This window comes from Saccostrea cucullata, unplaced genomic scaffold (assembly GCF_032062105.1).
Source record: "Saccostrea cucullata isolate Sc308-1 unplaced genomic scaffold, CSIRO_AGI_Scuc_v1 ctg1124, whole genome shotgun sequence".
NCBI classification, from domain to species: domain Eukaryota; kingdom Metazoa; phylum Mollusca; class Bivalvia; order Ostreida; family Ostreidae; genus Saccostrea; species Saccostrea cuccullata.
Genome location: NW_026929674.1, coordinates 42,501 through 185,000, shown reverse-complemented (window position 1 = coordinate 185,000; position 142,500 = coordinate 42,501). Strand labels below are relative to the sequence as shown.

Here is a 142,500-nt window from a genome sequence, read left to right as displayed (position 1 = left end):
ACTAAAAATAGAAATTTCTGTACATATTTCTTTAAAAACACTAATCATCCTACAGTTTGATCCAATTTCAAAGTAGTCTACACTTAGTCTTACAAGTAGTCTACACTTAAACACATAATTTTTTTTATTTTGATAAACAGTGTTGACATGGTTACTAAAAAAATGTTTCAAAAAAATACTTCTCCAAAAGTTTTAATCTGATTGCAATTCTTGTGACAAAGCAATTATATCAAGGACCATTATTCTTTTTATTGCTGTTGCATAGTTTTATGTTCAAATGGTACTTTTCTCTTTTTTGTTTAAACAAGCCAGTAGAGCTACAGTCTCATTAGAAACTGCTGTTTTTTAATAATAAGTTTGTACATGTATATCTCGCAATAAAGATTAATTGTTTTAGTATTAACAAGTCTTAACTAGATCTTTTGCTATTTTGCAGCTTATTCTAGACAGCAGTCCATATATCCTAGGGATTCGTGACACAGAAAGTGTACAGGTATGTAATTAACAGATGGACAGAACTGGATTGTATGCATGGAATGGTGAACTATCTTGTGTTGTATTAGCACCTTAAAATGTCCTCCAATACCTAACAATGTCTAAAGGTGACAAACTAGAAAGTATTGTTCTAGATCATCAATATAAATGTCAGGTTATTGGGTTGTTTTTATTATTATTACTTTGAAAGCTGTAATTTTTATATTTTTATACATGTATTAATTGTAAAAGATTTAAGAAAGTAGGCAACATTTTGTGCTAAAAAGAAAATTCAACTTTAGCTGCAGATCTGTAGCTTTCTAGTCCCAAAAATTAAGATGGGTGACTGGTTGAGAGCTACATGTAGCCTGCTACAGTGAAAAAGTCTTTATTTATTGTCCAAAAAAAGTGCACCTTTTTTCAAATTTTATCACCATATATTTTTGTTGACTCATAATTTTACATGTACTAATGGTGCATTCCTAGAATATTCTTTTTCTATATCAACAACTAAACTTTCCCAGTAATCATTTTTAATAACCTTCGTGGACTAGAGTTGATAATGAAGATGATTGAATCAGTTGAAAGTTTTAGAACATTTCCAAGAAATAATGAAGACTTGCACAGATCAAACTTGTAGGTTGTTGCATCTAGTTCATAGTACAAACTACAAGGATATACAATTGTTAATCAGAATTGCTTTCACATACAGCTTGCATATTTATCAAGATGAGCATTGCAGCCTTTGATTACCTATGTTTTAGTTTCATAGTGATTATAAAACATAGTGATCTGAAGCAATGTGAAAGTGTTTCTGTGTATGTGTAAGGGGGGGGGGGGTAAACCTCAGTTTTCAATGCCTATATTAGGTTGATCTTTGCATAAACTGAGGGGCTTAGCCTCCCACCCCAGCTGTAAGGAATGCCAGTGAAATAGTTGGTTTATTTGCTAATCACATGAGCAAACTGCTTGATCACATCATATAACAAATGAACTATGCTTATTTCTTTATTATATAAATGCTTTTGCATGTTCTTCCTCCTACAGGATTGATTTTCTCTATGTTATGTACATTAAAGATGCTGATTATTGATATTGACAGAAGAGCTGACTATTTATAATTTTCAATGAATAAATCCTGAATATTAATTTCACAAGAAGTATGATATTGTCAAAAGTATCAATTACACTATGTGTAATGTGTTATCATTGAAATGAAAATAATAAGGCTGTGATTAAGGTAGGTCGCGGGTTTGCTTTTGTCATCAATTTTGGTACACAATTTTGACGATTCGAGCGGTTGTTTTGTGTACATTTGATTATGACGTAAGTTACCCCACAAAGGCAATGTTGCATTGTTTCCCATTTAAATTCTCTGCAGATAACTTCAAGTCTGTACGAATCAAGTAGATTAATAATACAAAGTGCATGCTATTGTATGTAAACCCCATACATATGTTTTATAATTAAATTTCAGTCTGATTTCTGATGTTGTAATATGTAATGTCTGAGGACAAATTAAATACAGTACCAAATGATAGGAGTAATTTACTGAGTATATTGTAAGTGATACTAAACTGCTAAAAGATGATCAGAATAAGTCAGCGTAAAAGTTATGCTATGCAAAAATATAGTTATCATAAATAAAAATGCTTAGCGGAAAACTTGAGGGGTTATATGTGTGTACGTTATTTGCAACTCATAGGGAACATGTGTATTGCATCATGACTGCCAATCAAAGCCGGGGCGAAAATATGCATATAATTTTCAGGATGGAATCAATCCTTAACACTAAAAACGAGCAATTTTAATTACATGTACATGCATTTTTCTGTTTTTATTTTAATATTATCATCATCATCATTATTATTATTTGGTTATTGTGTATTTAAATCTCGTGTACTTGCCTTCTTTTGCTCACCTAACAAATTGTGAAGTGCATTTTGAAAACCCAATTTATACAAAAACCTGGACTGTAAGACCTAATGAACAAAAATGATATAATGGGCATCAAAAATGGTTGCCATCCTTGGCGACCAACAACAACCAATGTACTGTTTGCCAAAATTCAACAAATTATCTTTGATGATGTTTGATTGACTTTAAGACACATAGCAAAATTTATAAGCATCATTTTGGGGATATTTTATACTGTTTTAAAAAACCATCTTACAGTAAAAAAAAAAAAGCTTAGTACTCAATGGTCAATCTGTGTTTTGAAAAATTTGTGAAAACGACAGCATGTAAGAACATCTAAACAATTATTTTAAAAATCAAAAATTTAAGTTATCCACGTTTGTCTGAAATTCAAACAGATAGTAAAACTTGAATCCATTGCTTTAAACCCTCAAAACAAATTTACAATAAAATGCATTTGACAAAAACATCCATTCCAAGGTCTGAGAAGAGCAAAGAATTTGCAAAAGCACAATAACAGTTTTATTTACTATTGTCTTAAATATAAGTAGGCTTGTTGCTCAAATTGTTATTTGGGGAGACAGTTCAATTTTTGTAGAAGTCTAGAAAGCAAATTTTTGCAAAAAAAAAAGGTTTATGAGAGCTAGGATGGTACCAGAATCAGGAATCCACTACTAACAATAAATTTCTTCATGACAGCATCCAAACCCACACACCATGAAGAGTAAAGTAGTTTTGGGGATCAACAGGAAGTTAATGTTTTGTCACACCAATAACATTCGGTAGATCTTTCAACCTTTGACTTGCTTCATTTCCAAACTTGAAAACACACCTTTCAGAAAGAAGAAACAAGTCAAGGAAATCATAGGATCTGCCATATTCCAGTATACGAAGGGCCATAATCAAAAATGTATTCTAAAAACAATAAGAAATTGGATAAAAATGTTACGGACATGTGTTTTATTTTATGTTTCTTTCCGAGCACCCAGGATATTATTTATTGAACAGCCCTCGTACAGCAGCTAAACTATAATTTTCTGAATCAAACGTAGCTTTTCTTTCAGTAGCTAAACTATGATTTCTTGAATCAAACATATAGCTTTTCTTTCAGAAGCTAAACTTTAATTTTCTGAATCAAACATGTACCTTTTCTTTCAATAACTAAACTATGATTTCTTGAATCAAACATATAGCTTTTCTTTCAGAAGCTAAACTTTAATTTTCTGAATCAAACATGTAGCTTTTCTTTCAGTAGCTTAACTATGATTTTCTGAATAAAACATGTAGCTTTTCTTTCAGAAGCTAAACTATAATTTCCTGAAGAGATGAACTCCATGAAATTATAAATTGATTTTTTTCTCTGTTGACAGGAATTTCAGAAGAGACTATCTACAGCTAGAAGAGTAATGGTGCTGGGTAATGGAGGTATAGCTACAGAACTTGTGTAAGTTAATATCAAAAATCATTAAAAGAAAACATATATATTTGAAGCAAGTTCATGTTCATTGTAAACTGCTTGGAGCTGTAAAGAATTCCACTCATCTCCCTTCCCTGTTTTCACCAAAATGATGTAAGCACCCTTACTGCAAATTGAGAGAGGTCTCTGCACCAGATTTCGAGTGGAAAAATTGATCTTCAATTATTGATATTTAAAAGCTAGCTATAACAAAACCATCTCAATAAGTATCAAAGCTTGAAGCCTCCAGTGTTTTCAATATACATGTACTGTACTTTTAAGTTAGAGAAATGAAACTTAAAGAAGGAGACATATAATAGTCTTCAAATACAGTAGTACACACTCTGATGATCTAATTATGAATGAATTGGTATTTTGGGCAGTTACGAGATAGAGGGCTGTGAAGTAGTTTGGGCTATCAAGGACAAGTCCATCAGCAATACATTTGTAGACCCTGGGGCAGGGGAGTTCTTCATGGCAGAGATTAACAAAAAGAAAGAGGCCAGAGAAGAAAAACCATCCAAAAGACTCAAGTACACTGTTCAAGGCAAGTTATTTATTGGTATAAACACTGCTGGGATTTGGTGAAAAATGATTCCAGTAAGATATATCCATCGTTGGAAACTCCCGGTTAGTGGGTTATCTAAGAGATGCGAGATGGATATATCTTGCTAATGAGTCAAGTTCTATAAAACAAAATATTTGAAATTTGATAGTTAGATAACAAGAAGAAAGGAAATGAGATGCATGAAGTTAGCATTACTTCATGAGTGTTCTGTATTTAAGATTTCCGGTTAGAAGGTACAGGTTATGGCATCTTATACAATCAAGAGAACTCTCTGTTGTATAATATATCAGTTATTGACCTTTCTATCTTAAAGTGTAATTTTTTTGTAATTTTCATACAAAGTGAGACAATTTCTTGACTAATTGATGATATAGATGTAAGTGATATGCTTATTTCAGATGTCAGGAGTCTGAGCACAAAGGACACGCCCCTGGGCGGAGCTCTTGGTCCTGATTGGTCAGCAGATCTATCCATGACTGGCACACAGGAAGTAGGTGGACAGTGTTTAATTTAGATTGGAGTGAATTTCTCAATGGAGAAGACTTAAATCAAGCAGGAGCTGTGGCAGAATAGCAGGGGGGAAACAAAAGAGAGACAAAACAAACAAAAGCAAACATAAAACAACAAAAAATAAAAAAAGAAACATACACTTTCAACTGATGGTACAAAGTTCATGAACAGCAAAATTTATATCAACATTTCATTTACCGGTGAACATGATCTATGATGAATAACTTGATCTATGCTGAGTGACTAATATTAATCTAGACAAGATAGAAATCAAAAATGTCTCACTATACCATAATAATTTTAATGCCTCCCCTTTCTTCCCAAATTCCCTTGAAATAAAAGAACATAATATTGCAAACCAATTTCTCTTCTTGATTTTACATAAAAGTTTGACACAATTTGCTCTATTGCTTTTGGACAGATTTCCCATTGTGTGACTGTAGAGAAGTGTGTAGAAGTCAGGAGGGTGTATACGAGGGAGGAATTCCAGGAATCGGGCAAACGGTCCACAGACCTCTCTGGAAATGTAGATCAGGGTGGGTACCTGTTACTAAGTAGACTTATCCTCTGTTTCCAGTCATTGACGTTTGATAGCTATATTGTTTAATTACATTTTTAGATGCCTTGCCTATCTAAATAGATTTTACTATTGATAAAATGTATGGCTGTGATATTTTAGTGTTTCTGGTCATTGATATGTGATTAATATTGTTGATTATGTTTTTTAGATTCCTGGCCTATTTACATAGAGCTGACTAATGACAAAGTATATGGCTGTGATTTTTTGGTCAGTGCCACGGGAGTTATCCCTAATACCTCCCAATTCTTAGCTGGAAATCAGGTAAGACATCAGAAAAAAGAAATTAATGAAATATTAACCATGAGGTGAGATTTGATTATTACAGTTGAAGCTTAATTGTGATATGTTTACATCCACTGAATATTTTCTCCTTTATTTCTTAAGAAAACCCATTGCATTAATCACTGCATGAACTACATTAGGCATGTCGCCTGTACAGATTTCTTGATCAGTGGCTGTTCCATCAATGAAACATATAAAGACGTTCGCATCATTAATACAATAATTAATCTTTTTAATCCTACTTTAAATGATTATTTAAACAGATATAAATATAAACAATAAAATGCTTTCTTTGTTTGTTATTACTGGAATTAACGGTTGCAGTTATTGCAGAAAAAATTTACATAACCCGCTTACGCGGGTTATGTATTTTTTCTGCAACAGCTGCTTCCGTTAATTCCAGTAATAACAAACAAAGAAAGCATTTTATTGTTTAAAACAACAAAATAGTGAGCTTTCATTAATAAGATTGAAGCTATAATTGTGATACATGTAAAACTATGTAGTGAGCTTACATTAACAAGAGAGAAGCTTTATTAGTGATAACATCCATGAAGTGAGCTTACATTAATAAGATTGAAGTTTTAACCTTAGCCATCTTAGTCATGTTAATGATGTTAATATGTTCCTATTTGTTTCTACTCAAACATTCATAAATAATTTATAAAACTAGAGGTACTGTGAGCAATGAGCTCACTAATTGATACCCCCGTCTCCCATGCGATTGTAATGTGATTGTCAAAGTCTATGTTTTACCCTGGGAGACAGAATATAAGTGTCAGATCAAAACGTATTATAGGAGGGGCACAATGGCAATATATAACATAAAGTCTGTGAAAGTATCATTAAATTTTATTTATATAGGAGATGAATATCCTTCAATATTAAAGAGTCGCCCATGTAGCGCAGTGGTTAGAGTCTCTGCTCTAAAGTCACAAAGTAAGGAGTTGATCCTTACGTCACGGGTTCAAATCCCTCTGTGGGACACGGAGACCAGTCCTTCGGATGAGACCGTATAAACCGAGGTGCCAAGTCGCAGTAGGTGTTGGCATGAAAAAGATCCCTCCCTGCCCAATGGCCCTGAGTATAGAACAAAATTTGCAGCTCTCCACCGACAAGTGGTGGCGTCTCCGTATGCGTGAAAAAATTCTCAATAGGGACATTAAACAACATACAATCAATCAATCAAAATTATAGAAAGAATGACAGTGTCCATGTTTTGCTATGGGAAACCCAAAATATGTGTCTGATCAAAAAGTAAAATAGATGGTGCATAACAGCACTTTGAAACAGAGATTCTGTGAAAGTTTCATTAAAGTTTATTCATTGGTAAAAGAGGAGTTGCAGATAAGAGATGAGTACCCCAAAGTGTAACAGATGTACAGACAGACAGATGGATGCATAGATAGATGGACATCCCAATCACTATATACCCTGTGCTTTCAAAGCAGGGGATATAATTAATAACAACACATATATAGGTATAGAAGCACCAGTTTAATATTACAAGCCATACAAAGACAACTTTCCTTATTGGCAACTCTTATGTCTACAAAAACAAAAACATATTAATTTATTAACAAAAACAGTGATGATATTTGTGAGACCTAGTGGGCAGTATCTATGCATAGTCATGTTTAGATGTTAGTCTTGTCAGACTCTTGCTTTGCTGTTGTTGTTTTTACTTTACTTTGAGTTCAGTAGGATGTAAGGAGTCAATGTACGATATCAAAATGAATATTGTTAATTGATAAAATACAAATGATACACATGGCAAACATCAGGCACGTTTCCTCTCTGGATGTATATCTAATTCTTCCATATCTGAATGATAATATTAACTGAAGTTTCTGTGACATCTATTGAATTGTTAGAACAGTTTTCCCTGGCAGAGGACGGTGGTATTTGTGTGGATGATAAAATGAGGACCTCGGAGGTAGATGTGTACGCTGCTGGTGATGTGTGTACAGCGTGCTGGGAACCAGCACAGCACTGGTTACAGGTATTGCAAATTTAATTTGAAATTATATGAAAAGTTATCCTGATACCTATATTAAATTTGATCTCATTTTAAAGAAGAAGTCAAAAACATACAAAAGTATCAGTAGGCAATCTGGATACATTTCCTTTGTCTCATCATGAAAAAAAGTCTTATATTCATTTGTAGTTTTCTTAATTTTTCATTGAAAATGACTGTTTAAAAAATATGATTTTTCATCTTGCTTATCTACAAATTATGCCCCGAAACTCCTGATTTGACCAAGCTAAACCTATAAAACAACATTAAAGGAATTTATTCCTCAAATTTGATAAATCTATAATCACCTTTAATTTACTAGATCTTGACCATAAGATGTGAACCATGCTTCAGTAAATAATTCTCCCACATGGTATGAATCTTAGTTTTAATACAGATGCTGAAAAAAATATGTAAATGTCACCTATAAGTACAACAAACAATTGAAAAAAAAACAAGTACTGAGACCTAATTTCACAAAATAAACTCCAGTCTCCTCTTCTACTTGAGTATAACCTTAAGATGCATGTCTTAGCAGTACATAAATGAGATACTGTGAAATGCCATGAAGGGGTTTAGGAGAAATTTCATTTACTATTTGATACCCCCTTCTGATGCAATTTATTACAGAGTCTATATTTTGCTATGGGAAACCCCAAATATCTGTTTGTTCAAAATGTAAACTGGGAGTACTTATGTAATAAAGATTTTGTGGAAAATGAGATGGATACTGCCAGTATTGAATAAAAAATGGCAACGTCCATGCTATGGGAAACCAATGAAATGTGGATATATCAAACAGTATTTAAGATCAAAGTCCATTTAAAAAGTACAGATCGGGAGCAGAGCAAGCAGAGACCTACAAAAACATCACAATTAGGATCAGGTGCCACAAAGGAGCAAATATCTTTCCTATGAAAATAAGACAGTAGTTGTTAAAGGCACTTTGTAATAAAGATTTAAAATTCATTCATTCAGTGTTGTAAAAGGAGTTGCGGATACAAATTGTTTTCCGTCAATTGTACAATCTATATTTCTTATGGTAAACTCCAAATATATGTCACGTGACATGCCGCGTGCCATTCTGTTCACAAAAGCTACAAGAATTTTTTATTCATTATTATTACCATGCAGAAAGGGCCATTTGTGAAATGGCCAAATCTTGGTAATCAGATGGGTGGATCAGGGTATCTTTTATCAGTATGAGAATGGTGACTTGGTCTCTCTGACCTGATGAATCTGTCTGGGATAATTGCTAACATATTCAAAAAGTTTTCTAACAATAACCTGGCAATCTTTCATAGCAATTTGCTAAACTTATACGACACATCCTTGAAATGGGCACCAGAACGAATGATTTTAACCATCTCCCTTCCTTCACTAAAACAGTTGGTCCAATGAATTATTGAACTTTTGCAACTCTTTGCGTTCATAAACCCTGTACTTTAAGAAATGTTTGACGATCTTATGCTATACACAATTTGTATATATATTTTGTACTATAAAAGTGTGTTGTATTTCTCTGTAAAATGGATGGTTGGAATTTAATCGCTTCTGCATATAGCTCTTGAATGAAACAATCCAGCTAATGAAGTCCAGATTATATCTAGTTAGATTTTCAACAGTTCCAGATCTATTTTCATGTTTACTTCTAAGTATTGTGATACAAAATGAATATTTGTTATTGTAAGCCAGTGGGCCATAATGGGTCATACGTATCGTGTTTTTCTCTTGATACTCCAACATAAGTTGATAGTCTATATATACCAGTATTGCCAGTATTGCTTGCTTTCTTGTCAGAATAAATTTACAGCGGATTATAATTTTGTTCAAATAAGTCGGTCACTGAAAGATTGTACAGTAATTGTTTTAGATGATGAAATGCATTGGAAATGACTAACAAATTCTCACATCTCTGTTAAATTATTTTGTTACTCAAAAAATGATGTTTATCCTCGATCTTTAAACATAGTTTATATAAAGTTCAATCCTTGTTAATTACTGTCGATCACCATGAAAGAAAAATAATATATCCGAGTGTTATAGAATTTTTTTGGTGAATTACAGATATATACAAAACAAGAAGATATTTTAAATAACCCGTTACGTGAGCAGTGTGACGAGAAATAGTTTTGAAACTAACACATAATTATCTCACCGGCAAAACATTTTAGAACGGGTGAAACGTTTTGAATGGCACTGGAATCGAAGAAGCAATATACTTCCCCGTCAACAAAATGCCATTCAGCCTAAAAATTATTATTTTTAAATTGTTTTATAAGTTATTAGCTCTGGGGAGGTATTAATTTAATGAAGGATATTTAGATATATTATTTAGAATACTTCCGTCTTGTGTGGGAAGAATCTAGATTTTTTTTCTCCCAGGGCATGAATTTCCGTTTGTTTACGTTTGATGAGATAAAGAAGAAGATTTTTAAAGATTGCTTATATTTATCTCAGCTTTGTGCCAAATATGGTTAAAATTGGTTCAGTTTTGTAACACACGATTTTTTTACAGATGTTTATATAAAGTTCAATATTTATCTGAGTAGAATTTTTTTGGTGAATTACTGGATATTTTAAATAACCCGTTACGTAGCAGTATGATGCAAAACGACTAATTTACTTTCAGCCTAAAAATTATTATTTTTAAAATGTTTTATAAGTTATTAGCTTTGGGGAGGTATCAATTTAATGAAGGACATTTAGATATATTATTTAGAATACTTCCGTCTTGTGTGGGAAGAATTTAGATTTTTTTTCTCCGGCACCGTTTGTTTACGTTGCTGAAGATAACCTTATATTTATCTCAGTATCTGGTTCCAGTTTTGTAATTTTTTACAGATGTATATTTATCTCAGTATCTGGTACTGTACCAGTATGTAATTTTTTTCTACAGATATGTATTTATCTTCCTATCCGGCACTGGTTGATATTTTACAGATGCGTCTTTGGTCCCAGGCCAGGCAGATGGGTGCCTACTCAGCTCAGTGTATGGTGGCAGATATAAAGGGCCAACCAATATCTCTGGATTTCTGTTTCGAAGTTTTTGCACACGTAACGAAATTCTTTGGTTATAAAGTGAGTCTTCTTGGAAAACTTCGACAATTTTAATGTTTCTAAAAATAATGCAGTTTTTATTTTGACATATTAATAAAACTTCTTTTCCCCACCCTTCCACACAGATACGGAATTACATAAAATCCACGAACTAAAGAAGGTCTTTACATGTTCTCTGTAGAGGTTTAAGACAAGAGTACAGTGTTTTTTCTTTCATAATTTTATATCTTGATTTTAAATATATATAACAATGCATCATTTTAATTGTAATTTGAAATATTTTTTAAAAAAAATCGTCTGTTTGTATATTATTCTTTTTCTTCAAAGAAAACCAGATTGTACATGTTAAATTTAAAAAAAAAAAGACAGAAAAAGTACTGCTCATATAGCTTACTATCAGTTAAAAAATTATGGTTGCTTGTACTTAGATTCATGATAAGGACATACATTTTGATAAATAATCAAGTTGTTTACAAAAATAATTATTTTAAACTTATGTTGTGGTAAAGTCAATATAAAAATTGCTAAAATATTAACCATAATTATATTGATATTTTAAAATAAAATACACATGTAGTATATATTTAGCAAAAATAAATATATACAGACTTGTATTACAAAAAGTTGCATGTATAAAGAATTCCAGGTTTTTACCGTTAGTTAATCTTAACCATGCTGGTAGAGATATTGTTTTTGTTATCTGAATGCTATCATCCAATGTTTCAGGTTATCCTCTTAGGTAAATTCAATGCCCAAGGACTTGGGAGAGACTATGAAATTTTACTTAGGGTCACAAAAGGTATAGTTGTTTACGTAATTTCTTATTGCACAAAACATCGAGGAAAAAAATAAATAAAAAGAATTGTGGACATATCATTATGAAGCAGAAACATGTGATAAAACTGCTAAGTGATAGACAGACCAGTGAGGCCACTTGTTGTGATATTAAACTGAAAATAACTTTCAGTCAAACAAAACAATATTATGCAACAGTATTTTTGTAATAATGTTATCAATAATATTGTTTTTCATTAGGTTTGGAATATGTGAAAGTTGTATTAAGAAATGGACGAATGGAGGGGGCGATTCTTATTGGTGAGACCGATCTAGAAGAAACTTTTGAAAATCTGATTCTGAATAAGACTGACTTAACTCCCTTTAAGGATCACTTATTAGATCCTGATATAGATATAGAGGACTTTTTTGATTGAAAACATTTTTGTAAAGACAAAAAAATTTACATTTTCTCTAATAAAGATCATGCTAAAAAGTACTTTGCTTATGTTTTTAAAGTGAAATTTTATTTTACACAGGTTGATATTTGTTTCTTATGTGCTTGTGCTTTTGATTGTTTTAAGGATTTAATGTCATTTGGATATTGGCAAAATTGTTTGTATAAACATGTTATGATTGTACATGTACTGTGCAAAAAGTACATATTCGAAATTGAAGATAAGAATGCCCGAGAGTCTGATTTTAAAATACCAATAATTTATTTTCCTTTCTACGTTGTTTCAATATAAATTATATAAGTCTGACACATCTGTTTGATATCAGAATAATTTACTTGAAAAAAAAAAGATGTGTTTGTGAAACAATGATGCCCCCGTATGGCAACGTAGCAAAGATTTTCTTAAATGCAAACTCACTGGAAATACAATTCTGAAATATGAAAGTAGACTAAAGATTTTTTTATAGTATGGAAAGCTCCAAGGTCAAGGTCAAAAGATCAAGGTAATTGGTATCCAATGAAAGGTCTTGCCACTAAAAATACGTATGTGAAGTATGGAAGCCCTAGCCTAAATCTTCAAAAGTTATGGCCAAAGTTAAAAGTTTTAAAAGTAGGTCAAACTCCAAGTTTAAAGTCAAAGGGTCAAAGGTCTTGCTATCAAATGAAAGTCTTGTCACAAAGACATGTGAAATATGAAAGTCATAGCTCCACTAAATCAAAAGTAATGGACAGGGTTAAAGTTTTTGCGGACAAACAGCTAGACAGACGGACGAACACGACAAAAACTAAATGAGGCCCCGTATCACGGTAGGGGTTGTCACGATTAAGAACACTCTTTGCTCAATGGTCTGAGTGCAGGTTTAAATTTGAAGCCTTTAACCGTAAATGGTAAAGTTTGTATGAGTGAAAATTCTCGAACGGAACGTGAAACAACATTCAATCAATCAATCAATCATATTTACAAAACTTTATGCTAAACTTGTTCCGAATGGCGACTAAATTTCTTTAAAAAAAACATTAGATCATGAAGTCTTGTTAGTATCCTTTGACAATTCATGAATATTTTGATTTTACTTGTATAAATCTGTCCGAAGTCCGGAAAAAAGTCTTTGATGAAAAGTTAGAGATAAGTAGCTTCTTTTCAAAGGGTAGTATGAAATGATATATGTACTTAAAATATTAATAAAACACTAAGCCATTAATTATAACATAAAACCTTATCAGATAAACTTCATATACAATGTATCAATATATTATTCTTTTCCTAAATATCTAATTAGAAATACGTAAACAAGACGCAAAATAGCAAAGGAAATTCCTAGAAAATCCAAATATTTTCTCATAACTGAAATTTGATAATATGACATTTACAGCATTTAATTGTGCGTCTTAATTTTTGTCAAAAAATGATTTTTTTTTTCTTGTGTACTTTGATGAAAAACGTGTATTAAGCATTAACAAAGTCTATCATGAATTTTCCCTGATAAATTTGTGTTTCATAAGATATAATATAGAAAGAGAAGGGGAGCGCGTACACCCAATCATTGCTCCGTGTACATGTATAACTTAAGTTTGGAAATCAAATGTAACTTGTGCAAACCTCTTTGCAAAGCAACGAGTAGTAAGTGTGAGATTTTGGTAATGTAAAAATACTCAAGCAAATTTATAAAAATTAGACAAAGAGTTCTGGTGGTTTATCTTATTGTTTATTTATTGAGTATCTGAATTCTAGTCCTTTGCGTTTTATTCAAAACCATTCATTTTTTATTCAAAAATTCTTAAATTTGAAATTCTTTGTTCGACCAAAAGGCACAAAAGTCATTGCCAAGTCAGACGTTCTATTCTTCTTGATTCTCTCTGTCTTTTATTTTAAAAGAAGTCTACAAGAAATTATAAGACAAAAAATAAGTAAGAATCTGTGATCCTTCTTTAAGGTTCATGTTTACAAATTATAAGCAGAGCCAACCCAGAGCTATTAAAGAAACAGAGGTGGAATCAGGTGCCATGGAGGAGTAAGCATTCCCTTCTTACCAGTAACACTCACTATACGCTTATCGCCATTATCGAATACTCAGTAATAAGTTTTATCTTATAACAACAGTTTCTTAAAGTAAACCATAGTAAATCAAAGTAAATATCCAAACTTCATTAATATTTGCAGAAAACAGTTGACCAGAGTATCAGTTTTACTGTTGTGAATTATAGACAGGAAAGCAAAATATTAACTGAAATAATCTGTTTTATCATGGCTCCATAAACGAAGTTTCGGGGATAGATAGTTTTTGTCATGTCCGTCCGTCTGTCTGTCTAGCTGTCTGTTTGTCCGCAAAAACTTTAACCCTGCCCATAACTTTTGAATAAGTGAATTTTTGACTTTCATATTTTACATGTGTATTTCTTTTGATAAGACCTATTTTTGGGTACAACCAAATTTGTCCTTTGGACCTTGACCTTGGAGTTTGACCCACTTTTACACAAAATTTCCCACTTTTAATTTGGCCATATCTTTTGAGCAATAGATACCAGGACTTTTATACTGCATATATGTATTCTTTGTGGAAAGACCTTTCATAGGATACCAACAACTTTGACCTTTTGTCCTTGGAGATTTCCGTACTTATGAAAAACCTTTAACCTTGGCCATAACTTTTGAACGGTAAGGACTAGTGCTTTCATATGTTACATACGAGGGGCGTTCAATAAATAATGACATTGGGGTTAGGAAAGAAACAAAATACGCTTTTCTATGATTTAATCTTAATGATTTAAATAAAATATTCTCTTTTAATTAAAACACATGTCCGTAACATTTTCATTCAATTTCTGATTGTTTTTAGAACACATTTTTGAGTATGACCCTTCGTATACTGGAATATGGCAGATCCTTTGATTTGCTGTACTTGTTTTTTTTTTCTTTCTGATAGATGTTTTTCTAAGTTTGGGAAAGGAAACAAGTCAAAGGTTGAAAGATCTGGCAAATTTTGTTGGTGTGACAAAACATTAACTTTCTGTTTATCCCCAAAACTCCTTTACTCTTCATGGGCGGTGGGTTAGGACGCTGTCATGATGAAATTTAATGTAGTGAATTCCTCATTCTCTTTCCTTCCTCTCATAAACCTTTCATTTTTTTTTGGCAAAAAAAGTTTTCTAGACTAATCCAGAAATTGAACTTCCTCCCCGAATATGAATTTGAACAACAAGACCGCTAATATTTAAGAACATAGCATATAAAACTGTTTTTGTGCTCTTGCAATTCTCTGCTCTTCTTAGGCCTTTGCACTTTCGTCAAGTGCATCTTATTGTAAATTTGTTTTGAGGGTGTAAAGCAAAATGGATTCAAGTTTCATTATCTGTTTGAATTTCAAATAAACATGGATAAGTACAATTTTTGAGTTTTTAAAAAAATAATTGTTTAGATATTCATATACGCTGTCGTTTTCACTCATTTTTCAGAATATAGGTTGACCTTTGAGTATTAAACTTTTTTACTATCAAATGTTTCTTTGAGACAGTGTGAACTACCCCAAAATGATTTTTATCAATTTTGCTATGTGTAATAAGTCAATAAAACATAATCAGTGATAATTTTTTGAATTTTCGCAAATTTACATCGGTTGTGGTAAGTTATTGTTGCCAAGAACAGTACCCATTTTTGATGCTCATTATTTAATTTTTGTTTATTGAAATCCACCTGTTCACGTGTCTATAAAGCAGACATTGATTGCTGTAAATTTTACATATTTCAGTTAACATATTTTTGGAATATTAACAAGTTTTACAGCTGCTTTAATGAAGCGTTTAATTTTACTCTAGTTTACTGATTCTTGACCATTCTTTTTTAATGCAGTGCCTCGAATGGCCCTTGTTTTCCAGCTTCCCACAATGAAATAATGCGATGAAAAGTGGACACATAATCTGTTATCAATTCATTAAAGATTCAATAATGAGAGAAAGTCAAGCTTGATGTCATATGACTTCTATGTTGTATGTCATCGAGCTAATGACATTATTTATTGAACGTATGTAATCCTTGTGAGAAGACCCTTCATTGGATACCAAGAACTTTGACCCTTTGACCTTGGAGTTTGACCTACTTTTAAAAAGCAAACCTTGACCATAACCTTTGAAGGATTAGGGCTACTGCTTTTCATATTTAATCCTTGCGACAAGACCTTTCATTTGATATGAAGAATTTTAACATTGATCTTGGAGTTTGACCTACTTATTAAAATGTTTTACCTTGGCCATTACTTTTGAAGGGTAAATACTAGGTCTTCTTTACTTCACATACATGTATGTATTCTTTGGAGCAAGACATTTCAGTGGATACCAATTATTTTGACCTTTTCACTTTGTCCTTGGAGATTTCCGTACTTATGAAAAAATTTAGCTTTGGCCTATTTTCAAATTTCACATTTGTATTTTCAGTGAGAATACCCTGCTTTAGGTACCAATATATTAGATTTGCATTTAAGAAAAGTTTAATCTTCACTTTGTTGCCATACGGGGGCATCATTGTTTAACAAACACATCTTGTTTTGCTCTCTTTTACTTGTATAAAATCAATAGCATTTGGGTTGTCTTAATTTCAGATAACAATTAGTAATCGCCTGTTTAAGCAGTTTTGAGCAGATTCCTAAGTGAAAAATATATGTAAAAGACGCTTTTTTTCAAAAAGTTAAACCCTCATATTTAAAAATCATATTTAAAAGAGAATAGATTATTAGAGGCTTTTTTATTGAAAATTTAGTGTTAACTAATCATTATATTTATACCTTACAAATTAATGAAATTATCTCATCTTCACAATGGTCACCGCTTTTTTAAAGCGATTAATGTCACATTTTGATGTTCAAAGGTAGAAATTAAACCCACTCTTTATCAGATAGCGTACAAGCAAACGTGCAGGAGTTTGTCTTTCCTATTAACAGTAATATACAAGACATATTGTATTGGCATTACTGATTTGCCTGTACATTTGACTTTCTTTGTAGCCTAGTTGCTTAAGATGAAATAGTTGTTAAAAACTATTTTTATGCCCCCTTTATCGTATATTCAGGGGTATATAGTTTTTGTCCTGTCCGTCTTTCTGTCTGTCTAGCTGTTTAACTGTCCGCAAAAACTTTAACCTTGTCCAAAACTTTTGAGCTATGGCTCTTGTTAGATATTAGTACCTGGTTCCACCTCTAGTATATTTTGGGGTCATCGTTTATGTCCTGATTTGTGTAGTTTGTGGAATTCTTATAAATCGATCACACTTTGTTATTTTTACTTTTCGCCGCTTCATGTTGTTGTAACTAAAATGTATTCTTCTTGTTCATTTTATTCCATTGTTATAAACTATTTACGTATATTGTTTTCTTTTTACTACTAAAAGACCGTGAATGCTTTTTACGTACTTTTCATGACAAAGTATTCTTTATGACTAGTATTACGCAGCTGCCTTTGAAAATAATGCGGTGATATTTGGGGTGTATGATTGAGGAATATTTTTATGAAAGATTTCAACACGGTATTTCTTCACAAATGTATTATATATAACTGAGTGTATACAAATCGATTGCAACATCTACAATTAGTGAGAATTTCGTTGTATATATACATGTATGAATTATCTCTCTTTATACATAACTCAAAGATTTCTATTAATCCAGCAAATTCACTTTAAAGGATTTGAAGTTATTTTTTTTTTATTTTCTGTATAATATCACGACTTATGTTAAAAATCTTATTTCATCTAAAGGTTTTTGAAACTTCTAATTTTTGGACGGGTTTGATTTACACATAAAACTATAATCCAGAAAATTCAGAGTAGAAATGTTCGAAAGCAAAACATACACACAGTATATTGTCATTTGTGGTGAGCGGACTTTAACAATTGAACACATCCGGTGAATCGTAAACCTTAACAATAACAGAGCTCGTGCCCTGTTTACAAAAACTTTGTACGTTTCACGGGTATGTTCAATTTTCTAAACTCAGCTGTACACAACACTAAGCGCGAATGACGATACTTGTGAAGGGGTTTGCTTTGGAATATTTCTACTCTGAATATAATTATTTTTCTGGATTAAAGTTTTATTATTTTTTATTACAATTTGCGAAAGTGTAAGGATGTTTCAATCAAACCCATCCAAAACTTTAAATTTTCAATAACTTTTAGATGAAATAAGATTTTTAATGTATTTTTGCGTGAAATGCTATAACAATATACGCTATATAAAATCGTGATATCATACAGAAAATAATAACTTCAAATATGTGTCTATGCACCTTTTAAAAACAATGGAATTTTGAAGCCATGTACGAAAATAGATAATGTCAGAACGATTTAAATTCTTTTGTTAGAGATTAACAGTTCTAGTGAATCATATTCCATGCACAGTATGGTAGGCAAGCTACATGTGTTATTGTTGAAATATCAAAATCTTTACATGATCAACTTTTTTTATTCAAACAAACTAAAATACTTTATCCCTGTTGCAAAATTTCCCATTTCTTCTCAGTTAAAAACCATAGGATTTTGCAACAAACAAAACAATTTAAAAGATGCCGACAGTTTACATATAAAAAAGTTTGATAATTATTCATTATTCAAAAAGGTAAAAGAACTGAGCCCATTTTGCAAATTTAACTCTGGTTAGAAGAGAACAATTAAGAGACATTCTCAAACATTTTTCTTCACATTTACCTGCCAAAGACTTCTCAAATGCATAAATTCTTAGCTTTAGTCTTAGTTCAATTTTTCTTCACTTTCGTATACTAGCTCAAAATGAAGGAAACTTATAATATCCTCAGTCAATTCCGATACAGCAAAAGGTATGATCTTCATATGATTGTATCTGTTTTCTTAAAAGTCAAAGGTTCTTTAAGCTGTCTCTATCACAAATCTTTATTCTGATATAGAATAACGAATTGTCTGCAACTTAAAGTAAATACGTCAAAAAAGATCATAATCATAGAGTGATATATCTATTGGATATTAAGTTTAAAATTTTGACTATACTTGTCCTCTTTTAGCCTAATTAGCAAATTAAAACTCATTAAAACCTTTTTCAAATGAATAATAAAATATTGAGAAACATAAATGTTAAACGAAAATAAATTAACTTTCAACCTTATCGAGATACATAAGATCTACAGTCAGTCTAATTGTGTAACATCAGTCCGACCTTTACTTCTACAAACTAGAATCACGGTATTGTACGGGTGGACATTAACGGAAGCTTTATGGGCGGTGAGAGACCTTGCTTTTTTGTCTGATATGTAAACAATATCTAGTTATTATCCACTTTTTACTAAATTTTTGAATTCCTTTAAGACAGAGATTGTAATTAAGATATCCATTTTCAGGGCGACCATTTCAGTCCAGGCCCTGATTTGTGTAGACTTCAGAAATATTACTTCACTCTCTCAATACAGAGCTTTACAAAGAAAAAAGGATATCAAATGATATCACCTGTTGACTTCTGATATTCTTCGACATTTTAAAGTAAGGAAGATTGATGATTTAAGGTTCTTTAATCGGTATGCACCGATATTGACGAAGAAAATGAAAGCAAGGTGCTCGTAAAAATGTGCAAATCGATTGCAATATTGGTGCAAAGTTGAAATATTTGAGAAGTCAGCTTCATAAATCCTTAGGCAATTTATTTGAAAGTAAATCTGCAAGCAAACATCCAAAAGCCATAACATTTTTGTCTATTTGATTTTTTTCTATATATAAATAAAAAAATCATTAAGCATGTTTTAACTTTTGCTTACGAAATAACACTACACTCAAGACATAATTCAGTTGTTATGGCACATAAATGACTTAAAAGTTCATCCGATTTGAAAAGACCTCAGAGAGTTTCAGCAATCACTTGCCTTAATAACATTGTGAAAGGCATAGGAATTCTGTTTACATGTTTGCCTTTGTTTCTAAGTATCATCCCTTTCATCTTTCATCAAACAGAAACCTAAAACCAACCTACTCTCTGAAGTCTGTTAAAGAGATGGCAATCTTTATAAATTTAGATTCAAAGAGAATATTAAATGTAACAATTAGCAAACTGCTTTTTTATCCGTCATTGTTGAAGGCTACAATTAAAATGTACTTCTTTTGTCCCGTAAATGATAACCTTAAGTTTACAGAATCGTAAATATATAATGTCCATATAGAATTTCATTTTTCGTATGGTCCTTTCTTGTCTTTAAATATATTAAGAAGTTAAGAAGTATTCGTATTACGTAGTCCCCCTAGTTTTCAAAGTTAAAATTAAAATTCTTTATACACTGTTATATAAATAATTAATCAATATTCATATATATAATGTATACTCTATTGCTTTATTTTTATAATGCTCTATACTCAACAGTTAAACTCTGTAAAATATTTTTTTCTGTTATAAACATTAAAGTTAATTTATTTAAAGCTTGTTTTATAAAATTTAATGTAAGGAACGAAATGAGGTGATTTTTATATGTTTAGTCATCTAAAATACTAGTATTGATCGAATAAACATTAAACAATTTTAATATTATTTTTAATTATAATATGAATGTTGTTGTCTTCTCTTTCATATTATTCTCAAAAATAATAAAATAATGTTTAAATCATAAAAGAAAAATGATGTTAGAAATCTTTTCAGTTTGAAGAATAAATTCGAATCATCTGCATTATTTTCTTTAATTATATCTTCTATATTTTGATTTAAGAAAAAAGCAGCATAATTCAAGCAGAGTCAGACCAAATTTGTAAGCATTTACTCAACTTTTTGTAACCTGGTGTATTACTAAAGCTTTTTCCTTCTGGGGCATGATATCAAGATAGAAATCAAGGACAGCAATTCATTGTTGCGTAATTGAGATTTCAAAAGTCTCATGTAGAGCCACTCTCTTAAGTATTCTCCATTTCAGGAATCAATCAGAGTTTTTCGTTGACTGAACGTAATTGGCGGAGAATCTCTGAAGATTTTTACAGAAATAAAGATGTTTACTTAGCATTTTGAAATAAAGCCACAATGACTGCAGTATCATATCAATTCCAGAATATACAGAAAAGGAAGCTTCAAAATACAGAAGACTCTGTGTTGCAAATTCGAACATGGTCCAGTTGATTACTAGATACAATTTTGACTGGGGCCACCCGTAAAATAATTGTTGCAGTGTTTCTAACGTAAGAAAGCAAAGCTCATTTATGTATAGTTTTTAAAAGCAGACTTTGGGTACATATTTTTGATTTGCTGGAAAATGAGATTTCAGGTAAAACTGAAGAATGATTGAGGACACATGATATGATTTATCTCATAAAAAAGTAATGACTAGTAGTAAAAGTAGTACAAAAGTAAGGACGTTATTTTATTTTAAATTAAAGAAAGAAATTAAAGCTTTGTTGTTTCGACATTGACAGCTGAAAACTTTTGACCATGGCATAACATGTTTGCATGCTAACAACCCAAATAAGGTGTTGTTTTTTTGCAAAGAAATTAACAATTTTAGAGCAAAGACTTTTGCACTCAAAATGATTTTCATTTTAAAATCTACTCTGTGGGCAGGTATTATTTTGAAGATGTGGTCCATGATTCAAAGGCAGGCCGTGCCTCTGTCCTTCAAGGATGCAGACAGGTATATCCCTCCTCAAGTATTTCCATAAAGAGATAAAAAAAAGTTTATTTACAAAGATTAAGAAATCAAAACATCCATTCTTTTCTTCTAATTTTATTTGATTCCACTTATCTGAGTCGTGCAAACTCTTATCCAGCAGAAAACCCGTACAAATCCTCAAAATATCAGTTTATACAACAATCCTCATTGATGTCGCGCATATTGCATAACCCCTGTCTAGTCGGAGGCCACTTATGACACGAGGGAAATATTCACGTCTGATCAATAAAGTCAAAATCAGGAAGATACGGATATTTCAATCCCGTGTACAGCTTATTTACTCTTTAGCAGTAATCACGCTAATTATTCACTTTGTCATGTGCAGTGGTACCAGAAGCTGGGGGTATCGTTATGTTGACATAGAAAGGCGATATGGAAAGTTCTGTCAACGACCAACCAATGCCAACTGTAATAAATTAAGATAATATTTGTTTTCTACTTTCATTTCAAGAACGATTTAAGTGTTTTATTCTCTTTGGTTTGGATAAATGTTATCCCCTCCTTTCGTTTAATGGAAGATACAGCACGATTCCGCTCTTAGAAAGGAATATTGTTACCAGGCCATGTTATGGGGAATTTCAACAGGTTCAAGAGATTTGGTAAATCGTAAATGTCTTTAGAACTTTAAAAGCTTGATAATATTTCTAATTTCAAAAATATTTTCTAAGGTACACTTATTTCTACCATTAAAATTATTTCACAATAATTTCTTATATGGACCTCAATTGTTAAAAATACAGCGTCTTTTTGTACCAGTGCAACAAATCTCTTCTCGTGTTTTCTGAATCCGTATAATTGAAACAAGGTTCTGTGAGCAATGAGCTCACTTAAATGATACCCCCGCCTCCCATATGAATATAATGGCAGTGTCCATGTTTTGCCATGGGAAACCCAAAACATGTGTCAGATCAAAAAGTAAAATAGGAGGTGCACAATGGCAATATGTAATAAAGATTCTGTGAAAGTCTCATAAAATTTCATTCAGTGTTATGAGAGGAGTTGCGGATAAGAGATGGGTACCCTAAAGCGTAACAGACGGACAGACGGACGGTCATCCCGATAACTACATTGTATATACCCTCCCGCTTTTCAATCGGTGGGTATAAAAAGGAAATACCCGGTATGTAGTTTTAATGCAAACTTGAAAATAGTTTTGGCTTTTCGGTCCACCGTCAACTCTCCTTATTTATTAGGAAATCCAATTTTTTCTCTGGCGTAATAAAATCATTAAATGTTATGAGTTCTGTGAAAGATTTCGCCAGGCGATGAGCCAGATATAAAAAGAGGACCTTGACACTTTGTCAAAATCGATTGTTTGTATCAGACGTATGTTAAACTCTCACATTAAATGAATGAGGGACAATATGAAAACCCTCTTTTCTTCTGTGTTCAAATATTCATAAGTGAAAGAAGAACCAGAAATCTTACACGATCAGTATGTACTAATTTCAGATGATAAAGCAAGTAATAACAATACCTTTTTGATAAGAATCAACATTTGTAATTGTATTATATATGATCGAACTGTACTTTTCTTCTACAAGTGGTGATATCTCCAACTTATACCCCAAATCAGATGTCAGTGTTAAATATTTTTGATATTACTAACAGCAAAAATGAGTCTGCCATATATCTATATTCTGGATTCCAAACTTAAAAAAAAAATACAAAGATACATAGCGAGTTTCAGTAAATGTTCTACCAAGCCTCTTTCTTTATATCACTAAGGTATTAACAGCAGTGAAAAAGAACCTTTAGGAGTATTGTGTAACAAATATTCGAGAAATGGTGTAAAACAGTCGTAAAAATTACAAACAACTTTTGGAAAACTTGAATCCACAACCATTCCCCAAGATATATAAAGTATAGCCTATTTGACGTTATTAAGAGCTGCATTACTAAATTCTCTTGGGTACCAATTACACCCCGTTATTAGCAGACCTTTTTTATTTTCCTTTGAAGCATTTTTTTTTTCAAACTCATACATGAGAAGAAAGAAAAACTTGTTGTCACCTTCCACAAGACCTTCAGATATATTCTCATTCGTATGTCGACCTGATACAACCTAGTGAGTTAAAAATTAAAGATACAGAATCCGTCACATCTGTTTCATATTTAGACATTTTACTAGAAAGATGTTAATGGTAACCTCACAACATACTAAGCCTTATAAATAAACATAACTTCAGCTTTTCAACCGTCAACTTCCATTAAATATATAGCAATATACCTTATCACCTGCACTTATACACAAAGGTATGCTCTACATACATTTTCAAAAACGACGTACGTTACTGACAAACAATTTGATGAAAATAGAACATCAACAGTCTCGTTTAAAGTCATCATTTCACATGTTCTGTGGCTGATACAAAGACCGTCAGGAAATACAACCCATTATGAAGTTAAATGCTAACTGATGTTTTTCATTTAAATTGTTATAACATTATTTGCTCACGAACAATTTTTGATTTTCCGTTATTTTCCGATCGTGACAGGGAGCTCACGACGGGTGTGGCAGGTCGGTAGGGGATGCTCACTCCTCCATGGCACATTATCCCGCCTCTTATGTTTAAAAGGTCTATTTTTTCTATGCTCCTGAATTTTATGGCGTGAATGGACTTTTAAGCTTAAACACTGTTCGTTATCTCCATATATTTCATGTAGCAATATCCAGCAATTGCATACGTAGGGTGTTTATATGTAAAATTATTCCCTAATCAAGAGTTTTCCCTGAGAAGAATCAATTCATGCTACTCACCGATGTGGAGATGTTACAAGGATGTCACAAATTTCTTTGAAGTAGGTATTTTGTAAAACCTTTGGTCGTCATACTGATTTTGTAAGCAGATATAGCAATAGGGGTTGCTTTCTTCCCCCCTATAGACCTGATCCTACCTCTGGATTCTGAGGGCTCCGTGTTTTACGCATTTTGAAATATTTGTATTGGTTTTAGATTTTTTTATAGATCGGTCACTGTCATGGTTCTCAAGAAAAATAGTTTTTTTATATACTTATTTCATAAGTTTATTTTCTATAATTATTGAGGTTTTTAGACTAAATAAAAATAGCTAAGATCACAAGATCAATTGGTTTTCCTTAGGCGTCAGACAGGAACTATAATTGAGTCATCAAACTGTGTGTATATATTTTATGATCATTCACTGCATCTATAATTTTATTTCTTCAATAAATTTATAATTTCTATCTTTTAAACTGGATGTCCAAAATGTATTTTTATTAATAAACTTTATTGTGTAACAGAAAGAGTTCTCTGAAGAATGATATTTAGAAGTAGTTATTTAGAAGTAGTTATTTTGATGAATGGCACAAAAAATTGAACATATCGCTCTTAACATTGTACATGTATAAATGAATGGTAGCGTTTTACATTATCTATAATTAATGGCTTGGGCATTGAGGATTCGTCTATGACGTCATTTCTTTTATCAGATTTTCCATAGTCATTTCAGGACACGGACATGCTGCAAGATCAAAAATCAACTCTGGCACTACAACATGCATCATTGATTAAACTGAACACGGTTAGGGCATATTTATCCTTGATTAATCTTAATTGCATGTTTTCTACTCCTTCTCCTGACTGACAATTATAATTTTTGTTACATTTCAAATTTCAATTGTGTATTTGATAAATTCATAATATTCAGCAGCTAAAACCCAAAAGCTCTTTTTATCAAAGTTTCATATGAGTTGGCATTCTTTTTGTTTTACTTCTGCATGAATAAATTTGTCTTCCCTGTCCTCTTCTTCAATCCACCCAAAGAAAATCTAATATCGTATAATTATACGTTTGGAGATGTAGAAATTCGATTGTATCCGAAACGTTTGGATATATTTCTTTTATTGTTTTATGAGATTGAATGACTTAAGCGTCTTTTCAATGCGAATATTTTCTAAAGTGTCATCAGAATATGACTAAATATATGAAAAGTGTGTGATTGGAATTAACCCTCAGAGACCCTTCTGAGTAACGCCTCATACTCAAGACTACATTAATTCTGTATCATATGTCATGTTCCACAAAGCCGCTTAAGCCCCGAAACAAGAGAAATACGTCTTTCTGTTGTCTGAAATATCATACTCTTTTAATTGTACAGGATTTATGATCGAAATCTTTGAATATACCTCTCTGATTTTATGTATTGGAATCAAACACCAGCAGTTTATATTTCTGGTATTCAAATCTTCATTTTATGTCTTAAGTGTAGTAAAATAACTATTTGATTTCAGGGTCAGGGTAATATATAATAGTATAAGGTCTTTTTGTCATCTGTCAAGACAAAGATAATTGTAATATTTATGACAAGCCCGGGTGGCATTTATTGCAGTTTGTATTTCTGTAGTTTTTGTATCAACCAAATATCACCTTAGAAGACAACTTTATGAGCATTTCTGTATTCCAATCTGTATTCTTGCATTCAGTTTAAAACATAATTATTCCAATTGAACAGAAGGTCGGTGATGGTATTTGGTTGACAACGTACACTGTAAATTCTATACATGTAAAAACAACAGTTCCTTGGGCTTAAACGTCAAAAAAGGCGAATTTTCATACTGAACAACTCTATTCTACAATTTGACTTTGCTTCACTTTATTTATTTTTGTCTTGATATCTAATAGATACCTGTGCAATTTCTATGCATCTGAATTTACAGATGACTAAAAATGAAACACTTGGTCGAAAACGAGCACTTTAGCATTGAATATTTTCCTCTTTTGGTATTTACATGGGAGAAGGTAATTTTTGAAAAATATGACATTTACAATATATCAGCAAAATATGAAATAAGAAGAGTTATAGGTAGTGATTCTGCAAATGTAAATGACTATAACCGTGACAGAAATCATTTTAAGCCGACAAAGAACCTGAGGTAACTTTATTTACCGCAATCTTAGACACCCATTCTCAATATAAGGGCACAAATGCCTCTCTGATTTTTTACAAAATGAAGTTCAAGTTAACAATTTTTCTATCAAATACCTTTGAAAGAAAGTATCTGAAGATTTTGTTTCCAGATTTTTTTTCATCAAATTATAATACAAGGAATAATGACAAGACGATAAAGTAGAGGGTGATTTTATTCAGAAATGTAGCTTGAAATGTACGTTACTCTTTCTTCAATGTCCAAAAAGATATGTCAAAAAAGATGTAGTCATTAAAATCACAATTGGAATATCTCATCTTAACACCAGCACATCCTACCAACTCTGTCAGCAACATATTTTCTCGGCATACGAACGTGCGTTTGATTTTTCCTTTCAAAAAACAGAGGTTACTTTTTGATCCAGATGTATAAAAACATTTTTTAAATATATGCTTTAAATTCTTCTCTCTGTTTTGTTTAGAGCGATCAGTTTGGAATCTTGTCATTTTCCATAGATACTGGAACCTAACATGTACATGTAGTAAAATTCTATTTTGTAGTTACTGTCTTTTTAACACATATCCATGCCGATTTAGAAAACTACGTAAATGTAACGTACATTTCAAGATATATTTCTGTTTAATAAAAAGCTTAATATTCATCTAAAAATTCATCGTTTTGTTTCAGTTTATTCCAAAAAAGATTCTCTATGTAATCACATTGTGTTATATGTCACAATCACCACTATAAAGACACGATTGCCTCAGAATATGAGTAGGTAACGTACATTTCAAGCTTGTAATAATATGTAAATTAGTAATAAGAAAATATTGAAAAAAAGCAATTATTGACATAAAAATCATTTCAATGAAGCGTTTTAAGGCAGTAATATAAGAAATCATAATGTAACAAACGAGGTTATTTGTCATCAACTACATGAATGTCACGTCACTTCGGTAACGTTCATTTCACATATTATTGGGGAGTCCCCTCTACCTCAGTTCATTACCATTCTTTTGTGCTGTTTCGGTGAAATTGACACCGGTCGTAGCCTAGTTACTTCTACCTGTGTGCAAGGGTACAGACAAAAAAAATATAAGAGTCAGACGTTTTTTGCTATGATCTAACAAATGCTCGTGTTTGGCCATTGAAACTTAACATAAATCTATTCCGAATATATCCATCGACAGTTTGTTAACAATTTCATTTAGTATGTTGCAACATCGTTTTTCAAAACACAAACATACGTGCTTTTCAGCAGATCTGGAAAAATATAACCCAAAATGCAATGATTCAAACAAAACTGAGTATCGTGTGCCTTTCAGTACATTTCGACGTGACCGTCTTGTGTTCTGGGTTTATTTGTTTTGCTTCTATTTTTTTTTTTTTTTTTTTTTTTTTTTTACCAATTATAAGCCTATGCATACCTTGTTTTCAATTATCAACAACAATTAAATTAATATTGACGAAAAGTCGCATATTAAAAGTAAACAAACTGCAAAAAGGTTGCCAAAGATGAATTTAAGGTATCCGATCCATAATAGCCTCAGATTCAATGAAATTGAATGCATAACAAATATATATTGGCTGTATACTTAGTATATGTAGACTTAATTTTTATATCTTGGACTCAATATGTAAGAGCAGAATGTGTCCTAATTTTTGACCTTGGTCCGTCCTTGAAGAGTTATTCCCCTTTGCTTTTGATCAATAAAATTTATTTCTAAAAAATCGATCTAGTGAAAAATTATTTTTCAATTGTTTTTCTATTCTTAATAATAATATGCATCTATTCACCAAAGCATTTTTTTTTTATATTCATAGCATTTAATTTTTTATTTCAAAGAATATGCTTTTTCCCATAGACTTCAATGCATTCTTATTTAACTAATTACTGCTTGGGTAATTATATTTTTGACAATTTCTCATGGTAAATCCTTTTCTACTCTAAACTGCTTTGAATTACTCATAGAATATTTCATATAGGATGGATATTCAAGGTTAGAAAATTTTGTCCTTTTATGGATCGGATACCTTAAGACACTTAGAAATAAATTTTCTAGCATGTGGTAACAGTCTGAAACATTTACGAGGATTGGGGGTGCATTTAGATGGATTTATGTGCATGGCCAGTTGTCAAATGGATTGTAACGATAATTTTGTTTCGCTCGTGTAAACGCAATTCATTGACTAAAGAAAAAAAAATGTCAGTTAGAAATACGTAAAATGTACGTTACCATACGTAACGTACATTTCAAATATAAAAATCAATTCTCTTCCACAAGCGTACGTTAGACACGCAATATATTGATACTATTTGAACTTGCATGTCATAAGAAATGCATCATACAGGTTTCGTATTCAGAAATATATACCAGGTATCAAAATTATATTACATATAATTGACCTTAATATATTTTTTTTCATCAGCAGAAACGTTTCTTTTCAATAGTTTTGGGATTTAGCCGACCTCCAACCTTTGAAACTTTCCTTTGTGTACACATTCGAGTGTGTGAAAGTATGAGAATACATGAAAATTCATGCGAGATTCACTTAATTTGAATTTCATGGTAACGTACATTTCAGTCACGTACATTTCAAATGATCACTTTTCATGTAAAAAATAATTTTTAATTGTGTTAAGCAAAACGTCTTTGTCAGTTTACAGGATACAAGGGGTTGCTTATTCAGAGTCGTCTCATATTTTCTACTTAATATATATTCTTAAAGAAAGAATATAGGTAACGTACATTTCTTTCTTATCTCTACGATTGAAAATGTCTTTCATTCCGTAAACATATTTATAAAAGTTGCTCAAATTGTTCAATTTCATGTTACATGTTACAAGTAGGAGTAATTAATCCTTTGAAATTTCAAATTTAGCCCAGCAATAAATAAAGGAGAACAAAACTATCAGGTGCATAATCTTTGTGTTTGCTTGTAATGTGGTTGAAATAGAATTAAGCGACAGGGACATTGCACAATAAAAATTATTTATTATCACAAAGAAAATGTGTTTATTGTTATGAAAAGAAATATATATGATACAAGGTTTAACTTATCAGAAAATTTTTACTTGAGAATCAAAACTATATATTACACAGAGGGGATTCAGAATAATATTTGCCTCGGCGACAGTAACGTACATTTCAAATAGGCTACTATATTTGAATTTGGAACTCCTTAAACACCCTTTCAGATCGATAACTATATGAATTCTTATTCATTGTTATATGACTATTTATAATGTTGATTTAAAAATTACATCAGTGATATTTCTTTTAAATGAAAATGAGGCGACATTATTTGAGCCCTTATATTGAGAATGGGTGAGAGTCTGATGGCGTGATAAGTGATTCTTTATTATCACAGTTCTGTAATAGACGAGCACTTTTACCCGCCTTGACAATTTTAATTACGGCGGATTAGCAAATCTTTCACTATTACTGTACCTTAGTTCTTTTCACATTCAATACTAATATGCACCATTAGTAGACACAGAATATCTTTTCTTTGTGACTCTGTATAAGTGGCATACAATAGATGGCTTAGGGAGAAGTCTCTAATGAGTTTTCTGGGTTATGCAGACCTAGACACATTTACTAAGGTTAACTGTTTTGTAATCGATCAATTTCATCTCTAAAAATTGAACTGCAACTGCCAGTGAGGTATGTTGAAGTCGGGTCTCTCAACCCTGGCAGCAGACCGTGGAGTCTACACTCTTTCATCTCTTTGTTTTCCTTACACTAAAGACCACTTTAACATTCTTCTTTTAAAAGTCAGAAACAATTAAAGTATCATTTTTGAACAATTTTTACACGTGTCATTTGAAAACGAAGAAAGGTGAGTTTAGGTGAACACTAAGTCTAGAAACTCTGCCCGATAACATTGTATTGAGTATGTACCCAGGGATGTTCCATAAAGACTTATTATTGTACCTATTGAGAAAATGAAATCCTTAACGTTTCAGGGGGTATAGGGAGATTTGTAGAACTAACAGAAAATAAATTTATTGATTTTCACACAGTTCCTTCGCATGGAAGCTCAGAAAGATTTTGTTATTTAAGAAAAGTAACAAAAAAAGTGTTAGCCTTACCATAATGCAGAAAAAAATCGAAGATGCGCAGAAAGACAGAGGCTGGAATAATTACAATGCAAGTTCACGAAGAAAAATAGGTTTCCCTACTCATGCATTAATTGATGTTATGAAAAGAAGGATTCGTATTACTTTGATTTGTTGTTACAGGTATATCCAGTTTCTGCTTGTTTGATGTTGTTCTACAACCAGCATGTTAATCTCAGTCCAGAAATCTTCCCAAAATAGAACAAAAGGTATAATCAAGTATCCAATGCCGCAATTACTTATCACAATCCAATTATTTCTCGTCATATTTACCAGTGAATAAAAATTTGCGTGATAGAGTCCAAAAGATAATTTTTTTTTACATGAATATTTTCCTCTTATAATGTTTATTAAGGCTTAATGTGATTGTGATGTATTGATGTTTGGTAGAAATCTTCTATTGTAGAAGGATGGTTTCCCTATCAAATCAGGAAACACGCTAAATTTGATATGATCACGGAAACAAGTATACTTCATCACATAACAACTTACTAGTATTATGATATAATGTTTTTTCATATATGTGTACCTCTCCCTTACAAGTGCCAATTGTATTACTAAGAAACACGAATTATTGTTTAAATTCTAATAAATTCTGAAATATTGAAATTATAGCTAACTGTTGAATTAAAGGCCTTAGAAGTGTGTACCTTAAGCCTTGGAAAGTGGGTTCGATATTTTACTTGAAAAAAGACGTTAATGGTAAACTAACAAACAAGTTCTATGCTAAACATTATGACTTTTACTTTTCTATCGTCAGCTTCCCTTAATTATGCAGCAATATACCTTCATCACCTGCATACGGAGTTTATATAAATCTGGAAATTTTTGCTGTAGAAATATTTTAGCAAATTTGCGAGTTTATTGCATTCGCAAATATATTTTTCTTAAAAATAAATCAACAATAACTAAATGTAAACAAGGCAGTGGTCATTCACAAAATTTTGAAACGTAAAAATTAATCAACAGCTTTTTAACCAAGATTCGCAAAATGAAATCGACGTTAAAATTTCCAGATTTACGGCATATCTCAGTTGATTCGATATGCTCTACGTATGAACAATTTCTAAAACGAGGTAAATCACTGACAAACAAGTTGATGAATCAAGAAGTCATAATTTCGTAAGTTCTTTGCTCGATACAATAACCTTGTCAGCAAATACAACTTATCATTGAGTCAAATGCTGATTGACGTTTTTCATACTAATTGTTAGTCCATTATTTATAAACCGAATAGAAGACGGATTTTCCCGTTATTTTCCGATCATGACAAGGGGCATATCGTGGGTGTGGCGGTCAACAGGGGAAGCTCACTCCTCCGTGGCACCTGATCCCACCTCTGATGTTTTAGAGGTCCGTGTTTGCTCTATTTTGTATTGTTTTATGGACTTTGATATTGAATACTGTTCGTTATCTCCATATCTTTCATTCGAATACTTTGAAATGCACTTGTTCAAAAAAACTTTTACAATAGTTTTAAATGTAAATTTAAAGTAAAAAAAATACATTGTTTTTTTTCAAATGTAATTGATTGAATATGATAAAAAAAATTGCAAATAGAATCATAAAAATACTTTTGATTTCAAATACTTTTAACATGAGATTATAACTCTTCCTAGGCACCAGGTTCCACCTCTGAAATTAACAGGAGTTCTTATTTTATGCCTTTATGACAGATGAAGTTTTACTTTAGAAGTTTTTTTGCCGTTTAAATGAGCATTTATCAACGCGTTTATTTTCAATAAACAATATCATTTTTAGTTTTTAAGATTATTTTACAAAGGCCTAAACCTCTGCACTCGAAATAAAAGACTTTACAGAGACTGACACATCTCTTTCAAATTTGGGTATTTTAATCAAAAAGACTTTTTAAATGGTATAAAAACAAATATGATCGGCATGATTTCTTTTTCAGTTCTCAACTTCCCTTATTGGAATGTAGCAATATACCTTAAAGTTTATCATCTGCATGTAAAATTTCCCTTATTGGAATGTAGCAATATACCTTTATCATCTACATGTGAAATTTATGCCTCCCAGTTCACTCAATATACAAAAGCACTTTCCTCCTACAAATAATTTACCAACAGTCTCCTTCAAGGTATATTCAATATATATCGACCATATTTTTTAAGTAATATATGAATAGTCCGATATTTCTAATCACGGTAGCAATTTGAAGGTGTTACCAAATTAAAATACCCCACCAAAGACATTTACAAAATTTTGATTATTGTCCAGTTAATTGCACTTTGAATGTTACATTGAAGTCTATGGGCAGCGCATGATTTTTTGAAAACATATATTGTAAAAAGTCATTTGAAATTCAAACAAACCTCTTGGTAAAAATGTGCATAAAGTCTCTCTTTATTAAAATATGAAATAAAATGAATCTTTTACCACAAAAAATTTGAGAAATCAAAATTTTTTTTATCAAAAACTTTTCAGGAGCAAAATGACCGGCGTCTTACATGTAATATTATACTAATGCATTTTTAACTTATTTAAATTTAATATTCAAAATTGATCAATCCCTTCATATATATAGAATATCTTAAAGTCAATATTTTGAATTGTTTGTTTTTTGATGACGGCGGGTTTGACAGGGTTGATTTTCCTCCATGGCACCTGATCACCCCCTAATGTTTAAAGAGGTTGTTATTTGTACTGCTAGACCGATATGCATTGTTCTCATAAGTACACAGGATACCGATTTTTATATTGAACATACTAATATTTGATTTTAAAATTATGAATATGTAAAGTCTATGTGAGAAATTCTTATTAAACATGCTTTACTTCATTTGCAATTCAGATTTGATTAATTATGCTATTTATCAAAAGCTGGAAAACAAACATTTTGGTATATTTGCTGCACCTAGAAAAAATGCTTAATTACATTTGTGAAAACGGAATAAGCAATAAGTTTGTACTGGATTTATATTCGGATATCTCCAGGCTAAATCATCCATAAAACAGTCTCAAACAAAAAATTCACCCATTGAAGAAGAAGAAATGATGTGGAAGTAATGTTCATTTTCTTTGTCTTTAAAATTCTGTTCATCAAAATGTTGTAAAGAGAAAAAATGTTGACACGTTAATTAATCTTTTCACTATGACACGGTGACTTTTTATTTTTTATAATGCATTTAACAGTTTGTGGTCCACATGTGATAAAATCTCCTTCTCCCGTAGAATAATCATGTGTACACAGTTTTTTTTTCTCCATTTTAAGGAAAAAAAAATGATAATATGAAGAACACTTCGTTCACCAAGTTATTCTGTGTATGAGTAACATGTACATGTTTTATTTCGACAAATGACATTTGTTAATAAAGAAGTTAGTATATATGACAAGTGTACAAAGTATGAATGACCAAAATATGCGTTAGTTAAATCCTCAGAATCTTTTTTGTTGAAAAAAAATCTCATGTATACTTAATGCAGTTGATTGTTCCTTGAATTTTTTTGTACAATTAATCACAAACATAATTTTGCTAAATTTTAATATCATTTCATTTGTATTTAGCAAAAAAAAAAAATCTGCGTTTTCAGAAAATATCATCTTACATATCGTATTAATATCGCATTATGTTGTGATAAGAAAGGCGCGATCAACAAGTTAATTCTGATTATTTACTTTTCTATGAGGAAGTTTTTAAAACAAAATATATGGAGAAAGGGAACAGTATTCAAACTCATTAGTCCATAAAAAACTGCAAAATAGGAGCAGAGCAAGCACAAACCTGAAAAACATTAGAGGTGGGATCAGGTGCCATGGAGGAGTGAGCATCCCCTGCCGACTGGTCACACCTGCCGTGTCTCACAACTAATTTCCATTTGCTCCTCTTAAACAATTACCCGTTCGGTAACTTTTATTTTGTACTCTATAGCCTATATTTGTCTTATTCTTTATTTATAATGACCTATATTCATGATCCTGAATTGGCTGACTCATTTTAGTACTGTGAAATCACAAGTTAAATTTTAGGGTATGGTTTCCACCGTTTTGATATTAATAGACAACGAATACATGTCCGTTATTAATGTTATAATTTTAGATATTAAAAAAAAAACCCCTAAAACTCTCTCAACCAGGTACATGTATTACCCCCCCCCCCCCCCATTTAAAGATATTATAATAATCCATTTCATTTTGGCATGCAATCTATAGTTTTGAGCAAAATAAAACGTTGTCTGAAATGCATTTTTTTAAATTTCTTATTTTACTTAGAAAGAGATGTCTTATCCAAAATTTTATCGTAAGTAACCAAGCAAAATTTATTGATAATATAATAACCTGTTTCATTTTGTCAATCTATAGTTTTAGGCAAATTTAATCGTTGTCTTAATTGCATAAATTCCTGATTTTACATTTGAAGAGATTTCTTATCCAAAATTTTATTGTAATTGAACAAGCATGAACATTATTTTAAGAAATGTAGAATTAACGAAAAGCATGTGATGTGAATATTTTGTAAAACTTTCATTAAATGTAACCTTGTCCCAAATATATTTGCCGTCCTGGTCTTTATTCTTTCAAGCAAAAGATATTAGTTGTATTTTAAAATCAATTCCATTTTCAAGGATTTTTACGCTCTTTTATAATTTAAAGAAATATGCAAGTATACCTGTTGCCAATGATAACTTACTACGTGTCAATAGCTGTTGCTAAACAAAAGGCAGAGATAATTTCTCTTGTGATAAGGCAAAGTTGTTAAATATGAACCCAGAGACCATGTCAGTCTCAGCATACTCTTCTTTACAGATGCAACAAAGGCACTGATGTAACTATATTATTCCCCTGACATAGCTATTGTTGTACAATCTTCCTTTGATTTTTTGATGCGTTTTATGAGTAAAATTAAAATATCTAACAATTGGTGATCAATGTAGGAATGGAAAATCTCTATAAACTTCTTTTCCTTTTTTCAAAATTTCATTTTTTTTTTTTTGATGTTTATTTGCATATTACTCTGGGGACAGGTATTTGGACCTCATTTGCAGGAAATCTGTTTAACTTTCCTGAGAGCAATTTGAACATAAAGATTACTATTGATAGTCCTTCATTGGGATTATTCACATATCTTGAAAATTTAAAAAAAAATAAAAATTTGAAAAATAAGTTTGAAGCCCTTGTTTTTTTTTATAATAATAAGAAGACGGCTGTTCTTTGATTCCACATTTTTTTTTAATTTATCTTCCTGTTCGGCTATAAAATACACCCATGCTTCGTCATTGATCGGGCAAGTTTAACAAAGCTTTTCTTTTAAAACATTGGTTTTTAAATATATCTTTGCCACATTTAACTCGTGTTTTCTCCTAGGCCTTTGTAAGAAATTAAGGCAACTACCTAAAAGAAATATTATGATATTCATTTCCTTTTTCCGAATTTTGTGAAATGTTGTGACGATGAAGTGTTTAGTTTCTTAACAATGCCTTTGAGGGTGTAAATTGTATTTTCAGATGTTATGTTGCAAACAGCATAGATATTTTGGTGTACAACTATATTCTTTCATATTGAATTTCTGAATTCATATGAAAATTATACAGCGTTAAAAGCTATTCTTTCAACATATAGAGAAATATAACCTTTAATATAAGTTCTTCAGCGACTTAAGAAGATTTTTTTTCAAAAAAGCACAGATTCCATTTTCATCATCTTGTCAGAGATCATATTTAAACAGTTGTCAGCGCCACATTAAAGTAACCATGCTTTCTAAGGTAAAAGTGAATGTCTTTGCAAAGACATTAGGAAAAATCAAGGGGTGTTCTGTCATAAGAGGCTTTTTATAAAACTTTTTAACTGAGTTTGAATAAATACATTTAATAATACTTTTATCATATGCCGTATATTACATTAAATATTGAACGTCCCTTGTATTCATCCCGAAATAAATTTACCGATTATAGCATATACTATTATATCACATTCTGTAAAAAAAAAAAATTACCATCAAATAAACATCAATTTATTTGGTTGAACATATAATTTTGTTTATTTTGCAAATTTCTCTGTAAGAATTTACTTACTTTAGTATTGTGTTTTTTAGTAAATTAACACATATATAGACATATTAATTGTGCATTGACATATTTTTTTCAATAAATTTTGTTTAAAAAGAAAACACAAAAATAAAGTTATAACTTTTTTAATTTATTTTTTTGAAAATTCAATAAAAGAAAAAAAGAAAACAAGAACTGACCATTTTATACATGTACAAATATTTACAATTAAATATAAAAAACATTGATTCAATATTCTTACGATTCCACTTACATTTGTGGGGTGATTCCCACAGTAATTTTTCACATGTATAAAACTTTTATGGATACACATGGAGTGCTAAAGAAGAAATGGCTGTAGATTTACCTGTGTTTATATTTCAGAAGCATTTTCTCAAAGTTTTCAGAACTGAATGAATCGCCCAGTCATGTCTTGATTTTTTTTTCTCAGTTTGCATGTAGTTTTCCGGGTTTTTTTTCCTCAGTTATTTCATATTAAAATATTCCAATCTACTGCTCCTTTTATAGACATGTATATTTGAACAATGTTCTTATAAATACATTATTAATTTCTGTAATTTATTTTTCATTCTTTGTGTACAGGATGTATAGGCAAACTGGGATTCATGATCCTTAGCAGTAAATAAATTAAATGAGTGTTCATAATTGCATGATTTTTTTGTAAACTGATTGGAAAAAACGGCTAAAAGATGTTCAGTAAAGATATAAACAGTATATTTTACATGTATTATCAAATATCAAATTATAACACACTGTTGAAACTTAATTCTAACAACAATTCTAAATAACAGATTAAATATTTTTTAAGGTAAAAAGATATTAACCAGTGTTATTTTTAACAAAATTGTCTTCCCTAAATCAATTCCAGTAAGGAGAGATGATACAAACAAACTTTTGTCAAAAAATTTGAAAATAACAACTTGGGTCATGTTTAAATGAATAAAATAAATAAATTTCACCGCGTAGTTTTTAATTTCTTATTCAAATTTGCACAAAAATGGAATTTAAAGTGAAAAATATTTGTATAGATTAATAAGGATTGTTTCAGAAGGGCAGACTTTTTAACATCACAGAAGGTTTACAATTTCTTTATATTCTTCAAATTTATTATTTGCATCATTTGCAATGAATTTAAGCCAAAATATATATATCAATCCAAGCATCCATTTTTTGTTTGTATCATCTGTCCTTAATTAAATAAATACCCGTCCTTTAAGAAATTTATTTATAAAATATAGTTATGTACATGTATGGCAGATCAAATCTAATTTAAAAGTTAATTCACACTGAACTTTAACCGAACGCGTATGGTTCAATCATTAAGTTTTATGTTTATAGTTCACAATCTCTATAAAAAATTATATACATGAAATATGAAAATAACATATTGTAAACATGCTCAAAAGTTCATTGAAAAAATACAGATTGGGAGCTAGGCAAATACATATTCGAACTCCTTAAAACATATAGGTGGGATCAAGTGCCATAAGAGAGTGAGATACCCCAGTCGAAAAAATATGCACATGAATACTGTTTATTTATACATTAATACTGAAAAAAATGTCAGAAAACGCTGATTTTCACCTTTTCCTTGATTACAAGTTGAATATTTTGAATACTTTTTTGGGGGTCATTTGCGTTTCTGTGAAAAATATTTCACTGAAGAAACCATACTATTCAATTTAATTAGTATCTAGTGTTACAAAAATCATTGAAAAGTGACATTTTAATACCGGTAATTCAAGCACTTCTGGGCGTCTTTTAAAGATCATTCCTACATTGATTTTATTTTCTAAAAAGCATATAAGATAAACCATTTTTCTTTTTTTTTTTGTAGGAGAACTTGATGACGTCAGTTTTTCATCGTCAACTTACCTTACGTATGTAGTAATACTAGCATTTCTTTATCACCTGCATACGATATTTTTGTCTCCCGATTTATTTAGGGCATGCTCTAAGAACAATGAATTATTAAATCGAGACAAGCTATACTCAAGACATATGTTGATGTTACAGGTATTTCAACAACTTTGTTTTAAGTCAGCATTTTGTGAAGAATGACATCGTTAACAAATACAACTTATTATTGGGTCGTATTTTGTATAGTACCGATTATCAAGCCTTTGATTTATACTTCATTTGAGTACAGATTGCACTGACGACTTCGTCAGTATATACTGCACACGGCAGATGTGATCAGCCAACAAGGGATTCTCACTCCGTATAGGCACCTGATCCCATTCTGGGGTCCACCTAGCGCATCATGAAATATGCTTACGTGACAAGTCTGTGTGATTAACACACAAATAACTCACACAAAACTGAAAAACATTCCTTAAATATATTGATTTTGTATTGTTTGTTATATTACAATCACTTCGTTCATCCTAACCAATGCAACAAAAAAAGCAAAGATAAGCAAATGCAAATATATAATGTGTCAAAAACTTGTGGTACCGTATGGTAGCTCATGGCGCAGGCTAATGTTTCTCAAATACAAATCAAATTCAAAGGTTAAGGTCAAGAAATTAAAAAAAAATGGTACCCAAAGTAAATTCTTGTCCAGGGAATGCACTTGTGTAATATGAAAGTCCCAACACCAACCCTTCTAAAATTAGGACCAAGGTTAAAGTTTTCAAAAGTTTTTCAACCTAAAAGTTCAAAGAATGAAAATAGTTGGTATCCAAGGAAACTTAATGAAAGTCCCAGCACTAACTGTTCAAAAATTACTGCAAAGGTTAGTTTTTTTTTCAAACGTGGGTCAGGTTCCAAGTTCAAGGTTAAAGTGTCAAATATGATAAGAATCAAGTGATGGTTTTGTCACGGAAAATACATACATTTGTGAAATGAAAGCTCTGCTTTCAACCATTCAAAGCGTATGAACAAGGTTTATTCTAAAAGTAGGTCAAATTCCAAGATCAAGGTCAAAAAGTCAAATCGTAACTGTGAATACCTTAGAACCAAACGTTCAATAGTTGGTAATTTTTTGTAAAAGTGTGTTTCTAACTCTTACATCTAGAGAACAAATACCTTGGTACCCAATGGAAAGCCTTGTCACCAAAGAATATGTCTGAAATATGAAAGTCAAAGCTTCAACCAAGCAAACGGTATGGGAAAGGTTCAAGTTTTTTTTTCTTCTGATAAACAGACAGGCAGGAGGACGGAAAGAGGAAAAACTATGTACCCCGGAATCTTAGATTATGCTTTCGTAAAGATTGTCACATCAACCAGTTACTGTTAGAGAAACTTTCATTGCGTACAAAACAGAACCATGAATGACTATCAGAGGATTTCATTAATGAAAATTCCAGACGTTTTATGCATTTAATCGGATATTCGGGGTACACAGTTTTTGCCATATCTGTCGGTCTGACTAGCTGTTTGTCTATTGGTTAAAAACCTTAACATTGTCATTAACTTTTGATTTGGTACAGTTGTGGCTTTCATTTTTCACATGTGCATTACATTTGACAAGACCATTCTTTGAGTACCAACATATTTGACCTCTTGATCTTGAAATGGAAGTTTGTCCCACTTATGCAAAAAATTATTGAACTTTAACCTTGGTCATAACTTTTGAACAGTTGGTGCTAGGGCTTAAATATTTCACAAGTATGTTTCGAATGACAGGCCTATCTGGGTACCACTAATTCCGTCCCTAGATTTTGAACCATATTTGAACATCTTTAATTTTTGCCATAACTTTTGAATGGTTGATGCTTCGGTCTTCATAATTCACAGGTATATTCATTGAGGCAAGCCCTTTCTTTCGGTGACATTTGGCCTTTACTTTTGAGTTTGACTTGCATTTGAGAAACTTTAACTTTCGCCATCAGCTGCCATACGGGGGCATCAAATGCATGTACATCTTAACATTTTATTATAGTTGCACTTTACTCAAAAAAAGAATAAATAAATGCTTTTAAATCATGTACATCTTTAAGTTTCATAATTTAACAGTACTTACAAAAATTCATCCATAAAATATATAAATATTCATACATGTATAAATAAATAGATAGATAAATAGAAAAAAAAATTAATAAATAAATCAATAATTAAATAACAAAAAATCCAAATTATATGTGAAAGTATTTTTTAAACCATGCATTATTTTTCAAATTATTTATATCAAACATTGTAAGATTCAGGGAAAATATCTGCTTTTGCTTATTATGTTCACATTAAAGTGATAAAAGTTTTAACATATATCCATCTAACCTGCAACATTTCGTTTGATCTATTCTAGATGCCTGTATTGTATGCATGTAATTTTCAAATAAAATATTGTCTAAGGAAAGATGATAAAAAAAACTTTGGAATGAAATGAATAACTTCGACCGCTTGTATTTTCATATATTTTATTCAAAATTTCACAGCAATATAATTTTACGTAACTATAGAAGTTGTATAGATAAACAGGTATAGCTGCAGAAAGATTTTGGACATCATAATTATGAATTTTAATTTCTTAACATTTTGAAAATTTATTAATTGCGTCATTTTGAAGAAACGTAGGTCTAAAAATATAAACCAATCCAATCATCATTTTCTTCTTTAATTCTTTTGTTTATATCATCTGTCAGGGCATTGGATTCATAATTCTGCATTAGTAGCCAAATTTAAGACGAAAAGGAATACAAAAAGAGTTGAGGAAACTATCACTTTAAAATTATTAAAATCATTGAATTATTTCTCTAAAGATCAAATCGTTAGTTAAGAACTTGTAAACACTTTGTAGAAATAGCTCACTAATAAAGTAAAGAGTAAATAAATAGTTTTGTATAATGTTTCATAGGGGCTCGTCTTCTACTATCTTTCCTGTCGTTGTACCAAGAAGTGCAAGGCACGTATGGTGCATTAGTTGTATTTCCTAATTACCAATTATTAGTGTGCTTCATTAATTATGGTGTGTACGTGGAATATAGAAAGGAGACAGATTTTTATCTCTCGAGATTTAGCGGACACTGTCGAATTTCTGAGGATTTGACAATCCTCCATTGTTTGGCGAGTCAGTCTGGTTAGTTTGGGACTCTGGTTTTTTTTTTTCATTCCTTGTGGCATAAACAAAATTACAGTCGTAAATGCATAACCACATCTCGAGTCGGAGATATAATCTAAACGAAATATCATGAAGAAAGGAAATTTAAATATTAGAATTTATGAAGATATAAACATGTAGGTTTAAAAAAAAATAATTAAAATGAAAATAAACTATACATGTATTATAAACAAACTGGTCATTATATAGGAATTACAAAAAAGAGCATAATAACAAATAAATAAATAAATAAAATGAAAATAAATAAAGAAATAACAAACAAACAAACAAAAATAACCGTATTCAAAGTCCAAAAATTAAATGAATAAATTTAAAATGAATAAAAAAAAGATAGAAAATAGGAGGAGAAAGACTTCAGAGATTTTAAACTGATAAAAAATACTTTGATTAAGAGGAAATAAAAATGATAATTTATTTTCTAAGTTTTGCACATGTTTCCTATAAATCCTCTGGTATATTATAAAGAATCAGTGAAATTTGCAATATATGATAACTTTATTACTTATTATACCCCATCAGCATACTGTGAGAACGATAAACAAACCAGTTGCTGTCTTCCAAATAAAATGACTTATCAATTTGAAAAAAAAATAAATTCCATTCCAAGTGAGGATTCTTTTAACATTTAATCCACGTGTACATCTCCAAATAATCAATGAATGGGATATCATTCTGAAGTTGTTTGACAACTTTTAAATCCCTCCCCTCCAACTTTTTTTTTTTAATCGACACACTAGAGCATGCGCGGACGGGTTAAACTTACACTACCGGCTCGGCAACTTCAATCAGTCAGTGAAAGCGATGGAAAGGTGTAAACATGGACCTGGCGGTTCTAATTTCCAGTGCAGTGTCCTTCGTCCTCTACCTGAATTCCTTGGATGCTGATTTTGCTTATGACGACAGGTATGATCTATTGCTTTGCAGGTGCGCGTTTTTGCGCGAAATTCAGTAGTTGCAGTGTTTATTTACAATCTCGTGCACATGTGTATTTGAGTCTATAAATAGATTTCGTACTTGCAAATAGAACTTTTGAGCCATTTCTTTTTGTTTGTAAGGAGAAAAGAATTTTTTAAGTGTCATCTTTCATTTTATGTGAATTGTGTATTCCTTGTTCTTTGTGAAGCGAGTGACAATAAATTGACAGTGGCGATATTTACACCTTCTGACTATCGGCCGATTTCGTCTTTGATAAGGGTGAAAATTTAGAGATAAAATGATGACAAGCTATCATAGTTTAAATGAAAAATAAATAACAATAGAACTCTTATCATGCAAACTTAGCATATACCTATATTCGCTTAATTTTAGCCTACCCGAACAATTGAATAATAAAAAAGTGTCCACTTTTTAAATCACTCGCCGTCATAACTAAAATCGGCACATTGAGTAAATACTAGCTTGTCTATTGAAATACTAAAGAATGTTTAAAGTGTCGTAAAGTACTTGTGAAAATAAGAGCATTGTAACTGAAAAATACCAACAGGGGGAACTTGTGTTATTGCTGACATAATGTTACCACAGAGAGAGGATTCTCCATTGATAATCAGGAGTTGTGTCAAAATTTAAGGTTGAAGTTCATTAGAGGAAAAAGTAGGAATTATAATTATTTATATAAAAAAAGGTCAATCTGAAAGTTCTGAAAAATATAACTTTTTATTATAAATTTAATTTTTGAGTAGATTCAAAGTGATGTCAAAAAAAAAATGTTAAAATTGCATCTTATTAAGAGGGGTGCATAAAGTTTAAAGTATGTGGTAGGTAGTTAAGAAATATCTTCAGGTTTAAACTTTGGAAAAGACCACACAAATGTCTCACAGAATTGATTCTCAATTTTTTTTTCTATGTCTAACACTCATGAAAATCCGAACCTCAAACATACAGGATGAATTTAATTGGTGCAGAGCTGGTCCGAGAGGTTCGCGTGGTATCAGGTTTTCAGGAATATTTAAACAAGAGGCTTCAAGATTTACAGTTTTGGGCCCATATTTACTCTCTCAATGATGGACGAAGTCTGATGTTTAATAAGTAAATATTCCTCTTAGGGGAGTAAACCCTGCCTGAATTCTGATCAATGCAAAACAGAAAAAAAGGTAAACATGAGTCCCATCACGGAGTTCAGGTCACATAAAGGCCAGATCAAGATTCATTGTCCGAACATTTACTCAGTCTCAGAAGACCCTTTAAGGATACGGGAGTTTTATTTTCGAAGTTCCTGAGTGTTTTATTCTATTTGCGATAGTGTATGATTTTATGAATGTTTTGAATTGAAAAAGATGCACCAGGCAATCTTTTTTATCAAAGAAATATTTACACAAGTTATATTTAACCAAGAAATTTATTTAATTAAACATAAATGATAGCAAATAATTAGGCTTCATAATAATAGTAAAAATATTTGAAGAAGTATATTAATTGTATAATTGTTGAAACTAGTTTATGAAAAGTCAATATTTGAATTCTGTAAATCCTCAAAATCCCACCCATAGTGTGTGGTCAAAATAAGCTTTGAAAAAATATAAAATATTCGTGAAAAAAATTTCTCATCAGTAATTGAAAACAAAACTCTTCTATAAATTTGTTTTTTTTAAGTTGATCTGAAATCATTGCAGAAACAACGTAAGATATTAAAATATTTATTATAATGCAACGTATTTATTTGGTTCAATAGGATCTAGGGTACCTGTCAATTAAAATCTTAAGAATTTAAATTTCAAAAAAATGACCTAGCAGTGATTTATCTGTAAAGTTTGCCCTTGCATGTATTTCATTTATTGTGTGGAACTCTTTTTCACTCGACAAATTATGGTGCACTGTAATCATAAAGACCCGAGCACTAATGATTACAAATATAATGTTAGGTTAAACTTCTTTTGAATTCGAGTCCAAGGCTTTCTAATATTACACAAATTTTGTTAAAATTTTCAAAATGGCTGCAGTATAATTAAGGCCTGGTTAATGGTAAAATCAAAAAAAATATTTAGACTTTCTACCGGTACTTTAGTTAACTGTACGCTTAAAACAACTTTATTAATAGAAAAAAAATCCTCTGTAATGGCTGATATTTATGTTCTGTGAGGACTAGTATTAATTAAGCCAGGTAGTTAAGGAAATGCTTTTTTTCGGCTGTGCAGATTTAAGGTGGTGTCTGGTACCACTTGTAGACCACCACCAATTAAACCCTGATAGCTATGGATTCAGAGATTCAGACCGTAACTTGTCTCCTGTGATAAATGTTGGATATTCGCGTTCATGCATCACAATATGACAGGGTTTCCCAATAGTAAACGGCTTCATATGATGGTGACAGTCATGGCTTTAAGCTCTCAACAAACTGTGATAAATGTGTGGCAAAATTCTGCATAAATGGAAATTTGACCATGTTTGGCAAATTATTGTAATTAAAATTTAATTAACTCGAAACACTCTTAACCTTCCATTTTGAGTATACCTGCTTTTCATGGTGGTTTTATTCAGCGCATTGCTCATTGTTATTCACAACTTTACGATTTTTACTGTCTTAAAAGCGTTTGTGACAAGGATGAGTTATTTTTTCCAGTTTATGAAAATACACGACTTGAACTTCAACTTTACATAATGAAGACAGAATCGCATTATTAAATATACTGAATATTCGCTGCTCGGGGACCCATGGTTTTTTTTCTAAATGAACATTATTACTTTAAAAGCACTTAAAAATATTATAGACAAGTGTGATAACATCAGTTATTTTCAAGCGAAAATGTTTGTTATTGAATTATATATGGAGATATACTCCCAGGACTGCTATATTCACTAAAGTTAAAATCAGTTTTATGGACAAAAAAAAAAAAAAAAAAAAAATACTGATAACTGCAGTGCAGGTTAAAAAATGACTGGAGGCTTGTTTTATTCAAATAAATTTTATTTTACAAGTAAAAAATAATGTCCATTATGGGGAAGTTTTGTTTGCTGAATTTAAAGTAGTGAATAGGTTTTATAGAATAATATTTTACTTCTTTTATTGATGGCAATTTTTAATAGTTTTAAAAATATTTGAAAGATAATTTAAACATGCAATAACAATAAAATGATGCATTTTAGTTTTTGCAGAAAGGATGTTTTAGTTCATAAGTAATTACACTGAAGTGAAAGGGTCACTTAATTTTTAGTGATTTAGAAGTCTACTAATACACTGTATACCTCACTCATCTTTATAGTAGAGTTAAGAGTTTAGACACCCCTCCCCTCCGCCACCCCTCCCTTATCCCTCCCATCTCTCCAATGTTGTAAGCAGGAGGGGAACAGATTATAAACCCTTTGCTGTTGTAAAGATATTTAACCTCAACTGAATTTTGCACCCTTGAAAAATATATTTTAAAAAAAAATGCATAATCCCTAAAAATTTTGATGATTATAACACTAGTTTCAACAATATAACAGATAGAAGAAAACTTAACCTTCATTCTAGCCGGAACTCAATAATTACCAATGGAATTTGAATTTTTTTTTTTTTTTTTTTTTTTAAGGTGATCAAGCTTTGATCTCAATCTTTAGATTTTTAATGGACAATATTTTTGGAATCGCTATAGACCATTCTGCCTCCAAATCTGGGAAATTTACTATGATTTAGAACATTTTTGGAATTTAATATACTAAGTATTTACTCAAATTACTGTTGGAGGAGAGTTGTTTCCCTAGACCTATTTCAGGTACATGGCCGTTATTCCAGAAATCAGGTCATTCTGCAGAAGTGCAACATGAGGCAAGATTATATGTCTTATTGAGATTTGCACAACAGGCCCTTATTGTGGAAACACCAGCAAATCAGGGATTTACTGAAAATCTCCCAGAATTAGATCTGGTAGCAAGTACCGTAATTTCTTGAGTATGGTTATATGGAGACTCAAATGTAATCTGACTTCTCCCTGATAAAGCATGTGCTGTTTCAAAGTTTAAAAAAAAAATTAAAGAAAGGAAAGTGCTTGTACTTCTTTGTCTTTCTTTCTTCTTTTTTTTAAAACAAAGCTCATTTTATTTCCATGCTTCACTGGCAAATTTTTAAAAAATATACATAAGATTTTATAAATCAATTTCTATTGGTGTGGCTATCAGCTCCTACCCTAACTCCAAACTACGCGCCGGGATTCCTGGATCCGCCACTGTGCTTGTTTATAGTAAGTACCTGGTAATGTAGGAAAATCACATAAAGAGTATTGCTTCTAACTATAATTTGACATTAGAATCTCTCTTCATTTTAGGGATGCTCTATTAACTCCTCAATGTTTTACCCATTTATCCCAAACTGCCACCAAGAAATAGATAAATATTTATGAAGTCTGATACAAAAAATAAGAAACAGTGGCTATAGGCTGTATGAAAGGTATGTCCTGTTACATAAAGAGGGAATCAGATAATGTACACAGAAACTGCAATCATCAATGCTAGAAATATCTCATTTCAAAGACCTGTATGCATATATAAAGAAGTGATCCATGTTATTAGGGGAGAAACTTAAGAGATTGGTAATTATTAAATGTTTACTTTGAAGTTTTCCTGCTGTGATGAGCTGAAGATTGAGCAGATTGGATCTTATCTGTTAGGGTACTTTTACCATTGTTAAAGTCTGATTGCTTTTCGAAAACAAATTTGTTGAAATTCAAGCAAGGTTATCCCATTATTGTTGTCTTAAGAAAATCATTGTCAATGGAGTAAGATCTGATTGTCCAATAGTAAACAAACTTTTAGAAGACTGAGATTGCAAGTGTCGGAGAATTGATTGCTAGACTCAGACACCTGAAAGCATAAGACCCCTCGTAATCACCTTGTCGTGAAATACCTCCGGTAATTATTTTTTGAGTAAAGATATACAATTTCTTCTCTGAAAGACAATTTTGGTAACCCTATGCAAGGAAAATTGTGGCGTTATTTTAAGAGAGACTCTTAACAGGATAAGGAGACAGTTATAGAACTTTTGATGAACTATAAAAATTTCATATGACCCCATTTACATTCCTGTAGGGTTTATTTTTTGTCCCCCTTGTGTCTGGTTCTGTACTGGTTGACACAATCAATTAGTAACGTAGGTCGTATAGTTTTTTCCCCGTGTCCAATGTCACATGGTCTCTCTTTGTTGCCAAGATGTGAGAACAAGCAGAAGACATGTAGATTTTCTTATTACCGGAAACATTTTAATATGTGATGCATAATTCTTACTGTTATTAAAACATGACAGATTTTTATCTGAGGATGTTTTCTTTTGAAATCAAAGCAGACTGCACTGCATGCTTACATATGATTTATTCAAAGGTTTCAAGCCATATTCATGAGAAATTTTTGCAAATACAAATGTTAGACAACACTGATGTTTTAATAATATTACATGTATTTCTATAAAATGCTTGAAAGCAGATTTTTAAATGTATAAACTGCTTTGAAGTGGATCATTTGCAGCTTTCCATACCTTCTCCTCAGAACCCATAAGTTCTCTCAGTTACACTTCATAAATCTTTTGGAAAGAAAACCTGTGGGTTCCAGCATTTCCCATGTCTTAAAAATACATGAACCTTAATCCATTACATGCAAATTCTGTGAATATGAAAATTTACAAAAAACATCACAAAATTAACATATCATTTTCCATAATGACAGACTAGAAAGATCAATATAGATGATGGAAGGCTTTTTTGTCTTGGACCAAATGTTCATTCATCATGTTTGACTTTGTGGGTCAGGTTTCAGCTAATCAATCACAGACTCGAGTAAACCCTTGTCTGGTCCCCGGCCCTTTAATCCCTTGACAAACTCGCTGTCTGCCCTTGAGTGGTTTTACAGGAAACCCGAGTGGTACTATGTATTAGGGAGAGTCAGTGCCAATACGCCCTGGTACAACATAACGCTGCCCATTCTTGTTCTTTAAGGTCTGGGATAATTCCACTAGCTTTGACTTCTACTTGTCATTAAAGTCTGTTATAAACCAGATTTCTTGTTTACATATGATATTATCAATGCTCAGCATGAATTTATTTAAAATCAAGTTTATTTTTTCCTCCTATTTATCATTGCCATATTTTTTTGGAGGTGGGCATTAATTTATTTTTTACTGGCTTCATAAGTTGTCATATTATTTATATTCTAGTAGATAAAAACAGAGACAGTTAATTGTGATCATTAAATTTTTTCAGGTGTGAAGTATTAGATTGCGAGACTGGACTGGTGGTCCACTTAAATATTCCGCACCTGGTCATAAACTTATATAGTTTTGAGACATTATCCTGTAAAACAGTTCACAATATGACCCGCGGAGGGGGATTATGAACCCCTACATGATCAGGTGCCTGTCCAAAACGACAGCCTAAGATGTTTCATAAACAAATAATTTTAAATGCTAAAGATAGGCGATAAAGGTAATATGTGGCCAAAGGTGCAGTCGGGGGCTTTAATATGTCAGAAAAACAGTGATTTAAAGAATGGACTTTAAAATAAAAGGGCAGTCGCATATAGAGATTGAACTAATTTGAATAAAAGTGTTCTATAAAATTGCAATAATTTAAGGAGAAAAATAAGCAAAATAAGTTATTCTAAAACTTTTTTTTGAAAAAATACAAAGCTACAATAATTGTGGGAAAAATAATGAATTTAAGGGTAAAGCGCAAATTGGGAAACACATGTGTAACAATTTTGATATCAATTATTTACATATCTATACATTTAAAAGTCAAACAAGGCTCTTACTTCAAAAGGTGTGTTGCCTGTAGACACATCATAATGATTATTTAAATAAAATCAATCATACACTAGAGAGGGAGTCAAGCATCAAAGAATATAGTTATATACACTCCTAATGCATTTCTTGACACTGGTAAAAACAATGTGAAAAACAGAGTTGTTATAGAAACAACATTGGACGGTCAAAAAGTCTAGAAGATAATTAGTGCATGTTTGACAACAGAGTAGAAATATTTGATTTCTTTTTAAATTATGGTTTTTGATCAGGACACAATTCTGATAAAACATCAGAAAAGCTTGATTGGTAGAGCTGGCTCATTCAGATCAGAAGGTAGTGGGTTTGAACCTCATCTGCAACTGACCTAAGTTGATAAAAAATAGATAGCAACCATTCCTTGATCAGCGCTTTGATTTGAAAGTTTCAGGTCATTTGGATATATCTTGGTAGCAAATCATGATAGGTGTTGGCACGATAAAGAACGCTCACTGCTTAATGGCCCTGAGTGTTGAGTAAAGGTCTAAATTAGAAGCCAGCTTTTACTGGCATTTGATGACGTCCCTATGTGAGTGAACAATTTTCAAATGGGATGTAAAACAATCTATTAATTCTCTTCATACAGGTACCTACGTCCTCCCAGCTTTATTCATTAATACAGTGGCATGCTGCAAGGTGCACACCTTTGATTAACAGTTCATTGGAGCCAGACCTCCATCAGATTCAGATTTACCCCTAATTTCTGTCTGATTGATGCAGATTAAAAATATGTTTTTTTCTTTTGAAAGAATTTCTTTTAAATATTTACTAAAATAATGGATTGAAAAGTTCAGTGTAAGATCACAAAATCACCCATTTTTTTCATCAATTAAGTCTTTAAAATAATTTTTTTGGTGCAATTGTTACATTTAAAGAAAATGAATCCAAAGCTAAGGTGAACTTGCAATATTGTTTTGCAATTGGCATTGACATTGACTTGGGTATGCAGTTATTTGAATATTTTTCATTGACATGCCTTGCGTTATAGACAAATCATGCAATCTGTCTTTTCTAATTCTTGACCTACAACCTGTACAAAGTCCCGGGGTAGAGTGACAGTGCAATTCTGTTATCTATCGCCTTTAATCCTGTTCGCTGCATGTGCATTAGAAAATCCGCAGACATTACAGTTTACCATAATTGATTTAATTTGACTTATATATTTCTTTAAAAAGAAATTGATTCACCCTTTGAACATATTTTTTTTTTAAGACATGACTTTACAAATTTCATTGATATATTTGTAGTAAAAACTGATTATTGATCATGACAGTGAATTTTTTGCGACCTTGAAGAAGGGACCTATAAGGATGAAGTATATAGTATTTTTTTCCAGCAGAAATTGAAAATTTAAAAAAAAAAAAAAAGAAAAGAAAAAGAGTTTGAATGAATAATTTTAATAATACATTAGGACAAATCATTTCTAGATGTCTGAATATTTACAAAGAAGGAATAGTCGTTTGTATCATTAATTAGCATACGTATTACCAGTTGATTACATATTGTCAAAACGGTCACTTGTAGGTGAGTGCACACTGTGAGAAAATCCATGTCAGGAAATTCAAAGCAGGTATCCATGTGGCCATTATTGGGGCACTAATTTGGAGGAATTTTCCCCTTTCTGAGTGACAAGTTAATAGTGAGCTTGTAAGGATTAGGAGTAAATTTTATGCCTTCTTTAGTAGCCCAATGTCACGGTTAACTGATTCCAAGCTTAAATGGACTAGAATATCAGCTATTCCACACGTTTGAAATATGATATTGAATTAAAAAACCTTGTCATTTTTTGAAAAGGTCTCAAGTAAACAGAGGAAAATTTAAAATCCATGACTTGTGAATATTAATTGACTTGACAGTTGAATTAAATAGAATAAATTTATAAAGCTAAATATGTGACAGAAAAACAATCTCTTTCAGCATGTTCAGATTATAAGAGAAATGAAAACGGTAGTTGTGATATTCCAACAGAAGGGGTTTCATTGGTGTAAAATTTTAATGTATTTGATGTATAGGTCTGTTTTATGTGTTTTGCAGTGGGTATCATAATTGAATTCTCTGAACACATTTTATCATTTTAAGATTATTTGATGAGGTGGGTATCAAAAGTTTTAAGTAAATAATTCTGTTAGATATATTCCAAAGTTATGACCATTCTCTTTTAATGTAGTCTTAATGTGTCAGGCCGTTGTAAATTTATTTGATAAGACTATTTGTCCTAAGAGCTGATTACAATCACCAATGCATATGAAATTGTTTAGTAGATGCATAAATTCTCAAAATTTGACGTTCCCACAGAAGGGAGTGCCACTAGGAACACGTCTTTCCTTGTTTTTGGCGACAAAAATATCAGCCTTCACAGAAAAGGGTAAATATCGAACATCTTAATCAGTCAGAGGTGGCAATTTCACCTAAAAAAACATATCCTTACACCTCTTTAGACGGATAAAAAGTGCATTTGAGATTATTTACAATAGTCATAAATTTACTCGAGCAAATACAGCTTAAAGTACCTGTAAACAGTCCTTCTTCAAATATGCACGAGAACTTTTACAGTTGAGCAAATATTAGCAGTGTTATTGAGGGGTCATCTGTTACCATGGATTAAGGACCTCTCGGACATGATTCAGGTGCACCATGTGGTCAGATCGCTTCAGGACAGTTTGATTCGGACACAGATAACACACCGTTAAATCCATTGTTAAATTTCCCCTACACCGATCTTATGGATTTTCTCATCATTGGCGACTATGAATTTTAACTTAGGAAACAAGATATAGAGGAACATAAATGTTACTGATGATAAACCCTGAAGATTTTCTCATCATTCAGGCGACAATAGACATCAAATTTAGCTTCAGGATAAGAGATACCTATAACCAAAGAGAAAGTGGGTTCTCAAATTTGCTGTCTCCTTTTTGATCCTATTTTATAGATTTTCTCATAATTTTTCTCAAAACAATATTAAAACATACACTTTTGTGCACATAATATGAATATATCATGAAGGTTCTCCAAGTGTTGCAGTAGTTTATTGTTATACAAATGAAATATATGTCAATGCATTGGAAGTTGGCCATTTTCTCTCTTACCAGCTATGTGCTGGTAACATTTTAATGGAGCCTGGTGGATGGGTCAATCTTGTCTGACTAGACATTTCTCAGACAGATTCAATATCTGAATTGATTATCATTCCTTTTCATGCATTTGATATGAATCTTTTATCATCGGGAATCTGAGGATGCCTTTACATTACTTTATTTGTTACAACTACAAAGCTTTGTGTCTCCTTCTTATTGAATTCCTATAGAAACCTACAGGATTTATTTACTCCAAAAAAAAAGAATAAAATTTTTGCCAGTATAAAATTCAGAAAAAGAGAAAAGAACAGTCATTTTCTGGAACCCAGACAGGAAGTGCCTTTTATGTGTTTTGTTGTCTTTAACTTTCTCTTTCTGTAAAGTAAACATTTTGTGTACTTTAAAGTGTGACAATTCGTGTTTTCTGATTCCGAATTTGCCACCTTCTTAGAATTCTTTGTTGTTTCCCTGTTAAGTCTCTACACAGCTTTCACACTTTTGGACTCCAGAAATTGGCCGGTCACTTATGTTGACACAAACATACATTAGCAATTTCAACATTGCTGGGAGTAGGGTCTTTCTAAATGCAGGTTTGATTGTCTAATCCTGAGTTTGACTTTGTTTGCACTCTTGTTAAAGGTGTTTTCCATGGTCTGGTCTCAAGTTCTACCTTTTATCTCTTATTTCCATAAGATCAGGATATTCTTCATCTAATGGGTTAACTTTGTGTTTAGGTTTTCAAAAAAAGAAATTCCTTGTGTACTAAAAACACAGTTTTCTAATCTTGTACACAAAATATTTTTAATATTGTTTGAATTAAAGCTTGCAAACATCTTGTCAAGGTACTTGAGGAATTGAATTGCAAACAGTTTTTGACCAAACTTTTTTCTGGAAGCGCAGAAGAGATAAACTCCAGACAAACATGTTAAGCCGCTGGGTCATATCAGGTGTTTGGGCAGGATAAAGCGAGCTGTGGCCAAACCGCAGTCTGCCTTAAACAAACACAGCACAATACAAATATTGAATTTATGTATACTGACATTAAAAATTTTAAAAAAAATTCAGTAACAAAATATAAGTTCTAATATTTGCAGAGTTCTGGTTCATTTAAAAATTACTTTTTCTAGATAAAATGCACCAAAATGTGCATGTTCAGAATTTGTGTGCACTACATTATGATGGACAACAAATTAATATTTCAGGGTATATATACATAATCCCAATATAAACTTAAGAATTATGAAGTATTATTCATCACTTTGATACTTTATTCATTATAACAATTTGCCATTAACTTTTAAGGATGTTGAAATTTTAAAAAATTGTATAAGTTAATTTTGTCACACTTTCAATGGCTAATTTATGAAATTTTGGGACTTAATGAATTTAAGTATCGATTGTATTTTATTTTTTTTCAGTCGTGCCATAAAAAAGAACCAGGACCTGCTGCCAGAGACTCCACTTATTAACTTGTTCTACGACGATTTCTGGGGAACGCCTCTCACCCACAGTGGATCTCACAAGTCGTACAGACCGCTATGTGTTCTTTCCTTCAGACTCAATTATTACCTCGGGGAATTCAGTCCCTGGGGTTACCACCTCGGAAACATTCTTCTCCATGTCATAGTAACAGCAGTTTTTACAAAATTAGCGAGAATTTTTCTGCGAGACGATTTTTCCACATTCACTGCAGGACTGCTATTTGCGGCCCATCCTGTCCACACTGAAGCTGTAGCGGGAATTGTGGGACGGGCCGATGTCGGGGCCTGTTTGTTTTTCCTCCTTTCCTTGTTATGTTATATACAGTATGTGAAATATAGAGAACATGTGACAGAGAGTGGTCCCCCCTTTTGGGGGCTGATGTGCATTATGGGTACAGCCCTATTTACGACGGCGAGCATGCTCACAAAGGAACAGGGGGTCACTGTCATTGCTGTGTGTGCTACATATGATCTGTTTGTTCACAACAAAGTTCAAATTGCAGACATTATTTCATTTAGATGGGTAAGTGGATATTCAGTCAACTCTATCATTTGTCTGAATCATTATTTACAATTTATTAAATTGCATCTTCATTTTGCCCATAGGGAAGGGATATAACTTGATATATTGTGATGCAGTGCTTAATCGACAGTGGTAAGAAAATGGAATGGAATTAAAGTTTCATGCTGCAGGGCATTTCAAAATTGCATTTGTCTAACCATTTATGTCATTTGTCACTTGAAAACAAGCATGATGGATGAAGAAATTAAAATGTAAACGAAAAAAAAAAAATCAAAATCCTGCATTGAAGAATTGCAATTCTTAAACTGCTCACATTAAATAAGAAATTTCTTTGTTGATTGAAGAGAACTCTGAAACACAACCTTTTACCGCATTATTTCTGTTGTTCAAAAACTGCACTTTTGCATGTTCCTCCTTGATATTAAAACTTCCCGAATGCAAGCCAAAGTTTTTTTTAACTTCATTCTTCTATCAAGAAATGAGAACACACTTATTGATCAAATGTCAGAAAAACCCTGATCCGTTGGATTAAGGAAGCTCTAAGCTGGGAATAAGTTGTCTAGAGCTATTGGGCAGAAAAGCCTGAAAAATTACATTTTAAGAATTTATCCAACTTGTTTTTTGTCAAAATATTTCTATTGCCTCCATGTGCTGTGGAAGAGTAATTCTTCCTAAATCCTTAGCTGCTAACCCCTTTGATGGGTATTTCCTATATATGTGGTCTTAACGAAAACCCGCATTGGCAACCTTTGTACATTTTGGACAAGATTAACTGTATGTATTACCCCCAACAAACAATATATCTATATCAACTCGGCACCTAATTGACATCTGTAACTTTTAATACAGGTGAGAGAAATCAGTGAAAATCCTTGATAAATTTGTTTAAGGTGTAAAATTAACATTCACTTTATAAGATAGTGATATCATAAAATGAGTTTAATCTCTTAGAGGCTAGAACCGTTTGACTGATCACCTGAAATTAATGTCAGGTTTCCCGCCTGCCTTTATTTTGTAATAGAAAATTCCCTCCATGATAGGATTATACAAGATACTGAAAAAGTCATGCTGACTTACAAAAGTGATTGATAAGTATAGAATTTCTGTAATATAATAAAATCTTTGGATTAAGAATGACCCAATATAAAAAAAAAATCAAGAGTTATGGCCCTTGAAATCTGTTAAGCTTTTACATATTGAGATCTAGGGGACAGAATCTACCACTTTATAAATAAAAAGCATAGTACATCTATCCCTTTTAAATTGCAGCATACTTTTATATTAATTTTGATTTTTAAACATGTTAAAAAAAAATTAACATAGTTGTTTGTTTCAATACATGTAAAATTTATTAGTTATATGCATATCTCATAATAATGTGTTGAAAATTAATTTTTTTCTTGTCATAATTTCTTTAAAAAGATGTAATTCATTTTTGAAAGAAGATTAATAAATTATAGTCTAAGGGAGTATGTTATTATCATGTAGGTATGTTGTTAGCTACTGAGGCATGGATTTGTAAGATGTTATTGTATATTACTCTGGCCAGATATTGCTTAATGAAACATCAGATTAATAAGTGGGGAGGGGTGCATTAAAATCAACAAAATGTCTCCTAGAAAACAAATATATCCTGATATATACCTTTTGATGTAGTCTGGAAATAATGTTGTTTTATAGATAATGATGAATTAAGCTTCAGAAATGAATATACTCTAAACATCTAGTTAATAAAATATTTTAATAGAGTTTTTAAAATCTCTTTGGACTATCAAAGCCTCGGAACCTAGCTATGTTGGGTCTTAAAGATTTTGTGTGTTCTAGTCGTAACCCACTGAATAATAACACTGCTTTGTTAATTGATTTCTCTAGAATTTAAGATAAGGGCGTCCATGTCAATATTTCGTGGACACGTTATGGGAAACTGTTACATGAAATTACTCTTCTCAAAATAAAAAGCGCAATCTCTTTAGATCATTATGTTTGAAACTTTTGAAATGATTTAAGGAATAATTTTATTATATTCAGCAGCCAGTCATTTCTAAAGAGTTTCAGACTTATTACAAAATTCATTGTTCCGATGGCTGCCTCACTTTTATTACAGTGCTTTTTTTTCACTAGCAACTGTTTCATTTTCTTCTCACTAAACCTATTTTGAACAATAAATATTTACTTAGATCTGCAAATGAGATGAGATCATACAGTATAAATGAAGTAACTATTACAAAGATATGAAATTGTGCCATTTGAAGTTTTACTTGGCCAAGTTATTGGAAATTAATATGTAATGTTAATTTTGCTGCTCTTTTGTGCATTTTTCGTGATGCGTAAATTTATTTGATCTTCTGAACAAAGGTGACGACGATGTTCGAGTTTATTTAACGACCACGAATTTGTGATATATGTTACCACTTAGCAATTTTGTCACAGCTGTGTATAATTATTTCGTACTTTACTTCTGTAAATTATAAAAATAGATCATCATTATAAAGCACTGTCATTTGTAAAAGTTTCTACTCAAAAAACCTGTTCTAAGTGCTTCAAACTTCAGGGGTAGTAAAATGTTAACAGCTAGTTTATAAAGGATTAAGTTGTTTATATGGCTGAGCAAACCAATAAACCTGTGTCCATTACTTGTTATTTATACTCCATTCACCCAGCTTTATTATGATAAAATGAATATTTATCTCAGAAAAATAGTGATGATTAGTTACATACACATACTACAAGTTTGCAGCTCTGTTTGGTGTATATAGTTATGTTAACCAGAGATAAAAAATATAAACTTCAGTTCACACAGATAAGTTTGAAAGATAATCACATGATAATAATATTCCAAGAAATGCAATAAATGTTCAAGTATTGAGCAATAAAAAGATTAAAGTAAAAGTTATGTCCCCTGAAGTCGATACCTCACATGTAATTACTACATGTATTTTATGGGGTAACCCCCCCTCCCTTCTTCCCCTTCCCATTCTTATGAAATTAAAATCTAAAATTCTGGATATTACAATATTGTTTATGATGATTTTGAATGTGTATTACAAAACCTTGTTCATATATAAGGAATAAGATTTAAATATTTTTCTGTTTTACAGCTGGGAAACAGAAAGATTCGGGAGGGGATTCTGTACCTAGCTGTGATAGGAATTCTCCTGGTGGCATTCCGAATCATGTTCATGGGAAATAAACCCCCGGAGTTCGCTCCCTCTGATAATCCAGCGGCAGATTCCGACTCCGTGGTGACACGATTTCTTACGTACATTTTACTTCCGGTGTACAACATGTGGATCTTGTTGTGTCCAAGAGTGCTCAGTTTTGATTGGTCCATGGATGCAATTCCATTGGTCGAGTCCATAGGAGATATACGAAATGTATTTTCCATTGTATTTTACGCAATTTTATTTTATGCTTCATCCAATTTATTGACCTATTTACATAAAAGCAGTCATTATAATAGTCAAACATCTCCACTGGTGAAGCCGCACCTAAACGGTAATGGTGTGTCACATCACGGGAACCATAGTAGTCCAAAAAATAGTCATAATGGCAAACGTCATAAACATTCCCGGCGAGGATCCAACAGTTCAACAGGCAGTGAGGAGGACCCAATGGAGCGGGGATCCCTGATCTACAAGTCTCAAGACATCTTAATTATCTCAATATCTCTGATGGTATTTCCGTTCATTCCAGCAACAAATTTATTCTTTTATGTAGGATTTGTGATTGCGGAGCGAGTGCTTTATATTCCTAGTATGGGATTTTGTCTTCTAGTGGCGCATGGTGCTAATAGTTTATATAAAAAATACAAAAGTGACGAAGTGAAGAAGAAGTGCATTCTGGGAAGTGTAGGACTTCTGTTGTTAATGCTTTCTGGCAGGACGTTTCTCCGTAACAGAGTCTGGCAATCTGAGGAGAATTTGTACAGCTCTGGACTGTCCACCAACCCAGCTAAAGGTGAACTCTTAAACTGTTGTTTATACCCTGGTAGTTATTATTGATGATATTTATTGGTGAAAGAAAATTCAAAAAGAATTTAAGCTAAAAATATGCCAAAATAGATAAAATGAATTACATGCTAAAGGATATTGTAAATTGTAAGGTCTTTTATGACTCTGCCTTATTTTAAAAGCTGACACTTTAATACACAGCATCTAATTTGTGGTGGAAAAGGTTCTGTAGGATGTTCTTTTTTATCCAAAAGGTACATATACCATATGATATTCCATCTGTCCATGGAAACCCAATTTTCAGAGCATACTTAATCTGCAAATTAAAAGGTTCTGTCTATTTATTTAACTTGTATTTAGCATTGCTAATGTTTTAGCTACTGGAATATGAACCTATAGCTAAGGATACATTTAAAGGGGAAAAAAAGTTTTCTGACAGGAAACAAAAAAAAATAAAAGCATAAGTCCTTCCTAATTGTAAGTAAGCATTCAGGCCCTAAAAGCTCTCCTGAAGCCTGATCTGTAGTTGACCATCTTAAAATGGAAGGATTCCCTGATGGAACACATGATGATTGACTGTTGATATCGAGGCTTACAGCTTCTGAAATGCTGAACACAAGTTTGTAGTTGTTGATAAAGATCAGAAAACATTTTATTGTACACATGTAGTACCTTTCTATGGCTGTGGGGTAGAATTCTTCCATTAGCTGATGATGCAGGGGAAACATGCAAGTTGATTGACATTAGTTGTGGTAGAACATGACACATCAGCTGGTCTGTGTTATAACAATCTGATTGGTTGATTATAGGCACTGACACAGGGTGACATCTGGTGGTCTGTGGTGTAACACTTGGATTGTTCAGGTAGACAAGATGAATTAATCTTACTGGTTAAATATTTAAAATCCATCAGCCATCTGGGTGTCAGACTGTCAGTTCCATTAGTCCTTTAATATTTTATATATAATCCATTAAAAAAAATTAAGAATTATTAGGCTTGTTGAAATAAAGTCAAACCTTAATTGTTATGTAGCACTATATGGGACCAAGAAAAAAGAAAGAGAAATCTGTTCTTAGGGTTCAAGATATTAGTTTTGAGATAAATATATAGAAAACAAAGTAGAGGTGGAACTTCCACCTTAATATTTCAATATATCCAGGGTTCTCAAGATATAGATGTTCAAGATAATCATGTTGCTCTGTAGTTACATATTGACCTATCTGTTTGATTTGATCTTGTTTGAGAGAGAACTTAAATGAGTTTATACACTAGTGTAATTGCTGGTCTAAATCTTTATTGTTCCTTTTTTTTTCTTTTATGGCTTTACCTGTGGACTGAAGTTTCAGGTAAAGGGTGTGTCAGTGTGGTTCTGACTTCTTTTTGTGCTGGGTAGGGGCCCGGCATTTAAAGAGAAAACATTCTGGTAATATGATGATTGACTAGATAGTTGTTCGTTATTTGGAGGATTGGCATTCTGAAGTTTGAATATTGGTCTACTAATCCATCAATATTTCCTTCCTTTTCAGTTATACATGATGTGGTCATAACTTCATATATTTTATATTTTTTGTTTTTCTAGCTTGGGGTAACCTGGCCAATGTCTGGAACCAACAGGGAAAGAAGATGGAGGCAGAACAGGCCTATAGAAATGCCCTCAAACACCGGGGCAATATGGCTGATACTCACTATAACCTGTAAGGCCCTCAGTTTTTGTAATGTATTATACCTATAGAAACGTCCTCAAGCACCGGGGCAATATGGCTAATACTCATTATAACCTGTAAGGCCCTCAGATTTTGTAATGTATTATACCTATAGAAAGGCCCTCAAGCGCTGGGGCAATATGGCTGATACTCACTATAACCTGTAAGGCCTTCAGCTTTTGTAGTGTACTGTACATATAGAAATGCCCTCAAACACCGGGGCGATATGGCTGATACACCGTATAACCTGTAAGGCACTCAACTATTGTAGTGTATTATATATACATATAGAAATGCCCTCAAGCATTGGGGCAATATGGCTGATATTCACTATACAACCTATAAGGACCTCAGCTTTTGTAGTGTATTATACATATAGAAAGCCCTCAAACAACAGGGCAATATGGCTGATACTCACTATAATCTGTAAGGCCCTCAGCTTTTGAAGTGTTTTATACAATGATATAGAAATGCTCTCAAACACAGGGGCAATATGGCTGATACAATGTACTTTTTTTTTTTCACTAGATATATTAAATAAGAATTGATACCACATAAATATTGAGATTATCTGTGTTGTGTCAAGCTAGATAGGGTCGAATGATTTCTCATCACAAAATCTACAGAGAATAATTGATTTTCTGTTAGAGAGAATATAGGTTATAACAAATATAGGTTCAGGAGAACCACACTACAGAAAAACAGAGATGTCTGCTCAGTAAAACTGTGTTTAATTTAAGCATCAAAAATGTCTAATAAATTAGTAATTTTGGGGAAAAAATTAACCTAAGCTAGACTTTCTTTAGTTGGTTTGATTTCAGAATATTTTTATTCATTTGTACAGAAGTACAGGGCACCAGGGTCTATCTACTCTGTAATATTGTAATTCATTTGTACAGAACAAAGGGTCTATAAACTTATTATGCCCTTGTGCACCTTTGTAACATTTCACATAAGGTGATAATGATTTAACTGGGAATAATTTTTGGGGTGGTTGCTCAGCTAGGGACATGAGAGGACAGGGCTGACAGGATTTTTCACGGAGAGCCAGTTAATCCTGACCCCCTGGGGGTACCTCTCAATTGATTTGATCATCCTTTTGTCAGGCATAAGTCAGAGTCCCCAGCCATCATACTGTACTTATGATGAAAGCTTGATTGGATGTACCGAGGAGTGAAATGAGGGTAGATTCTTTAACTGAGGGAGGCACGCTTCAGTAAACCTCAATGACTGTTCAGCAATACCTGCTGGAAAATTTACTTAAGGAAAAAATAAATAGCAACCTATAATTAACAAGGAAAAGATCTTTGAATTTATGTAATGGTAGTTGACTAAAAGAAAATTCAGCAGTTGGATTTAGTGGTCTTAACCAAGATTTCCCTTTCTTTAGGTAGCGTAAATTTCTGTAGTTTTTGATGTATTACTGACTCGATAACGTCATTATCAAATGTTAACCCTCTGGGAGTTTAAGTTTCGTTTGTTATGCTATAACATAGTTCACAGACATCCGAGACCAATTGATATGAAGGTGTAACAAGTATAGTTTGTAGATTTTATTACAGAGTTCCATTGTCATGTTATATGGTATTATCTTCAGGCCCCACAATCTGCTTCTTTATGCAGTTTTACAATTTAACACTGGCTCAGATATTTAGATATTATGGTGCATCATGCATAACTTTATGATTTTGTAATGACATATCATTGAAGATACAACAGACTTAAAAAATAAAATCTGCATACAATGTTGTATAAATCAATACATGTAAGAAAAATGTCTATGTTGCACAAACATAATATTTTTATCTCTGCATAAAGTTCAAATCATTTTCCTAATGGAATGAGCAAACATTTGCAATTCATATGAAGTTATGACCATATCTCCATAAAATAACACTATATCATTAGGGATCCATAAACACGCTGATGCTTTGGGTGAGAAGTTGAATGGTTTGCTTTGTTGGAGTTAATCCCCTTGACGAAAGGTGTCTTTCTTCCCTGAAAAAAGGGGGGTTTAACATTTGTATAGGAAGAAGATAGGAACCCTGCATATTCAAGTCAATCAAATAATCCACAGGAAAAATTTATACTCTATGATTGAAGCATTCAACAAGCTTTCTGAAAAAGAAATTCAAATAACCCTTCATGTCTTAGGATATATAATTATATAGTTAACGCTTTTAATACTTATATTATTTTTGATTTTAACTTTCTAAGAGAAAACAAAAAAGACAGATGCATGTTGATAATTATAACCAAAAAAATGAAGGAAATTCTTAGCAGCTGCTCTTTCCAATGTAGCATCAAAAAGATCTTGGATGTTGGAATCAACTGCCAACTTGAGATATATTTACACACATGTCTGTCTTTTGAATTTTGCTCAGATTGTGAAATTTATTTACATTACAGAGGCATCCTGCTTCAGGATCAGAAACGGATGGAAGCCGCTGTAGAAAGCTACAAGAGAGCGATTCAGTACAGACCTAAACTGTCAAGTAAGGTTTTATACACAAAAAACAGATTGAAATATGCCATCAGGCTTCTTCTGACAAAAATCAGAATTCCTAAGACTTTTCCCATGAATTTCAAAACTTTATGCTTTTCTTCTTGTATTCAATGATATTTCAAACACAATTGTAAATTCAATTTTACTTATAGTATTAAGACTCGAATATGATTTTGTCCATTCAGATATATATATATTAAATAGTGACATAAATATTAACAGATTAATCTACAGGAATGTGTGTATTTTTTTATTTTATATGTGTCATAAAAATGAAATGGGTAAAAAATATTTGTGTAGAAATATGTTAAAATTGATGTGCACTTTATGTGAATGAGAAGCAATTAGAGAACACACAGCACAGAGAAATAATCTTAAGACAGTTATATATTTTAATCAGTGATGACAGGTTATGATAAGAATTTCCTGGCTGAGGATTCTTGTAACAGTTAAAAATAAATTGAGGGTAAAGAAATTAAGACAAATGGCATCAGCTGCTGAGTGATGTGTAAGGGGAGGTAACTTTATCTCAGCTATCTCATGATTGAAGAGTGTTTTTTAAGGGGAGCTAACTTATGTTGGCCATCTCATATGATTGAACAGTTTAATAAAGCAGTATCTTTTGCAGAAAAAAATGTTCCTAAAAAATAAGGTTAGATGCTGATCAGTTTATGTTCAAGAAAAAAAAAATCTTAACTTCAAAATAATGTAGACAATAATTCATTCAATTATCAGAAACCTGAGTTAACAATTAGCTAGTGGCATTTCTGCAAATATTTTCTCTCTGCAATGTCTGCATCCAGAATATGTTAAAACTGAAATAAAGTAAAGCAGAAAACAAAAAATCCTAACACGTTTATCAATCTGAAGAAAAAAATTAGTAACAATATTCCACGGCTTTAGAGGTTACTCAATCATTTCCAAATTGAAAACCCACTATTGATAATGAGGCCCCAGTCAGAAAAGCTGTGGGGAGTCCACCATATATTTTCTTGCCAGCGTCAGTCATTCCATGCAACAGTTATCAAAGCTATTGAGCAAAGGGCAGTGAATTGTGAAAAAGCAATTCTATAAATCCATACAGTGCAGTTCTTAATTACAGAGAATTCAGAGTTTCCGATTTGTCAGTTCAAAAGGAGTCCTTGTCCTGCTGTTATGAAGATGAAAAGCCAAGCTAGCAGGCTTTTTCTTGGGGCCTTTGATTGACTAAATGTAATTAATTGACATGGAGGGAGATTTTCAAATTTTTAATTTTGTGGCCTGCTAGTTCATTGTACAGAATTGTGGTCCTTTTATATTTTTTCTTTCAAGGAAAATTTTTAATGTTTACAGTCTAGTGAATTTGCATAAAAGTATGCATTTATCAAGATAATTACATTAGAATTACATACTTGTAAGATTTCATATCTGAGATGAGAAGATATCTCAAGTCAAGGGCAATAAACATTCTATAAAAGTGAAATATTATTGTTGATGAAATTTCATTCACATACAATTCTTGATACATTTGTATGATGGTGCTTTTCTAGGGAATTTTTCAATTTGATTTCAAAATAATAAAATCTTATGATAAACAGAAGGATTTAGAAACAGAAGATTTGTGCTTTGCTTAAAAAAGTTAACCATTTATGTTTTTTTCCGTCTCTTTCAGTGGCCCATCTAAATCTGGCCATCATCTATGCTGGTCAGGGGAAATATGCGGAGGCAGAAAAGGTCAGCAGTACACTCTTACAATCTCAATTTTATAGATTAAAAAACGAGTGAAAGGAAATCATTCCAAACAATTCAAAAATTATATTTGAAAGAAAGGAGAAGTACCCATAATCAGTCTGTAAAATGTAGCCCAATTTACCAGTTTTGTAGAAATTAAAGTAATAATTAGCAGATTTCAGGGTCTCATGACAAAATAAATCTACGAAAATGACAGCTTTAAAAGAAAAAGATTTTAAGTATAAGACTAAAATAATAATAGTTTTTAAAAAAGGTAATGCAGAAAATAAAAGAAGCAGACATTTGATGCATTAATTCATTGTATTGATGAATTAGATTTGTAATTGTTGATATCTATTATTAGATTTACCGTCACTGCGCTGACCTTGACACCTCCGGCCTTAAGGACCCTCGTCTCCATGAGAACACTAAGATCTCGGCCCTGTATAACCTGGGCAGGATGTTAGCTGAACAGGAGAGGAACAAGGAAGCCATAGAAATCTACAGAGAGGCTCTCAAAAGGAGACCCAGCTACTATGCTCCTCAGTCTATTTATAACATGCTAGGTAATCATTCTCTATCTATTTATAACATATGGGAAACCCCCAGTGGTTGTGCCCCCTTAATATCTGTTTATAACACACCCTTGGTATAATAGGGTAAATGCAGGGAAAAGCAGTGGTCTTAGGAGACCCAACTACAATGCTCCTCATTCTATTTATAACATTAGGTAATGCTCCTCAATCTTTTTATAACATAAAGAAAATCCCCGTAGCTATGTCTTGATTTTTTTTTCACTTTTTTCCTCCTTAATAATGTTCTAGATGATCTAATTACATTAATTACCTGTATATAATATTTTCTGATTTTATTGGTCCTGACTGGGTGTAGACTTGTTTGAGTGGTTCAAGTGAAAGTTATTTCTCAGCTACACATTTTTCTGTTAATGGAGTATAGAGAGTGATCAATGTTTTATTGGTAGTGTGTCTGTAGCCTTGATCATTTATATTTCAGTTTGATATTAAGTTGTCAAAACATTCGATCCTTAAAAAAAGGACATTTTAATATCAAATCAAGTTCAAATTCACCCCATACAAAGAGCAGGTGTGGAAATAATGATATCTGTTTTATACACATCTCACTTCATCCTATTCTTGCTATTTCTAGAGTTACATATAATTGTGTAATTTAACACAAAAAACTGCTGGGACTTTATTTACCTTAAGCCATAAATATATCACTCCCCTCCCCGGACCAGACGTGGGTATGTAGGGTGTCGAGGGGTGCGAAGATTAGCTGCAGAACTCTGTTTGGTTTCTGTATAATTCTCCATGTGATGTGAACAGGGTCAGTGATTTATGGGGGAGCGGACCCCAATCAAATTCTTTAGGATTCTGCAAGTGAATAAAAATTGTGCATTAATTTCTCGTTACTTTGTCATTTTAAATTCAAGTGTTCAGCTGAGTTTAAAACCCCATTGCGTAAGAACAGCATTGATATGTACAGCGCTATAAAACTCTCAGGTATTGCTTGAACATGCTGCATAAAAGGGCACAGAAATTATTTGCAGTCTTTGTTAGTATGTAAAATGAAGTGTTTTTGCCTGGAGTAATTCAATTGATGCCTATTAATAAATGCATCCACGTGTAGAAATTTGTATTCCAGTGATGTAATGCATAAGTTCAATTAAAACGAGACTGAATTGCTGTTTGAAATATGCATTTGATTTTAATTTTACACACTCGAATGATTGACTTCAAGTGCCTACGATGTGCATGGAATCTTTTATTGCACATCGTTTGTAAGCAATTAGTAAACACTCCCCTTTTGATGAAATTTATATTACCCATAAATAACCTGCAATTACAATGTGTTATTGAGCAGGGCATTCCTTTTTGCTAGACAAATTACTGCCTATTTTCACCTGCAAGAAATTGCTTTTTAGAAAGTACATCATGATTTATATTTGTTATACATGAGCATAATAAACTTATCCAAATTATAAATGGTTCATAGAAACTCTTCAAAAAAAAAAAGGTGAATTGTACACATAAAAAATAAAGCAACCTTAAATGAAAATCTTTTTTAAAAATGTTTTGATATCTAATCCTTGAACCGGTATACTGTTTACGTCAATATTAATTTCTTGCAGTTGGTCTATAAGGGAGGCAAAAATATTTTAATTTGACTTTTAATTGAATAATAAATATCAGTGTAGTTTGAATGTTTTTATCTCTTTCCAGATTTATTATTACATTAACACTTTTAATATATTTAATATGACTTTTAGTTAGATAATAAGAAAAATATGGATATTTTTATTTTGCATCCAAGTTATTTTTACATTAACACTTTTATATGACAAATAATCTGCCATTTGATTGATATTTAGGTGATTGGTTACTTTTAGGTACAATCTAAGATTTGATTGGTTACTTTTAGAGATAATCTAAGATTTAATTGGTTACTTTTCAGGTGAGGTATACATGAAGATAGGTCAGATAGAAGAAGCTGAGAAGTGGTACAAAGAGGCCCTGAAAGCCAAGCCTGACCACGTGCCAGCTCACCTGACCATGGCTAAGCTCCTCCATAAAAAGGTGACCACGGGAAACTCAGCATTCTCTATATTCCACACTTCCCTAAATGTTGTTCTGTTTAAAATCAAAATTTCATTGTAATGCTTCAGCTTTCCTCGATATAGAACAAACTTTGGTAACAAAATTAAACCTATAAATTTGGTAAATAATTGAGTAAAAAAGGAAAAAGATGAAACATGAATTTGCAAATTCTTTTACTTACATGTATTCATTCAGAAGTCTATATATTAAGCCATTTTCCTCATACTAGTATTCATTGTATTAAGACTCAGCAAATTTTGTAGAAAAAGTTTTCCAACTTGATTACGCAGAAATTATTTAGAATTTCTATACGGTAATAAATTTAATTGACAGAACCAGATAAAAGAGGCAGAGGAGTGGTTTAAGAAAGCCAAACAACTGGACCCCGAGGACACGATGGTGGACCATCACTATGGTATCTAATTATCATCATGTTGTTATGAAATTCCTTGCTTGTTAATTTTTTGTTCAGAATTGCACAATGCTAATATGATTTTCATGGAATTCCATGATATATGTATATAACAGATAAGTAACCATGTTACTTTTTACAAACTTTTTATTCAAATACATGTATTAAACATGTATTGTTATGAAGGCATGATACATGTTTAACAATTTATAGGTGAAAGTTGAAATAGCCATATTTTTTCTATGTGTAAAAAACCTGTTGTTGCTATGAGGGGAAGTAACCCTCTGTCATGATGAGAATTCTGTTTGACTCTGTTACAGCCCAGTTTCTTGGTGAGACCGGCAGACTTAAGGAATCCTCCACCATGTACAGAAAAGCCATCCAGAAATCTCCAAATGACTTTGAACTCATCTTTAATGCAGCAAATATTCTCAGGTTAGAGAAATAAACTAGTAATGTCAACTCAGGTTATGTCGGTCAAAAGCTCTACAGAGCTTATCTTACTTGTTTTAAAAATCCGACTCTAAATAAAACTTTCTGATTCTGATTCTGACACCTGTAGAGATACTTTAGCCATATAAACTAAAATGTGAATTTTTCTGTTGAGAACAGTTTTAATTGTTACAAAAAGTTTTCTTAAAAAGGCTTTGACAAGGAAGTTTAGAAATCTGCTTCATGGCCTTTTCAATGAGGTCATCAAATGAAATCATGGAATAAATGCAGTATAATGGTTATAATATTGAGCAATTATCACTTTATTAAGTTTACAATATTATGTAATAAATCTCTAAGTAGATAAATAATCTCTATGACCGGTGCTTCACCCATGATATAAATAGTCATTAGCAGTTTGAGGACGCATTTTATTTTGATTATTTCCTTTTGTTCAGACAAGATGGTGATAATGAGGCATCAGAGAAGCTCTATGAAAAGGCTGTACTTCTCAAACCAAATGTAAGTCATCACATTAAAGCTGATACATCATGTACTAAGAGAGATAACTCCTATTCAGAATTTTTTTTAATTATGAGTTATTTTTCCTTTCTTAGGTGGCTACAGCTCACATGAATTTAGGAGCCATGTATCATCTAAATGGAAAGCTTGAGAAGGCAGAGCAGAGTTATCTGGAAGCTCTAAAACTCAAACCTACAGACACAACAACGCAACAGAATCTCCAAAAACTACGCAACCTAATGCAGAGTAATGGCCGACAGCGACAGACTGGCAAACGATAAGGGCCGGGGGATATGTAATATGAGGGCCAGGATTTGTCTTAATTACAAAAAATTAAGTTGTCAATTTTTTTTTGGAAATTAACTCAAATGAAATGAAAATGATGTGCATATGAAAAATCAGGCTAACAAATATATTGCACGCTTAATTATTATTTTTTTCAATGATAATGAGTTAAAACTAATGGTGATTGACATTTGCCATAAAGGTGTATTTATACATCTAAGATTTAGAGAAGTATTGTTAAAAATGCCAGGGTGGCCAATAATTCGTTTACAATAACCAAAATAAAATTACATCATAGCTTTACATTTATGAGATTTGTTGATATATCCAGCAGTTTTTCATTTGCTGTTTATACATTCTGAATAAATTTTCTTTGCAATAGTGCCTTTAAAAGCACAAATCAATTCTCTACAAACTTATTATCTACTTTCTACTTTTAATGTTTATATACATACACAAACAAAATGAGAAGTATGTAAAAGATCACATATTTATTGATGACTATTTTTCATTTACATGTAAGAATTGTTTTCATTAAAAATGTATGTACAATTTATTAGCTTGTAAATTGACACACACAGTAAGAATCCCTGAGATTTACTGATTTTACAAAGAGACAGTAAATCATTCTACTGAAAATCACTTTTTATTCACTTAATTGCCTGTACAAAACTTTATATTGTTAAGGATTCTATACAACATGAATCACAGCTTGTGAAAATTGTTCCCAAAAATATAGTGATCTACTTTTACAGTTTTACAGTTAAAAAAAAAACATTTGATACTCAAATTCTCTTTTAATGCTTTAATTTTTTATGTCTTATAATTTGTCATATATATTTATTCCTTTGCGCAAATATTAACATCAGCCAATGAATACAGTGCACATTTTCTGATATATATTTGCTTCCTTTTTCTTTCTGTTGTAATATATTTTTCTGAGCAAATACCAAGGGAGACAATGTAGATTTACAAGGGAGATGACTTGTATCATGGTGTTCTAGTCCTTTAGGAGGTCTCAGGTGAACCAATGACAGAGCTTGACCAGTTCTCATTCATTGTTCATTGACCAGTGGGAAACCTGAAATAGTTCTCATTCATTGTTCATTGTCCATTGCTTCAAAAGCATCTGTTATTGAATGTATTTAAGTTGAATGTACTTCATTGTAAAACTTTAATGAATAATCGTGATTTTTTTCCAGTGTGGAATTTTTAAGGTGATTTCACTGTCAAGACAGTGTGTTTATGTGTGTAAATGTGAGCTTTAATATTACATGTATTCCAAATTGCTACATGTATTTAGTGTGCAATGATATCAGAATCCTTATTCTACAAGTTCAAACTCCTTTCAAGATCTCTAGATTAGCGGGGGGATTTACAAGTTATCTCAGTTTTTTCTACCATGTCCAGCAATATTTTATATCACAATGCTTGAATTAGATGATGTTATGTTTGTGTTATACAGTATATTTGAGATGTTTTAAAAATCTAAGACACAAATTAAGGTGCTTTAACTGAGAATATATGTGCTGAAATCGTGTTGTTTGAATGTTCTCAACATAATGTACTGATTTTGAACAATCATACTGACGGAGTACAAAATCTGCAGATCTCTTAGTCTGGGTGAGAATGTAATGTGATATATGACATTCCTTCGTTACATGGTGAATTTATATCATATTTTGTCAGGCAATTGTAAACAATTTAATGTAGGGTTATAACTCTGTTACTTTTTCTTTTAGAGAACTACTCATATTTTTTCTGTTAGTATATTTTTTAATTTGTTGATGCTCTGTAATATAATGTTATTAAAGATGCAATAAAAATGCTAAAATCATTTTCTAATTATTGCATTATTTTATGTCATAGTTGTACTTTACTTTGGTCAAAGAAGTATAACTTAAGAATGAGTAAAATTGATCTCTGAAAAAAAAAGTTAACTCACCGCATAAATTTTCGACATTCTAAATTATATATAAAGTGTGATTTGTGTTATATTTACAGCAGTGATGCACAAACTAGTCCAAGAACCCATCCTCACCTACTTGTGTTGTTTACAAACTTATTCAATGCCCAAGAGCATACCCCGAGTACCATCACTTTTTAAACATAGACAACCTACTGTCAGATAAGTTGGTGTTACAGGGATTTCAATAACCTTAAAGTCAACATTTAAATTCAAAAATTGGTCATTATTTTCACCTTGATATATGCAAATAAACCGCACTATTGACTCATATTTTGTATAGTTCCATACAGCTTTTTATACTGAATTTGATTATGGAATGTTCCGTCGGCCCGATGAAAACATAGAGCTCAGGGCGGGTGTAATCAGTTAACAGGAGATGCTAACTCATCCAAAGCACCTGATCCCGGCCATTTCAGAAATACCCAGGGGTCCGTATATTATGTCCACAGAATTGTTTTGTTTATAGAATTTTTAGATCGATTATTGTTCGTTACTTTCACCTTTTTTTCATTTTAACATTTTGCTAGGATGATAGATGCAGTACAGGTTGTCTAAAACAAAACTACCTCAAAACATGAAGCAATATAGAAAAGAAACTTTAACATTACAGAAGTGAAGACATGAGAAATAGATCTGTAATAGGATTCATAATAAAAGAAAACTGCCGAGGACTGCAGTACTATGCTGCTTTCAAATGTTACTCTACACAGCCAAGTTCTTTACATTATATTTATAGTCACAGAAAGTTCTCTCCTTCAAGCATATCATTGCATTGTATTCATCGAAAATATTATTTTCAGAAAAATCTCGTTCATATTTTAAAAAAAATGTTATTCATGTTGATGTCAGTTCTTCGAAGTATTTCTGTAAAACCGTCATATTCGAGGTAAGAAAACAAAATGTCACATAATAATTCATTTTGAATAGGTTTCTCAAAGGTCATGATTGTTTTCTATTTAATATAAAGACAGAAAATTGAATAAATTGAATAAATTTTATGTGAAAATATCACTGCAGATGATTTTATTATTTTTCTATGTAAAATTTTATAAATAATTAAATGCGTATTTTCTTTGGGGAATATGAAAATGTGAATTATGTTTATAAAGTTTATCTACTAATATACAGTATCCAAAAAATATAAGTTTTAAAAAATATATATCACAAATCCATTTGACTGAAACACAGAGTTTTTAACATATTTTTATTTTGTCTTTTTGTACAAAATTATTGAAAATGAGAGGGTTTTGATCATGAACAGCAAAAGGAAAGAAATTCAAAATGTCACATAATTATTAATCTTGAATAGGTTTCTCAAAGGTCATGAATATTTCCTATTTATATATAAAGACAGAAAATTAAATAAATTTAATGTGAAAATATAATTGCAGATGATTTTATTTCTTCAAATTGTTTTTTTGCCTCGTTTTAAAAATTGTAAAATTTTATAAATCAAATACATATATTTTTTAATGGTATTTTATAGTTTTCGTAACATTTTTTTTCTAATGAATATCTAAATACCCATTGTGGCTCAAATGTGTCAGATTCAGTGAATCTTTTATTTCGAGGTCAACGGGATATATCGAATCAACATAAAAAAATAATATTTTTTAAATATATATATTCACGGCAAGAGATATTAAAAGTTTTTGACTTTCATTGTTTGTTCAAAGATACATTGTATTGCCTCCCTTTTTATAAAAAAATTAAAAAGTAGTGTATTCAATTTTATATGGAACAAACGAGATACTGTTATAGGCAAACAAGAAGAAGGGGGAATAGGATTAGTTGATATTGAACTGAAATTAAAGGCCTTAAAGGCATCTTGGGTAACAAGACTAGTATTCAAAATGCATTTGAATTAATCATTGTCTGGAAAACTCGAAAACTTTTCACTTATTTCTCACCTGTCTACTTTTTATAAAGAACATTTAAAAATGTAAAAAGGAAATAGAAATATCAAATTTATCCATTTGACAACAACCACTTTGGAAACACAGTAAAACAATATGTTTTAAAAATTGGATAATAATATTTTGTCTCTCTTTGTGAAAATGGTAATTAAAACATTACAAGAAAATGATAGTAAATTTTTGTGTGAACAGCAAAAAAAGGAAGAAATGCATGTTTGATATGAAGTGTTGTATTTTTAATTGAATACAGTGGTTTGAATTGTAAAATGACATTTTTCAGATTATATGTTGCTATTTAAATACAATATGCTTTTGTGTGAGAGAAAACGTAATATTTATAGAAATAAAATCAAACTCAATGATAAACGTCCTATAAATTGTTGATACAATTCCTTTTTACAAAAATGTAGGAAAATGCAAAATGTGAATTTTGCAAAAAATGAAAATATAAAACATCTAATTTTTAATTGTGATAATGTAAAAGGTGTATGGCTAAAGTTGAATTTTGTTATGAACTATGATGTGCAATGGAAACATATTGTTGTAGGATTCTACTTGGATTCTACTTGGAAACAAATTCAAGAATTCGTTTTTATAATACTATAATATCATATCTGGCATATAAAATATATAAATTTAAAATGAAAAACAGAATAGAAAATATTGTACAAGAGAAGTTCATGTTACATCCACATGTTAAATTTGTCGAAAACGTGTGACCTAGTTAAACTTTTAACAAATTGGTTATAATGACTTATTTTGAATTTTCTTTTTCTTTGTTGTTTTTATGTTGGTTATCCTAAATACCCGGGTTAACTGGCAATTGTAGTGTGTTATATAAAAAAAAACTTGAAAAAAAAAGTTTTAAAGATATTGCAAATGATAACGGAAAATTATTTGTAACCAAAATAAAAATCGTTTTTGATTTTCCTTAATTTTGTGATTTCAAATTTTCGATCTTTTTTTTTTCTTTTTTACATTCTTGATACACTTGTATTGCCGACAAGGTCATTGTATAGTAGGGCAATATTTTGAATATAAAAAACTACATGCGAAATGTTTTCCTTAGAAAACGAATGACTTTAAAAAAGACAGTTGATTTCCTTATTTCTTCAAATTGTTTGTCAGTAGCTTGCCTCGTTTTAAAAATTGTTTGTTCCTGTGTATCTATTCAATTGGGAGCCATAGGCTCAATATGCAGGTGGTAATCAAATGAGGGACGTTGAGTCATCATTTTTTAATTGTATTTTATAGTTTTCGTAACATTTTTTTCTAATGAAAATCTAAATACCCATTGTGGCTCAAATGTGTCAGATTCAGTGAATCTTTTATTTCGAGGTCAACGGGATATATCGAACCAACATAGGAATAAAATTGAATATTTTTTATTGATATATATAAATGTTGAATTCACGGCAAGAGATGTCTTTTTTTTTCATGTAAAAGTTTTTGAATGAATTCTGCTTGATGTGAATACCAAAAAAAAAGTCTTCTAATAACGGGCTCTACTGGTCAACATGGGAATTCCGAGAACATGTTGGAAGACTTAATCTTTTAAAGTTTTAAAGTTATTGCAAATGATAAGGTAAGAAAATTAACGCATCCCATTGAAAAAGCAGCTGTCTATGAGGTCAAAAGAAATAGTTCATGGGGATTGGTTGTAAAAGTACTAGTAATTTGAAAAATCGTTATATTTGTTGTTTTTGATTTTCCTTATATTTTGTGATTTCAAATTTTCTAAAGATCTTTTTTTTTCATTTTTACATATTCACATCTGAATTTGAACACTTCTCAAACAAAGTGCTGTGCGTACAGTATTCTGCAAGTTTCTCATTGTAATAGTAGGGAATATTTTGAATATAAAAAACTGACATGTACGGCTTTGAAGAATTTTAAATGTTTTCCTTAGAAAACGAATGATGACTGAAAGTTTAATTAATACTTACAGAATAAAAAGCACGTTCCTCTACAAATACAAATGAAAAATTGAGCCTTACAGACAAAACAATGTTATTGCCAGCTTTGTTAACTGGAACTAGCACATTTTGATAACGTAATCTATCCAATTCTTTTTCAACTTCTGATATACTGAAGATACAAGAAGAGATGGCATTCAAACTGCCCCTTAGCAGCTTAATTCAACATTCTAGATTCTTCTACTCCATTCTAACAAAGTATTCCTGAAATGATTTAAGTCAGATGTGAATTCTCAACCTTGAAAATTTAAACTGTTAAAATACATGATTCCAAAGTCAGTAACATCGAAGCGTACAGTTTTTTCTTCACTTTAGACAACCTCTGACAACAGCTATTAAAGCAAAATAATAACTATAAAGAAATCAAGGATTTTGATATCATAGAAACTGCTTCTGGACCAATTTTCTAAATTACAATATGTCAACATAAATGTCCAATATCTGAGAGATCAAACTTGGAAAAAGTCGAAAAGTTGAAATTTTTCCAAATTATATTTTTCACCTAAAACTATTACCCAACATTTCCTCTATTACGAAACGTATGTTCAACTTTTATAAACTGCGCTAGATGTATACGTTTAACTATTTATCTTTTTTTTATTTTTATATTTCTGGCAGCTTAAATTAAAAAAAGTAAATGATGAAAGTAGTGGTTAAATTAGAACGTCATTTTCCCAGATGGTCGGCGTGAAGAGCTATCCTACTGCATATTTCACGTGTCTCATTTAAATTCTCAAAAACGTTACGTTTTAAAATGATATTCTTGCTTTTAAAAGAGATCGGCCGGGGAAAAGTAGAAACAGTTCAAAGACTGTCTGGTCCCTGTGCATACAAGGTTGTGAGAGAAACATTTTCTTGCCCACAAGGGTTCTTTTTACAGATTAAGATAACACCAGCTTCAACTTTCTGGTCAATGAATCTGGAAGCTATTAAAGCATAAAGACTAAAGTCATATTTAGCTATAATTAACACATGCAGCTTACAGCAAAACATGCCACATAGTGTCTCACACGAAAAGAAAAAAAAACACAAATATGGCTGATAAAGTGCAAGGAGGACAAATGTCGAGTCAAATATTTCATCATGAGATCTTATTGCAAGATATCACGTGCACTTTGAAGGAAAATTGTCAAGGTGAATTCTGAATAGATTACTATACTTGTTTTTTTCTCTTGGTAATTTTATGTAAGACGAACCTAAAAAATATAAATAAAAAATTGTTAATGTTAGTGAGCCCCCACTCTCATACTAATGAACTGATACTTCCTTATTTTAGATTTCCAACCGCAACCCACGTATAAGATGGACCAAATGGAACATTTTCAAGACAAGAAGAACTCGATAATACCTAAAGATAATATTGAATTTTATTCAACCAATTACATTGCATATACATTAAGATACTTGTTATTTGACACACAAGAATGGACGAGATTCTATCACGAGATTGCATTATTACAATAAATCTTGCTCTACATCAGTAAAACGAAAACTTTGGGAAGGTTGAAGAAATAGCACTGTTCGTCATGACTACTAGCCTCGTTTTCACTTAAATGTCTGACACGACTCCACGGCGCGAGCTGTACTCAACCTCGTCGTTTGCGTCATTATGACGTCTAACAGAAGACGGTGAACCCGTAATTTTAACCCCTCGGACTTCTTCATACGACAATGGAGGAATACCGTTCACTTCATAAACTGGAGGAGGCACTCCAATAGTGTAGATTCCCTCGAACAACTTTGGTTTTTCGGGTTCTTTTTCAACATAAACTTTCTTCTTGATTCTTCTTCGGCAACAAACACAAAGAATAGCAAGCAGAAGAAGGAAGATGGCGGCAACACCGATGGCTGTACCGATAAGGATTGGAAGATAATACTCATGTGTGATGTCACCATGAGTGTGCTGTATATGAGGATGGGCATGACCATGTCCATCCACATTGTTTTCGATCATCTTGGTAAGTTCCACCATAACACTTTCGTCTTTCTTCGCCTCATCGATGGCTTGTTTGATCTCAGGTTTGATTTCATTCTTTATTTCAGTTGCAATGTCTTGCTTGTCGTCTATTACTGGTTCAGGTTTGATTTGATCTGAGAACAAAAGAAATAATGAATGTTAAAAGTGTCCAAAAGTATATCATACTTAAGATCAGTATTATCTGTAAGGCTGTAGCCATGTTTGTAGCAATGAACTTTTGATCAACTGACCTGAAGGTCTAAGGAACTGTATTCCGTCTGTTGAGGGTTCTGTAGCTGGTTGCACCTGAATTGTGTTCTCATGGAGTGGAGTGTCCAGTGGAAGATGTTCATGATCATCGTGCGAGTGATCGTGTGAATGACCGTGTGAGTGATCGTGTGGATGGTCGTGTGGGTGGCTGTGGACTACGTCACCGTGCATGTGTGTGTTGTCCTGTGGAAGCTCTGTCGGCGGCGGAGTGATATCGTCTCCAGCTGACATACGGTGCTCAATACCTCGAACTACAGAATCAGAAATGTACTTGAAATTTCACTTTCAACATGTCGAATTTCAAGAATTTAAAGATAAAGTTGTGCATTCTAACTGAATATTCATATACTCGCAGTACAAGAATTCATTCTTAGATATTTGTTATTTTTCAAAGCAGAAATATAAAACCTACTATTGTCGATACGACAGATCCTATCAATCTCAGAGAGGGTGTTGACCATTGTGGTTCGGACTAACATATGTTCCTGGAGTGTGGAACATGGATGAACAGAACGTTTTATACAATCAGCAATAGGAATCTTCTCCCTTGAAAACAAGAACAACGCGTAAACATTCTCTTAATTACAGTTTGATCGTAGGTTGAGAATATCTGGCTATATCAAGCCCTTTGATAATATTAAGCGAGCTAAATTAAGTAAAAATTGGAATTTAATTAACTTTACTTACTGACAGACGCCCCGGTAATTATAGTCTCCATTAAGAATGCCATGATCTGGGGGCATCTCGACACCCGACTCCTTAAAACAGGATTGAACCACGTCGAGATAGGCAGCGAAACATGGTGGAGGTGAAGGGAAACCTTTAAAAAAGAAATTTTTATCATATACAATTTTAATATACGTATGAAGTTAAGAAGAAAACACTATATTGCCAACTTCTAATAACTTCGAATTTTGATTTTTGAGAGAAAAAAGATTGCCACTGTTTTTTTAAAGCTTACCAAGGTTGGGTCCTGGTTGAACCTGAACTGGTGGCATCTGGACAGGAACCCTTGGCAGGAACACCCCCCTGTCTTGACCCATACGCTGAAGGAGCTGAGACATGGGATGGGGAGGGATTCTGGGGAATTGTGAGTGTGTGTTCATTGGAGCATTTGCTGGCATCATCTGGAAGCGTCGATCTGGTGTGCGTGGAATCTGAGGCATTTGTCGCTGTTGCATTGGTGGACGTTGAGGAATTTGTGGGAAAGGATTTGGCATGTTGATATGAACACGTGTGGACTGTCTGACAGGAGAGAATTGTGGGGTTGACGGTCGTGGAATCTGTACAAAGCTCTTTTTCTGTGAGATAATGAGTTGTGGTTTTTGTTGTTGTGGCTTTGGAATTCTGGGTACCTGTCTGGCAGGCTGTTGACGGATGGGTATTTGTGATATCTTGGTCTGTTGTGGTGTTGACATACCTTTCCGTGCAGGAATGAAAGACTTGCTCACTGTTATAAATTTTCCTACGGCAGGGAAAAGTTTTCCTACCGGAGATTGAGGAACTGGGGGAACAGTAGAAACAGACTGTTCACGTTCTCTCATCTTTCTTTCAATCATTTCTATCAACCTCAATCTCTGCTCCATCATCTTTTGGATCCTGCGCATTGCCATGTTGTTTGGTGTCCACCTGTCTGGTGGAGGCTGCGTGCGCATCATTGGACCATATCTTTGGTTGTCATAAGATGCCGGGTATTTAGGAAGAGATTTAAGGTTCTTAGGTTTATCTTCCTGAACAGGTGCGCTCAACCTTGGCATCTTTGACTCTCGGCCTCGGTCGTCTACCTCTGGAAAAGAACAATAAAATTTAAAAAACGTGTACAGGACCATACTGCTTGCCGTAAGCATATGATAAAAACCTATTTTGTGTATTATATGACCAACTATTCCAGAAAATAAGCCGTGAATATTAAGATGTTAATATTTTAAGAATAAAGTAGGGGCTTTAAAGCCTTGTACAACCAAGCAAACTGCCTGTATTCCCGATGTTAAGAAATATTTTAAAATAATTCCACCCTGAGCAAGCTCTACATCCAGGGACCACATATTTCACGAATTTAGAAAAAATACAATGTACATGTATATCTACTTGGTCCCCCTAGAATATAGTAAAATTTCAAAGATATTGCATAGTTTTAGTAAAATGTTAGGATTGAACCCTAGAAGTAAAGGTCTGAATATCTCATTTCTTTTTCAGAAAAAAACCCTACAAAATACTAGTATACAAATGTTTACAAAAGATCGACAACGTAAGACAACGGACAACAACAGACAAAACCTGATATTAATAGGTTCTAACATTGTCGAGGATTTAACGAAGCAAAGCCATTTCTACTAAATCAATCCTAAATGAGGGATTATTTTGAATCAAGTGGAAAATTCTTACATGTATATACGATTAAAAAGACATCTCGGCAAAAAGCCGTAGCAAGAAAACGATTACATGCTTTGAAATATCATATAATAAAAGGGCACTTTGTAACCTTTGTCGAAACATATTCGTTTCCTTGTGATCATTTGAAATTGGCGACTGCAGATTTATTGCCTGTCAAATGTGGTCATGGGTTCTTACATGCAGCGTTGTGACTGCTACTGCTATTTGACAGGTTTTGGTTTAGGATATTTGTGAAGCTTCAATGAATGCAAAAGAACCAGACCAACTTATTTTCTGGAAACGTCAGGGTATATTTGTACATCATAGTCAATATACCGGATTCTTTATTGAATACGCAAAAGATGCTTATGCAATACAGCTGTTTTATGCTTAAGAAACAGTTTTCACTTAGTTTTGACGAAAACCTATGCAAATTAAAACATACTCTCTAATAAATGTTAAACATGTGCAGTCTTTTTTTTTTACAATGTAGGAAATATTCCTACTGATAAATCATTTGTACAACCAAATATGTTGATGGAATAATATTAAGAGCATCATGATTTGGTCAGCCACATAATGAAGTCTAACATCAACTTTTAGCTTAAATAATTGTCTTTTTAAATTTAGATGAAGTTTACATTCATCAATGGTCTTAAAATAAGTCTTAAAAAGGTCAAACATTAGCTGTCTGACGTTTATATATTATTTGTGGGTCACTGGAATGTTAGACCAAGTAAAGAAATTCCGAAAATATATTCATGTTTATATTTTAGGAGACCACATCATATATCACTGCTCAATTTGTTACTGTGTCATTTCAATTATGTTTCCAGTATTTTGACCATCTTTAAACTATTTCAGGTAAGTAGAATAAATGATTTTCTTCTATTTATTATGCCAAAAAATCAAAACCTATCTAGTATATTTATATGATATAAAACTGCAAATTGTGATAAAAAAATTAATACTTGTGAGTAGGTTTCAGTGAGGCAGATGCACGTGACCACAAAGATTCAATTGAAATCCCTTCCTAAGCTTATAGTTAAATGACAAAAAGCAAGACCCCGATTTTACAAGTGCGTCCAACAAAATTCTGCTAAAGATTTCAGAAAGACACGCTTTATTTCAAATTATATTGGTGAAAAACAGTGATATAAATTCAAGGATTGATCTATTCCAAAGAAATAAATGTTGGATTTTGGTGGTGATTCTGTGAATATTGTATATTATAGGGTACACATAACAATACTGAAAAGAGAAAATAGCTTCTTCAGACTTAGATATCTATTATTAAGTTAAAAAGAGAATGTTATCTTATAAGTATCTTGTGGTCCATATTCTGCAAGTGACAGTAAGGATGTTTGACAGTAGTCGGTTTTAAAATCAGATGAAGTAATCCTCCTTTTTCAATTACATTCATGTTTAAAAATATTTATTTGATCAAATAGTGAAGAGTTTAGTATTAGTGTTGTAGTTTTACTTTAAAAATTTCATTATGAGTACAATAAGAGGCCCAGGGGCCACAGCGCTTCAGGCTTAAATTTACTCAGGTTCATCATTAACAAACTAGAATCTACACTACCTGAGTGATTCTATATAAATATCACAAGTCATAGCTTTGAAGTACTTGAAAAGAAGATTTTAAAAGGTTTCTCTACATATCCCTATATAAAGCTTGGGTCGGCCATTTTGGCCCCACCCTAGCCCCGGGGGTCATGATTTGAACAAACTTGAATCTACACTACCTGAGGATGATTCCACATGAGTTTCATCTATCCTGGCCCAGTGGTTCTTGAGAAGAAGATTTTTAAAGATTTTTCCTATATATTTCTATGTAAAACTTGGGACGGCCATTTTGGCCCCACCCTTGCCACAGGGGTCATGATTTGAACAAACTTGAATCTACACTACCTGAGGATGATTCCACATGAGTTTCATCTTTCCTGTCCTAGTGGTTCTGGAGAAGAAGATTTTTGTTATATATTCCTATGTAAAACTATATTATTTTGGCCCCACCCTTGCCACAGGGATCATGATTTGACCAAACTTGAATCTACACTACCTGAGGATGATTCCACATGAGTTTCATCTTTCCTGGTCCAGTGGTTCTGGAGAAGAAGATTTTTAAAGATTTTTCCTATATATTCCTATGTAAAACTTGGGTCGGCCATTTTGGCCCCACTTTTGCCCCGGGGGGTCATGATTTGAACAAACTGATCTGCTCTACCTGAGGATGATTCCACATGAGTTTCATCTTTCCTGGTCCAGTGGTTCTGGAGAAGAAGATTTTTAAAGATTTTTCCTATATATTCCTATGTAAAACTTGGGTCGGCCATTTTGGCCCCACCTTTGCCCCGGGGGGGTCATGTGAAATCTGCTCTACCTGAGGATGATTCCACATGAGTTTCATCTTTCCTGGCCCAGTGGTTCTGGAGAAAAAGATTTTTAAAGATTTTCCCTATATATTCCTATGTAAAACTTGGGTCGGCCATTTTGGCCCCACCCTTGCCCTGGGGGTCATGATTTGACCAAACTTGAATCCACACTACCTGAGGATGATTCCACATGAGTTTCATCTTTCCTGGCCCAGTGGTACTGGAGAAGAAGATTTTAAAAGATTTTTCCTATATATTCCTATGTAAAACTTGGGTCGGCCATTTTGGCCCCACCCTTGCCCCGGGGGTCATGATTTGAACAAACTTGAATCTACACTACCTGAGGATGCTTCCACATGTGTTTCATCTTTCCTGGCCCAGCGGTTCTGGAGAAGAAGATTTTTTAAAAATGCCATAAATTTTTCTCAAATTCATAATTATCTCCCCTTGGAAGGGGGCGTGGCCCTTCATTTGAACAAACTTGATTCCCCTTCACCCAAGGATACTTTGTGCCAAGTTTGGTTGACCCAGTGGTTAGAAAAGATGAAAATGTGAAAAGTTTACATTTTGATCAGAAAAGCTCACTTGAGCCTTCGGCTCAGGTGAGCTAAAAATTGAAAGACACTCACTCATTGTACAGCGTCCCTGCTGGTCTGAGTACCATCCCGGACAACAAATGGACATCCGGAGGTATTTAGTGCTGGGAATAGTGGTGTAGCCTCTACACACCATACCTAGTGAGCTGTAAGATATCAATAAATCAAGTCAATTATGATATAATACACATATAATCGTCAGGGGACATTTTGAGTAACATAAACATCTGTGCAGGACACGTAGTAGGGTGTATTACACCATCAACTTCAGATATTGAGTGCTTGATGTATGCTTCATTTGGGCAATAGCTATATGTTAAAAGATGACAATTTCTCTTATACCATTAAATTAAAAATCATTCTTTATAAATGAAAGAAAAAGAAATATATTATATTGAAGCAAAGAATGGAGCCATGACTTTGAAAACAAGCTGCAACAAAGTTGGCATTTAAGTGCTTTGAATTTTAAAGGCAATATCAGCAAGGAAATGAACATCTCTGAAGAGCAAATCAAAGTCTCCATAACTATGCCTTTGATATATGCCACTATATATAGTAAGGATAATTATTCTACCTATGGAAAAAGGTATAAGGATATACTAAACATCTGTACATGATATGAGTTTTATCCCCTTCATATATATTCATCTAAGCCGTTTTGATAATGATTGGAAATGTGCCTCAAGTGTGTATTAATAACCTAGGATAATACCTGTCACAGATTAATGACTTACTGAGGTAAACCTCTAAGAAAAAGTGACTAATCCTTCAGAAGAGCTTTACCCTTTTACTATTGATTATGTACAGACATTAAGGAATATTAGTCATTGGTTTATAGACCATTTCAAGGCTATTGCAATGATATATGAAGACCCCATACGAGCATTTAGAGGCAATTAATGCCATATTTTGATGTAAACAACAGAATTGCATAAAACAATAGTAATAAAACACATATTTACTTATGCCTTTCTATAAAGAATAATAACAATAACCACATGCACTGTTAATTATTTTCCCTCGTTTTTTGTCCAGCAGACGTTATCCCCGTTGTTACCTTTGGTGGGCTGAGACAGGGGTGACCCCTCTGATGGGTCGAAAGCACGGGTAGATGACCATCTCCTTCTCCAGGAAGGTTCTCCTGACGATCACCATACATTTCTGTTCCTCTGTCCCTGTCTGGTACGGCCGAGGGGCAGACTGAGAGGGGTTTGTAGGGGCGTGGTGACTGGAAGAAAGACAAGATGAAAACATTGCAAGAAACTCAAAACGTCAGATTAATATAAGAAAAAAGAACCCAAAGAAATAGAAATGATTGGTAGCTATCCAGTATAAAGTAAGTAATAATAATTTTAGTCCTTAAAACGAAGGGACGTGCAAAAGTAAAAAGATCTCACGAAATGTAGAATCCAACAGCATAGAATAAATAGAAATGAACCTTATTAGTGATGGATGGAATATCAGAAAACTTAAAACATTAGCATGGCACATTGATCGGATCCTACTGTCAACAATCTGGCTTTCTCTTTTAAAATCTTTTCATTTAATATTTGATTTTTTGATCTTCTCAGTTCAGTAAAACATGTGTAGTGATCAGATATAAAGTCAATGATCAATGGCAGATCAATGACATATCGCCCAGCACATACAACTGTATACAGGGGAAATGACAGGCAACTTTTGTGATTTATGATCAGTTGAAATTTTTGACAACCATTTAGGGAATAAATACGTGGGTCTTCATGGACTTTGAAATTTGTTAAAATGCATATTCTAAAAAGAAATGTTTAAAACACTTAATTATGTAAAACTTAAATTAGTATTGCGTGTAAACTGATTGCAAATAAGTAATGAAAGACGAACGATTTTGAATTCTTAAATTAGTATGAATGATGAAATACTGGGAATTATATAGCAATGGTTACATCTATTAATATTGCCGCCTATGGGCAATTGATATGGGTGAAATGAAAATAAATGGAAGAGCACGTGATTGAAAAAATGTTGTAGGATTTATCTTCCTTTTATAAATTTCACAAAATAAAAGACAGGGGAATGTTATTATGATCAGAATACCCTCTACGTTAAGTATAAGAAAACATACACATTCCTTCTAGAAAACAGAGGAATAACAAAAGACGTGTTGTTGCAAAATAAAATTTAGTAAAATTTATAAAGTTTTATTGCGGATTTGTTCCTCAACATTGAAAAATTGAGCTTGTTTATGTTATAAAAAACAAGAAAAAGAAAAACATAATACACAATGTAGACCGATGTTAAATAGGAACTCATTGTTCTACTAAGTGACACTTAACGTACAGATACAGCGTAATACAGTTATAAAGCTAGCGAGGAAATTAATTAGACAGACGTGACCGGCCCGAGGGCGTAAGGATTCTAACGGCTGTACTATGTTTTTATTGTTGACACTGGTGATAATGTTGTCAACGTATCATGTTAAAGCATCTTCTTCCGCTTTTGCTTGTATTGATTTTTTTGATTTTGGTTTAGAACTTATTTCACTTTAAGCCACTGAAATGATTTAAAATCTTGAAATAAAAGATTGAAGTTCTAATTTGTTTTCATAGTTACACTTCAAGTTATGATAAAAATTGTAGTTAAAATACGACTACATGTCACGAAGGTCGTTTAGATATATATTAGTATTCTGATAATATGAATATATAATTATAAAACACAAAATTATTGACCTTGAAAAAGGAATTTTAATTATTTATTTCAACTTAATATTCATTATAAAAGATAGAAAATTAAATAAAGTCTACACTGTTTTTTAGAGTGCAAAAATTATATACCATAAATCTTTATCTTTCATTATTTCATAATTTTTATAGTTTCTGAGAAAACTCATTATCATTCAAATGGATAATGTTGTGAGCTTGTATAATTAAACACAAACATAATCGAAATTCTCATTCAGTATATCCCTTACTAATCTAATGACATTTCGAAGTTATCAGAAACTGCTTATTTGTTCGAAAGCTTTTGAAAGATTAGAATGCTCCTATAAAAATGGAACAATCTCCCGTCAATCCTGACTTACAGGGTATTTATTATTACGTAAGTAAAAACCTGGACCTTTATCAGCTTATTTTTCTTCGAAGAAAAGGTAGATCAGAATTATTTTACACAAACTTTTAGTTCGTCATTAATATAACCAAAGCTTTATATGTTATTTTGACTGTATCTCATATGCAGAGGCTAACTGATATGTTGGACAATTTGATGGTAATTCAATTTTATGAAGTATATATATTACGTCACCAAATTATATGTTTCAGTCACGGCTTGTTAATCAAAATAATAATAAGTGTTTAAAAAGAAATGTTTCTCATATTTTTACATTCAGCTCAGTTTTGTAATTGATAATCAAACGAAGTTCATGGTAGCCGAAGACAAGCTGTATTGGTCAAATTAACCATTGCGAGGGTGGGCATATCAGAGCATGTTTGACATCTGGATTTGCCTTCTCTGCAATAAGATAATAAAAGAACATTATACGAGGGTTGTCCAGTAAAATCGTGGACAAGTTGGCTAGTTTGAAAAATAATTATCACTGAGTTCTGAAATTTTCACCACTCTTTAGTACGTATATTATGAATATACATAGCAAATTTCAAATAGATATATGCATAAATAATCAAATTATGATATTTTATGTTATGTACTGTATCGCCCTACGGCGCACGGATGATAACGTCAAAGTGTCTAAAACAGCGTCACGTTTCATCTTTGCTAAACTTAAAGTTGGATAAGCCCCACTTAAATTTAGAAATTTTATTGATTTACATACGTGAGTGTCTATAACCAGATAAGGAACCAATGTGGCACACTAATGCGATGTTCTGAATATTTATTAGCAAGTTACGGACAGTATTCTCACCATCATTCAACGAAAAGAGAATCTCACATCGACGGTCGACAGTGACTGCGTCCTTTGCTATTACAATGGCAGTCTGTCCATATGTTTTGTACTATCTGGGGATAAGACTTCGCTAAGAAAACTTTCATTTCATTTATATACTAAAGATCTGGTTATATTTTTCATATTTTCGTTCTTCTGTATTCATTTTAAGTCTCGTAAGGCGTCATTACAACATCCTAATCTATCTGAACTGCTCTCCGGTGCGCCGTAACGTCATCAAAAGTCGCCATTTTTCGTGTATGTGTTTACCACTTTCCAATTTGGAATGCTCGGGAAACTGCCAAAAATTAACCAAATGCCTTGAAATCTTTCAAAAGACGACAGAATTGATTAAGGAATCTTATTAGGATAATTTTCACCCTTATATTATATATAGAAACTTTTATTACGAATTAATTCTAGTGTCTTCTCTAATATAACCTTGCTATTTTTACCGTGCGCCGTAGGACCGTACCTTGTGCGAATTCAAGCATAATAAAATCTTTATTTTTGAATATATATTATCAAAAACATTATGATTCACTTAAATATGATGAATAAACATTTACTGAAAATTTCAGCTTAGTGCGCCCTTTACTTTTGGAGAAAAACGCTTTGTCCACGATTTTACGGGACAACCCTCGTATATACATAAGTTTTGCACTAAAAGTGTGTTTTGTTATATTTGAAGAGAAGCGTTTATTGTTGGGAGCTATATGCATTACTTTGATGGCCACAGCAAAGAGCCCCCTGGCAAGGAACACGACTCTAACAACAAGGCATGTTTTGTAAGGTCCTACATATCGTGTATACAGCGTGCTTACATGGTAAGTGTAAGGTCCTCGTTAACAGTTGTTTTAGTACAAACAAGTTCACCAACACAATGTATTTGGTCTTGAATTAAAAGCAAACATGAGCATAACACAAGGTATTTTACACAAGGTATTTTTTTTAAACTGAAATCTTTTAATATTCATGCTTTTGAATATTTGTTGAAAGCTACTTATATCTTTAACACGAAATAAACATGAAGAAGTAAGTAAAATTATAATTAAGCTTGAATAGAAAACCATTTGGCCGAACAGATATTGATTTGACCTATTATTTAAATCATTTCCTTCAACCAAATACCACTATCTTCGGAGTCTATTGTACAAGCTTGTACACAAGTAAAAAAAAACTATTGATGTTTTTATTGTATACCTGGTATTTATAATTATAATGATCATAGCGATGAACTTTTCAAAGTGTTTCCATAATCATAAATAACACAAAATGCAAGGCCCTTAACACGCCACCTTGTACTACTTCAACAAAATAATAAAAGTACAACATGTCGATAGATCAATAGCTGACAGAGACCTGAACCTTTGTTTGTTTACATCCTTTACCTAAGGTAAAGATCTAATTAGTCAATCAAAACAAATAGTTATATACAGATGACAATAATTACATCATAATAAACGATTTAAAGCTTTAATTCTGGAAAAAAGAATATTATTCTTATTGTATCTGAATGTTATTTAGATTTCATTACTATAATCCCAAAATTGTACAGGTGTTAAAAGTAAAGGAATTTAAGGAGAAATCATAAAAATTAACCGATATTAGTAAATATATGTCAATTTTTAAAGCAGGCACTTATCGGTGAACCAAAGCATGATTTCGAAAATGTATTAACATAAAATACCACGCCTGAATAATTAAGATTTATAATAAATGGTAAAATGTGTAACTCGTGTTAATATGAAAATAACAAACCTTAAAAGTCCTTCTGAACATTGAAAAGTGGTATTTAGTTTAGGAATACATTATAGGAACCACTATTTACAATAGTATTTTACTTTCAATAGATATAATTCAATAGGAAAATAATAGTATGAAAATAATATGCAAGGCACACCAAACACACGTGATGTTATGTGTATTTTCGAAATGAAATTATATTTTAAGTTAAAGTCCCTAAAATTCAAAAGTTCCCAACTTACACATGGCCTTGATGAGCAGATGAATCCAAAACTAAAATTCCAAAGAAAATTAGAACTTGGACAGACATAATAGCCCGTGCTAACTCCATCTTCAACGGCCCATGAGCTGTGTATATTCCCTAAATATGAAATGCTTTTCTCTTCACAACGATCATTCCGAATATGATAAGTAAGTTCTACCTGAAGCGCCCTGGGCAATGGTTGATGGCAAACATTCATCAAACAAAGACAAGCCAAAACAGTGCGTTGTCAGAATGAAAGGGCAGGGGGAAAAGTGTAAGTGAGAAAAACTTCAATATGCACGTGCATGGCATGCAAAGTGGTTACGTCAGTCGAATTGTTTCCGACATGGAAGTTTTATACGTTTGTTTTTGTACGAGTGGGCATTGGTATTGATAATATGCATGTAATATGATATTAATAACTATTTCATTATCAGTCCAATATAGTTTATACTACTTTCGTACCATAAAGAGGGCAAATTTTATGCACCGAGGTTCGATTGTTTGTAAAACCTAATTCAATGACCAGTCAAACAACTTACTATTTATTCAATATCTATTTTTAGCAACAAATACTGAAGTTCATTCCGTCTATTCTTGCATTTTGAGGTTTTTTTTCCCTAGAAACCTTTTTCTTATTAATCAGTTTATGATAAACGAAAAAAAAGCAGTATTGAAAACGTCATTCATTTTTGACTTCAAATTATAGCATTTAGATATGAATGAGTACATTTTAAAATATAAAATTCCTGATTACAACCTTAGAGTAACTATTTAGCCAGTGTCTGTTTCGCTGAACAAAAATAGCTTATATATGAATATTGTTGGCAAATAGGTATTGATGCTTAAAATATACCCCATAGCAACTACAGCTCAAAACGCTGAAAGATGTCATCGATGACTTTGCATACTTCCAAGAATGTCAGTTCTGGCAGAATGACACAAATTTACCACAAAAACTAAAAAACCCAAACATATTTATCGTACTGCTTTATGTTAAAAAATTTTAAAAAAGTTATTGTAGAAACATAGTAGCCTTTGTGATCATTCTTCAAACAAACGATGTAATATACATATTCAAATGTGAAGTTAATACTGAAACTATATATGTTTAACAAGAATTATTTGTTCTCCCTTGAAGTTGAAGTGTAAGACTTTAGACATTGAATGAGGGTTTCTAACAAACCGTTAGACTTATTGCGTTGGAAGCTGGAAGTTTACGGAAACATAGGCATGCATTAGGTAACATGTAATTCTTATTTAAAACCACTAAAAACTTGCTTAGACATAACACGACTGTTTACAGGTTTCGGATCATGGCTATGATCTGTCGGTGGATTTAAAACATATAACGTTCTCATGCTTAAAGAAAGTGATTAATTGGCAATCAATCACAAGGTTAATTTACTGATACCAGTATTCCTTAAAACGAAGGATACAAAACGAGTTTTAATGTTAAAAAAATATATTCTGAGTTTCTTTTTGAATTTTAACGTGTATGATGTAAATTTTACCCGAAACGAATATCTTCTCTGTAAATAACGATTAGTATTTTATAGTGCCATATATGTAAAAAAAAGAAAAAAAATCTGTATTAAATCTGGCAAGTTAAGTCTGTTATCAAAAACTTCGGGCAAATTGTTAATTGTATGAAGGGTACTGTACGGTTTGTATACATATTCTGCTCTCAAAGCAAGTTGTTTTACTTGCAAATTTTAAAGAACTTTTACCAAAAAATGCAAATCACAAAATTCTGCATTTCTTACGATAATTTAATCATAGATAACAGCCGCAAAATATCAAATTTTGTCACTGGTCATATACTATATATATAATCCAGTTTGATTCGACAGACGCACGTATTTCGAGATAATATTAAAAAGATGAAAAGTTCCTCGATTAAGTTTGAATCAAATTGGACCAAAGCTATATTGAATTTCCAAAAATATAGGGGAAAAGCATTTTGCATTATGTATGGTAGAATATTGATCAAGATATTTCTAATAAAAAATATGATGCAATCATGCTTAAACTGTTTTGTCAATACGAAATCTACTGATTTTTTGCTAAAACAAATTGGTAATATACCATTATGTAGCTTTACTTATTTTCTAGTTGCCAAGCATCCAATTCTATTTAAAAAAAAACAGATCTGACACATTTACAGAAAGGATGTCTACAAACAAATAACAAAAAGGGAAGTGAGTACATTGTTTTTCTCAAATCAGGTTTGGAATTCAAGTCTAGAATTATCATTTAAAGTAACAAATTTGACAGAGCATGATTTTGAAATGTACAATATCCTTGAAACTTTATTCATTACATATAACAAATTATCAAGGCAGTAAATATCAATCTTCCTTTTTATCAAAACTAAATATACATGTTTTAAGATAACACTTAAAGACAAAAATTTAAGGGAAAAAAGTAAAATTTTCAGTTTGAATTATAAATATCAAAATTAAACTCTTCTGTCATAGCCCCAGTCTCAAACCTTAATTAGGAGAAGTCACGCGCATGAAACTTATAAAGATTAATGAACATCAGACAACCATTAACGATAAAAAGCAAAGGCAATATTATTATTTATCATTCACGCTTCATAAGAACCTTCTTTGATCGAAAACGATTCATGTCTTTATTAGAAATTGTATAAAAATCGTAAAATAGTCCCAGGAAGGGACAGGTCCAACTAAACCGGCCGAGTGGTGTACACGAATGACCATTTCCTTATTTCATATCAACTTTTTTGTTGTAGCTGTCATAAGATATTCATGGTAAATAACCACGATCATAATTAAACCTTCATTAATAAAGAATTTTTATTTTTGATAAATGTTAATTAATTAACTTGTATAACTTTTACTTGATTTCACAATTTGAAAATACAAAGCCATTCCTTTTTTGATTAACAATGTACGGAATAATAATGCCCTGTTCACACGGAGAGTTTAATTCGAATTAAACGTAAAGTTACTGCGAATTAGCTTCGCTTAGCGTTCACACGGAGAATTTAATGCGAATTATTTTAATTCGAATTAATTTACTGCGCATTAAATTACTTCGCATTAGCTCCGTGTGAACGCTAAGCGAAGCTAATTCGAATTAAATTTTGACACATGCGTAAGGCTAGAATTAAGTCACAGGACACGTGTTGGTGGTTATATATAGGTATTTGTGCTATATTTGGTTCAAAAATTGAGGGAAAGTATGTTAATTACTAAAATCAATGAATACCTATAGCCACTACATGATGTATCAAAGGATGGCTCTGCATACATGACGTGATTTATAAATGACGTCATAATAGACTTACTGACACCTGACTGTAGAAGAAAAATTATAATTCGCATTAGTTTACTTCGCATTAGCCGTCATGTGAACGCAATTTAATTCGCATTAATTTGATTCGCATTATGCCCTGTTCACACGGGGAGTTTAATTCGAATTAAACGTAAGTTTACTGCGAATTAGCTTCGCTTAGCGTTCACACGGAGAATTTAATGCGAATTAGTTTACTTCGCATTAGTTTACTGCGCATTAAATTACTTCGCATTAGCTCCGTGTGAACGCTAAGCGAAGCTAATTCGAATTAAATTTTGGGGCATGCGTAATGGCAAAATTATGTCAAATGCATCATGTCGGTGGTCAGCTTTAAGTACTTGTGCTATTTTTGAGTGAAAAACTAAGAAAAAATGTGTTAATCACTAAAATATGTCTCCAGACACTGTGACATATTGTCAAATGCATTTCTTTCTGCATAAGGTGACGTGATTTGCAAATGACGTCATAAGAGCCTTCCTCACGCCTGACTGTCGAAGTAAAATTTTAATTCGCATTAGTTTACTTCGCATTAGCTGTCGTGTGAACGCAATTTAATTCGCATTAGTTTGATTCGCATTAGTTTACTTCGCATTAATATACTGCGAATTAAATTATCCGTGTGAACAGGGCATTAGTTTACTTCGCATTAATTTACTGCGAATTAAACTCGTCGTGTGAACAGGGCATAAGTGTCATTGTGATAATAAAAATTTGTGCCCTGTTCACACGGAGAGTTTAATTCGCAGTAAACTAATGCGAAGTAAATGCGAAGTAAACTAATGCGAATTAAATTAATGCGAATTAAATAGCGTTCACACGACGTTAATGCGAAGTAAACTAATTCGCATTAAATTTGTAAATATTTCCAGGTAAGCAGGTGCGAGAAATTATTCAATGGCTAAGACAAAAGAAATAATAATGATATTAACCAATTAGTAAAAGCAATATTAAAATTGCTATATTTTTTCTAACACAAAAATTTATTGAAACTGCTCAGAACAGAAAATACGTAAAGGCCGCATCACATGTAAATAATTGGTTCAAAGTATGCATGTATCTTTAACTGAAAGTATACAAGTTTATTTTTTAAACTGAACGATAAAAAATAATAATATTCAGAAAATATTCAGAAAATTATGTTGATGGCAAGGTTACGAAGAGCAAGATTGTAAAAAAATTGACGACGTTAATTGTATTATGACGTCATTAAAATTAATTACGTCACCTTTTGAACATTTATCAAAATGGAGAAAGCAACACTATGCAAATTTTTCCTTTTCCTTCGCTGTTTTTTCCAAGTCAATTTACAATGTCATCATAATTTGCTACATCGACAAAGAAAAGAGAGATATCTTAGACTGAAACAAAGAAGAAAATCAAGGTGGGAACGTCTCATGAAAAATCGCAGACATCGTAGACGATTGTTTTTTTTGATTATTGGTTCTTTATTGAATATGCGAAATCAATTACAATTCAAAAGATCAACTTGGAAGTTTGACAGGGAAAGTGATCTGTATACGGATTTTCTGTCGTGGAAGGAGAGTGAATTTAAGAGCCACATAAGGGTACACAAATATACGTTTGATTACTTGGTCAAGGAACTGGACACGGTTAAATCGAAAGACACAAATATGCGAACTGCGGTTCCACTGCAAAAAAAAATTTTAATCACTTTGTGGTATCTGAGTTCGCCGATTGATTTTCGTTCTCTGGCAGTAACATTTGCCTGTGGAAAATCGACTGTATGGAAAATCGTCCATGATGTGGTATTTGCTTTGAAAAACATGTGTTCAAAAGTTATAAGATTCCCTAGAACTGAGGAGGAAGCTAGCGATATTGTACATGGTTTTAATTTCCGAGGTTTTCCCCAAACAATAGGCGCAATTGATGGTACTCACTTTCAGATTTTGGCACCTTCCGAAAATCCAAATGACTATTATAATCGGAAAGGTTTCTATTCAATAGTTATGCAGGCCGTTTCAGACCATCGCTACAGATTTTTGGACGTATATATTGGTTGGCCTGGAAAGGCTCATGATGCTAGAATATACAAACATTCCTCTATATGCAAAAAAATGTCAACTTTTTTACCGCAACTTTCTTTATTAATTGATACTGTAAACGTACCATTACATCTCATTGGCGACGCTGCTTACCCGTTGTCAAATTCTCTTATGACACCTTTTAAAGGAAATCTTGATCCGGTACAAGCACAATACAATTTCAAACACTCAAGCGCACGAATGGTTATAGAAAATACTTTTGGAAGACTCAAATCTAGATGGAGAAAACTTTCGAAAAGATTTGATGGGAAACTTCCCTTTTTCGTGGATGTTGTCACAGCATGCTGTGTTCTAAATAATTTGAGCGAGCTAGACAGCGTACAGGCGATTGACGAATGGACGAGGACTATTAACATGGACCAAAACAGATGCTTGGGAAACGCCCCACAAAATGCTAACATTATCAGAGAGGCTATTGCCGCAAATTTGTAATTCTTAATTTAAGGCTGTGAAAAAAAAAATCAAAGACAAATATTGCAATATAGTATATTTCTTATAACTTACTACTTTTTTAATTGCTGTTGGTTGATATATGGTCAGAACATGAAAAAAAAAATGCACGGACAATTATATTTGTTTTATATACTTTTTTCTGACTTGTATACAAGTAAGCAGATTTAAATTTCGAAAATAGAGCGGAAATAGAACAGAAATTAGCATATGATTTTCCCGTTTTGGGAAATTTAAAATAATATTATTTATATATAGTTTTATAAAATGTGATCGCGCAGGTCCGAGGGAAGAAAACATAGTTGTGGCCTTAGATTGATGTTAAATGAAATGGCAAATATATCTTTAATGAAAAATGACAAATATAATTAAAATGAATGATTAATGCTTTCTAATTTTCTAATCTATCAAGAGTTATGCAAATATAAAAATAAAACTTTTAAAATACTGAAATATAAATCAACCTATTTGAACACCTACAATATCCAAATGCATAGTTTTATTTCTTAATCAATAAATCAATAAACTTTTCACTTTTATGTGAATGCAGAATTCTGTCGAATTAATTAATTCCCTCGTATCCTCATTTTTCGTTTCTTTTTCTCTTCTTTTTTTTTGTTTTTGTTTTTGTTTGTTTTTTTTTTTTTGTTTGTTTGTTTATAATAAATGAGTCGTTCTCCAGTCACCACTTCTAGGGCCTTTCCAACAAGTGGAAAACAACATTGAATACGCGCCATGACCCCCCCCCCCCCCACACACACACCACCCCACCCCATCCCGTTTCCTTTTTCACAAACTTTGAAAGAAATGGAAGGAAACATCTTATCTGAGGAGTTTGGAGCTCAACTTTAAAATACTGGACAGAAAATTCTGATTGATATATTATTTTCAAACTATACCGAAATTAAATTTGTCTTCTTGGTCAATCAATAGTAATGTGCCTTCTAGTGTAGCTGAGGTGGATTGTAAAAATTTCAAAAGAAAATTTCAATCCAATGTTTTTTTCGGCCGTCCGCGTCGAATTGTACCCGCCCATTTCATTGTATATCACTGAATGTTTTGATTGTTACAGATAGAAATGAATTAATCTGCATATTTCCAATCTTGCCAGTTAATGTTCCGCGGTCTTAAATACCTACAAATGTACATTTATACCATAGAATTGTCTTTTAACTCTGTCTTTCAAATACTTTACTAAATATGAAGCAATTCTATATTGTTTAAAATTTTTGCGTCAATGTTAAAACATTGGAGGTTGTCTTTCTGACCCGAGATGATGCGATTGAGTTATATAGAATATCATACTGCTGTTTTGATCTCGGCCCTGGTATCAGCCCGAGCGGTTGGTATCGGCCCAAGCCCGGAGGGCCGAGGCAGAGATATCTCAGCCCTGAGGGCGAGACAGCCCTACTTCCGAAGCGCTGTCTCTCCTAGTCCAAAACGCCTGTATCAGGGCTGATACACTACTAGGTATATGATATATTCCCTTAAAACTAAATAACGTTCTCTATACACGCCGGGTTTATTTTCGTCTCGTGTTATTTTTGCCCTTTCATATATACTTGCAAACAATTAAGCCCTAATTTAATTTCGTCCAGTCACGCCGGTTTAAAATTCCCCCAATCACAGCTTCTATGATTAGGGCAAAAGGGATAAAAATAAAACGGGGCGAAAATTTCCCTGCACGTGTACCATATATGATATCCGTATGAATTACGGTGATTTTAATTTTACAAGATCAGGATCAGGATCAAGACTTATTTTTTTTATTTTAACAATGAGTAAAATGATCTAATGCTTACATGGAAAAGACCTTATACGTGAATGAATCAACTGAGGAATTAAATTATGTTGAACAGTTCAGATATGTATACACATGATACAGATTATGTACTGATATAATCATAGATCGAAATAGTCAGCGTGATAGAGAGCTTCCTGTATAGGGATATTTGATTCGTTGTCTCCTGCTGACCCTGGAGCTTGTGCTGGTCCGGGAGCTGGAGTGCCCATAAATATTGAGGCCATCTGCATCTGCATCTGTGCCTGCATTTGATAGAGTTGTAGTTGGAACTGCCGCTCACTTTCCATTCGTCTTTGTTCGGCTTCGTCCTCCAGCCTCCTTCTCTTCTCTTCCTGATCAAATTGGTATTTAGTCTGCCTCTCCTCCATGTCAACAAGGGCATGTACGAAGTTATCTATAATTTTAATGATATAATTTCAGAATGAAATCCCTTTTTAGGAAGGATAATATACAAAACATGAAATTTGATATCTGGCTTCGTATATATTTTTGACCTAACTAAAATAACCATTTACTTTATATGAACATTGTTAAGTTGTATTTGTGACGCGATAGCGGCGATTTTCTTTGAAGTTTACTGTTCTGTATTAGCAATACAGAACGGGACTGTGGTGGCCGGAGCTACTTTCCGTTCTGTATTAGCCCTGTATATACAGTATTGTATTTGCCAACTATTCTGTATCTAAAATACAGCACGGTCTAAAAATAAATCTGATTCAATTTAGCAAAAGCACGTTCAAATAGTAAATGTTGATGTTTTCCTATTATAAATTTTGGAGAAATACCCGGTATTTTCCTGACAATGTAAAATGTCAAAATTTCTCAATCACTTTTTAAAAACTTATTCCACACAGAATCTGTACGTAATTTCGATCCAAAGTAAAAGGAAAATTCGCAATAACGGAAAACATCCTCTGTACGTATTTCCATCCTTAACGAAACGGAAAATTCGCAATAACGGAAAACGAAAACATCCACTCTCCTCGTGCAAAATCATTCAAGTCCATTTTTTCCGCGTTTTTATTTTCTAAAGTCCTTCTCGCTGACGACAGCCACACGTCTTTTTCATTTCGTTGTTTATGTCGCAATTCAATTTGAAAATAAAAAATCCGTGACCGAGTGACATCCAAGTCCATCGAAGAACTTTTTGTAAATCCTGTTTTTGTTAATCTAGGTAAACCGGGATTTTAAGAATCCTGAAATAAATTATGATAAATCTCCATTTAAGACTGACTATCACTTGATTACGCCTACCCCGTTAAATTGTCAAAACTAATCTGACCGAATTTTACGTTTTCCATGGAAATATATATACTGCGGATGCGCACTCCCCGTCGGGGCCTCATCTACAGACGGAAGTTTGGATGCTGCAAATTTATAAAGTGGGCGGAGCTATTTTTGATTGATCGTGTCACAAATCATTTAGAGAACTCGACAGGTTCTGTATCGTAGATACAAATTTGGGGGTATCTACGATACAGAACCCGTCTTGTTCTCTAAATAATGCATATATATATATATATATATATTATTCATAATTAATGGGGGAGGGAGACTTACTAAGGCTTTCATCCATTGTTCTCTTTCTTGTTTTTTCCTTCGATAAATTTTTCTGCTTGATTTCCGACCTTGAATGCTCTAATGTCATAAAACATAGTAAATATAAATATAAGGTTCTGAATATAAGGTTATAAGTAAGATTTCATTTGAGAAAATGCTATCTAGCAATAATTTTTCAGTTTTGTCAGTTAATTCATGTTTCAAACGGTTTCACCCCCACCCCCATCCCGGACCATTTCTGAGTTTCATATTGCTCTGGACATGCATGTATGGTAAAACTGTCTTATTTGTTGATAGATATATGTACTATACTAGTATTTAAACTCCATCAAAGTTTGATTTGCCAGTGACATCAAATAATAATAATACCTCCATTCTCTCCGTCTTTCTTTCCATTGTCTTCGTCCTTCTCCACTTTGACGGTGGCTTTCTCTGCTGTGTCCTTCTTCTGGTCTTGAAAATACATGTACATATATAATTATTTCTAAATTTACTATTTAAAAAAATTGTGAAAAATGAATTCAGATAAACTTGCTACTCTGTCTCACCATTATTTGTTTCGACTGCAACTTTTTCTTCCACGTTCTCAGTAGTGTCGACAAGGACGGATGGTTCTGTGAGAGGTTTCGATCCAAGGAATTCGTCCAGCTTGTCAAAATAGACAAAACGACTTCTGGACTGGCCTGAAGTATTATTATGGAGCTTTGCCCTCAAGTATGCCTGCCTTAGTCCTTTAATTTTGGTTCGACAGGATTCCCAGGTCCTGTCAATTCCTTTCCCTCTCAAAGCTAAACAAAATCAGTTATCTGTTATGCTGTACATCCAAATATTTTTACCGTAGCCTATAATATATTGCTTTTTGCATTAATATTTACAATGAAATGCTATTACCACTGGCAAATTTAAGGGGGGCGATGGGGGTGGGGCGGGGGTACCCCCCTGAAATTGTCAAACTATGATATGAATAATAATGCCATACTTTGGTACAATACTTTGGCATTCGCCCTCTGGGCCCCCTTCATTCAAACTATGATACTAGCATTAATGATGTCATGATTTGGTACATAGCTAACAAATACTAATACCACTATTATATATATTGTGCCTTGTTTTTCTCACATTAAAATACACGAAAACTCAGGGGCTTCTTGGCCCAATGGGGCTTACGTATACATGTACTACAAACTGCACTACTAAATTTCAATATCTAATCGGTATAAACATAAAACATTTTGATTTTGGAAGGGGGTATAGGCTAAACGTACTATTGAATTAAATGATAGAATATAGATATAAATTTATGTAGATCTATCAAGTTAATTAAGATAAATAAATTTAATATCTACATACCAATGGCAATTTTTTCATAGACATGCTTGTTTCTATAAACTCCGGAAAAATCATTAGAAATTTCTTCTGACGCCCAACTTTCAATGAGTTCAATAATTTCCTCGCTGTTCCAGTTTATTCCTCGCGTCTCCTTCGCCATTATTATGCCAAGTGCACTTTATGACGTAATTTTTATGCATATTGCGCAAAATAATATTTTTTGACGTCATACGGCTCCAAAATTCACGACATAATTTTATCAATGAAAAGAATCTCCATGGTAGATTTCTCTGTGAATCTTAAGCAAATTATCGGAGGTCATTTTTCTTTAAGGGGGGGGGGCTTTTGTGTCTGATTTAATGCGTTGATAAATCATTTGTGTGTCTTTTTATTACAGCATTACTTTATGTCAAAACATTAGAAAGGGTATAGACATAATATCCCTTTATACCTGATGACAATACTGTTTTATCTCAGTTTTATTTTTACTTTTTTTTTTATAATCAAAATAATTAAATAGGCCTATATGTGCATGGAATAAACCTTTGAAAATAGAGTAAAGGTGCAGAAAATATAAGGTAGGCTGAGATATACATGTAGCCTACATATTGAAAAATACATAAAATCATTGCATTTTTTGGAGAGAGTAGCATGATTTTCTTCATTTCTTACCCAGAAAATGTATTGGTACCCATATCTGACCACTGGCAGGTGGTATTTGACCCATTTCTACCCTTACGCATGCGCCAAAATTTAATTCGAATTAGCTTCGCTTTGCGTTCACACGGAGCTAATGCGAAGTAATTTAATGCGCAGTAAACTAATGCGAAGTAAACTAATTCGCATTAAATTCTCCGTGTGAACGCTAAGCGAAGCTAATTCGCAGTAAATTTACGTTTAATTCGAATTAAATTCTCCGTGTGAACAGGGCATTGATTGACAAACCAATGACAAATTCCGAGCGTGTTTAAAAATATGTTGATATGCGTTTTTCTCTGTTTGATTAAACATGAAATTTTCTAAATTTTGGACGACTAACAAACTAGTGTATATGTACAGTTTAATATTGTTCATCCAGACGCCTGTGATCATGACATCCGTTGTGATTACATTGAAGTTGAATCCAATTGAATAACTCGCATGTCATAATATTTCCTTAAATTCAAAACCTTACACTAAAAAAGAGATAGGTGTGAGTAGTAAATCTGTCCTCAAAAATTCTTCAATTAGCATTGCGATATTTCTGATCAATACATAGAGCTTACGGCGGTCAGGTGTAATCGGTCCACATGGGAAACTTTCTCCTACTAGGCACCCGATCCCTTCTATGGAAACTTCAGTAGTCCTTGATGTATGCGCTGTTAACATCTTCTTATTTTACAATCTTCATCATTTTTTAACCAATACCACATCTTATGGTATACTTCAAAACTCATAAACGGGGTATAAACAGTTACTGTATACATAATTACAGGAACATACCCAAGGAAAGTCAATGTAATGGGTATAGAAAAAGGATTCTGCTATCATATTGTTTTACGTCAAATTGGTATTATATACCATTGATTAAGAATACACAGAAGTAAGTATTGACATACGTATAAAGTTTATGATTTCCACCATATGAATGATTATCAACATGTTTAATCGAATATCATTTGTTATGAATCATTTATTGTCAAGTTAAATGAAAATGAGTCATATGATTTAATTATTGACTTACCTTATTAAAAGTCCATATAATAATGACAAACTGCCAAGAAGTTCAAGGACAGAAATTCGTATGATCCACATATGACAAGATTTTAATCAATAGATAATTAATAGTAATCTTAATTTTACCAATTGTAATATTAAGATTTCGGTTGCGCATGCGTGAGCTGAATGAGAGTCATGATTTTTCGAGCTCTGACTATAAGATATCTTAAGTTTAAAATTAACAAACTTTGGGGGATTTACCGAATGATTTCAACTGCGTGTTATGAGGCCTAAAACATCTGGAAGTGGATCCAGCGGTTCTAATGGAAATAAATCTAAGAAAGGGAAGAAAAGAAAAGAAGGCCCAGATTTGAGCAGTGAAGCGCAACAAAGAAAAGTAAGTGTTATGAGTACTTCTCAAGACAATGTAGACACACAAAGAATCTCGCAACCGTTATTCTCAACTCCAATAAACAATCAACAGAGTATGCAGAACAATCAAAATAATACATACCAAATACCACAAATGTCTCAATTGCCGGTAATGAATTACAGTTTCTCACCTGTAGCGCCTGTTCACCCTGTACAACAGGTACAACAATATCAGGGTGGATTACAGCCAATTGATTATGGTAATAAAATAGACAATTTGGCCAAAACATTGGACAAAGTTTGCCAAAAATTGGATAAACTTGATCAAATTGAATCTAGAATCAGCAAATTTGAAGTAACAATGAATACTGTCACAACTGACGTGCTTGAATTGAAAACAAAAATGTCAGACATTGAAAAAAACATTATATTCACTAGTGAAAAGTTAGATGAGAATGAAGAAACATCAAAAGAGATAGTAGCAGAAATGAAGAGATCCAAAAAAATACATGAGAACTTAGAAAAAGAGAGTGAGGCACTTAGAAAACAAATGACTATTATGACAAAAAAAATGTTAGATCTAAAAGACCAGCAAAATGAATTACAAGCAAGGTCCATGCGTGACAACCTTATATTTGTGGGAATTCATGAACCAAAAGATGAAACATCAGAACAATGTGAGCAGGCACTAAAAGCGTTCATTTCTGAAAAACTCGGAATAACGGATGAAATTCCATTTCATCGAGTACATCGTATGGGCCGGAAGCAAGAGGCAAAATCTCGGGCAGTTGTGGCAAAATTTGTAAACTTTAAGGATCGTGAAAAGGTCCGAAAAACTGCAATCACGGTGATCACCGATCTTCGGGAACGAGGCGATCAAGGCAACGCAGATTTCAGTGTATTCGAGCAATTTCCCAAGGAAATAAACGATAACCGGAAAATATTATACCCGCATTACAAAGAAGCTAAACGACAGGGCATCAAAGCGCAACTGGTTATGGATAAACTCTATATCAACGGCGAGCGATTCGTGGCGACAGATTTCGGTCAGGAAAACCCATATAACGCACCAGCGGCACCACACAACGTAGATCCGCGCCTAACTCCAATGGCCCGTGAATTTCGACCATTCAACAGACGCGGCTCAGTAAGTCAAAGGTAGGATAACCTAGGAGGAAATCTACCACGTGACAATTTAGTGGACAGTGATCCAACCGACTCTCTCGATTCATCCACTGGAACTGATTGCAAACTTAAAATCTTAGGATTAAACGTTTGTGGTTTAAGTAGACGCATAAATTATCCAGAATTTTCAACATTTATCTCTTCCTTTGATATATTGTGTTTTACAGAGACAAAAACTGATGATACTACACCGATTGATCACAATTATTTTTTGTTTGATGCTAAAAATAGGCACGGATTTTCAAACAGACGTTCTGGTGGTATTGTAATTGGATACAAAAAATCTATCAAAGATTATGTAACTATCGTTCACACAGATTGTAAATTTGTTCACTGGTTAAGATTAAAATCTTCTTTAATTAATTCAGATAAAGACTTGATTTTAGGTGTTGTTTATATACCACCAGAAAGTTCTATATATAGTTCAAGGGAAGCTTTTGAAGAAATTGAACTTGAATTTTTGAATTTACAGAGTGAATTTAGCCATATATGCCTAATTGGAGATTTTAATGCAAGAACTTCTGATAGAGATGATTTTATTGAACCAGATGACATATCAAATCAAGAATTTGAGTTAGATGATCCCAGTTTAGACTGTCTCTCAAATGTATTTGAATTACAAAAGATAAATGTACCAAGGAAACGAAAATCATTAGATAAAACAAAGAATAATTTTGGAAACAATTTATTAAATTTTTGTAAAAATAACAATATGTATTTATTGAATGGAAGATTAGAAGAGGGTAAATTTACTACAACAAAATCAAGTGTGGTCGATTATTGTATATGTAGTGTTGAATTTTTGAAACATGTGCAAAATTTTTCTGTACTAGAATTCAATAGGTTATATTCTGATATCCATATGCCACTACTTTGTGAAATAAGTGTGAACTCATATATCTCAAATGATAACTACCAAACTAAAGAAGAAAGTAAGACAAATAAAAATAATTTTTCATGTCAGAAGATAAAACCATGGGATAATGAAAAAACAGAAGAATTTTGTCAAAATATTGATTTAAATGTTCTAAGAAAATTAAAATATGACTTGAGCAATATTGATATCAATGATTTAAATAAAAATCAGGTTAATGAAATCTTTTCAGACACTGTAGGTCTACTGCTTGACTCGGCACGCACAACTTTTGGAATATTTAATGCTCGCCAAACTCACAATAAACTACCACAGAAAAGAAAAGAATGGTTTGATAAAGAATGCAAAATAGCACAAAAAAAATATAGGAAATCAAAACGAATGTTTAGGAAATATCGTTCAAGCATCTTAAAAGAAGAAGTACGTATCAATGAACGTAAATATAAAAATACTATGGATAAAAGTATGAAAAAACATAGAAATTTAATTATGAAAAAAATTAGAAAACTGAGAAGTAACGATCCAAAAAGTTATTGGAAAATAATTAATAAAAGGCCGAACAACAAAAAATGTGATATTAATATTGATGAATTTTACAATTACTTTAAAAACGTCAATAATGGTGATGTAAATAATGACGAACCACTATCAAATGAGATTAGAAATACATATACTAATGAAGAACTAGACTCAGTGATAACTGAAGATGAGATAAAACACGCAATTGAAAATATTAAAAATAACAAAAGTTCTGGAAGTGATGAAATTTATAATGAATACATAAAATCCTCTGCTAGTATTATGTTACCGGTATATGTTATGTTATTTAATATTGTTTTTAACTCAGCAATTTTACCTGAAGCTTGGATTGTTGGTGATATATTGCCTATTTATAAAAATAAGGGGAACGACAATGACCCTGAAAACTATAGACCTATAACTTTATTAAGTTGCATGGGTAAATTATTCACATCCATCTTAGCTAAACGATTAAATAATTATGCTGAGCAATATGATATACTAAATGAAAATCAAGGGGGTTTCAGATCAAATTATTCTACAATAGATAACATTTTTACTTTACAATCGCTAATCGAATTATCCTTTTTATTGAAAAAGAAACTATATTGTGCATTTATAGATTTTAAGGCTGCTTTTGACAATGTATGGAGAATAGGACTGTGGCAAAAACTCATTCAAAATAATATTACCGGAAAATGTTTTGAAGTTATAGTGAAAATGTACTCTGAGAGTAAATCCAGAATAGCTGTTAATGATATGGTTACTGAATATTTTCCATGCAAAATAGGGGTACGACAAGGGGAAAACTTATCGCCCTTTTTATTTGCTTTATTTCTGAATGATGTAGAATCTTTTTTAATTGCACATAACAATATTGGTATCTCAACAATATCAAATGAGATTGAAAAAGAACTTGGTGTCTTGTTAAAAATGCTGATTATTTTGTATGCAGATGATACAGTTTTACTATCGGAATCAACCGAAGATTTACAGAATCAGTTGCACAGTTTTTTTATTGTATTGTGAAAAATGGAAGCTAGAAGTTAATATAGAAAAAACAAAAATAATGATTTTTTCAAAGGGACGTATACCGCATAAAGTTTTTTATTACAATAACAAAGAAATTGAAATTGTTAAACATTTCAAATATCTAGGAATTATATTCTCAACAACAGGCTCATTTATTAAGACAAAACAATATGCTACTGAAAGAGCAACGAAAGCTATGTATGGTATTTTAAAAAAGGGTAACCAATTACATCTTTCTCTTTATGACCAATTGTATTTGTTCGACAAGATTGTAATTCCAATTTTATTGTATGGTTGTGAAGTGTGGGGTTATGGTAATGTTGAAATGATAGAAAGAGTACATTTAAAATTTTGTAAAATGCTCTTTCATTTAAAACCAAGTACTCCAAATTTTATGATCTATGGTGAATTAGGTAGAGTACCTTTAAGTATACATATCAAAACAAGAATTATTGCATACTGGTCAAAAATTTTATATGGAAAACAATCAAAATATTGTTGTTTAATGTATAAATTACTTCGTGCAAAATTTGATAATGGACATGAATCTAAATGGTTAAAGAATTTGAAATCAATTTTAGACAATTGTGGATATAGTAATATTTGGAACCAGAATCAATTATTTAATAGAAATTGGCTTATTAAAAGTTTGAAGCAAAAATTATTAGATCAGTTTCAACAAAATTGGAATTCAACCTGTAAAGATTCTTCAAAAGGTGTGACATATAATCTATTTACAAATTTACACTTTGGATGTCAATTTTATGTAGATAGCAGGTTAAATAATTATAAGAAACAAATTTTAGCTAGATTTAGAACAGCAAACCATAAATTACCCATTGAAACAGGAAGATGGGAAGGTATTGAAAGAATTAATAGAATTTGTCTTTTATGCAAAAATGATCTTGGTGATGAATTCCACTATATTTTATGTTGTGAAAAATTAAAAGATGAAAGAAAATTGTACATTCCGAAATATTATTTTACAAGACCAAATATTATCAAATTTAATGAATTGTTTTCTTCAAAAAATGTTGGACTATTGAGTAAACTCTGTTCTTTTATTAAAATTTTAAACGAGAGAGTCAAACCTCCAGGTTAACATCAATGTAAACATATATGGAAATACTTGATTATAAACACACTTTGTATATATGTTATATGTTATGCTCACGCATGTATGTATATATGTTATATTAATATGTATTGATCTCTGTGTTGTTAAATAACAACCAAAGAGATGTTAATAAACTGGTAAACTGGTTAAAAGATTCACAAAAAATCAAATTTGAAAATTTGCTTCTTTGAAATTATTATATAGAGAATTTTCTGTATTGTTCAAACAAATTATCTTAATTGGTATTTTTCTTTTTCTGATTTGAATGAATTTTCAGGGGCATTTATATATTACAGAAGGGCAATACAATAAAGTGTTTTGTTCTCCATACAACAATTTAATTTCTTCATTACTATACGCATATAATTGACACGAAAACAAAACTTTTATTTTTAATACTTGCATCCTGATTTGATATTAATAAAAAAAAGAAACAACAATAACGTTTACAAAAGATGAGTCTATTTTGATATGAAAACAAACAGAGATTTCCGTTTTTTAACCTTTTTAAGTATCAAAAAATGTAACTGATGTCATTTTCCTTCCAGGTATCAATTAAGAAAATTCCTAAATGCTAAACAGAAAGATTGATGGGTTTTTCTTACTTCCTTTCAGTGGCAGTTCTCTAATTCAAGTAAATCATTTCTTAAATCAAATGTTTCACTTCATGATCAGGAAACCAAACTCATAATTAATGCATATTGGTTTATGTATAGTAGATAATATATTACTCATATATCTAAAACAAAGTAACATTTTATTTCGTGACTACTTTTTAAATGAACATATGGGACTAGTTTTTAAGAAAGACTTGACATGGAATATATTCAGAATTGTAAAAATGAGTGCAGTATTGACTGTCATTTACAGTCAAAAATTAAAATTATGAAATTTTGTCCGAAATGTAATGATGGAAAGGAGGGTCAATGCCCTTCTTCCAAAAAATGTTTCAATTTTTGAAACATATCTGTCCAAATTAAATGTGTTTAATTTCGACAATGCATTCTTAATAACCCTCAAAATATAATTTAAAAAGTCACAAAAGGCAATCTCCATGAAGAAACATTATATAGTAAAAGTAATCATATAGTAAGTTTAGAAAGTATCCAGTTATGTGTAAACAATTAATTCTTTATAAAACACATTAACCTTATTTTTCTATGGAGCATGTAACCTTGGAATGTTCATATAACAAATGGTTCTACCAGCAGTACATTACGTCGCATACTTACTCTTTATGTTCATGCTTGTGGTCTTTATCATCCAAGTCTAGTTTGAAATCGTCCACTGTTCTTTTCCCCGTAACATTGTTGTCATTTGATTCTAATCTGAAACCGGACTTTGATTTTCTCTTCTCTTCTTTGTTATCCTTTAAATTCAGTCTGAAATCCTCAGTTCCTTCCAATGTTTTGGTTGCCCTGTCATTGATCTTCACTTCGAATCTAGTCACTGTGCCTCCATTTATCTCTTCTGTGCCTTTCAGTTTCAGTTCAAAGTTTGCCATTAGGCCCCCTTTACTTGTTCTTCCATCAGATTCTACACTCCCTAGTCTACTCCGTCTGGTGTCCGAGATCCACCCTTCTGCATGGTACAAAGTCAGCAAAAGGACCAACAAACATCTGTTCATTTTCTGTCCATAAACCTACTACGCCTAACACCTAAATTTTAATTAAAAGTAAAATGTTTTGTCCCGGACGTTGAATAAATTTAAGAAGCCTTATTGCTTCACGAGACCAAACCTGTCATCAATCACATGTCAAAAAGAAGAAACTTACTATCACAAACCATTACTTACCTTTAATTGTGAAATTAACATCTGACCTGCACCACTGGAGAGATAAAAGCCACAGGAAATCTGAGAACTCATGTTGTAACATCGTCCAAAACATGGCTAGTGGTTCTTACAACAAACAGGTTAACAAGTGTTTTCGATTCTGTATAGAAAATCGCAAAGCTGATATTTTTTTTCAAGGACAATTAAATTCCTGTATTTAACATTTTATTTGTGTCACTCGTTCGTTCATTATTATTATTGCATCGACGTAATAGTGTCATTAAATTTGATGAAGCCATTTAAAACGTTAATGATATTACCAAAACCTGACCATTTAACAAACTAATGATCATAAAATATCTTCAGACAATTTTAATTTTATTACTTTCCAGTGACTAAAATTTAATTTTTTTTAAATAACCGTCAGCAACCTATTGACCATATTTAAATTTTGATTTAGGCTATCATACTAAAAATTTCAGCAGGTTTAACAGCTACAAAGGTTTGGAGCATTAAATTGTTATTGCCTTTCGTTCAACTATTCATCCTCCTAATAAGAATTATCATGTTTTCCTCATTAGGGTCTTCCGCTTCCTTCGGAAGACCCTACTGTTATTCTTTTGTTTCTTATTATTCTTTTTTTCCCGCTCGATTTTTGACAGGCGATTTCTCAAAGACCTTTGGACTGATCGTTATGAAACTTTCAGGATAGATAGCTTGTAGTTAAACCTATTTAAACCTGTTTTCAGTTTTTTGATGCATGCCTTTATTTGTGAGTTATTGCCCTTTAATTGAAAATTTTTGATGTCTCGTTTCCACTGAAAATCTCAAAAATGACATAAGATATTTACACGAAAGTTGGAGAACTTGTAGCCAATACATTGTAGATGTGCTCAACGATAAAATTATATAGCTGATTTCTTAAAGTTTGGAAGCTATAAAACGGCAAATTTTAGATATTTTTTTTTCTTTGAATTTTTGCTACTTTTTGTGTAATAACTTTTAAACCGAGAATAATTTGGTAAGAAATATATTACAAAAGTTGTGGGTAATTACGAGAGCTTTCATATTTGATTAACGAAAAGGGGCTGGCCCCTATAATTAGGGGTTAATAGCTCATACACGCTTTTTTCTGATAGCTAAAAATATTGGTATATTATGAAAAAGTTTGACTGAAATAATTTCGAACTTATAAAATCTTGTCATTTGATATAAAAAGAAATAAACTTCCAGCTATATTTAATTGTTTTTTATATAAAACAAGTACATGTATGTGAGAAACCTTTCAGGAACAAGTTGTCTACTATAGCCAGCCAAGCCTTTACTGCATACATGTGCACATTTTTAGTTGATGCATCTAAAAGATATAGTTTTGATTCGGTGTTTCTTTGTTTTCTTTTTATTCAAATAATTTTAAAATGTGATGATGTACACAACAATAATTAGTACCTAGTTTAGAGGATTTTTTCGCGCTTGTTTGTAAACAACGCGCAGCATTGTGGGAAATAGGAAGGTACTAAAGACGCGATGTACTAAACACTGATTTGACCTGATTCAAATTTGTCTGTAAATGTTCCAAACAATTGAATTTTTGTATAGCATATGCCTCGAAGTCATAAAGTCTGTACATAAGTAATTTAAAATACAATATTACCATTTAATTAAAAATGAAAACCTCAGGTAAATATCCGGTCTCTAGTATATCCCGTTTTTAGTGTGCCCCTTCGAGTCGACGTCGGACACATGTTTGCCATGGTTTACAAACTGAAAATAGAATGATTTGTGAAGTTGAACATTTTCTCACAAAGAATCCGTTTGTAGACATGCACACTCATTTAATCTGCAGCTACGAAGTACTTTGTCACTTCTCTGGAACATTATTCTAAGCAGAATTATCCCGATTCATATATTCTAAGAATCTTGTGTGAATTGTTTACGAGGAAATTCTGACTGTCACATTAACAAGGATGAACACTCTTGACTCTGCTTCGGATTCCCCAGTGATAATTGTATCGAGTGATGAAAGAGCTGACGGCGACATTTTAATGTAGGATTGGCTTGGACCATTGGAATGAAGGTTAGAATATTTTTATTACTTAAAATTTACACTACTGATTACATGACAGTGACATACATTGATGTTATTAGAAATACACAGACACACCGATATATTATCTGTTTTACAGTTCAGACGCTCTCTGTTTGCCTTGTAAATCCCCACAGCTTTATATTTTATTTTTTTTTAATTTGAGGATGTAATTTCAACAGTCCTGCTATCTATCATAGTGATCATACTGTATAATTCAAACTGCACTTAATGTTACAGGATATATTCAACTAATTATATATTGACAGTGTGACTGTAAGGGTGAGGGCAGATACTTATTTAGTTTTAATTTAGATTGTGCTTGTCAAGCCGCATTTGACATTTGGTGCATCCATGCTCAGTGTTCACACTGAGAGTTTATTCAAATGTTTAATTCGAATGAATTCACTGGTCGTTAAATTACTTCCCATTAGCTCCATGTGAACATGAGTAAGGATATCTAATTCAAATTAAATAGAAATGAATTTTGAATGTAGCTTAAACATGTTAAAGAAGCTAAGCACTGTGGGTCCAAAGTATACTGCGGAAAAATTGAGTGGAGCAATGTGCAAGTCACAATCTTCTTTTGCCAAGGTGTTATCATAAGAGCTCGCATTATGGGCAGGGATTTGTGCTGCTGTCTGGACTCGCTATAAATAGATGTTCTCAAAAAGTCTTAATTATTTAATATCATACTTTACTGACAAAAAAGGACAAATATTGCTCAGTTAAATTGCAAAAGAAATTTGTTTAAAAAAATTGTAATAATAGAAAGTTTGCTTTTTTGATTGATAAGACTGCTGTAATGGTTTAATGTTTGTTTATTTGCCTTAATCATACATTTTTCAGTCATTTCATGGTGCCACCACTTGGGATGGTATTAGCTGCAAATATAGACTTGTACTCAGCACTTGTTGCCTTTAAGAAGTATGAGATCCATTTTGTGCTAACACCTACCGTGACACAGAATCTTGGTTTATGCAGTCTCATAGGAGTAACCTGTCTAAAGCATTTAGCAATGGGATTGGAACCTGCGACGTAAGGTTCAGCTTCTTATTGATACTTTGATTTATAATATTTTTTATTTGAGAATTTCACTCATTCACATACTTAGAGATGTTGATATATATTGTTGAATAGCATCAATTTAGACCTTTACTTAGCTAAGTAAACATGTACTGTGAGGTTTTTAAGGTCTCATTCATTTTATATGCCAGATGCATGTTAAGGAACATTACTGCATAAATGTTTTTGTCTTAAATTTGAAGCTCTTTACTAATATAGAGATATGTTAGTGTTAAACCTCTTCAAATTAGGGTAGACCTTTACTTTAAACTCAGCAATGTGAGTGTGTTGTGTGAACTTGTGTTAGCGAGACAGTGCGTTGTATGAATTTGTGTTAGCAAGGCAGTGTGTTTTGTGAACTTAATTGTGTTAGCCTGACAGTGGGTTGTGTGAATTCTTGTTAGCTTGACGATGTGTTGCATAAACTCGTGTTAGCGGGACAGCGTGTTGTGTGAAATTGTGTATAAAGTGTAAGTGTGACAGTTTGTTGTGTAAACTCGTGTTAGCTAGACAGAGTGTTGATTGAACTCGACTAGCGAGACTTCGTGTTGTGTAAACTCGTGTTAGTGAGACTGCGTGTTGTGTAAACTCGTGTTAGCAAGACTGCGTGTTGTGTAAACTCATGTTAGCGAGACAGCGTGTTGTGTGAACTCTTATTAACGAGACAGCATGTTGTGTGAATTCGTGATAGCGTGACAGTGTGTTGTGTGAACTTGTTATCCTGAAAATTTGTCGTGTGAACTGGTGTTAGAGAGATAGTGTGTTGTGTGAACTCGTGTTAGCAAGATTGCATATTGTGTGAACTCTTGTTAGCCAGACTGCGTGTTATGTGAACTCGTGTTAGCGATATTGCATGTTTTTTGAATTTGTGTTAGTGTGACAGTGTGTTGTGTGAACTCGTGTTAGCCTGACAGTGTGTTGTGTGAAATGGTATTAGGATGACAGTGTGTTGTGTGAAATGGTATTAGGATGACAGTGTGTTATCGCAACAGCGTTTGGTGCGAACTTGTGTTAGTGAATAGTGAGACAGCCTGTTTTGAGAATTCGTGTAAGCGTGACAGTGTGTTGTGTGAACTGACGTGTTAGCCTGACAGTGTGTTGTGTGAAATGGTATTAGAATGACAATGTGTTGTGTGAAATGGTATTAGGATGACAGTATGATATCGCAACAGCATTTGGTGCGAACTTGTGTTAGTGAATAGTGAGACAGCCTGTTTTGTGACTTTGTGTTAGCGTGACAGTGTATTGTGTAAACTCGTGTTAGCGTGACAATGTATTGTGTAAACTCGTGTTAGTGAGACTGCGTGTTGTGTAAACTCATGTTAGCGTGACAGTGTGTTGTGTGAATTCATCTAAGGGTGACAGTGTGTTGCTTGTACTTGTGTTAGCTAGACAGTGTGTTGTATGAACTCGTATTAGCGAGACTTTTATTAGTAAAAGAATTATAAATTAAAAAATTTCAATTTCTTTTGGATAGGTGTGACTCATCTGAATACTGAATTTTGATACCAAGCATGACCATGATTTGCCAGAAGATCATCTGTTTGGATGTGACATGGAATAAACAGCATAGTGAAAATAAGTCAAGTTTTGGTTTGTGAAGACAATTTTTAAACACACTGTGTATCATTTTTAAATTTTGATTTGACAACATAAATCCACAAATATGAACATATCAATTGCTCTCAGTTTTTCAAGTGAAATAGTTTTTGTAACAGAAATACATGTACCAGTAATTACATTGGAATAAATGTTATTTTTAAATATAATAATATTTTGTTTGTGTAGCATGTTGACCTCTTTATTAAGGTCTTCCCTTTCAAAGTTTAGACTTACTTATTCTAATGATTAAGATAGATCCTCTGTCTTCAGCAGGAATATAAGATCTTGTAATACATGTATGTGTATTTTTTACAGTATAATGTAAAAAAAATTGTTATTTTGGCACATACAACTAATTAAAGGCATAAACATGTGTATGATTCCAAGGAATTCAGTACATACGGCATGTACATGTAGTTTTCTAAAACAAGATTGAAGAGATGTCCAGTCGCATTTCAATGTCAACTCCAAAACTGTGCCTGTTGCATACTTATTAGCCCATCTGAGCTAAAGGAACCAGTAAATTTTTTAAAAACATAATTTTATCCATTATCATCATTGTCTAAAATTTCACAATATCATTTTCCAGAACCAAAGTGAAACTTGGCACAGAGCATCCTTAGTGTAGGGGATTCAAATTGTTCTTATGCAGGGCAATACCTTCAAAGAGATTTGTTTCTTTAATGCTGTAAATGTATTAGATTTAGCTTGTACAATATTTGGTGGAAATTGACTTTTGAATAAGTTAGCGTACATATTCTTATTTATGTTTATGTACAAGACTTTTAGCTTTGTACTTGATTTAGTGATTGCTGCATTCCGCCAAAGCCCCTAAAAAAGAATACACAGCCATATGTAATATGTTCATAATATACCTTTCAGAGAATTTTACACTCCTATTGAGGTACCACCAGTTGCTAGTGGAAAGCTTCAAATTCGAAACATACACAACACATTTCTGTGCGTTTATTATAAAAGTATTGTTCTACTTACTGATTGCAACTAATGAAGATTGTTCATCATTATTGTAAATACATTTGGATTTTTTGAATTATTATATAATTTGTTTATTTTATTTACCTAGTTATATTGTATATTAAATTATTTTAAAGCCATTTTTAAGATGGTAATGTAGCAAAACACTTATGTTTCTGTAGTATGACACGTTTCACAAACATAATTGCAACAAACATGATATATCCGATATCAAAAGTCATAATATTGGAAGTTAAACTGTTGTGGATACGATTTCAAGAATGCTGTTAGAGAGAGTACCCTTTAGACCTCATGCTCACACCAAATTAAAGAATTCAAGTAAGGGTTTTTGAGACAAATCGAAAAAGAGAATGTTAGCAAAGTTGACAATCTAGACAGTTTGCTTATCGCTAGGAAGGAAGACCCACTCGTTGCTTTGCAACGAACTTTGCTCTAGTTATTTTTTTTTTTTCCCGCTCGACTTTTGACAGGCGATTTCTCAAAGACCTTTGGACTGATCGTTATGAAACTTTCAGGATAGATAGCTTGTAGTTAAACCTATTTAAACCTGTTTTCAGTTTTTTTATGCATGCCTTTATTTGTGAGTTATTGCCCTTTAATTGAAATTTTTTGATGTCTCGTTTCCACTGAAAATCTCAAAAATGACATAAGATATTTACACAAAAGTTGGAGAACTTGTAGCCAATACATTGTAGATGTGCACAACGATAAAATTATATAGCTGATTTCTTAAAGTTTGGAAGCTATAAAACGGCAAATTTTAGTAATTTTTTTTCTTTGAATTTTTGCTACTTTTTGTGTAATAACTTTTAAACTGAGAATAATTTGGTAAGAAATATATTACAAAAGTTGTGGGTAATTACGAGAGCTTTTATATTTGATTAACGAAAAGGGGCTGGCCCCTATAATATAGGGGTTAATAGCTCATACACGCTTTTTTCTGATAGCTAAAAATATTGGTATCTTATGAAAAAGTTTGACTGAAATAATTTCGAACTTATAAAATCTTGTCATTTGATATAAAAAGAAATAAACTTCAAGCTATATTTAATTGTTTTTTTTTTTATAAAACAAGTACATGTATGTGAGAAACCTTTCAGGAACAAGTTCTCTACTATAGCCAGCCAAGCCTTTACTGCATACATGTGCACATTTTTAGTTGATGCATCTAAAAGATATAGTTTTGATTCGGTGTTTCTTTGTTTTCTTTTTATTCAAATAATTTTAAAATGTGATGATGTACACAACAATAATTAGTACCTAGTTTAGAGGATTTTTTCGCGCTTGTTTGTAAACAACGCGCAGCATTGTGGGAAATAGGAAGGTACTAAAGACGCGATGTACTAAACACTGATTTGACCTGATTCAAATTTGTCTGTAAATGTTCCAAACAATTGAATTTTTGTATAGCATATGCCTCGAAGTCATAAAGTCTGTACATAAGTAATTTAAAATACAATATTACCATTTAATTAAAAATGAAAACCTCAGGTAAATATCCGGTCTCTAGTATATCCCGTTTTTAGTGTGCCCCTTCGAGTCGACGTCGGACACATGTTTGCCATGGTTTACAAACTGAAAATAGAATGATTTGTGAAGTTGAACATTTTCTCACAAAGAATCCGTTTGTAGACATGTACACTCATTTAATCTGCAGCTACGAAGTACTTTGTCACTTCTCTGGAACATTATTCTAAGCAGAATTATGCCGATTCATATATTCTAAGAATCTTGTGTGAATTGTTTACGAGGAAATTCTGACTGTCACATTAACAAGGATGAACACTCTTGACTCTGCTTCGGATTCCCCAGTGATAATTGTATCGTGTGATGAAAGAGCTGACGGCGACATTTTAATGTATGATTGGCTTGGACCATTGGAATGAAGGTTAGAATATTTTTATTACTTAAAATTTACACTACTGATTACATGACAGTGACATACATTGATGTTATTAGAAATACACAGACACACCGATATATTATCTGTTTTACAGTTCAGACGCTCTCTGTTTACCTTGTAAATCCCAACAGCTTTATATTTTATTTTTTTTAAATTTGAGGATGTAATTTCAACAGTCCTGCTATCTATCATAGTGATCATACTCTATAATTCAAACTGCACTTAATGTTACAGGATATATTCAACTAATTATATATTGACAGTGTGACTGTAAGGGTGAGGGCAGATACTTATTTAGTTTTAATTTAGATTGTGCTTGTCAAGCCGCATTTGACATTTGGTGCATCCATGCTCAGTGTTCACACTGAGAGTTTATTCAAATGTTTAATTCGAATGAATTCACTGGTCGTTAAATTACTTCCCATTAGCTCCATGTGAACATGAGTAAGGATAGCTAATTCAAATTAAATAGAAAGGAATTTTGAATGTAGCTTAAGCATGTTAAAGAAGCTAAGCACTGTGGGTCCAAAGTATACTGCTGAAAAATTGTGTGGAGCAATGTGCAAGTCACAATCTTCTTTTGCCAAGGTCTTATCATAAGAGCTCGCATTATGGGCAGGGATTTGTGCTGCTGTCTGGACTCGCTATAAATAGATGTTCTCAAAAAGTCTTAATTATTTAATATCATACTTTACTGACAAAAAAGGACAAATATTGCTCAGTTAAATTGCAAAAGAATTTTTTTTTAAAAATTGTAATTATAGCGAGCACAGCGAGCGTCGCGAAGCGACGCTCGTCACTGCGAGCTCTTAAAGCAACGCCTATGCGAAGAGAAAATTCGGACTACTGCACGTTCATTCGATAGATTTTTTTGATGCCGTAATTTGGACCCACAATGCATCACTTGTTTAAGTTACGTTGAAGATACGTTCTCGTGAGAATCGTAGCAAAAATTCTACTAAAAGTAAACATGCCCTGTTTTAATGGAGAAATATTGAAGATAAATAGCAAACGAAACATTCTTCATTTATTTTCAGCACTGTTCAGGGTTCTTTGGGGGAAATGTAACTTACATACGACGTCATGTGACGTCAGAGTGTAGACACCTCAAATGTCACGTGCAGTTTGACTTACGAGCCCGATTTAAATTCTAACAAAATAAACATCTGCGCTCGCCATAACGGTCGCACCGTCAACATATTAGAAAGTTTGCTTTTTTGTTTGATAGGACTGCTGTAATGGTTTAATGTTTGTTTATTTGCCTTAATCATACATTTTTCAGTCATTTCATGGTGCCACCACTTGGGATGGTATTAGCTGCAAATATAGACTTGTACTCAGCACTTATTGCCTTTAAGAAGTATGAGATCCATTTTGTGCTAACACCTACCCTGACACAGAATCTTGGTTTATGCAGTCTCATAGGAGTAACCTGTCTAAAGCATTTAGCAATGGGATTGGAACCTGCGACGTAAGGTTCAGCTTCTTATTGATACTTTGATTTATAATATTTTTTATTTGAGAATTTCACTCATTCACATACTTAGAGATGTCAGTGGCGGATTTAAGGGGGGGCGCACCCGGCGCGCGCCCCCCCTAAAATTGTCAAAGTTAGCGTAAATCAAATATGTCTTCTTGGTAGACCTCATTTTCACCCTTCAAAATCTCTAGAATCCAGGAGCTTCCGGGGGCTTCGCCCCCTGGGCCCCCACCAGGGCTTTGGTAGACCTCATTTTAACCCTTCAAAATCTCTAGAATCCAGGAGCTTCCGGGGGCTTCGCCCCCTGGGCCCCCACCAGGGCTTTGCCCTGGACCCACTGGGGGCCACAAGGCGGCCCTCAGACCCCTTGCCTAATTTTGGCGCCCCCCCTAACTCCAAATCCTGGATCCGCGCCTGGATGTTGATATATATTGTTGAATAGCATCAATTTAGACCTTTACTTAGCTAAGTAAACATGTACTGTGAGGTTTTTAAGGTCTCATTCATTTTATATGCCAGATGCATGTTAAGGAACATTACTGCATAAATGTTTTTGTCTTAAATTTGAAGCTCTTTACTAATATAGAGATATGTTAGTGTTAAACCTCTTCAAATAAGGGTAGACCTTTACTTTAAACTCAGCAATGTGAGTGTGTTGTGTGAACTTGTGTTAGCGAGACATGTGTTGTATGAATTTGTGTTAGCAAGGCAGTGTGTTTTGTGAACTTAATTGTGTTAGCCTGACAGTGGGTTGTGTGAATTTTTGTTAGCTTGATTATGTGTTGCGTAAACTCGTGTTAGCGGGACAGCGTGTTGTGTGAAATCGTGTATAAAGTGTAAGTGTGACAGTGTGTTGTGTAAACTCGTGTTACAGTACCCGCATCGTTATTCTTTACAGGATACATGATACGATAGGATACACGCACGATACGATAGGATACACGCACGATACGATAGGATACACGCACGATAGGACAGGATACACGCACGATAGGATAAACGCGAAACACGATAAACGCAAAACACGATACACGCAAAACACGATAAACGCAAAACACGATAGACCTGATAAACGATCTTCACGATAGGATAAACGCAAAACCTGATAGGATTGTTTCAAAATGCGGAACGTGTTCTGACAAGACGAAAAAATTATTTTCTTTACTTACTGCAATATTTTAATTTAAATACTTGCAGAGGTTCAAATCTAAATTATAAAGTAATTTAATTATTGTAATAAAAAAAAAAGGACTTGAGATCTCTGTGGTAATTTTACAAATTTTTTTAATTTATATTAAAAAAATTGACAATGATTAAATGGATTATTATGAAATGGAGACGGTATTTTTTTTTAATTTCTTCTCAATTGTGTGAATTTACGATTATTTGTGTTAATGTCGAAATTCTCATCTTAAGGTTGAAATATGAAAATCGTTTTATTATAGATATTTTAGCATACATGTAATTGTTGCACAAAAATCCCATACATGATTATGCACCGTTTCTCACGGGTACTATTATAAATTTTTGAAACTCTATCAATAGATTTATTATTTATGAAAAATTATACATTTGAGTTTTCTATCTAATTAATTTATCTAGAAGTACAAAGTTATTTCACGGAAGAAATTTACGCAATAAATTAGATATTTGTATTAAATGTCTAAAGATTACAATCTGCGATGTATCCAAAAATCGCAATTAAATATTAAAATTTAGAAAGAAAAAAAAACAATTAGAAGACCGGCCGAAAGAAAGGTTCAAAGAAACGGGTTTAATAGAATTAATAAATATAACTTGATAGATCTTTTAAGAACTAAATAGTTCAAGAAAATTAATTTCCTGAATAGAAATCTAAATAATTGTTAATACAATGGCGCTTTGCATTAATACATTTAAACTATGTCAACAGAATATGAAACTCCTACAACTGCACTTCTACATGTACATGTACGTTTACGCTAAGCTTTCACTTACGTACATGTAAACATTTATATATCAAATACTGAAAACTTCCTATTAATTAACGAGTATTGAATGGTTAAATACACAAAATACAAAAATTAATAAACAAATATTAAAAGAGTGAAATGCGACTTTTCCGACTAAATAATTATAAATAATTGCTATTAAACTTTGTGTGTACTGTTTCTAATGAAAATGAATTATTAAACCCTGAAAATCATTTAAGACTTACCCGGTAATCTCATATGAGGCATATTCGAAGGGCGGGATGTTAAAAATCCGTAACCAATTTAAAATTAGAAACAAGATCTAACCAAATAGCCAAACATAATAATATTTAATTCTTAAATAAAGTAATATACGCATGGAAATAAAACGATTAATATTATAAATTGATTCGGTGTATTTACTTGTCTTGTATGGTCACGTCGGAATCAGACGACTTCTTTTGTTTTAGTATTATAGTAAGATACCGTAAAAATATAATGCGATCTAATTTTCATATAGTTTGGAATGTTAGAACTATTCCATCCGTTTCTACGATCTGTTACGCAGAAAACCCGATGATCTGAAAGTGCATGTACCACAAGTACAGTTTTTTTTTTTAAAGGTTATTAAAAGACTTATTTACATAAGCATAATGGAACCATTGTAAAAATGAAATAAATCAGCGGATTGCGTTTAGGGACTTCATTTCATTAAATTATTTGAATTTTTATTTAAAATTCAAGCAATGAGATGATTTTTTAATCCATAAATCGTACAATTATTTAATATATTTTGAATTAAATCTTTGATAAGTTTGTTCACACAAGTTAGGAACACAATCCCGAAAATAAGTAGATGTGTTTCATTAGAACCAAGTAGTATTCGAGGTTACTAATTGACCCCAGGTGAGAAATCAGTACAGGTATTTTGACGATGATCACACACACGGGCCGAGGTGTCAGTTAGGGGAGAAGGGGGAGAGGGTGTTGACCGCACAGGAAGGCGGTGTGCTGATTAGAGAGCTACACATACGTGTCAGTTTTCTGGTAAGGAAAGGTCTTCGATTTGACACCCCGATGGATTATATTTTCAGTTTATTTTCACGCCGAAAAGGTAAGCTGTTAAAAAACATTATGTTTTTCCTTGTATACATTAATTTAAAATTTGAACGTATACGGCAAAAATCGGAGTTAAAATCATCTGGATTAATGTCTTATGTTTTATTATTTATGTAACATGAAGACTTTAATTAATTGTGCATACATGCAGCTTAAAGGCGTAAACATACTCGTATTACTTATATTATCAGACGATAAATAAGGGGGAAAAAAGAATATTGTATGAAAAAAAATACATATCAATATCCTGCTTATTATTCATTTCTTTGCTTTTTGGGTACGCATACATCGTAGCTTACCAAAAATCTTTCTCCGGAAACTCTGATTCATTTAAGAAAATCATATTGAAAATATTTAATTTTGAATAAATAATTCATACAATTCGATACATTATTTTTTTTAAAAAGACCGGTGATCGATTATAATTTAATTTCCGAAAAATATAGTTACTGTTTAGTTTTTGACAATCACTCTCTGCTTTACCAAGATATAATTATTTTATTTATTTAATTATTAATTAATTAATCAATTTATTTATTCATGAAATACGATATTTATTTATTCTTTTCCTTCTACGCTTAAATATTTCTTTAATGATGAAAAAGAAAGGGATAACACTTTCTTTTCTCCTTTTCGGTTGAAGTAATCTTATTTTAGTTAACAAAACGAAAAAGAAACTCGGAATAGCTCAGTAGTTTCTTTCTATAGTAAAGATAAAAAGCGAGGGTTTCCGAATATACACGATAAATGCAAAACACGATACACGATAGAACCAGATAAACGATCTACACGATAAACGGAAAACACGATAAACGGAAAACACGATAGAAAACGCAAAACCTGATAAACGGAAAACACGATACGATAGGATACACGCACGATACGATAGGATACACGCACGATAGGAGACGATAGAATTGTAAAGAATAACGATGCGGGTACTGTAGCTAGACAGAGTGTTGATTGAACTCGAATTAGCGAGACTTCGTGTTGTGTAAACTCGTGTTAGTGAGACTGCGTGTTGTGTAAACTCGTGTTAGTGAGACTGCGTGTTGTGTAAACTCATGTTAGCGAGACAGCGTGTTGTGTGAACTCTTATTAACGAGACAGCATGTTGTGTGAATTCGTGTTAGCGTGACAGTGTGTTGTGTGAACTTGTTATCCTGAAAATTTGTCGTGTGAACTGGTGTTAGAGAGATAGTGTGTTGTGTGAACTCGTGTTAGCGAGATTGCATATTGTTTGAACTCGTGTTAGCCAGACTGTGTGTTATGTGAACTCGTGTTAGCGATATTGCATGTTTTTTGAATTTGTGTTAGCGTGACAGTGTGTTGTGTGAACTCGTGTTAGCCTGACAGTGTGTTGTGTGAAATGGTATTAGGATGACAGTGTGTTGTGTGAAATGGTATTAGGATGACAGTGTGTTATTGCAACAGCGTTTGGGGCGAACTTGTGTTAGTGAATAGTGAGACAGCCTGTTTTGTGAATTCGTGTTAGCATGACAGTGTGTTGTGTGAACTCGTGTTAGCCTGACAGTGTGTTGTGTGAAATGGTATTAGAATGACAGTGTGTTGTGTGAAATGGTATTAGGATGACAGTGTGTTATCGCAACAGCATTTGGTGCGAACTTGTGTTAGTGAATAGTGAGACAGCCTGTTTTGTGACTTTGTGTTAGCGTGACAGTGTATTGTGTAAACTCGTGTTAGCGTGACAGTGTATTGTGTAAACTCGTGTTAGTGAGACTGCGTGTTGTGTAAACTCATGTTAGCGTGACAGTGTGTTGTGTGAATTCATCTAAGCATGACAGTGTGTTGCGTGTACTTGTGTTAGCTAGACAGTGTATTGTATGAATTCGTATTAGCGAGACTGCGTGTTGTGTAAAACTTGTGTTAGCAAGACAGCGTATTGTGTGAACTTGTGTTAGCGAGTTAGCGTGTTTGTGAATTTGTGTTAGCATGATAGTGTGTTGTGTGAACTCGTGTTAGCCTGATATTTTGTTGTGTGAAATTGTATTAGCGTGACAGTGTGTTGTGTGTTAGTGTGACAGCGTGTGGTGCGAACTTGTGTTAGTGCGAAAGTGTTTTTCAGTGTTGTGATGGCGAGCTGTGTGATAGCCTAATGGCGTCTTTTGTGTCAGTAAGATGGCACTCTTTCATGAAAGTGCTTTTGAGCTTTAGCAAGTGGCCCTATCTGGACACGCCTTATTATAATTGATCAGTTCTCAGATATACAGTGAATTACCGGTATTATTGTCACCATGAAATCAGCATTTACAGTTGCATCTACCTAGTTAGTAATCATAAGATATTGGTTTGCCAGTTTTAAAATTATGGTGTTCCAATGATGTGAAGTTGCAGTGTGTTAGCATGTTAATTTCAACAGACTGCCACTCCAATGCAGCTTTAAACAACACGCTGCTGTGTTTACACAAAACAAAATATCATGCAAACACAACTCTAAACAATCTGTTGAGTGTTAGCTTCACTGCATGTTGGATTCAGTGTGCTGGCATATTATCACTGACGTACATGCTAGCACATTGTCACCTCGTGCTAGTATGTTGTCATAAATACTCTAGCACATTATCCTAAACCCACTAGTGCATGATTACTTTGCACTTGTATGTTGTCTTATTAGGGTATAGCATAAATGACTGCCTTAATTGGTGTAAACTTCTTTTAATTGATGAAAGAGTACATTAAAATTTACAAATTATACACAGAAAATGTGACAATATCTTATCTCTCAATTTGATAATCTAATTTATAATCTCATGAATTGCACTTTTTATTAGTAAAAGAATTATAAATTAAAAAATTTCAATTTCTTTTGGATAGGTGTGACTCATCTGAATACTGAATTTTGATACCAAGCATGACCATGATTTGCCAGAAGATCATCTGTTTGGATGTGACATGGAATAAACAGCATAGTGAAAATAAGTCAAGTTTTGGTTTGTGAAGACAATTTTTAAACACACTGTGTATCATTTTTAAATTTTGATTTGACAACATAAATCCACAAATATGAACATATCAATTGCTCTCAGTTTTTCAAGTGAAATAGTTTTTGTAACAGAAATACATGTACCAGTAATTACATTGGAATAAATGTTATTTTTAAACATAATAATATTTTGTTTGTGTAGCATGTTGACCTCTTTATTAAGGTCTTCCCTTTCAAAGTTTAGACTTACTTATTCTAATGATTAATTTAAGTCCTCTGTCTTCAGCAGGAATATAAGATCTTGTAATACATGTATGTGTATTTTTTACAGTATAATGTAAAAAAAAATTGTTATTTTGGCACATACAACTAATTAAAGGCATAAACATGTGTATGATTCCAAGGAATTCAGTACATAGGGCATGTACATGTAGTTTTCTAAAACAAGATTGAAGAGATGTCCAGTCGCATTTCAATGTCATCTCCAAAAATGTGCCTGTTGCATACTTATTAGCCCATCTGAGCTAAAGGAACCAGTAAATTTTTTAATAACATAATTTTATCCATTATCATCATTGTCTAAAATTTCACAATATCATTTTCCAGAACCGAAGTGAAACTTGGCACAGAGCATCCTTAGTGTAGGGAATTCAAATTGTTCTTATGCAGGGCAATACCTTCAAAGAGATTTGTTTCTTTAATGCTGTAAATGTATTATATTTAGCTTGTACAATATTTGGTGGAAATTGACTTTTGAATAAGTTAGCGTAGATATTCTTATTTATGTTTATGTACAAGACTTTTAGCTTTGTACTTGATTTAGTGATTGCTGCATTCCGCCAAAGCCCCTAAAAAAGAATACACAGCCATATGTAATATGTTCACAATATACCTTTCAGAGAATTTTACACTCCTATTGAGGTACCACCAGTTGCTAGTGGAAAGCTTCAAATTCGAAACATACACAACACATTTCTGTGCGTTTATTATAAAAGTATTGTTCTACTTACTGATTGCAACTAATGAAGGTTGTTCATCATTATTGTAAATACATTTCGATTTTTTGAATTATTAAATAATTTGTTTATTTTATTTACCTAGTTATTTTGTATATTAAATGATTTTAAAGCCATTTTTAAGATGGTAATGTAGCAAAACACTTATGTTTCTGTAGTATGACACGTTTCACAAACATAATTGCAACAAACATGATATATCCGATATCAAATGTCATAATATTGGAAGTTAAACTGTTGTGGATACGATTTCAAGAATGCTGTTAGAGAGAGTACCCTTTAGACCTCATGCTCACACCAAATTAAAGAATTCAAGTAAGGGTTTTTGAGACGAATCGAAAAAGAGAATGTTAGCAAAGCTGACAATCTAGACAGAAACATTTAATCTTTTGCTTATCGCTAGGAAGGAAGACCCACTCGTTGCTTTGCAACGAGCTTTGCTCTAGTTTTATTTAAGTTTACATGCAAACACGCTTCTTACTTTTTTTGCAAATATATTTTGAAAATTTTCCTTTAGTTTTGAAATATGTGAAGATAACGATCGGTTTAAAATATTCTACAATACAAATATGTAAATAAGGCATGAAATAGATCCAAGAAACAATGGTTCAGCTGCCTTGGGGGAGTTGACATCCCCTATTGACCGGACACACCCGCCGTTATCCCTGGGAATTTATTAGGTAGATGGAGCAATCCTGAGTCAAATTTAGAAGAAAATCAAAGGCCTAGCAATTAAGGTAGGATAAAACATCCGTGTATTCTATTTTAACCCATTTCTTAAAAAGTACCGGAGAAAAGAAGAATAATATTACTATATTGACAACAATGAATGATCCCTGTAAGAAAAATAATAAGTTTTGGCATGTTTGCGTCATATTTTGTGAAAAAATCAGAGAATCCTATATATTGGTCACTTGGGGGCTTACATTTTGGAATGTTTTTATGCTAACTAAGTGTAATAAACGAGCATGTGACAGTCTGTTATAAAATGGAGTGTAACTTTTATTCCATACATAGTAGAGGAATAATATTGGACACAAATATAAGGAGTCTCCATTCTTTAGGTACTACTAATGTCAAGGTCATATCAAGAGGTCAAAGGTCAAATACTGTGACGTCATCTACTGAATCTTTTATTTTTTTGGCCATTGAAATTTTTTTGATCGCAAAAAATATCTGAACTCAGCGGTTCAATTTTCTTTATTTTTACCCATTTTATTCTAGGACCCATTTAAATCATTCTGTTGATTTTTTGTAAAAATTGAATTATACATTTTCTCTTAAGAAAACTTAAACTGTCGGATATTTACATGTGAATTTTCAATTCCGACGATACGTATGTTCTATTTTTACTTAATATTTTACTCAAATTTTCCAGTATCAAGTTGACTTACTAACTTAAAGCAACAAATAGGTTATCTTTATTAAAAGTATTACACAAATTTGCAATAGATCAATTAATAATTCTAAAAGAAGGCTCATTCTCAAGTCTAATGTCTGATTTCACAATCTTCTTACAGGAGTCTGATAGGCCATATTTCAGACTATGTGGGGGAAAATGTACGGTTGAATTTCTTTCACATCATGTATAAAGAGAGATTTTGTATCCTAGAACAAATATCAAAGTTTCAGGAAAATTGAATTTGGGGGAAAATTTGGCCTATCTATTGTGTCCTACCTTAAATGATATGGAATGTATAACTCAAAGTACAATCCTTTGAAAGATTGTTTTTACTTTTTAGTTTATAATAACGACTATAGAATATACGAAATGCTGACTTCTTTGCCTTATATGAAAGAAGACTACCTGATTTAAAAAAAAAAAGATCATATGTAGGACATGTAAAAAGTCAGGAGACATACATGCACGGAATATGCAAGTGGGACCATGCAACACCACAACATTTCTGAGGGATATTGACGATGGAAAAGCCTCAGACTTTTTTGTTTTGCAGTTGATTTAAATAAGAAAGTTAAATTTGAAGAAATAGAACCATAAATATTTGGAAAATTTTTAGACATTTTGCAAACGTTGACTTGAAAAATTGTTGTTTACTCCATTATTGCATAAGTCTGCGACATATTCAATTTTTCAAGTAAAAAAAAATTGGTATGTTTCCATTTGAAAGGAAACAATTACGCATGAGTATTTTTACACTTTAGTGTGTCACTGCGCAATAATGTTAAACAAATGATGGTTTTAATTTTTGTCCTATGGTGACTACTGATTCTTGTGTCAGAAATAATTTTGAATCCAGTACTATATTTGCATTATTTACTTAAGAGCGTCTTCAAAAATATTTAAAATTTCGAATAAAAAAAACATTAAGATTTTTTTTCGTGCTTAAGTTTATGAATATTTTTTTTATACGGAACGGTAAGTGAAAGAGCACATAGCGTACTCACGCTATGCTAGTTAATTTAATGAGGACATTATCATAGGTTCTTTTACTACTATGAGCAAGAAGCCCACTAAATGATACGTCTCCGATATGATTATAAAAGCAAAGTCTATGTTTTCTCTGAAAGACCCAAAATAAGTTTCAGGTCAAAAAGTAAAACAGGAGGTGCATAATGGCATTATGTAATGAAGAATCTGTGAAAGTACCATTAAATTTTATTCAGTGATATAAGAGGAGTTGCGGATAAGAGATCTAGATGGGTACCCTCAATATCATAGAACGACTGGCAGTGTCCATGTTGTACTATTGGATACCCAATATATGTTTTGGATCAAAAAGTTAATAGGTCATAATGACACTACGTAACAAAGATTCTGTGAAAGTTTCATTAAATTTCATTGATATGAGAGGAGATGCGGATAATTAAATTAAAAACTTGATTTACTATGGTAAAAACTTTGATACCAAGGTAAACAAGCTATTATAATTAAATATTGTTATAGTTAACTATAATGTATATATGTAATTATGAACTAGTATGCCCAGAGCAGATAATTTCAATAAAGACGTTAATTCTGAATACGATTAGACACTTTCTAGTGATCTGCTGAATTTCATTTTCTGATAAATATAATTTCTATCCGTAAAGATAAACAGGGCACAAGCCTTGTTTACATTATGAAGAACGTTAAGTTCTGTATCTCATTTGTTAATTTAAAAAAATGATGTTCAAATATTTTCTGATCATTAGATGATGCCTCAGTTAAGAATTGAATGTATTAAAATTGGTTCAAAAAATTCAGTTAAAACTTTGTCCATGTCTCTTTAAGATAGTTTTGATCATGAGGGCCGTTCAATACTCAGTAAATATTGCAACATACAGAATATTATTTAAAATATTGAATTTTATTTTTTTTGTACTGTTAAATACTTCTTTTAAAGAGATCCTTATATATAAAAGAAAACCACGTTATTTTTCCGATCATCCCCTGAAGAAATTCAATTTCAAAGGAAGCATGCATGGTCAATAAACTGAACTGAAAACTGTTTAAAAATCATCTCTGCCAAGAAGATGAAAATGGAATCGTATGTAAAAACCCTTCATCTCTACATAATTCGCCGAAGAACTCATATTAAAGATATGAATTTTATATGTAGAAAAAATAGTCTTTAATAGTGTATAGATTTCAGGTTGATTCAGAAATTCAAAAGTCAAGAAAGGGAATAGGTCAATTTATATTTAAACTCATTTCTTCTTTTTATAAAACATTACAAACTAGTCGACTGAAATCTTCAGGTACACCAAAATATATCAAGGTTGTGTGTCACATAATATCTGAAAAAGCCAGATTTAAAAAAGACATTGCTAAGACACTTAACATTTCATCATCACAACGTTTTATAGAATTTGTCAAAGAAAATGAATATCATAGTTCAATCAAATAGGTGCTCTATTTCCTTTCAAATAGAAGACAAAACACGCGGAAATGTGCAAGTTTATTTTTAACAAATCAAATATTTATCAAATAGAAGATATAATAAACTTGTGTGATTTATGACAAAAGATGGGAACATTTTTATGGGCGAAAAAGAAGATCAGTTATAAAATGTGGCATCAAATTAAAAAGCTTTGGTTTTATTATTGGAAAGAGATGCAAGAGTTTAAAGCATGTTTTAAAAGTTTTTATTTTTTCCAAGAGGTCCAGTAAAACATATACATACACCCAAATGAAGCACTATCAATGGTTTCTTTTATATTAAAATCATACTAGGGAAAGGTAAACAGATTTCCTGACAAAAAGTCCAAATACCGGTCCTAGGGTAATTTTCCTTTCCTGATCTGATAGAGAAACGACTGGTATTTTGAAGAAAAGAAAGTTTTCAAAGCTTTGTCATTTCTCAGATTCGTTAGATCTTAACCTTTATTGAATATGTCCATTCCAAGAAGGCATAAAACAATCAAAGGAAGATTGTACAATATCAGAGTACTGAGTAAATTATAAGAGGTAATTTTCATTAGTGTCTATGAGGGTATCCCTAAGGGTGAGTACGCTACGTTTTTCTGGACATGAGTACTAAGACAAGACATATAACATGTAAAGGGTAACGAAGAATGCTTTGAAGGATTAAAAATATTAAGAATATGTATTAAGTACTTTTTACTGTAAGATGGCGTTTTTGCTTTATTTATTAAATAATCCTCGTATCCAATATTTTTTTTAAAATCATAAATTAACACTTCAAATAGTATTTTGAGATTATTGAAATTGCTGACTTTGCAAATATACGACCTCATAGTTTATTAATGATTAATACAAACATGTAACATGACGAATCATTAAAAGGGAGGCAACCAGTAAGACTGATAAAATATATAGAGACAACGAACAGTATTCAAACTCAAAAGTCTTTAAACAATACAAAATAGGAGCAGATCAAACACGGACCTCTGAAGCATCAGAGGTGGGATCAGGTGCTATAGAGGAGTGAGCATCCCTTGTCGACCGGGCAAACCCGCTGTGTGCTCCTTGTAGTGATCGGGACATAATGGAAACATCCGTCGTCAATTCATTGTGTAAATAATGGACAAGAAATTAGTATGAAAAACGTTAGTCAGCATTTGACTCAATAATAAATTGTATTTGCAGACAAGGCTATTGTATCGACCATAGAACTTACGAAATGATGACTTTGAACAAGACTTAATGATATATTCTTGTTTCATCGACTTGTTTGTAGAAATTAGAAATTGTACATATAGCATGCTCTCGAATCAACTGAGATATATAACCTCCGTATTCAGGTGATGAATGTATATTGTTGCATAAGTAAGGGAATTTGACGATAAAAGTTAAAGGCATTACGTTTATCATAAAGCTTGGTTGTTAGATTACCATTTACGTCTTTTTTAATTACTCGTAAAATATCCAAACATGAAAAATGTATTAGAATCTGTGGGATCTTTTATCTCAAGCTCACTGGGATATATCGTATCGACATAAGAATGGAAACCATTGTTAATACGCCAGTTTCGAGATTGTAACTCTCCTACGAAAGAGGCGCAAAAAGTACCCATTTCGGCATGGAGGTGGGACAGGTTGTCTCTATATACAAAAGTGCATGAATAAAAGAACGATAATTATGGCTTTTAAAATTTTTTAAATGTTATAGAAAGATAATAATGTTAAGCAGTGATGCATTTGATGATTTTATCAAGCTCAACTATGCATATTTACAAATCTACTATAAATTTTCGGTACTTGAAAACGAAATAAACGTCATTATGATAGTCTTTATAAAAAGTAATAGATTTTCTTGATTGTACGAACATTTTCTTAAAAGTAAGTGTTTTAAGTTAAAACAAGGAATAGAATCAATATGTAATTTTGATTCCCGACGTGCAATGACCAGATGCATGTGATCGTATTTATTAGAGGTCCATATCTCTTCCCTCGTCGGAAAAGTCTAGCATCCACTGATATTTTCTTTTTTGTTTCGATATTTTTGATTTAAAAATAATGCATTTACTTTAATTCGGTTATTCTCAAGTTGCAGAGTGCATCCTGACAATCGTGTAGTAATGATAAACCGGTATATCGATGATAGAACAACATCACGTATACAATAATCAGTTGATTGTCTTTCCAATTACATTTACAAAAGCAATGTTTCCAACATACACAGTATGAAATATCTGTCCCACCTGTTTGTTTATGCGGTAACGAAACTCCCCTCCTCAACGAAAGAGCGCACCAAGGGAGATAATCTCGAAACTTGCGTATTGATAATACGTCGTCGATATATCTAAATATCGAGTTAAAGGTTACAGCAAGTGTTTTCTTCTTTTCGCGTATAAGATTTTGGACAATTTCTGCTTCATAAGAATACAAAAATAGGTCCGCTAATAACGGGGCGCAATTGGTTGCCATGGGAATTCCAATGGATTGTTGAAAGATCTGGTCTCCAAAAACCACATAGATGTTGTCAATCAGAAACTCAAGCATCTTTTTGATGTCATTTTCAGAGTACTTGTGTGTACAAGTCTACAATCAGAATAAAAAAAAAAACAGTTTTGCAAATGACCATTGACAAAGTGAGTAAATTTTCTAGTTTTTTTTTTATTGAAAAAGCTGTAAATTATATTAAAAAGCATGGACTTCAATTTATCGTGGGGAATGGTTGTGTATAAAGTTGAATATTCGTAATTTTTTAATGTGCTGATTTTGGTAAAATCTTGTGATTTTACAACAAATGTTACGTGTCACCTGTCACACATACAAAAATAAGTAAATGTTACAAAACAGCAATATTAACATTATTGTTGTTACTTTAGAGTTTAAAGAGTAAATTTACATGCCACATAAATTAGAGACATTCAAAAATAAGTAATATGGATTATGTCCAGCTCATTGCGAACGACACCGGAAATATGAATTGTGAGAGAATGAATATTAAGATCGTTTATCTGTAAATACATACTGACTGAATAAAGCTCTGAAATTTAAAAGTGTTTCCGTACACAAAACCTGCCTGATGCTTATCATTCCTGTCGGTTGGTTTGACCTACATCCATATAAACACGATATACCATTGTAAATATGGAGACATTCTTAGCTCTCGTGGCGGTCGGTTCCTGGAAATATTTGGCAGCATCCTGGATCAGACGAAAAATCGAGCAGCGTTTCCAGTATTTTGGCACCGTGTCCTGTTTAAATCTGTACCCAGTAAAAGGATGTCACGCTACACGTGTAAAGAAGGCGAAGTGTGGACCACGAGGGCTGGAAGTTGGCGGGGTAATGGACAGGTATTTATATGTATACAATATTGTCTTCAAGGGGAGATAATTTCATTCCACGACCAGCTATTTATCTGTTTTATGATAGGTATGGGTAAAATTACTGTATTTTCTTTAGTCATTGTTAAAGCTTCAACAGTTCAAGGATACATATTAGTACATAGTTCAATGTTTACATGTAATATGGATACGAAAACACGCGACATCATGTTCCAAGTGACAATTAAGTTCTTTTTAAACACATTGTACATTCTGTTCAGACAAAATACATTCTAAATAAGTAAAAAATGAATTCCAATGCATTAAATATTGTACATATTTCCTAGGTGCATTATGGTTGTAGATCGACAGACAGGCATTGGACAGTATATGAGACACTTTCCAAAGATGACCTTTATAAATATTACAGTGGAGGGAGAGTCGGTTGTCTTGGATGCCCCTGGAATGGAATCTCTGATTCTACCGCACAGCCCAGACAGAAACTGTACAAAGTTCCTCTGCGAGTAAATGCCACTTTATATCCCCAATATATTCTTAAAAAAAGATTAACTGAATTTGAATGAAAAATTTGTTTACTTCATGGCAACATTTCATTTATGCAATTCTAAAAAAAGGAAGGAAACGTTCATCGGATACTTAGTACATGAAATTACTTTTTTATATTTCTTATGCTTAAAAAAAGTATAATAATAGTTTACAAAATATAGTGCATGCTGTGTTTAAATATTTTAAAATGTCTTGACGAATAAAAGGGAAAAGAAACATGTCTGTCTCTTATTTTCGTACAATTTAAAAATGAAACTTTCAACAATATGTGTATTTTAGGATACACGCGTGTAAGCTTTTGGTTCGAGACTTTGGTGACAAAGCTAGTGCATGGATCGGCAAATACCTCGGCAACGACAATCTGAGACTCGTGTATTTCCTGGAAAATAACAACAGATTAACCATAGAAACGGAGAACAATCGTCGACAGGGAAACATCCAAATCTCACAAGAGGATAAAGTATGTTGGCATGGTACAGTAGTTGCAATTTGAGTTCAAAGTACATGGGCATTTAATTTCTTTGTTTTGAGAGTAACCCTAGGTATTCAATATATAGTCATATAAAATTTCGTGTGGAATTTAATTTCGTTTATAATTGTTAACAATGAAATAAACGAAATTTAATCCCCTCACGAATATTTCTGCTTTTACAGTATACATATTGTTTATGCACAAACATTTTAAATCTTGCCTTGATCGACTGTGTCCAACAATTAGGAAACCAATCAAGAGAAAGGTAATATAGTTTCTTTGATTTTCTCTTTTACTTGTTTCTTTAAGTACCTTTAATTCTTGATATAGATATCGTTTTCATGTGTCTCCTCCTATTTACTGGGGAACGAAAGGACCTTAGAAGAAATCTCCAGGCGGACCACGGAGCCAGTCAAGATGGACAACTTCAGACCTAATATCGTTATTGATGGTCTGAGGCCCTTTGAGGAGGTGAAAAACTGATGTTCTGCATTAATTTATACAATCATCCTCAAGCTCTGTGGGATATTTTTTAATACATTTTTTTTTTACCAAATTTACAGGACACGTGGTCTCAGATACGCATTGGAGAGGACACTATTTTTCGCTGTCAGGAACCTTGTAAGAGGTAAGATAATTGGTTCTAGCATAGACGAACATATATATAGTTACTAACTAGTACATGTATATAGGACCCTGGCTCTCTTAGGTTCTCATTTTAGAAACGTGAGCTCCAATACTGTATTCCTAGCTGACAGACTCAGAGACGTCCATATTTTTTTGCGATTGAAATTTTTACCAATCATTTCTCGCTTTAGATGTATGGTAACAACCATAGACCCAGTTACTGCAGAGAGAAGCCAGAGAAACGAGCCACTGAAAACTCTTAAAACGTAAGACATCAAAAACTCCGCTAATAAGTGTGATTATATTCTGATGTCCTTATTCTATTCATAATACCCCTACCTTTGTTTTAAACATTGCAATTCTATAATTTTTCTTTTAGATATAAAGAGGAAGTGGGCGGGGTCCCCACCAGTTTTGGTGTATATGCCGCCGTGGAGTCAGGAGGGGAGATTCACGTGGGGGACCAAGTCTACGTCCTTAAGTGATGTTGGAAAGAATTTAAAATATTTTTGAGGGCATTATGTTGTGTTTTTTTTTTTTTTTTTTTTTGGTCAAGTATCACATATCATTTTCTGAATGAAGATGTAAAATTTCATTAAATTAATCTTAAGAATATGCATACGTTGTTATATTTATCTGGTTTTTAAACAATATTTCAATAAATTTCTTTACATTTTATGCACTTCAAAAAATTAAAACTAATAGACGGGGATTTTAACTAATTTCGTTTGTAATAATCTTTTCTGAGCTGTGTTTTTAAAATATTTAGTGATTAAATATTATTGATGGTGTTGTTTTCGAACCTTTCAGCATAATGAAGAAATATGAGTACAATGTATTGTAAAAATTATAATTTGATTTGGTAAATTCAGCTTAAAATAATATTATTTTGCAATAAAAGTAAACTAAGAGATAGAGAAAAGAATAGGAATAGTTAATTACCAAACGCAGAAGTTTTAAGGAAATTAAAATTAAAACTAAGTGAATTTGATCAAATATTTTTGATCTTTGATTTTATACCGGCAATAGAGAAAATACATTTTTTTTCTTGGAGAGCTACCTTTTACGTCATGTGGGTATGCCGCAGATACCGTGCGTCATTGATCTGCATGTTGATTGGCTGATAAGCAGATTAACTGGCGCCGTTCCAGGTGTAGATCTCTTTGAGACTTTCGAAACTCGACTCATATCTCATAACTTCCCAGGTAGTCTAGTGGTTAGGATTCCGCGCTCTCACCGCGGCGGCCGGGGTTCGATTCCCCGTCTGGGAAAATTTTTTTTTTTGCTTTAGAAATTTCTTAAAAAAAAAAAAAAGTACGTCTGTGCAAGGTTTCTAGAAACGTGCCTCGTGGTGCTCTTTTTCGAGTGAGGGAGAGGGTAACCCCTCCTCACAGTCAGAATTATTGTATATATAAATGGGTTCCATTTTATTTTTCTTTAAAAATAATTTCTGGTCCATAGTGTCGGTTACATATGACTTCCCCAATCGGCAATCCTCGGCTGACTCCGCTACGCTCCATTCAAACGTTATGTGCGAGGTACAAGTCATCCGAGGAACTCCGAGTGTGACTTCCCAGGTAGTCTAGGTTAGGATTCCGCGCTCTCACCGCGGCGGCCGGGGTTCGATTCCCCGTCTGGGAAATTATGCTTTTGAGATTTTGTTAAGTAAAAAAAAAACTTGCCTATGTTCTTTACATCCAGAATTCCTACTTATGCCTGTAGTTCCTAGTCCTTTCATGAAGTAAATTCTTACGTACAAAATATGCAGCAGCGGGATTCCATTATCCAGATGACTTTTTCGGGTTACAATAGAAAGATATTCGCTAGGGAAAGCGATTTCACCCAGTGCACTTCTAGTTTCGAAGGTCTTGACTGTAGTCAAATTTTAAACGTCCGCAAATTGTTATATTCAAAATATACTACAATTTTGAATTTGTTTTATCCATTGACCATGAAGATGGGAGGGCTATAGTAAGTCAATTTTACTCTGCCATATAAAACTGAGAAAAAAAATCATATCAAAAACCAAGGGCGGAGGCACTTAAAGAGAGATTAGCCCCTCCACTTGTCATTGCAAAGATTGACATAATATAGACATTGAAAATAGGGGCTTAAAATTCAAACTTTGTGTATTATTAGGTATGGGGTTATTTTGTTTATTTAAGAAAAATTAGTAATGTCAGGTGCCTGTGTTATTTAACTGTACATATACATTTGAATTAGTTAAAAATTGTGGCCCAGGGCTTCATGTGGGCCTCATGTCTGTCACCTGGTTTGAGGCATTAATAAAGTACAGTTCAAAGCATAAATTAAACACAGACAGAAATTTTGTCACTATTTATTTTTCTCTGTATTGTGTACGCATATAAGTTTTCTTTAGTTTGTTTCTTCTCCAGTTTTTCCTCTTTGTTTCATCAATGAACATCTCACCGAATTCACATTGTTTTCCTGAGGCACAAGGCCTTATAAATTGAAGGTCTTTTCTGACAATGTTTGAACGAATCACGTCAAAGTCTTTTCTCACATCTGACAATACTGTCCTGGAGTTTGGAATAGACATATCCACATCCATTAACATATACCTGAAACAGAAGAGAGTGCAGTAAAATATTTTTATTTGAACTCCTTCCAAAGGTGTTATCCAAATGCTTTAAAAAATAAAACCATGTGTACTTAAAGTGATTAAAGTCATTAAACTTTACAATAAGAAGAAAAATGCCATGGACCATGAAGATCAGAATTCTAACCCGAACTCTACTGACTGAGCTATTTAGTCACTGGTGGTTGAACCCATCTGAATGCCACAAATTTATAACATCATATTCTTTGGAGCCTATAAAGTTCCTCTTGATGTAAAAATTTGCAACCCTGAATACCATTGTTGCATCTGTGCATAGTTTAAAATTATCAATGTATACTAAATTTCTTGAAACAGACAAGAAAGATTTAGTCTATTCCTTTTTAATATGTCAGAGTGTACAAGATGAATACTGTGAATGGTCTACCTTGCTTTTGTCCACTTCTGGCCATCAGGGCTGGACATTATGTAAGGTGTGTCCCTCAGTCCTAAATGTTCTACACTCTTTATGACCCCTTCACCATTCCACACTGTTTGACACACACGCTTCAGCACCTGCACTGTTTCTGTCTATAATAACAATTTAATTACTTTCACTTCGATGTCAAGCTTTAATTAAAACAACACATCAAAAAACACTGAATCAAACTTGTAAAAATGATAGTGTAATTGAGAATTTGAATTTACAAAGTTAACACTAATTTCATAGGGATGTGCGATTTTGTCGGTATACCGGTATATCCCGATTTTTTGTTGCATGATACGTATCGTGATATGGAGACCTTAATACTGGTCTTTAGGTACATACTATAAAGACCAGAAATTATTCATTTATTTGTTCAATCTTTCAAATTAAAATTACTGAAAGTATAAAAAAATGATGTTAAAAGTGAAAAGAACGGCATCTTACCGTCCAAACATAATTGATTTTATATACATAAAAATTTCAAGAATGTAAAATTTTGTTTTTCTAGCATATTTTTTAGAAAAATAATGACTTTTCATATAAAATCATTGTAAAAACTGCTTTAAAAAATATCATGATATTATCGTGATATTGTGGGAAAAAATCGTGATATATTGCGATACGAAATTTTTGGTGATACCCATCCATATAATTTAATTAAACAATTTAATTTTTGGTTGGATTTAAACCTTTAAAGGTAAGGAATGAGTTTTAAGTGATAGGAAGTGAAAAGGATGTCCAAAACAAAAAAGTTTAATTGGGCAGGACTTTCAATTCAACCCATTTTGATCAAAACAATTGGTCAAAGTCTGGGCAAGATTTCCTGAATTGCATTGTTTGTTACTAGTCCGAGATTCCTTAGTAATGTCAGTTAAAAATTTCTAAACTCAACAAAACTCGCAAAGATTAGGTAACAAGTAGCTGCAGAACTGTAGCTCCCCGAAAAAATATATATTGATAGACCGGAGAGCTACAGTGACACCCATTGAAAAAACTGTATATTTATTGCGCACAAAAAGTGCGCTGTTTCTGGATTAATTTATTCAAATTCTTACCTCAATTGCAAATAAAGCTAGATTTCAATAAAGTCCTTGCTCCTCTATCAATTACTTTTGTAGTTTACATTTGTACGAAGCGCGTTGGACCGAATTATCTTGCAAACCAAAATGGCAGTATAAATAGGCGAAATTTTCGATGATCTCAATTTCAGGACCAGGAGGGCTATTAAAATCAATTATAAGGAATGTTTTGTTGTGGAAACAGTGAAAGAATATGTTAGGAACACAGGGTTAGCAATATTTTGAAATGAAAGTTTTAAAAACATGCAGAAATAAATCGAAAAACAGTGCACTTTTTTGTGCGCAATAAATATACAGTTTTTTCAATGGGTGGCACTGTAGCTCTCTGGTCTATCAATATATATTTTTTCGGAGAGCTACAGTTCTGCATCTAAGGTAACAAGTTGTCCTATGGGGTATAGTAGACTTAGTAACAAGTCGGTCAGATTATAAGTTGACTTGATATCCACTTTCCCTTGAAAACACAAACATAAGAGCTATACATTTCATTAACATGATTAATTGCACAATGATTTAAAAGCATGATTTCATTGCTGTCATGCCTTGTGAGAATCGGTCTTTTATTAAGTTTGTTAATCAAATGCAGCCATGAAAAATCTAGTTTGATAACAGGACATGTACAGTAAAGTGTATTCCGAAATAGAACAGAACTCAGTCATGGCCCTGATAACCAGCTGAACACTGGCAACTACACTGTCAGTATGGTCAATACTGTCTACTGATTTTTTTTTTATTTCTTCACGGCATTTCCAGGTGACACAGGAATACATAAATACCTTAGCAAGTGCTTTTGTAATGATAGACATCTCATAGGATGGCATTTTCCTTCTCTAATTAAGTCTCAACTTTACAATGTATGCTTTCTTTTCCCTTGACTTTGAATTTATTCAGTGTCAAATTTGCGCTTCATTCAGTAAATCGTTTTCTAAATTATTCGGGTATATTAGAGTGGAAAATACTACAATTATTTATGCCATATAATTTGAAAGCATCAAAACTGTTACAAATAAAAGTTTGTTTGAAGAAAATATGAAGATACTTTATCTGATCCAGAAAACGACATATCATTTAAAATGCATAAAAGTACGATTTGACAAAACAACCATCATGGGAAGCGTTCAAGTGACCTTACAACAGCGGTCAAAAATGGCCACTTCGGGACTGGGTCTGTTGGTAAGAACCTTTTTAATTAAACGTTCTGTAATTTACTTTAAATTGTAAATGGACACCCTGTTTTAATTACATTTTATTTTATCTATATAATTTTACAAACACTGTATTGAACTGGGAACAATTTTACCTGCATTCTTTTATTTGACCTTTACTCATGTCAACCGGTTAGAATTTTAAGAAATAAAACCATTAAAAGTGGTAAGCAATTTCTAGTTATTAAAATTAAAAACAAAAATATGATTCGTCTCTTTATCAGACTAGTGGAATTGCGTAGAAAAATACTACTAAGCTTTAGAACTCCTATTAACTGTACAGCTCGAATTTTCTCAATCGAATGATAAAAAAAACATGCTTTTTATGTGACAGCACAGCTAATTTTGTAAAGCACTGTAACTTTTTTTCTTTACAGGCAAGAAGATTTAGTACTTCAGTAAGATGCAACAAACTTGTTCAGGTTAGTAGTGTTAAATGCTATATATGGCATATATTTGTTATTTACGCCCGAATTAAAATTTCAACGATTTTGAACTTAAATATCACCTCATTTCTATTTAAATTGACTTTAGTCTGTGTCTGATATTTTTATCCGAGTCGTAAATAAATCGGTTTTTGTTTTAAATCTGTGATATCTATGAAACAGGATTGATTTAAATTGTGATATTTACAAGAAAGTCCTATATATATAGTAATAAAACAAATAAAAAGATCTTTTAATTTATGTAAGTCTGAACTTATCAAAAAATACGCCATGTATGACTTTAATTTCTTTACCGGGTCTCATCTGGAACAATCTCTTGATTTAGCTATTTTATATATCTTGTACGAATTCATACATGCCAACTGTTGAATTTCTCACTGGGGGAGATTGCATGTAACACCATTTTTTCAAAGCTCTCAATCCGCAACTTTTTGTTCTGAAAATAAGTGACTGTCATTTTTTTAATTTATCAATTATAAATAACATATTTGTAAATCACACATTTCAAGATCTTCCCTTGCTAGATTCTGTAATCTTTTGACTGCTTTCATTGTGTTTCACCTCATCTTATAAGTTGTCAGTTATACAGATTAGATTTTTGACGAATCTGATATCGTGAAACAGTGTGAACCTATCACCCTCACTCAGATGATTTGCTTTTCCAATTCCCAAGGTGCTTGTGAAAATATTTGTATGAATTATTCTGTGCTGTGTCTCCTAAAATGAATATTTTTAGCTCACCTGAGCCGAAGGCTCAAGTGAGCTTTTCTGATCACATTTTGTCCGTCGTCCGTCCGTCCGTCTGTCCGTCTGTCTGTCCATCTGTGAACTTTTCACATTTTCGACTTCTTCTCAAGAACCACTGGGCCAATTTTGACCAAACTTGGTACAAAGCATCCTTGGGTAAAGGGGAATTTAAATTGTTAAAATGAAGGGACATATCCCCTCGCAAGGGGAGATAATCAAGAAAAAACAAAAATAGGGTGGGGTCATTAAAAAATCTTCTTCTCAAGAACCACTGGGCCAGTAAAGCTGAAACTTATGTGGAAGCATCCTGGGGTAGTGTAGATTCTAAATTGTTCAAATCATGACCCCCAGGGGAAGGGCGGGGCCACAATGGGGAATCAAAGTTTTATATAGAAATATATAGGAAAAATCTTTGAAAATCTTCTTCTCAAGAACCACTGGGCCAGAAAAGCTGAAACTTATATGGAAGCATCCTCGGGTAGTGTAGATTCTAAATTGTTCAAATCATGACCCCTGGGGGAAGGGCGGGGCCACAATGGGGAATCAAAGTTTTACATAGAAATATATAGGAAAAATCTTTGAAAATTTTCTTCTCAAGAACCACTGGGCCAGAAAAAGTGAAGCTTATGTGGAAGCATTCTGGGGTAGTGTAAATTCTAAATTGTAGGAATCATGACCCCCGGGGGAAGGGCGGGGCCATTATAGGGAATCAAAGTTTTACATAGAAATATATAGGAAAAATCTTTGAAAATCTTCTTCTCAGGAACCACTGGGCCAGAAAAGCTGAAACTTATGTGGAAGCATCCTGGTATAATGTAGATTCTAAATTGTTCACATCATGACCCCCAGGGGAAGGGCGGGGCCACAATGGGGAATCAAAGTTTTATATAGAAATATATAGGAAAAATCTTTGAAAATCTTCTTCTCAAGAACCACTGGGCCAGGAAAGCTGAAACTTATGTGGAAGCATCCTGGTATAGTGTAGATTCTAAATTGATCACATCATGACCCCCAGGGGAAGGGCGGGGCCACAATGGGGTATCAAAGTTTTACATAGAAATATATAGGAAAAATCTTTGAAAATCTTCTTCTCAAGAACCACTGGGCCAGAAAAGCTGAAACTTATGTGGAAGCATCCTGGTATAATGTAGATTCTAAATTGTTCAAATAATGACACCCGGGGGAAGGGCAGGGCCACAATGGGGAATCAAAGTTTTATATAGAAATATATAGGAAAAATCTTCGAAAATTTTCTTCTCAAGAACCACTGGGCCAGAAAAAGTGAAGCTTATGTGGAAGCATTCTGGGGTAGTGTAAATTCTAAATTGTAGGAATCATGACCCCCGGGGGAAGGGCGGGGCCATTATAGGGAATCAAAGTTTTACATAGAAATATATAGGAAAAATCTTTGAAAATCTTCTTCTCAGGAACCACTGGGCCAAAAAAGCTGAAACATATGTGCCCATGGAAGGATCATGGGGTAGTGTAGATTTCAAAATGTCTAAATTATGATCAGTGGGGTAGGGTGGGGATGCATTATGCATAACAAGGGTGAAATCTGGTAAAGAACAGAATGGTCAAAGCTTCTCAGGTGAGCGATGTGGCCCATGGGCCTCTTGTTTTTACATCTTAAAGATATTGCAGAAAAGAAACATATTAAATGAACTAGTAGAGTTACAGCTTTGACAATGATTCTTCACAGCCTAATTATGACAAAACTTTGATTTACAGACTCCTGTGCAGGTGTATGGACTGGGTGGAAGCTACGCCTCAGCTCTGTACTCCGCTGCCAGTAAAGAGAAGTCACTAGACTCTGTAGAGAAGGATCTCAAGTCTGTTAAGGTGAGTTGATGATACCACTTCTTTTTAAAGGAATTTCAACATATATAAATTCCTTAAAGTGCTAACATTTTTTGTGTGCAATATTTAATTTGATTGGAAATAAAGTCAATTTTGTAGTTTTAGATTTATTTGAATCTTCCCTATTTTGTAGCAACTATGGGAGAAAGACATCAAATTTAGGGACTTTTTTGCAGATCCCACAGAAAATGCCAGACGAAAAAAGAGTAATAACTTACTTGCATAAATTAATTGTACATAATTACTTTCATTATCAGAGCTAAAAATATAATTTTGTCAGTCATTTCCTCTTATTAAAGTCTGATGTAATTGCAATGACATAGGTACTTCGTACGTAATTTTGACAAATTTAGCATGTTAACCCCTCTTAATTGTTAATCCAGCTTATCACAAAAAGTTTTACAAAGATTCATTAATATCATGCTGTTATATAGACTGAGCTGTATTTTCTAAGATGAGCTGTATTTTCTAAGATCACATAAAATGTATGTATATGCTTGATTGTATTACTGTATCTTGTAATTCTTTTATATTCAGCTGCCTTTGAGTCAGTTGTGAAGAAAAATGGGTACTCCAAAGTAACACAGAATTTGTTTGGTAAGTTAACCAATGGTTCATTTTAGATGTTTGACTTATGAACAGATTTGGGAGAATGAATTGCTTTTATTCAATAATAACTCCAGAAATGATTTTTTTTGAGATTTTGGAAAACAGCTTTTCCAGTATCTTGATGAATTCTGTTGTCTTTCAGATACAATGGCAGACAATGGCCGGCTTAACAAACTTACAGAAGTGATTAACCTCTATATGGAGCTAATGAGTGCACATAGGGGAGAGATCATCTGCAAGGTCACTGTAGCTAAGGTAACAAAATTAACATAAAGCCTGCCTCATATCCATATATTATTCATGCATTGTGACCCCTAAAATATTCTCTTCTGTCTGTCTGTCTGTCTGTCTCTGCTGAATGCTTTAAACAATTTGAAAATTAAAAGAATATGAAATATTAATGTATGGGATATCAAACTAACACCAGATGTTTATGTATTTTGGAAATTTTTAGATATGATTTAGACGTTTGGTGATGATTCTATTGTAACTTTTTGTAAAAAGTACCAACTATGTCTCAGAACAGATTATATATTTGATACCTTTATTTCAGCCTTTGGATGCCAGCACCAGTAAACAACTCCAGACCATTCTAGAGGGATTTCTACAGAAGGGACAGAAACTCTACCTCGAGACTGAGGTACTTATGCTTAATTCTCACTCAGTATGTACAAAACTGGATTGTGTGCCTTATCTTTCTCTTTTATATCGTCTTGTACCCTAAATTCATCCCCAAACCAGCACGTTTCGAACTTGGTATCAATGACGTCATTTTCAATTGTTATGACTTGTGAACACAATGATGCAACTTTTTCAGCAATTATTTTTCAGAATTTGTACTTTAAACTAGTATTAAACTTAAAGAAAATAAAAATACTTAAAATATCTGATTTTTCCTTATGTCCATTTTTTACTGAAAGTGTACACGGCAGTTACCTTCCTCAAAATTACTTCCAGATCAAATATACATGTACCTTCATTTTATTATTTTATACCTGTCAGTGTAATAAATTACGTGCATGGGCTTTTAATTTAAGAATTTGATAAAAAGAAATCAACGCTCCAAAATCATAAGGATCCTATACACTTTCCACCTAGGATATTGACATTACCCGTGTTTGGTTGACGTACTATGCGGCCATTCGGGTATCTGTAATTATTTCAGGGAAAAAATCTAAGTCATCACTGCAAATGATAGTTTCCAAAATCAAAGATTTTAACAGTCACTTTGACTAACTGCTGTGAATGCTT

The 142,500-nt window shown here is 32.5% G+C and overlaps 6 protein-coding genes, 2 long non-coding RNA genes and 1 other non-coding gene across 10 annotated transcripts in view; 7 read left to right on the top strand and 2 right to left on the bottom strand.

The window, feature by feature from the left end:
* LOC134281753 (pyridine nucleotide-disulfide oxidoreductase domain-containing protein 1-like) overlaps positions 1 to 12,129 on the top strand; it is a 22,413-nt gene extending 10,284 nt beyond the window's left edge. Inside the window, exons 5-14 of the mRNA XM_062764186.1 lie at positions 437 to 493; positions 3,762 to 3,835; positions 4,231 to 4,394; positions 4,814 to 4,905; positions 5,347 to 5,461; positions 5,654 to 5,766; positions 7,667 to 7,789; positions 10,748 to 10,885; positions 11,591 to 11,663; positions 11,900 to 12,129. Coding sequence (XP_062620170.1) covers positions 437 to 493; positions 3,762 to 3,835; positions 4,231 to 4,394; positions 4,814 to 4,905; positions 5,347 to 5,461; positions 5,654 to 5,766; positions 7,667 to 7,789; positions 10,748 to 10,885; positions 11,591 to 11,663; positions 11,900 to 12,075 — 1,125 coding nt within the window. The 3' untranslated portion in view covers positions 12,076 to 12,129. The remainder of the gene's footprint in view (positions 1 to 436; positions 494 to 3,761; positions 3,836 to 4,230; positions 4,395 to 4,813; positions 4,906 to 5,346; positions 5,462 to 5,653; positions 5,767 to 7,666; positions 7,790 to 10,747; positions 10,886 to 11,590; positions 11,664 to 11,899) is intronic.
* A 30,456-nt stretch (positions 12,130 to 42,585) lies between these two features.
* LOC134281752 (protein O-mannosyl-transferase TMTC2-like) lies at positions 42,586 to 70,641 on the top strand. The gene is made up of 12 exons (XM_062764185.1): positions 42,586 to 42,748; positions 54,079 to 54,664; positions 57,763 to 58,621; positions 60,195 to 60,309; positions 62,728 to 62,813; positions 64,476 to 64,537; positions 64,899 to 65,100; positions 67,010 to 67,131; positions 67,486 to 67,567; positions 67,885 to 67,999; positions 68,455 to 68,518; positions 68,614 to 70,641. The coding sequence occupies exons 1-12, from the start codon at positions 42,663 to 42,665 to the stop codon at positions 68,797 to 68,799; spliced, it is 2,565 nt and encodes an 854-aa protein (XP_062620169.1). The 5' UTR covers positions 42,586 to 42,662; the 3' UTR covers positions 68,800 to 70,641.
* A 5,372-nt stretch (positions 70,642 to 76,013) lies between these two features.
* LOC134281746 (uncharacterized) lies at positions 76,014 to 107,110 on the bottom strand. Of its 2 annotated transcripts, none has more exons than XM_062764176.1 (8): positions 106,713 to 107,110; positions 83,296 to 83,466; positions 82,272 to 82,384; positions 77,853 to 78,677; positions 77,579 to 77,711; positions 77,304 to 77,437; positions 76,873 to 77,142; positions 76,014 to 76,755 (listed from the first exon to the last, which is right to left on the bottom strand). In XM_062764176.1, exons 1-8 carry the CDS (start codon positions 107,105 to 107,107, stop codon positions 76,214 to 76,216), a joined length of 2,583 nt encoding a protein of 860 aa, XP_062620160.1. In that variant the 5' UTR covers positions 107,108 to 107,110; the 3' UTR covers positions 76,014 to 76,213. The 2 variants fall into 2 exon arrangements, with proteins under 2 accessions (XP_062620160.1, XP_062620161.1); XM_062764177.1 differs by lacking the exon at positions 106,713 to 107,110 and adding an exon at positions 88,152 to 88,341.
* A 1,845-nt stretch (positions 107,111 to 108,955) lies between these two features.
* LOC134281744 (uncharacterized) lies at positions 108,956 to 112,751 on the top strand. Its single transcript, XR_009995152.1, has 3 exons — positions 108,956 to 109,331; positions 110,190 to 110,378; positions 111,883 to 112,751. It is a non-coding gene; the product is annotated as an uncharacterized LOC134281744 (long non-coding RNA).
* A 1,773-nt stretch (positions 112,752 to 114,524) lies between these two features.
* Positions 114,525 to 122,570, top strand: LOC134281745 (uncharacterized). Its single transcript, XR_009995153.1, has 3 exons — positions 114,525 to 114,891; positions 116,189 to 116,377; positions 122,293 to 122,570. It is a non-coding gene; the product is annotated as an uncharacterized LOC134281745 (long non-coding RNA).
* A 7,847-nt stretch (positions 122,571 to 130,417) lies between these two features.
* Positions 130,418 to 132,799, top strand: LOC134281733 (mitochondrial amidoxime-reducing component 1-like). The gene is made up of 7 exons (XM_062764164.1): positions 130,418 to 130,623; positions 130,941 to 131,117; positions 131,440 to 131,620; positions 131,963 to 132,103; positions 132,196 to 132,260; positions 132,451 to 132,525; positions 132,639 to 132,799. The coding sequence occupies exons 1-7, from the start codon at positions 130,418 to 130,420 to the stop codon at positions 132,742 to 132,744; spliced, it is 951 nt and encodes a 316-aa protein (XP_062620148.1). The 3' UTR covers positions 132,745 to 132,799.
* A 659-nt stretch (positions 132,800 to 133,458) lies between these two features.
* Trnae-cuc (transfer RNA glutamic acid (anticodon CUC)) lies at positions 133,459 to 133,530 on the top strand. The gene has a single exon. It is a non-coding gene; the product is annotated as a tRNA-Glu (tRNA).
* Positions 133,531 to 134,581: 1,051 nt separating this feature from the next.
* Positions 134,582 to 137,286, bottom strand: LOC134281748 (small ribosomal subunit protein bS6m-like). The gene is made up of 3 exons (XM_062764179.1): positions 137,159 to 137,286; positions 135,265 to 135,407; positions 134,582 to 134,841 (listed from the first exon to the last, which is right to left on the bottom strand). Exons 1-3 carry the CDS (start codon positions 137,201 to 137,203, stop codon positions 134,598 to 134,600), a joined length of 432 nt encoding a protein of 143 aa, XP_062620163.1. The 5' UTR covers positions 137,204 to 137,286; the 3' UTR covers positions 134,582 to 134,597.
* Positions 137,287 to 137,442: 156 nt separating this feature from the next.
* Positions 137,443 to 142,500, top strand: part of LOC134281747 (ATP synthase subunit O, mitochondrial-like) — a 6,400-nt gene continuing 1,342 nt past the window's right edge. The window contains exons 1-7 of the mRNA XM_062764178.1: positions 137,443 to 137,555; positions 137,965 to 138,009; positions 140,512 to 140,622; positions 140,774 to 140,846; positions 141,178 to 141,237; positions 141,392 to 141,504; positions 141,803 to 141,889. Coding sequence (XP_062620162.1) covers positions 137,490 to 137,555; positions 137,965 to 138,009; positions 140,512 to 140,622; positions 140,774 to 140,846; positions 141,178 to 141,237; positions 141,392 to 141,504; positions 141,803 to 141,889 — 555 coding nt within the window. The 5' untranslated portion in view covers positions 137,443 to 137,489. The remainder of the gene's footprint in view (positions 137,556 to 137,964; positions 138,010 to 140,511; positions 140,623 to 140,773; positions 140,847 to 141,177; positions 141,238 to 141,391; positions 141,505 to 141,802; positions 141,890 to 142,500) is intronic.

Bases quoted from the DNA above. Each gene is read 5' to 3' on its own strand.
- LOC134281752 (XM_062764185.1), top strand. From the start codon at position 42,663: ATGGACCTGGCGGTTCTAATTTCCAGTGCAGTGTCCTTCGTCCTCTAC. The intron at 58,622-60,194 runs GTGAACTCTTAA...TTGTTTTTCTAG, and splicing joins GTCCACCAACCCAGCTAAAG to CTTGGGGTAACCTGGCCAAT. The intron at 68,000-68,454 runs GTTAGAGAAATA...CCTTTTGTTCAG, and splicing joins AATGCAGCAAATATTCTCAG to ACAAGATGGTGATAATGAGG.
- LOC134281746 (XM_062764176.1), bottom strand. From the start codon at position 107,107: ATGAACAGATGTTTGTTGGTCCTTTTGCTGACTTTGTACCATGCAGAA. The intron at 77,143-77,303 runs GTAGGTTTTATA...CTGATTCTGTAG, and splicing joins GATCTGTCGTATCGACAATA to TTCGAGGTATTGAGCACCGT. The intron at 76,756-76,872 runs GTCAGTTGATCA...TTTTGTTCTCAG, and splicing joins ACAGTTCCTTAGACCTTCAG to ATCAAATCAAACCTGAACCA.
- LOC134281733 (XM_062764164.1), top strand. From the start codon at position 130,418: ATGGAGACATTCTTAGCTCTCGTGGCGGTCGGTTCCTGGAAATATTTG. The intron at 131,621-131,962 runs GTATGTTGGCAT...TTCTTGATATAG, and splicing joins AAATCTCACAAGAGGATAAA to ATATCGTTTTCATGTGTCTC. The intron at 132,261-132,450 runs GTAAGATAATTG...TTCTCGCTTTAG, and splicing joins TGTCAGGAACCTTGTAAGAG to ATGTATGGTAACAACCATAG.
- LOC134281748 (XM_062764179.1), bottom strand. From the start codon at position 137,203: ATGCCATCCTATGAGATGTCTATCATTACAAAAGCACTTGCTAAG. The intron at 135,408-137,158 runs GTATTTATGTAT...TTGTTATTATAG, and splicing joins TTACAAAAGCACTTGCTAAG to ACAGAAACAGTGCAGGTGCT. The intron at 134,842-135,264 runs GTAGACCATTCA...CTTCTGTTTCAG, and splicing joins CAGAAGTGGACAAAAGCAAG to GTATATGTTAATGGATGTGG.